The 144,179-nt window shown below is 41.5% G+C and overlaps 3 protein-coding genes across 4 annotated transcripts; 2 read left to right on the forward strand and 1 right to left on the reverse strand.

Annotated features, from left to right (window-relative positions):
* Positions 1-24,580: 24,580 nt before the first annotated feature.
* Positions 24,581-38,879, reverse strand: cyldl (cylindromatosis (turban tumor syndrome), like). Of its 2 annotated transcripts, none has more exons than XM_030433050.1 (15): positions 38,753-38,879; positions 35,873-36,340; positions 34,510-34,788; positions 34,233-34,311; positions 33,969-34,147; positions 33,657-33,822; positions 32,729-32,870; positions 29,973-30,083; positions 29,791-29,882; positions 29,647-29,710; positions 29,426-29,558; positions 28,148-28,256; positions 27,941-28,059; positions 26,366-26,579; positions 24,581-26,282 (listed from the first exon to the last, which is right to left on the reverse strand). In XM_030433050.1, exons 2-15 carry the CDS (start codon positions 36,308-36,310, stop codon positions 26,098-26,100), a joined length of 2,310 nt encoding a protein of 769 aa, XP_030288910.1. In that variant the 5' UTR covers positions 36,311-36,340; positions 38,753-38,879; the 3' UTR covers positions 24,581-26,097. The 2 variants fall into 2 exon arrangements, with proteins under 2 accessions (XP_030288910.1, XP_030288909.1); XM_030433049.1 differs by lacking the exon at positions 38,753-38,879 and adding an exon at positions 36,638-36,940.
* zc3h3 (zinc finger CCCH-type containing 3) lies at positions 38,057-108,656 on the forward strand. Its single transcript, XM_030433047.1, has 12 exons — positions 38,057-38,172; positions 44,575-46,051; positions 46,616-46,788; positions 77,701-77,851; positions 87,859-88,025; positions 93,977-94,055; positions 94,381-94,536; positions 94,920-94,989; positions 98,100-98,231; positions 103,406-103,569; positions 103,670-103,827; positions 108,390-108,656. Exons 1-12 carry the CDS (start codon positions 38,127-38,129, stop codon positions 108,419-108,421), a joined length of 2,805 nt encoding a protein of 934 aa, XP_030288907.1. The 5' UTR covers positions 38,057-38,126; the 3' UTR covers positions 108,422-108,656.
* A 6,643-nt stretch (positions 108,657-115,299) lies between these two features.
* Positions 115,300-119,252, forward strand: mafaa (MAF bZIP transcription factor Aa). Its single transcript, XM_030432126.1, has one exon. The coding sequence runs from the start codon at positions 116,279-116,281 to the stop codon at positions 117,212-117,214; it is 936 nt and encodes a 311-aa protein (XP_030287986.1). The 5' UTR covers positions 115,300-116,278; the 3' UTR covers positions 117,215-119,252.
* Positions 119,253-144,179: the final 24,927 nt, after the last annotated feature.

Below are 144,179 nucleotides of genomic sequence, written 5' to 3' on the forward strand. Positions count from 1 at the left end.
TGCTGCGTAAATTTCCAGGTGCTTTCATGGCGTCCCAAACCAGCTACTTTTCGTGGGCAGTTGGGCCATCTTCATCCATGTTTGTGGCGACCAAAACAGATATTTCTAGCCAAATATTGATGTTTTTTGTGTTTTTGTGCCAAAACATAACCAGAGCATAAGCACAGCATTATGACAAGGGAAAAATAGAAAATTCAGCCTAAACAAATGTAAAGTTGCAACAAGAAACATTCAGTCTAAACCTTTTATGTGTTGTTGCACAATTACCTAATATTTATTCTGGTGATGGGGTGACATACCGTATTAGCTTTAATAGGATGGAAGGAGTCTTCTTTCGTCAGTGGCCTCAAGTTTTACCACCTGTTGCTCTGCAGTGACAAAAGGCAGTGTCAGTGCGTCACCAGCTGCGGTTGGATGATGATCTCAGGGAGAGTCAATACTGAATAACAGTTTTCAGACCAAACAGGACACTGACACATGATTGAGCCTTGATGCTTCGTTGTATTAAAGGGACAGTGTGTAATATATCAAGTATTTAGCGCCATCTAGCTGTGAGGATCTACACTGCAACACTCCTTTGCTCACCCCTCCCGTTCTGAAGACGTTGGAGACACTCCAGAAGCTATGGTGGCCCTGACAGACAAGACACTCATTTTCAAAATATAGACTCTTTCCCAACAGAGTCGAGTAGTTCTACTGATTCAAGTAATGAGGTAAAGATGGAGTTAGCTATTGTTATTGTTATGAGATGAGCGCTTTCGCTGAACTCCCTCTCAGTTCCACAGTCAAGCTAGCTCTGAGCAAAAACGCGTTTAGCCTTACTACGTAGTACCAAGTAGTGCTTTGTGTCCCTCTCGGCAGTCCATAGTTTTTTTAAAACCGGAAAGACATGGCGGCCTCCATAGAGCTTGCCCGTGCTATGTATATTCAGATAGGTGATTCTTCGTTCAGGAGGATAAGTCAGATTGTTGGCAGAGGTAATTGTACACCAATGAGGACTTACTTATGAACGAAGACGTTGATTTGAGTTAATAGATTACTTAAATCGTTACACACTGTCCCTTTAAACATAGCTCAAAGTAAAGATACAGATAGAAACTCTGCCCTACAATAAAATCCTCTGCTCAATATTCAGCGGGGGAGTGCACAACATGACTTTTACCAACTTGTGTGACCACTACCCATGTGGATCATCTGTGTAGTTCATGTGTCGTGTCCACATGTCCCTGATATCCTCAGTGGCGGTATGTCCCCTTCCTTTGGGCTGCAGACAGAGATCGGCGCTCTGATGAAGCCTCTGACGGACATTTCATTGACACGCAGGACAAGATAACCTTCAGACTCCCCTCTGAAATTCATGAGGGGACATTTTATGAAGATGATTTGAATAATAATACACCAAACTCATGATTGTGTAACATTAATATTCTATATTGCTTTAAGTCTGGATTGGATTTTGAATTAACACATATAACGATTTTACTGGAAGGCAATCCTCTGGTCTTTGTTATTTTTAACGGAACCTGCTCAGCACATAGCAGATAGAAACAGTAGAAAATAATTCCAAAGAGGGGGCGCTGTTTGGCTGGGTTGGTGGTACGCGCATACCGTGTGCTGGGGCTCTGCAGCGGACCCGGGTTCGACTCCCAGCCTGGGTCCCTTTGCGACATGTCGCTCCCCCTCTCTCTCGCCCTGTTTCTTGACACCCTCTTCAGCTGTACTGTCAATAAAGCCATGAAGGCCAAAAAAAATATTTAAAAAAATAATTATACCAAAGAGGAGTTGTGCTGAATATGAAGGGATACAGGTAGCCAAAACTTGAGCTCGTTCATGTCTAATTTGTATTCCTCTGCTGTAGAATTTGATGTTCAGTTGAAATGTGAGGAGCATTTTCAAAATAATCTCAGGAAACCATTTAAAGTTCAGATTTAATTGAGCTGTAGTCAGAAACGCTTTTATTGTTTTACATCTAACTATGACAGTTGCAGATAATGTGTACTGCACTGATGGTGAAATGGTCATAACCTGAGGTTGATGTACAAGGGCTGAGCAAGCAAACATGAGCACCAGTACACCACATCTGGAAATCAGATGTTATGTTGGCATTGATAGACAATTTTGTGAGTTAGATGAAAAGGAAAACTAAATGCATTTGGTGTTGTATTTTAGTTCTTAATTAAAAAAAAAAGTAATTCAGAAGAATTCAAGTTGCTCCGTTGGGCTCACAGTGTCAGATTTCAGAAAAAACAGTAGTTGAAAATAAGTTCAAGGTGTAACCTGTTAAGTATGACCAGAATTTGAAGGGAGTTCCAAAACTATCAGGGGGTAGCATATCACTATATTAACTGTGAATGTGTTATTTTTGATAAAGAAAAAACTGAGAACTGAAAGAGACAATTCAGAATGTCTGAGAACGAGGATGCGGTTGCAGGACCGAGCCATGGCGGAGATAGTCCAGCTGCATCTGTGAATGGTGATGAAGGAAACCCAGGGACGTGCACATGATTATAGAGGGGCAGGGGCTCAAAGTCAGAAAAGGGCAATCTACACAATATGTAGATTAATTAATGTAAAATTAATAAACAAAGTACTTATAGAAAGCTAGCTACTTAGCTGTGTATCATGTGTAGCTGTGAGTGATATGCAATTGCCATTTCTTTTGTGTCAACAAGTTATTGTCAACATGAGTTTATTTCGCATTATCATTACTAGTGCATTGCCCGTAGGAAGCATGTATTCCTATAGAAAAGTGGGAGGTGAAGTAGCTTTTTCATGGATGGCCAAATGAGGCTGTGTTTGAAGGTGGGACGTCAGGGATATAATTGGCTGTTTTTGACTACTTTTGATTATCCCATTATGTTTCACCTTAAAAACTATTTACCTTGCCTTACTTGGTGTAATTATTTTTAGCACAACCTCACATGTGTGACTGTACAGTTATTTTTTTATTTTAAGGTACTATATTAACACTATGGACCTAAAATCACAAAATAACATAAAATCAGAGTAGAAAAAGTTAGTCTTTTTACTGTGAAAACCACAAATATGTTTAATGAACCAATTGTATTAGTTATAATGCAAATATAAATTGTTGTTTACTAAATTGGTGCATAAGTTTTTGAAATTTACAAAGTTATGTGTAACTATTTACATTTAAATGCAGGCAATGCCTCAGGCTCCTCAGCTCATTCCTGCCTGTTCCACATTCAGCCGTCTCCTCCTTGGTTTGCCTCACAACACGACTCCACTACTCACTAAACACACTACACCAAATACTACATAACACACTAACTATACACTCCAAACACGCTATATGTCACAAATCTCTCAACTCTCAAAACTCGCTATCTCTGTCACTGTCTCCAACACATCACTGCTGCTGTCAATCATCCGCCGATGTCCCTCCCACATCATCCTGTTCCTCAGCAACCAAACTTGCTGCTTGGACACTTTCGTGACAAAAGCACATTTTTACTGTTTCTTCCTGCACCAGACATAAAGCAAACGTGACGGCAATGTTCGCGAAAAAGCGATTATTTACCCTAAATCCGATTTTGGACGTGCTAGTGCGTCCGCTCTGTCAACTCGGGCGGTGGGCGGTGTAGCACACGTACATCCACAGATTCCGATCACACTTTGTTGTCCGCACGTCTCCGGATCTCCTCAGACCCGAACAGACTTGGACTTGTTTAATCTCATTAATCCACAACAGTCAGTTTAGATGCACAGAACAGAACAAAACAGAACCGAACCGAACCGCCAGCATAATCCCGGTCCAGCTCGCGTTGCTGCAGGTATAAATCCGCTTGGTTTTTAAGGTATGTCGTCGGCTTGAGCTCTGCAGTGATTAGCTCTGGTGCGCACGTGGCCACGGTGTGCAGTGATTGGCTCTGGTGCGCACGTGACTGTGGTGGCTCCGGTGGACAATGCTTGCAGAATTTGTAAAGCATTTATTAAATAATTTATTCACGCTATCATTGCAGTCCAAGCAAATGCTTAGTTGCACACCACTGAACCACGCAGCAGCCATGTTGAAAGTCTCAGGTCAGTCTGATCCTGATCCGCAGAGATATTTGAGGAACACACACACACATACACACACACACACACACACACACAGACAGACAGACAGACAGAGATTTCTTGCTTTTATAGAGAGATACTGAGGTTTAGAAGACGTGCAATTCAGCTGCAATTCTTAAAAATCAATGAAACACTGGTTTATTAATAGGCTATATATTGGAGGCCAAGTGCAAACTAGAAATACAGGCTACACATCTAAAAATGTCACAACCAAGAAATGACTACTGCGACTGTTAGTAGGAACAGCAATGTTTACAACAGAAAAGTCGCAGTAAACTCAGTATCTGAAAGAAGATATGTGACAAGATAAACAGCCGACACAGACAGCTGTCATATTATTCTTAACTCTTATTAACCAGCAGTTATCTTAACAAACACAAATGGGCACTTTTCTGAAATATGACTCATATTTAAGCACGTTAAATAAGTGGAAGGCGACTTGTTAGCTAGTTCAGAGGGTGGTAACAGGGGTAGTAAACTTAAAGTCCAGCCCAAATATACCACTGATGGTCAGCCAATCTGTCTGCGATGCGAAGGGGTGGGGCATATGGCTAGACAGTACACAGCTCCACACAGACCAGTAAACTAGTCTCCTGCTGTGCCTAGTCCTGCAGTACAGGAAAACGGGAGCTACGGGATTGCTACGAGCCGGGCAATGCGAGGCAGATCTGAGGCTCAAAGAACCCTTTAACTGAAGCGCGTTTTCCAGAACATGCTGTAGGCGAGTGTCCTCAAGTAGACAGTAGGTGGTATTCCCCTTAGATGCCTGCTTGACACAGGAAGTAATGTACGCACTTTAACAGAAAGCTTCTTTAGAGACCATCTTCATGGAGAAGATGAAGATATGTGCTGTACAGCTAAGTGGCTTAAAATAACAGCAGCCAACAAGTTACCACTGCCCTACTTAGGCTATGTTGAGCTAGACATAAAGGTAATGGGACGTATTATCCCTGAGTGCGGTTTCCTGATAATAAAAGATGGTGACATTAAAGAACCAGGCTAGGTATTCTTAGCCAGTGCAAGTGTGCTTCACCAGTCGTGCTAGTGCGCAAATCTGATGGAAGTCTAAGGCTGTGTGTAGACTATAGGAGACTGAACTTGAAAACCAGACGTGGCGCGTTTCCGCTTTCCCACATTGACGAGAATTTGGATGCCCTGAGTGGAGCCAAATTCTTCTTGACACTTGACCTCCCAAGTGGATACCACCAAGTTGCAGTACATGAGAAAGACAGGAACAAAACGACATTTATCACGCCATATGGCCTGTATGACTACTTAAGGATGCCATTTGGGCTGTGTAATGCGCCCACCACATTCCAGCACCTGATGCAGGCTACAATGAGTGATTTGGTGTTTCAGATTGTGTTGATTTATTTAGATGACTTGCTGGTGTTTTCGCCAACATTCTAAGATCACTTGATCAGATTAGAGACAGTCCTTAAGAGGTTGAGTGAGACGGGGCTAAAAGTGAAAATTGGGAAGTGTCACTTCCTTCAGGAAGGTATCAGTACAGATACTGACAAGATAAGTCCAGTGGCACTGTGGCCCACTCCTTGTACTGTTAAAGAGCTCAGGTCTTTTTGGGGTTTCTGTAGCTACTACAGGAGGTTTATTGAGGGTTTTTCCCCAGATTGCAGGGCCTCTTCACTATGTTGTAGGTGCCCGTATTAAAGAGAGTAAACAGGCCAGGGCTAGTCAGCTGTTCAGGTCAGCCTGGACACTGCATTGTCAACTAGCTTTTGAGCTACTGAAGGAGAAGTTCAGATTCAGATTCAGATTCAGAATAGTTTATTAGTTTATTAGTTAACTAGTGCACCCACACTAGCTTAAGCAGACTTTACCCTAGCGTTCATACTGGAGACAGATGCTAGCAGCCTAGGATTAGGTGCTGTTCTGTATCAGGAGCAGGGGAAAAAAAAGAAAGTCATAGCCTGTGCGAGCCGGAGGCTCAGAGGGGCTGAAAAGAATGATCAAAATTACAGCAGCATGAAGCTGGAGCTTCTTGGACTAAAGGGGCAGGCACAGAGAAGTTCAGGAGTTATCTGTTGGGTTCCAAATTTACAATCATCACAGATAGTAACCCGCTATGTCACCGCCATTTTAGGAGCCATTCAACAGCGTTGGGTTGGATTTTGATGTGAAGTATCGCCCCAGTAGATGTAATACTGCAGCCGATGCACTCTTCCTGCTACCTGCAGCTGACGAACCGGAGCCTGAAAGTGAGGATGTAGAGTATGATGGGTGTGTAGCCATATGTAACACACTCAGGACAGGAACTGCACTAGGCCCAGACTTGGTAGCAGCAGGGGCTGAGTGTTGCAAGGTTAGCCAGCCATGTGTGCCTGAGGCAGGTGAGACAAAATGCGAGGCGGCGCAGGATAACACTCCGACCTTGCCGGGTTATTCTAAAGCAGAACTCCAGAGCTTTCAAGCCTTGGACCCAACACTTAGTGTGTTGACAGAATTGTGGAACAGACAGAGGAAACTTTCCCCCCAGGAAAAGTAGGTTTGTCTAAACAAGTGCACTTGTCGTTAAAACGGTGGCAGAGAATCAAAAAGAAAGATGGACTTCTGTATTGTGTGATCGATGACGTCCATCTTGGCCAGTACCACCAGTTGTTGTTGCCTGCCTGTCTCAAGGAGCAAGTGCTTAAGAGTGTGCATGACAGGATGGGGCACCAGGGCAAAGAGCGAACACTGGGCATGTTAAGGCAGAGATGTTTTTGGGTGGGTATCATCTGTGAAGATGTTGAGCAATGGGTGAAGATATGTCAGAGGTGTGTGTTGACAAAATTGCCACAGCCTAATATTCAGGCTCCCCACACGCCATTCTTGGCCCCCGGCCCCTTGAGGTAGTTGCTGTGGACTACACGACCCTTGAACGTGCCACAGATGGCCATGAGTGTGTGCTTGTGATAACAGATGTGTTATCCAAGTTCAGTCAAGCTTTTGCCACACGAGACCAGAAGGCAGATACTACTGCAAAAGTTATCCTACAAGAGTGGTTCCTGAAGTACGGAGTGCCTGAACGCCTACACTCTGATCAGGGCAGGAATTTTGAAAGTGCAGTTATTGCTGAGTTGTGTCACTTTAAGAGCGGCGCAGCAGTAGGTTGCGTGAGATTGTGGGGGATCATGGGACATCACAGAGTTCCCGGGCAGAGTAAGTGACACGGAAGTAGCAGTAGGGAGTGAGAGATGGACTACTGAGATTGATAACACGAGTATGGTGTGCGATAGCTCCAACGCGCTTTGGACAAAACTGAACAGCGGGGTCAGCAGGCGAGATAGAACGGAGAACGTATTGCGGCCAAGGTGTGTGGCGGACCATTGCAGTGTTAATGCTGTTATCATAAGTTAGGTTAGTTAAGTTAGCCATGAGGCCAAAAGACCTTAACAGCCAACTGCAGCTTGCTTACTGCAACCTAAGATCAAGAGTAGAGTCCCTGTGTTCAACAGGGCTCAGCTCAACCGGGCTCTGTTGCCTCCACGTGAACAGCAGCTGGACACCAGACTGGGACTTGTCTGATACAGCGATATACAGCAGCTCTGACCAGGACTATGATTCCAGGAACAGAAGACACAGCATGTGGGGACAGGAGAGGTATGAAGAGGCAGCAGAGAGAGATAGAGAGTAGTAAAGAGTCTTACATTGGCAGCAGGTGAAAACAACGTGTAGATCTGGAATAATTTCACATCTTACTAGTTATTCGACCAAAAGAGGTGTATTTGAGGAAAGACAAGCTGACAGCTAGACTGATTTTATTTGGTTTACGTCAATCAATCAAATATTTATTGAATTATTTAATTTTTGATCCAAGCTAAAAATATACTGTAAAGGTTGATCTTCTATATAGATCTTTATTATGTTCTCTTTGTGGTATACAGCAATGATTTGGATTTCTTTGGAACATAAATGTCAATAACTCAGGTTTTACCATGTCGTGTCATTAAGTAAATCCATGAGACTTAAGTCCCTTCAATGGTATGATGCAAAAGACAAACGCAAAAAAAGGAAAGCTGACCTTCCTGACATGTCCTTGATTGTAATACTCCAATTTCTAACTGTCACCCTTTCTGTTAAAAAGAAAAAAAAACTTTTCAGGAAACCACTGATTCCCTGACATGCTTCAGACAGACATCAATGTCAGCATCTCCTGTCTTTGTATTGAAGGGCAGAAGTTTACCTTTAAGCTAAAAGGTCAGACTGAATCCCTCCAGTTTTAGAATGAATACTCAGTACGAATGAGATCAGGACCTTTTTGCTCAGCTACACTAAAATGTTTTGTGTTTTTTATTTTGTGTATTATTGCCTCCAAACACAGTTCACGGCAGTATCACCAGTATCCATCCTCAAAGCCCTAACCCTAACCACAGTGGAGCTCCTCTCACAACAACAATTTGATTAAAAAGACACATGATCAGCGTTATCTTTACAAGGACTGACAACAACAGCAGCAGCAGCTCCGTCCCCTCTGACTGAGAGGAAGCCTTCAGAATGAAAAGTCTGTTTTCTCCTCTCTCATTAGCCCTGACCGAGGCCAAGAGTCAGGACAAATGCAGAAAATTGATGAGCAGGTAAACAAAGGCAAAGATAAGATGTTCGATGTCACCAGTAACCAATGCAAAAGATACTATAAAAGGCTTTCAAGTTTGATCAAAATAAAAAGTTGAGATGTTGAGGATAGAATCTAAATGTCAAGAATAAAATCAACTATTCTCTACTAACTATTCAACTATTCAGTCAGGGGAGTTACATGGGAGCAACCGAGAGGTATGCGAGCTGCCCGAGCGTCAGGTCTCCGCCATTACTACATCCTTGGTGTGTAATGTAAAAGGTGATTTTTTTTTTTAAGCAAAGGCATACTTAATTTGATATATGTATTGTTAACTTATTACCAACCCAATCCAAGTCATACAACTAGCCACCAAATATATGAGGCTAGCTCAAACTGTGAGACTCTATTTTGGTGTTGCCTGAACAATATGCTGTATTCACTCAACTTAACTAACAGGGCTGTTTACAACTATTTCCAGGTTAGTCGGGATGAAAAGCAACTTTTTCTATGAGTTGTGGCCAATGTTTTATCAAGGAGCACACAGGTTTGAATAAGCCCACTCTCTCCTGATAGTTAGGTTTCCTCTGCCAGCTCCAAAACTCTCTCAGCAGGCATATGTGTAAGGTAGGGTAAAGTCTGCATAGCCTAGTGTGGGTGCGCTGATTATTAGAAAACTGCTCTCAGGGATAGTTTTTTCCATCGCTTGCATGTCTAGCCCAAAATAGCCTGGACAGGAGAGTGGCAACTTGTTGGCTGCTGTAAGTTTTAGTAATTAAGAAGTACAGTGCATATCCTAATTTCCTACATGAAGATGGTTTCGGAAATAACTTTCTTTCAGGGTGCTTATATTACTAACGTTGTCCAGTATACACCTATGGAAACCACCATCTATCTGGACGTCTATTTCAGGGCACCTGCCTACAGCATTTTCCAGAAAGTGCTCCTTTGTTATGGTGTTCTCTGAGCCTTCTGACTTGCCTCACATTGCCCAGCTTACAGCAGTGGTGTGTCCATGTTTTCCTGTACCACTGGACTAGGCACAGTAGGAAACTGACTTCTTTTCTTACGTGGGACAGTGCACTGTCTAGCTAAATGCCCAACCCCTCACCGTAGAAAGATTGGCTGACCGTCGCTTATATACTTGGGATTTTCTTTAGCGCCACCCCACTTACTGCAACTTTCTGAATTCACATTCTGCATGGTGAGTCCACAAACTGCATTTGTTAGTTCACTGATAGCTCTACCCTGTTGTGTAACTACTTCCTGCAGAGGTAGTCTGTATACTACAGGTCAAGTCTGTCTTTTCTGAAACCTTGTCTGTGCTTTCAACTTCCAGGTTTCTTTTTCACGTCACATTAGTGTTGCGGGGGCAGTCTTCAAAAGTCCACATTATTGCCTCGTCTCTCATATCAAGTCAGGTTTCTCCCCAACAAGCCTACGCAGTTCACGTACGAGGGTGAGTCCTCCAACCCCCTCAATAAATTGGTCTCTCTAAGCTAGCACCAAACTTCAGCAACATTAGAAATAGGGTTCCAACACATATTTCGAGGCATCAAACATTTGATATAGTTGCCGTATTTGTCGGAAAATATAAACAAAACTCACCACCCGAGAAGCCTTCCTTGTTGTGGGGAAGCCCTGTGAGTCACACCTTTATAGTTGAATGTCTATTATCTACTACACAATAGTGATCAAAATGGAGTGAACAGACCAATCCCAAATACTATAGCGCAATAGATAATACTATAGGCATTAGTCTTTAGTTTTTGGACAACATTATTGGCTTGTTTTTCAATCCAGCCTGTAGCCTGCGCACAAAGACACACACCTGGAACCCAACACACCGTATCTCCCCTGCTGCTTCACTGTTATGGTCACAAAGATAGTGCTGTCATATGTTCTGTTGTACTTTATATCTTTAACTGTGAGGAAGAATAAGTATCTTGTGCCAGAATATGTCTAAATAAACCACGCCTGCTTCTGACAACATAATTTCCACATTAAGAAATTGATTTCTTATTATCACACATAACGTCCTAATTCTTCATCAATTACGTCAAATTATTGAAAGCTTGCTTCAATGTGTCTGTCTCTGTTCTCTCCACCCAAGGTAAATGGGAGTCTAATCACACCCACTCATGTCTCTGTGATGATTTTATATGCACTCTGAACTACAAATGTTAACATTATGTAACACAGTATCAATGCAAATAATAACAATGTAATGCATAGGTGTAAATCCCTGGGACAACAAGATGGGAAAGGGGGGACAGGACCACCACATACTGAGGAATGATGATTGGTACCCCCAACATATCCCTGTAAACACTGTAATTTCAATAATAATTGAATATTTTTATACAAAGGATATGTTTGTGTCTCTTTACTAAAAATACCATGTTACAGATCACATGTGAGCCAAAACATATGTAATACATGAATTTGATAAAAGTTATTTACCATCAACCATCATCAATTACTGTTGTCTGCCATGTTTCAACGTCATATGACATCAAGTCAGCACCTAGAGTAGCATTACTTTCACAATTCTAATCTTGAGGAAGAAGTTTTTCTGATTATTCCGACAAGTTAGCAATAATATACATGCAATATTGCAATATTGGCTTCACACAGGATTTAAACCCTGGTCTCCTAGGTGAATGTCCTGTGAATGACCTATCCATCCACCACCAACCTTGTCTTTACATGGACTTTCAGGCTTTACAGACTGGGTTTGTCCTTTGCTCCTGACATTATAGCTCCCTAATGGCAGGTCTATTGAACTATTTAGCAATTTTTGGAGACTGACCTGCCTCCTGATGGTTTGAGATGAAAATTCTGGGTAAATGGAAAAGCCTCATCCTTAGAGGAACATGAATGTCTGTACAACATTTCTCTGGCAATCCATTTTATATTTGTTGAGCTATTAAAGTCTGGATCAAATAGAGAACAATCAAAATCTCTATCCGCAAAGACACAACGCCGGTGTAGCTAAAACCTGTCTATCACAGTACACTAACATTTAGATTATTCTGAAGGATAATTGTGCCTTCTGAGTTCTTAATACATGTGAAGTTACCGTTCGACAGATGTTGTTTTCATACAGCACTGCATGGTGGAGATTTAAAGAGATGTCTGTGACTGCTGTGATGACATGGATGGAGCCTTAGGGAGTGAATACATGTTCCTCAAAGTGCCAATATTATTGCTGCAATCACTAAGTGCAGCATCAACATGATGCATAAAGCAAGTGATTAACAGAAGGCCACCAGTTGTATTGAGGACTTGGAGCCTGTTGGGGATCGATCAGTAGCTTCTCACTAAAAGCCACGTCTCATGGCCCTATTATGGGTAAACATCTCTTTTTCATTGTGATGGATGATTCAGCTGCAGTCCCAGAGGCAGCTTCACTGTGAGCACGACAGCAGACTAGCGCACAGCTCGCCTTATTATTATTTATATATTTCTCTTTGTCAGGCTTAACGCAGCCAACTTCTTATAGCACTTTTGAATTTTTAAATCACACACTTCTACAGTCATGTGTCATCTCACTCCCGTCACATGTGTCAGCTGTCTTGGCTGGATCATAAAGAAAAACACAGAAATATGAATCACTCTGGGAGGAGAGTTTATGAAGCTGAAAATGAGACGGCTTTAACCTTTCTGCCGCTGAATTATGCAGATGGAACATCGGCCAGACGCCCCCTTTGTGAATACTTCCCATGACAGTCAGGGAGTAATATGCTCATCATGATGGATGTAGATCAGGGTCCCACAGGTGCTGATGACATACAAATCTCAAATCGTATCCAAAGATCACCACATCCACACTGCTGCAAATGAATATCAGACTCTGGAGATGCGACAAAAATCTGTGTGAACTGTATATGGCCAGCATGTGTCCTTTAATGACACATTTATGAGCACTAATGCTGATAAGTAATTGAGAGAGCATATGGCTTTGAAAGTCATAATTCTCACTGGGTGGAGAGGAAGGCAATAAAAGCCTTGCTTCTCATGAAAGAAGGGGAATTTTAATTTATTGAAAGTGGATGCAGAATGGAGATGTCCATAGAAGCTTTAGTACATGTGTGACCTTTAATAGAAATGGTTTACTAAATGGAGACAGGCAGAGGAAGAAAAAGACCCATTCATAAATAAGAATAGAAAAAATCAGAGGGTATGCACTATAATAGATTCACAATAACACAACAGAAAAATAAAGCACAGTGACTCATACACATTGACTCTATAAACTGGATAAAACAGAATGAGATAAACTAATAAAACTTTTAGTGCCCACAGAAACAGATGTTAAACTAAACAACACATTTCTTTTTACATCAAACTCTAAATCAATTAATTAGAGTCTGTGCTGACGACAGGCTCAGCACAAAGCGTGGCCATGATCAAGACTGATGCTATTTGTTCTCCATCTTATTGGATGCTTCCTGACTGCACTCAGCAAGTTAGGATTCATGAGGAGCTGAAATGGATGAAAAGGACACACAGTGTATGACAGATAATATAATATCAGATACTGGTGGGGATCAGCAGAGGAGAGAGTGCAGTGTATGAGTGTTATTATATGATTGTGCCGGCGGAGGCTTTTCTTTCCTGGTTTGAATGACATGAAAAGATAAACAGATTCTTGCAGTATAGGAACAATCTATGTATTTTATGTGAGTGTATATGTATTTTGTGATGTGCAAATACATTTATTGTCTCTGGTCTCATTCAACACCTTTCCAGGACTAGAATCTATTTGACACTCATTTTATGATTTTGATGCAATATTATTGTTTTTCTGTTGATTCCAGAGGTGGTAAGTAATTAAGTACAAATACTTTGTTACTGTGGGCTACTCAAGTACATTTTTGAGGTATCCAGACTTTACTTTATTACAAATTTTGACTTTTACTCCCTACATTTGAGCATAGATATCTGTATTTTCTCCTCTTCGCATTTTCAAAACAGGCTTGATGCTCGGGGCACTTGACCAGCTCAAAAAGTGGCTCTTGGAATGAGACACAACAATCACCAATCATTATGGTGTTGTTAGGACTGGCTGAGATAATTCCTACTATAGACTGTGTAGAGAGTGAACACTAGTAATGGGGAATCAGGGTTTGATTCCAGAGAGGGAGTCTGAGAAACGGGCCTTCCTTGGATGTGGTGTCTTAGGAAGGCAGCAGGCGTGCAAATTATTCAATCTCCAATCTTAAATAAAGACATATAAAAGACATGTGAAAGGGGAAATAAAAATAAAACAACAATTCAAATAAATAAAATGAAATATTGTATTAAGTGTAAAATAATATTCCCATTAAATATTTTTTTTACTTCATGGACTATCCACGTTGCTAATACATTCACAACAGTTTCCCCACTTTGTCATATATTTCTCTGCCCTGTCTTTGTGCTGAAACGGAAACGGCTCCCCTGAAATCCTCATAATAAATTGTTGTCCCACTATTATACCAAAATGAGTTGGATCCATCCTGAGACATCATTTGTAGATCACTAAGAATGTAGAGCCTTGGGCTGAAATCAAAGATACATCAGGTGATGTTCCTTATACAGCAATGAATCTTCAGCCAGTAGTTCTAAATTGGATGAATCTAATTTCAATATCTCTTAATACCCTTGTGACATTTTCACATATTTTCTGGTCAAATCTGCAGCCCAAATTGACTTTAGTGTAAACATAGATGCAGAATGTACAAATAGAAATCATTACATGATAAATAGATGCTTCCTGACCCAGCCCCATTATTCTAGTAGTCTGAAGAGGAGATCTGACTGTCGATGTGGGATTCTTTTCCCCTATAACATTAACAAGTAAATGTTGGAGTTGCAGGTATTTCCTGAAACTATGTCTGGGCAGATTATATTTGAAAACCAGTCTCTCCAATTATTTGATCTTTATCTCTTCTTACAGATCTGCCTTTCATAGAAAAGAATGCCTATCAATTTTAAACTGTGGGTTATTCTAAATACAGGATTCAGAGTTAAGATAAACATTCAAATTAATGAATTGAGATTTAGAGGCTATTTTACTAGACAGTGCATATATAGCGACAATTATGGAAAGCAGATTACACTCTATTTCAATCCAGGGAGGGGGGCTTTCAGGTGGCAGCACCCACTGAGCTACAGTCATGTAAAAAAAAATAGGACACCCCATTAAATATTCAGTTCTTTATTAAGAAATTTTCATATTTCGATGTCTAATTTGTTTTTACTTATTTCTGGAAAAGAAAGTGATGTAATTGCAGGTAAACAACAACAATAATTAACCTTGTAAAAAGTTACGACACCCGACCTCTAACAGCTACCGTTACCCCCTTTGGCTGACATAACTTCAGTGAGATGATTCTTGTAGCCATCTACCAGTCTCTGACATCGGTCTGAGGACAGTTTGCCCCACTCAACGCAGAATTATTTCAGCTGTGAGATGTTTCAGGAGTTTCTTGCATGTACAGCCCATTTCAAATCACCCCACAGCATCTCAATGGGATTAAGATCTGGGCCCCATTTCGTCGTTTTCAGCCAGTCCCTGGTGGATTTACTGGTATGTTTTGGGTCATTTTATGTTGCAGGGTCCAGTTCAGCTTCAGCTTTATTTATTTTTTTACAGATGGTCTCACTTGTTTAGAACCATCTGATTCATGGTGGAATCTATGATGGTGAACTGGCCAGGTCCTGCTGCAGCAAAGCATCCCCAAACCAAGACACTTCCATCTCCATGCTTCACAGTTGGTATGAGGTTCTTTTCCTGGAATGCTGTATTCGGTTTACGCCAAACATGTCCACTGTTCTGGTGTCCAAATAATTCAGTTTTAGACTAATCTGTCCAAAGAACATTATTCCAGAAGTCCTGGTCTTTGTCTAAGTTCTCTGTGGCAAACTTCAGTCTGGCCTTCACGTTTTTCTTAGAGAGCACAGGTTTCCTCCTTGCACATCTCTCATGAAACTTAAACTTTCTGATTGTAGAGGCATGCACTTTCACATCAACAGTAGCAAGAGCCTGCTGTAGGTCCCGTGATGACATTTTAAGGTTTTCTGTGACTTTTTTTAGCAACTTGTGGTGCTGCTCTCAGGGTGAACTTGCTTGGACGGCCAGGCCTGGGCATGTTCACAGTTGTTTTGAAGGTCCTCCAATTGTAGACTATCTTCCGGACATCAGTAGTCAGGAGTACACCAAACGAAATGTCTGAGGTTTAAATAGGGCAAGCCTCCTTCAATATGCTGAAGAACGATGTGAACCTGATGTGATACATCTGTGTGTGATTTGTGCCATTTTAAGTGGGAATAAATGTGGGGATGTCCTAATTTAATCCTCACTAGAAATTGCATTTTTTTAAAATGACATTATACGGAAAGTAAAAAAAAAAAGTATTTTCTTCAGTTTTAATTGTTTAGTCATATAACTCAAATCTCTCAGTATTGTTAAAATTGATATGAAATATCCAAATGTCCAAATATGTTCAAAATCACACAGGCTTTCACGTGGTGTCCTAATTTGTTCACATGACTCTATATGCCTCAAACGTAAAGCATAATGGTATAATACTAATTTAGAAATGTCATGTTGACTTGATGTTGTGGAGTGTAGTGGAGTACTTCACCTATACTGCTCACACAAGCAAAACACTCTCTTTTATGTAAACACACATGCAAGAGCTTTACTTTTTTTGTTGCATAATGATGAATGTGCTTAAAATTGCTGAGTTTGTATTAAAAGGATGTTTCTTTGTGGAGTTGCAGGGCTGTATATCAAGACAAGGCTGCTCTGCTCTTTGTGCCCTCGGGTATATAAAAAAAACTGGGCTCATCACAGAGCAGAGCACAGCGCAGCACTCCTAACTAGTGTAGAGGTCATCCATAGAGCTGATCACAGCGAGACAGAGGGGAAACACGGTGTACAGCAGGATCAAAAGCATCCAGAGCGAAGACAAATATCCACCGTGGCATCGGCTGAAAAAAGATAAGACAGGATTAGGGAGAGCTCACTGTTTAATGTAAAAATCCTTTGTGTGTATTCAGATCACGTGAAGCTGTCCTGTATGTGATGTTGGACTGAACAAGATGAGGTTGGCTTGACACAGAAGCACACTTCAAAGCTAACAAAGCGTGTCTTGTTGTACCCTAAATATAACTGACACTTCAGAGCCCAGCAAGGTTGTGAATGTGATTGTAAGTCTTTGAAATGTTCAAAAAAAAAAGTTCACATCCTGCTTATTTTATCTTATTTAGCTTATCTTTCACACTGCTGTTCCACAACAATTAGTCGGTCTACACAGGTTTTTTAAATGTGGGTCAACTCACTAAAAATTGCTGTTGGGAATCAATATTGATTACTAATTAATATATGATTATTAGTTAATTCAAATTATTATAGTTAATTAATGCAACCTAGGTAACTATGAGTCATTAATGAACAATGGGCACCACCCTGAAATCAGGGATCAATAATGAAATGATTTACCTTTAGTCCCAAAGCCTGAAAATTAGTCAAATTGTCAATATTATGAAAATATCAATAATTAGATAAGATGGAAGGTGTGAATCCGAGCACTGACCATCTCAACCAGCAGTTATTACAATATGGGATTGTGCAAAATAATCACAGATGCTGCTCAGTTAAAATCAACAGTGTTTAATAAAGCTTTTCTCCACAAAACAAACCACTACTTTAACAATCAACAGTTTCCTTCAACAACTAGCAACATCAAAACATAAGCAAGCCAAACATGCAACTGGGTGGAGGCGTGTGTGTGTGTGTGTGTGTGTGTGTGTCTGTCTGTCTGGCAGGAAGTCCCCAATAAAGACTACAAAGATGGACGAATGTGGCTTGGGAAGTCACGTTCGCCAGACTACAAATTAGTGGGCGTGACTTAGGAAGTCTCGTTGGAGAGACTACAGGAAACACCGGATGTGACTTTGTGTTAGGCGAGAACGCGGATTCCGAGGTGATGAATTCAGATTCACTGATTCATATCCACCTTATTCCTGACTTTGTGAGTTTACCCATGGTTCATAGCAGTATTCGGTTATACTCTTCCGGTTGAACTGGTTAAACTCGGTGTTTACGCTAGCGTGGCTGTCATGCTCGCTCTAAAAACCGGCTTTTAACACAAAGAAAGCGACAGAATGGATAAAAATGGGAGGTGGATACACAGTGCGGATGTTTTAATAAGTTGTGAGGACAGTTCTCACTGTGCCTCACCAGTCAGTTCTCACGGAGTGGGCAGATGACATGAAGCATTAGCCCGACGTTAGCTACATCGACATAGTTAATTATCTCATATTTTCTGAAGGTGTTGACGGCGGAGAATTATGCAGTTACAAAAGCACAGAGGCATACAACTACCTGCACAGTAACAAAATAGGGAAAGGACTGTTGAAGAAACACAGCAAGTTTATATTTCTGAAGGCAGCAGTAGAGCCCAGCCACAGCGTCAATCAAGCTAAACATACAGCGTGGATAATGCTGAAAGAAAGTGGAGTCGTGGAGACAGGCGGCTGCTCGTGCATTGCCGGGTTAGGTAAGTCATGTGGTCATGCAGCAGCTATTCTGTGGAAGACATTCATAAACCCAAATATTTATTTTAGTGTCAAAGCCCCGAGCCAAGCTAGTCTCCGTTCCTCCATCCTCAGCATGGCGTGTAGGGCGCAGGGCACGGACATGTTTGTCGAAGTTGTTGATGTACTACACGAGACATTTCTGAAAAAAACTTCAATTTTATGACATAATTCTAGTTGTTTAGGGCTAAGCTTGGCGGCAGCGGTCAGTCATACAGTTGCAAGGCAACGGAAACAGAAAACTGCCGGCGGAAGTAATTATCTGTCATGGCAGCCCACATAGGCTGCCATGACAGAGGTGGAAACAGGTGGATACCCGAAATTCAAAAATGGCGGCAGTGACTGTATCGACCAAAGGTGGTCACTACACGTGCGTGCAAGGTTTGAACAAAGGCAGCGGCTGCGCCACCTTTGATCTCGTGTGCGGTTTGATCACACGAGAGGTGAATTTACAGGGATAATACCCACAGTCCCAAAAAGGTAGCCATGCTACCGGGAGGAGTCTTTAAAGTCAATAAAGAGGATATGCTGGGCACAAGTCTTATGTTATGGCGGGGTTATTAACTATGAGTTTACAACAGATCACCCAAAGAGGACGTGTATCTCGGTGTGTGTGTGTGTGTGTGTGTGTGTTAGTAAAAGAGGGAAGAAGCTAAGCGGGGCTTAGCAAACAACAAAGAAACAAACACAACGACCATGTGGTGCACAGCGGTCGTCTCTCTCTCGAACAGTGGCTGACAAGCGAATCAAGGTTCTTTTATCGTCCGCTGATCGAGCCGGAATACGACGTATTGTGGTCACACACGGCGGCAAGACCGTACAGGTTGGATTAGCCTGAACGAGCTCCTAGCAAGCGTAGCAAACATGGTTAGCACACAGTACAGGTAAGCATAAATCGGACTCGGTGGTCCTTTCACCGCAAAATAAAAGCACAACAAAGGAAAACATGCTATATACTATCTGTTTTTTGCCCAAACAAAAGCCTCTCACTTGGTTGCCGCTTGTTGCGGTAGCGTGGGTGCCCGTCTGACTCGAAGCTCCAACTCGTTCTGGAGCGCGAGAGCGGGGTCAGGCTCCAGCGTCCTGGAAACTGACGGCACGCTGTTCACAGCGTTATGTCGACTCGATGGAAGGGACAATTTCATCTCCTTCTGAAGATTATTCCTTCCTTCTTCAGGTGGTGAGGAAACGGCCGGTTCGTGCAGCATCCCTGAATCCAAACAATAATGACGAACCTCTGAACAAAAACGAATGTAAAACAAAATCAGTCTGTCTCGTCCAGTGAGGAGGGAACTGAAATTAGCTCAAGCAAAAGTGAAAAACGTTTCTCAAAGTTGTACCCTTATGGTAGCGGTTGCGTGGGACCGAAGTCTCTTCACAATATAAGCTCCCGGGGAATACGAAGGGCAGGAATGCTCCGTGACCTTTTAACGTGGGAGTGACGTCATTGTGATCCTGGCGGCGCTTCCGGGCTCACAGCCAATAGGGCCAGGTGAACGTCTTGGGGGCAGGTCAACCTGGTCACGTTTTTCACACCTGGTCGGCCTTTTTCCCTGTTCTTTGTTTTGTAGTACCTCGTGGCTGAGAAATTTGTAGTTTAGGCTTCTGGCTTCACCTACAGGTCTCTCTCTGTTTGAGACATGTGCATGGAGGCACCAGGCCCAATATTGCCAATTTAACCTATTCCCACATCTCGCAGGCAAGGCAGCTCGTCTGTGATTTTTATCTGAAGAGTTTAATTGTATGCCAATGATGTCATGTTTCTCGTCAAGTTTCATAACCGACTCATTGTAAAAGACACTTCTGCAAAACTGTGGATACTTTTGAGTGTCATAACTAGTGTCGGGAATAACGGCGTTACTTTTTTTCAGTAATGGGTAATCTAACTAATTACTGTTTCCATCATTACAACGCCTTTACCGTTACCGACTATTAAATGTGGCGCGTTACAAACTGAAGCTGCTCATTGAAGCTGTTGTCATCCGACTCGCTGTTGTCATCCGACTCGCTGTTGTCATCCGACTCGGCTCACAGCCACCAGAGCTGCAAAGCTGTTTTTTATTATATTTTTTTTAGCTTGGCGAGGGAGGAGGGAGGGGCGGGACAACCGCATAAGTGATGGTGATTGGCTCTCTAAGGTAGAGTGAGAGTGAGAGTCTGTAAGCCAATCAGAGGCAATGTTCAGTTTACACACAAACTACACACGCACACAGCAGCCTGACACACACAAACTAGCAGAGGTGAGCTGCAGCAATGTCGAGTCCGGAGGGAAAGCTGGCGTTTTCAAGGTGGAAGTACAGACAATACTTTAATCTCTTTTGTCTACGTCCGTTGTAAGCAACTCTAATCAAATGAATCATCTCTTAACGGCACACGCTTCTACAAAACTAGTGGCCAAAAACACCGTTGCCAGAGGCCTGTACTGCAAAGGGGGCTCAACATAGCCAGGCTTTGTGCTCATGATGCAGCTCAACAAAGCCCCAAGTACCCAAACAGAGTTAAACGGTACTGCGACGGTGGTTATCAACTTACTTTGTTAAGTCCGGTTCTCTGCTTTGTGCTCTGCGTGCGTACACATAAAAGGGGGCGTTTGACATCATATTATTCTACTTCCGTGCGAAAATGGATCGATCCCGGGCCACATATTTTACTCAAGATGAGCAGATTCTTATTATGCAAGGCTATAAAGAATTCAAAGAAACCATCACGGCAAAAAGTAACACTGTCGCCGCCAATAGAGCGAGGGAGGGCTGCTGGCAGAAAATTGCTGACGTAAATGCGTAAGTTAACAATAAGATAAAACTATCTTTTTTCATTTTTGAATGATGTCTATATCGTTTTCACATTTTACTGATCTCAGTTATAGAATGCGCGCGTGTGTTTTATTGAAAGCGAGGCTGAGTGTGCGTAGGCTATAAATGTTCAGTGTTTTTTTTTTGTATTACTGTCTCGGGATGAACAAGCAAATGTAGCTACTGTCCCTGTACAATGACAATAAAGAGCTTTCTGACAGTGAAAATAGCTCAAGCCTGTAAGATTTGTGTGTAGTTGCGTACACTGCCCTACAACGGGTGAAACATTGATCAGTTCATCAGTTTATTCATGGCCACATCAAAGAAATAATTCACTTTACTCATTATCTGTGACAAATAAATACTAGGTTGGCCTAATTAATATTTCATATTGCATTTTATTAAGATGCGGAAGCAGTAGTCGGACATGGCAGCAAGTTAGAGCCAAATACAAAAACATCAAAGTGGTATCCAAGCTGCCCCATCATTTTGTCAGTGTGTGTTCTTGCTCCGATTTTCTGCATCACCAACTGAATGTAAGTAGGTTCCCGTGGCAAAAAAACGAAGGGCTACACAAACAGTTTGCCCGACAGTGAGCGCACAGCTTCTTCCAGTGGCATTCCTGACACTCGGCTCAATAAGTGAGCAAATGTACCGTATTCCCTCGGCTGAAAATCTAGATCGCTCATAGAGAATTTCATCAGGAAATGCCAGCGGATCAGCGCGATCTGGAAGAAGCCGCTCACGTCGTAGTGCTGATGAATTATTCTTGCTCCCAGGTCCACCGGGTTCTCAATGAATGGTGACGCCATCTCCGAATGAGTTACACAGTGAAACAGCGGCGCTTTTATAGCCGATTTTAAGCTGAAACTCTGAACATAACCTGGTCGGGACCAGGTTATGAGTTAAGCATAAGTTACCATGGTGATCTAGCCGGGTTAAAAGAGAGCCACCTTTGTAGTACAGGGAAGCCTGGCTTTAGACTCAACATACCTCGCTAACCCACTAAACTGGCTTCGCAGTACACCCCTCAGGTGTGGCTAACGTGAGCTCCGCTAACAAAGAAGGACACAAGCTGTCCAAGAGGCTACAGCTGGATTTATCTGCTCCAGCTTCACAAAAACTTGACACAGACTGAACTGAATGCAATGATAGGCAGGTATGTTGTTGAGAACATGCTCCTATTATCAGCAGCTGACTCAGACTCCTTCAGAGCACTCACTGGCAAAAATATCGGGGAGAACAGGAGCCGGTCCGCCTTGCAGAAAGACATTTTCTAAATACATGGATGTCGAGTACGCTAAAATGAATGCCCAGCTCAAAAGGGGGAATAATTAAAAGTAATACAATAGTTACTTTTCCTGGTAACTAGTTACTTTTATAGTGGAGTAATTCCGTTACTAATTCAGTTACTTTTTGGAAGAAGTAACTAGTAACTATTACTAATTACTTTTTAAAAGTAACGTGCCCAACACTGGTCATAACCCCTGTGGAATGATTCGTGTTATTATCATAATTTGAACTGTTTAATCCAATAACATTTGCAAAGTCTAGAAGAGCTGCACAAGTAAATAATTGTATGCCCATTCAAGTTAGCCGCTAAACCGGAAGCTAGCTGTCTCTTTCAGCAATCTAGCTATTTTCATAGCAGGAAAGTTAAGCTTCTTTGGCTTCAAAACTCAACAGCTTTGATGCAATTAAACGGTAATGTTAGCTAGGAAGTTGTTGAATTCTAAAATCAGCTAATCAGTCATCAAATGTGTTGTTTTGCCTTAAATATGGCAGAAAGTGCATGCAGACTTTCACTATCCATCTTCTTTTCACTTGCTGATCAATTGGGAAGCTGTAAAATGATTTGTCCGATACGTAACGCAATGCCACAACCAATATAACCCCCGGCAAAATGACCATGAGGTCACTCAGAGTTTAAGGGCCGCAGAGCCCCGCTGCCTATCACATTTCCAAGGTAACGGGATGCTTCCAACCCTGAGCATGATGTTGAAAGAAAAGGGATGTTGTGTGAATAAGGTCTATTGTGCCACATTATCCCCATCCCTGCCTCACCTCACTGGTTGCCTGTCACTTTCAGAACTGATTTGAAGATTCCAAACTTTGAAAGCTCTGTATAGTTTGGGGTCCAACTGTATTTCGGACTTACTGGTTCCCTATGAGCCTGTTCACGTTGAGTTTCAAAACACAGTGAAGGGACATTTAGCAGAAAATGGCAGCACTGGTCTGGTCACACTTTTTTGATTTCTGGTGACACAACTGTCTGGAGCCTCATCTGAGAGACTTCTCACCAGAGAAGTGAGAGGGGAATGCAATCACCCCCAATAATTCTGCATTCACCCAAATGCAGCAGTGTGGTTCCTCACTGGCTTCCCACCCACAGCTGTGTTCATTCGGATATACTGTATGAGAGGTAAGGATACTAAAGATTATTGATCCTTAGAAATGGGCAAGAGGAAACAGGATTATGAATTGTAATAATGATGGCTAACGTGTATGTTAATGTATTCAGATTAAGAAACAAATATATTCGTTTTAAAAAAACTTTGTATAAATAGTTTCCAACAAGGGAATTATAAAAGCTGTTTTTCTCACAGTAATGGTTTCATTAAGGTTTCAGTAGCATCCCAAATTAACAAAAGCCACCATTTTATTTGTTTGTGCTCTCAACAGATAATTGCTCCAAGAGAAAACACCTCACGCTCAGTGGCTACCCCACATTCACACACAAACACATTTCACCCTGCTATGAAGCCAACATGATATATTCAGCAGACCTCGCACTCACATTGATCTTTTATTCATGAGCACCATTTATTTAAACCTTTTTAAAATTATTGTTAAATGTCCCATCACCCAACACATGATCTTCTTCCGAGATATATTTGAGACAATCATAACTTTGCATCTCATTATTGTGACTAGCTGGCTAGGACCACAAAAACAGCAAAGTAGAGTGCACCACATTGGGCTTTGCAGAGAGGAAGTAGAATTGTATGTAAATCATCATCATCATCATCATCATTATTAATTTAGGTTAAAAAAAAAATCCAAATCCAAGTTCATTTTTGAAAGTCACGGTGCTGCGATATTTTTATGCAGACTAGAGAGATAGGATTAGGAGATCAAGCTTTTTATGAACAGACTGTAGATGACAAAACCTCAAAATCAAAGTCACAAATACTCATAAAAAAAAAGTTCATGACCCTTGTTGTACTCCAGAGAGAGAGATGCAAAATGAGAACATTTATCTTGCTGCTGAGATTCCAATAAAAACAATCTCTGTTTTGTGATTATTGAGTTGTGGGAAACTAAGACATCCAGTTAATTTATGTCTTTAATACACTCAGGGTGTAAAACACACAGTAATGAATAAAAAGGCCTCAGGATTGCAGCGAAAAGCGTCATGAGCATATTTTACAGTAACTTTGGCCGATGTTGCCTTGAGGAAAAATGCTCAAACTGAACAACAGGGGACCAAAGATTGATCCCTGGAACACCACATATAGGCAACCTTTATAAAGGTGCACATGACTCTCACATGGGCAAATTAAGCAATAAACAAGTGATTTAATAATGTTACATTTAGCACAGAGAGCATGGTAAATCCAACATATGACCCTGGTAATAAGTGGGCACATTTGCTTGCTGAGAAAATCACAAACATATGATCACATTCAAATTAAATTAAAATTGATAAATAAAGTAACAATGATAATTGATATATGAAAACATTGAATATTCTGATTTGTTTTGGGGGTCATTTGGGATTTTTTTATTTGAATTGGCCCCAAAAGTAGCAGAGCTCTTACAGCACTTTCGCCTCCTTCATTAAAAACACATGAAGTTTGTGTTGAACAGAGATATGCCTTTATTCATTGTACTGTATATCCAAACCGGTAGCAATAAACATGAAGCATTCCGTGAATTGAAAAGGCCCCAACTATAGGTTGGACCCATAACCAGAGAGCAGTTTTACCAACTTTTCATTTTTACCTTTCCCACACACATAAAAAAGTGCATTTCATATAAAAAAGCTGAAAATAAATTGAAATATTCAAAATTACAAAGAATCTGCACACATTTTACTGAAATATATAACTCAACTGGTCCAGCCACAATCCTAATCTCTCATGAATCAAAAACTGTTAAGATACAACAGTAAGCTTACTGAGCAAGTATTTACAAAATCACTGTGTAGTGGACTCTAAATTACAGGCCACTCTGAACCATTACTGCCTTGTCTTCTTCACTGGAGTTCAGGTGCAAAACTTGCTACAATCTCAGTGTAAAAATTGTAAATCTAACTTTTGAAGATAATTATCAAACATCAAGAGAAAACTGTTACTACAGTCCAACAAAAGTAGTGCAAAGGTATTGAGCAAGCAATGTCAGTAAATTACATGGTATAATTAATATAAATTATGAAACCCAGGTAATACTTTCCCAGCACCAGGCAGAAAATGATATCTATCTATGTATATATTTTAGGGATAGGTTGGTCATTAGGGCTGATTGCTCAGCTTTTGTCTGATCATCTGTGTTGATGTCCGATTATTGATCCATCTCATTGGTCACATGTCTGAAGTAAAAAGGCTCTTAGCGCTGAATAATCTGAATCTGCAAAGCAACTAATGACATTCATCAAATTTTATAAATGCAGTAGATTACAACAATAAAGTAGAAGAAATAGAAATCTGCAAGTATCTTTATAACCTCAAGTTGTACTTAAGTAGAGTACATGAGTAAATTGTAGTTAGTTACATTCCATCATTGGCTATTCTAAATGTTGACACTACGATTTAAATTTTTCCTGCAAATGTCTATCAGTTCCAGATATTAGTTATTGTAAGTCAGTCTCCTTGAATACAAATAATTGGCCCTGAAAAAGCAATGCTGATCAATCCCTAATATATATGATGTGTGTACTTCAACACATTCATAAAGAATAACAAACCAAACCAGAAAAAGGACATTACTGTACATGAACAGCAAAAGCTAAAACTATTTTTGTCCTTTTGTGCAGTGACAAAGCTATGAGGTTTTCCAGTGCCATGTGGTGTCCTCTCAGCGATACAGACACATGCTGGTGCTCTGATACAGGTACATGTAGGCATCACAGAAGAGACGTTTCGCCACACCTTCCATCTCTCGAGGCACCTGATTGGCCAGCTCTGCGGGAGACATTTCCAGGTACCTGCCAACCTCGGGGCAGGCTTGAACCTCCGGGATGTTGAATCCGTCTCTCTCTCCTGAACACAACGCACAGCTGAGCCAGTGAGCACATACACAAACGGTGCATGAATGAGAAATTACATAAAAACAGACCACTCACCTTCTCTGTCGGCCATGCTGTCAAAAAAGATCCAGTCTTGGCTGCCTGGTCCGTATTTGATGAAGGACACATAGTGGCTGGTCTCGATGCAGAGCACAGCAAACAACTCTAGTTTGTCCCTGGTCAGGGAGTGAGGAGCTCCGCGAGCCACGTAACCTTCGGGAATGTCCAGAGGAGCTCGCTGATGGGAGCGCCGTTGAGGATGAGAGTGCACCTAGAGAAAAACATGCAACTAAGGACTATTTTCAAATGAATATTCAGAGAATATTTGGTAATTTTCTATTTAATATATTACTCAAACATTTAATTTAACTTATTTTTTGTCCCTTGCCAGGGTTTCAGCTCTACACCAAGTGATCTATGAACAGCGAGTTTGGATGTGATGTCATTGTTTCTCAGTCAGTACCTGCCCTTGTGCAATCACTTACTTACACTACAAGCTGCTTTAACATGGACCCTAATATTCCACTATTATTTAGGATAATAGATCAGTATGAAAATGTCTCATCTAACCACCTTATTCGGAGGAGACTGATCCAATCCAGCCTCATCTGAATGATTTTTTTGCCAGATTGAGAGGAGTGGTGAAAAAAAAAAAAATTTTAGCACCCAATTACAATGTAAACACTCACTTTGATCGTTTCTCTCTGGTTGGAATAAATACACTAATTCTGCACATGATTGCCTCAAATGGGGGTAGCATTAGTTGATGTTGCTTCCAGGAGGGACAGAAACATGTCAGTAACAAAACAGAGCTGGTATGTGTCCGATACACCTTTTTTTGTTTGAGATCTGAAAAGATTTAAGGAATGTTAAAGGATGGTCAAAAAATGGCTTGAGACAATGAGTCAATAAAATGGTGTTTTAAAATATAATAATACATAGCCAGAATCTAAGTTTGTCGGTCTTTTAGAGCTATAAAAGTCCACTTGCACGATTGCAGGAAGAGAAGTCTGTGCTGCATAGATTCCTACTTAATTATAAAGGATGGGTAAAATACAAATATTGTTCAGGACACGATGTGGTTCCATCTTGAAAACTGTATTAAAAGGTAGAGTGAATAAATGCATTAATGAATTAATTGAATTTTCTTGATAAAGTCGCAAGAAAAAAAAAACACATGATACTTCTTCTGTTCAGTGTCTGGCAGATTTGATGTTTCTCAACTGTTTGAACCACTACAGCTCACTGTATTAAGGGTACATGTAAACAGTAGTGGAATCTCTAATCATAATTTTAAAATCTGACTGAAGAAATATTGTCCCTGTAACCATAGCTACAGAAAGCTAAAGACTAAAGAGAACCAAAGCTAAATGACGCAAAACTCTTCAAATATTTGTACTTATCTGTCAGGGCATGATATTGTTTGGAGCATCTGTGATTTTCATTCCTGCCTTTACTTTTTAAGACATTTATTTGTTTCCTCCCTGTAACACAGCTGACACAGTGCTGATGAGGTGGGTGGTTTCACAATGAAAAGTGACATCAATCTGTATACTCTATACTCAGAAAGTCTTTTATGAATGCTAAAGGCAGACAAAATGACTCCTGTCCACACAATGACACAAATGGCACCTGAGATGAACACGTTTTGCAGAACACTTTGAATCCCGTCTGGCTGAAAAGAGGATCTTTGAAACAGACTGCGCACTCTTCCCTCGCCAAGTTTCCACACAGCATGCACTGCTGAGGACCTGAAACACAGAACACACGTGTGTTCACTATGTGTTTGTGTTAAATCATGTTAATCCATATGTGTTACACGTGTTTATCTCACAGTACCTTCAGAGAGGAGGTCAGTGATGTCCAGCTCCAGAGAGGGAATGATCTTGTCAAACATCTTGAATTTCTTTCCAAAACGAGGCATCTGGAGGATGAGGCAGGAAGGCACCTGCAGTTATGAGACAGTAAAATGAAAAGTTTAAACAGAATGCACAGAAAAAAAATCAATCCATGAATAGAGACGTTCTGTCTGATAGAGCCATCTACTGGACAATCAGAGCTAAGAGAAAAAGGCCAAGAGAATCAACCTATGAAAGGCAAAGCATCAGATGAACACATTTTTATATTAATATCACAGACCTGTTTTGAGTTGACATAGCCATTAGATCTAAGAATTTTGGTACAGAAACAAAACGTTTGGCTAGGTTATCCAAAGAGAGTCAATTTGAAATGCATAATTAAAGGTTTTGTGCTAAAGATAATGGCAAAAATGTGTTTGTTACATTTAAAAATGTTAAGATATGGTTGTTTAACTTAAATGATATTACAATTAAGTCAATTTTGAAGGGATGTGTATAAAACTGACATGACCCCTGACACGAACATGTAAGAGAATGTTTATCATTGATGTTGTCAAGGGTTGTTTAGTCAGTAATGTTACCTTAAATGCAAAATTGACATTGTTTGAGATGTCCTGGTCATGGCAACTTCACATAAACCATTTTAATCACAAGTTCAGATTTGATCCAGGGAAACATTTATAATGGTCCCATGACAGCCAATGTCAAAACAGACCACATGTGACAGGTTAATGTAATGTTAAAATATGAAGCTAAATATTTCATGTTTAAATAATTCCTGCTAACCCTTCACTGAATTTCAGTTTAACCCCTTAAAGCAAAACTCAAGAATCGGCATTTTGTGCTGTTTGGTGCCGCGTACAGTTTCTGAGTGCAACAGCGCTTTCGTGAATTCCAATCACAGGTGTGTAACGGTTTGTCAGATGTAATAAAGGAGCTAACTGCAAAACAAAACTATGTCACAATAATATAATGTGTTGTAAACTTGTATCTTGAAGCGAACGTGTATGTCAAGCTGTAGTCTCACCCTCTCACTGAAGTTGCACAGTGCAGAAACAAGTGACCATTCACCCTATAACAAGACACTGTACACGCAAAATGATTTAAAGCTGATATTAAAATGTTAAAAAGTTACATAATGTCACATAACAAAATCACAAAAATGTGTTAATTTTTTGTAGTGCTTCATGCTAATGTTAATCAAGACAGCAGATAACAAAAATGTGGTAAATTAGCATCACAGTCAATGTGTTATCACCTCTGCCAGCTTGAGTTCTGAACTGTGGAACGAATGCTCCAGCAGCTGCTGAACTGTCGGTAGCACCAGGCTGTGGTTCTGGTCCAAGAAGATCTGATAGCAGTAACTCTCCTGAACTTTACCTGCTGCTGAGCTGAATGGGAGAGTGAGAGGAATTATTATAACTTTCTTCAAAAGTTTATTGTATTATAAATGTAGTGGGAAATAGTATTTATAGGTACAGTTTGAGTAGAGGATCCAGTGCAAGAATGTGGTGCATGACGACAGTGAGGAACTCCTCTGGATCTGAAAGACAACAGCTATGTTAGTGTCACTGTAGACCAAAACCATAATCAACGGCTCTAAGGCTTCCAGATGAAACTCACCCTTCTCATCTGTAGTAAACGAGTGACTGTAGCCGTGTTCCTGCAGCTGCTGCCGGAGTTTCATGATCTGTTGGCCTTTCACAAAGCCCTCCCTACAAGAAACGTGACATATTGAATATGTATTCATTATTACATTACCACAAAATAATTAACTGTCTTGCAAAATACATAAAACCACATACCTGCGGAGAGGGTTAACAATGTCATGGAGTAGAGTGTTCTGAATTGGGGTGTCTTGAGGTTCTGTTGATTTGAACAGCATGGAGTCCAACACAGAGGAGCAGGAGAACAAGCTGAAAACAGACAGAAACAAGTGTTTAATTTGGCTCCTACACTGCAAGCAGCCAGTTTCTTTCAGTAAGATAAAAAATGCACTCAAATTCAGAGGGTTAAAAGTACATGCGGATTCAGTAAAGTAGGTTGTCAGTATGTTTGTTTCTTGTGTTTAAATGGGGCTGCGGTAAATCCACTAAATACTTGACAACAGTGTGTCCCCGAATGCAACACTGAGTAGAAAACGGTTCTTGCTTACAACTCCAACTGACTTTAGTATCACTTTTAAAAACAGAGAAAGTCTGAGATCAAGGTATCTGGAATGTTATATCCTAACAAATGCTTTTTTGATTTGGTCTACAATACAGTTATTTATTTTGTATAATAAGTGGGATAAAACAGACTAAACCTTCTCTGGCAGCGTTTCCCAGATTCGTTCGTTTTTAAGGACTTAAGAAGGCTCTTAAGAAGGGTTCGGCTAAGAAGGAGCGCTAAGATACGGGTGTTTCCCAGACGCGTTCTTAACTGCCTTTTTAGGAGAACCTTAAGATCAAGCCAAAGAAGCTTCTTAAGAAGCTCTTAGTGGGAGCTGTCCACCGCGGTGGTGCTGAAACTGAATCAATCGATCACCCACCTCTTTATCAGCGCATAAGTCACACACAGCGCCCCGTGGTCCCCCCACACAGGTGCAATTAGGCTACGCATGTATCGTGTGTGGGGGAGTGCGGGTGTGTGTGTGTGTGTGTGCCAACAGGTGTATCCAAGTAGTAATCAAGCCCATTAGCGAATATATACCCCCGTGAATATAGGCACACACATGTGAGAATGGAAGAAACCGGCAGCAAAAGAAACAAGCGGGCACCGTCGTTTACTGCGGAGGAGATGGGCATCTTAGTGGACGAGGTCTGGCAGCACCGTGATGTTTTATTCGGGGGAAAAAGGGGCAAAAGGAACATCACGGTGAAGAACCGTATTTGGCAGGCCATAGCCAAAAAGATGTCCCCCTCCAGGCCATGTGGCCTTCGTGACTGGGGTGCTGTGAGGAAGAAGTGGCAGGAGCTCCAGAGCCAAACATAAAAGAAGAGTGCGAAGGTGAGGAGAGAATCGATGGGCACGGGTGGTGGAGCACCGGGTGGGACGACCCTCACTCCCAACGAGGAGAAAGTCCTCTCCATCATCGGGAAGACGGCCTCTGAAGGCATTAGCGGGGGCATCGATGTTCAGGGGGACGAGGGGCTCTCAGAAAGTGAGGATGAAGAGGAGCCATCCGGGAGCGGAGCAGGGACATGCATGCCCCCAGGAGAGGACGACCCCCACAACCGTGCCCTGTCCCCGTGTGCCAACCAGCAGGGCCCGGTGTCCGCATGCGGGGAGGCTCAACAGGGCGGCCCGCAATAACGACCTGCACCTGCAGCGAGACGCTGGTGCGCCTGGAGAGGGAGAAGCTGGTGGTGCTGCGGGGGATAGAGGGCCAACTCGAATGACAAACTGCCCTGCAGGAAGAGATGGTCCGGATAAAGCAGGAGAGGTTGGAGCTGCACCGGAGACAGCTGGCGCTTGCCGAGGCGCTTGCCGAGGCGCTTGCCGAGGCGCAGTTCAACCGTCCCTTCATCTCGGTTCCAATCATCCTTCCCCAGGATTCAGGTGCGGGGCATTTCTATTTTTTATCTGCATTACGCAATGTATCCCGTTCAATTTCATTAATCAATCTCCCTTCATTGCTCCTACCAAACTCTCCTCTGCCAGCCTTCTGCCCCACAGCTGAGTTGGCCCACAAGAAGCTGTCGTGTGTGCCTCCTGGCCAGCTGGCGACGATGTCAGTGATGAGGCCATTGTGGTCCACCACCACCTGGGTGTTGATGGCCGCGTAGTGCTTTCTGCCGATCAAGCACGGATCCACCAGGGAGGGATTGTGGATTGGAATGAGGGTGCCATCCACCACACCGATCACCCGAGGGATCCCAGCCACTGCGTGGAACCCTTGGTGGACCTGGCGGACCTCGTTCCGTGTGGTGGGCATCTTTATGTGGGTCCGGGCATGGCGCAGGAGAATCGGTGTCACAGCTGCCACACTCCGTGACACCGATGCCTTGCTGAGGCCGGTGCCGTCCCCCACCACCTCCAGGAAGCTCCCCACTGCGTAAAAACGCAGCACAGCCAGGAGCTGCACCTCCGGGCTGAGGGAAAAATTGCAGCGGGTTGCTCGGTCTGACAGCACGTCCAGGGGGGAGAAGTGCTGACGCACGTATGCATTTATGTAAACTGTCTGGCTTTTTGTATGTGTTGTGCTATAAACTCATATATGCAGATGTGTGTGGAAAACTTAAACGTGTAATTCAATAAAAAGTTTTTTTTTTCTTCTCTACTATTAGCCTATGTTTCTTGCACCAGTGGTCCGCAGGATATAAATTTCCCTGACGCAGCTTGATCACTGAGCATTTGGTCGCTAAGAAGGCTGTTAAGAGTGGGTCAGCTCGATCTTACATTTCCTTCTTAGTGAAAGATCTTCTTAAGCTAAGAGCGACTCTGGGAAACACATCCTTCTTTCACAGCGTTCTTAAGAGCGCTCCTAAGAAGATCTTAGCACTTAAGAGCTTCTTAACGAATCTGGGAAACGCGGCCTCTGTCAATGCATTATTAATTGTCACATGTTCATCATCCTGACCTGAAGAGGGCAGCATCCATGTAGCAGGAGTTGCAGTGGCCTTGGATCCCCCTCATTCGCCCAATTAATAATGGTTTAACCTGCTCCGCGCTGATTGGAGGAACAGTCTCCAGCTTCCCTGTGCTGCGCTCTGTCTCCCTCTCTAAAGTAACACATACATACATCATGATGGAAGTAAAATAAAACCTTAACACATTACACAATTAGATGTCCATCTGGGGATGGTCGCTGATGCAGTGTTGCCCCCTGCTGCTCAAACAACTGGACTAGCTGGAAATGCATCATTCTGCTTTGAGAAATATGGTCATTTTGTACAGTTATTAGAGAAACAATAAGACCCTGGATGTTATGGAAACAAGTGACCAAATTAAATGCACATTACTTAAGTAAACCATTGGATCTCTTTGGGTTTGAAGAAATGGTATAATGTAAGTACACAACTCAACAAAATACAGAAGAAAGGTCTTGCTGTTTTTAAACATCGTAGATATTGTATCTTTCAGTGTATATTTGGCCCTCAGTTTGTTTCCAGCTTTTTGTCAACAGTTTTTGTTTGCTGTTTCAACACTTAATTACATAACTCGTGCACAAAACCAGCTCCATTAGGAGATAGTTCTCCTAGTGTGCTGAACCACTGAACTCCACTGGTCTTATAACAAGTGTAAATGTGGAGGTATTTACTATAATATTTTTCACTTTTTTTTTCCTTTACATTATAAAATGAAAGGAAAAAACAACAAAAAGATTTAGCTGATATGTTTTTAGAACGTATCATTTAAAATTTAAATATCTCACTATGTAACTTATAATTATTTGTCTCTCTGCTGCCTCGAGCCAAACTGTGCTCATAAGGCAGCAATGACTGCAAAATTACAATGATTTAACTGAAGACTAAACAGAAAGGAGTGCATTAAGCTCGTTTCCTGACCTGTTTCTTCCACTATTGGCATCCTCTCGCTGTGACTGGCTGATGTGCGTTGAATTCGTGAGTCGGGGCGGCAGGAGCTTAGCTTTACAAACAGAGCTCTCTTATGGGCACATTTGAAAAAACGCTCACCTTTGAAGGTACCATCACTCACTCCTATTTCCTCATCCTTGAGACAGATACACACAGAAGAATAAAACCAGTACAACCAAGATTAAATGTAAGCAAAAGAATAACACTGAAAGCAATGTGAATGTATATGAAATACTTCAATGAATCTTAAACTGTACAGAAAGCTGTCAGTACAAACATTACCAGCTCCAGTCCAGCCATGGTTTCCTGTCGACCAGGGAGAGTGCCAATCCAGCGGATGGTTCCATATGAATTGCCTGCAGCCACAGTCACCTCTACCGCAGAGTCCAAAGCCAGATCCAAGTATAGATCATCAGTGTTTGGTTTCTCCAGGGGAGTATCAACTTCCATGCTCTCTGGCCCTACAGTGAAGAACATATTTGTAACAAATTTTATATAAGTGTGAGAAATAGCTTCACACTACATCATGTAAAGAGTTGCTCAAACCTGCAGGAACCTCCCCTTTAGCAACCGCATGTAGTGGAACTTCAACTTCGCCTCCCCTCTTTCCATTCTCATCCCTGTCCTGAAACAGAACAAGATTTTTACATTCATAACAATAAAACATAGAAAATATATTTTTATTTTGAAAAAATACATTCAAAGGAGCAAAAAAAACCAAACATAACTTTTTTTAAACTCTATTGAGATAATTTCTGTCACTACTGTTTTTCTTTCAGATATTTTTGGACTGGTTAAATTTAAAGAATAAAACATTCCTTACTGTGGAGATCCGAACAACATGTTTTCCATCCTCATCCCGCAGTTCCACCACCATTCCATGCCGACATTTATCATTGATGAAATAAGTGACTCTGTCCCCTGGGGCGAGTTCCTCTGTGTCCAGCTGTTGGGAGGGCTCAGGAATGGAGGGTGACAAGGTGCTGGGAACCACAGGCCGGATTCTGGAGAACGGGGCAAAAATGCCACAATCTTTTGGACAGGAGAAGAAGGTTTTATATCCATGGGTCCCATCAGTATCCCCCTTCCCCTTGTCCTTTCCCTGGGGGGATACAAGCATAGCAGCAGTCCTGAATTAATGTCACTTACTCTCTCAATTCAGTGTGTTTGTAAATGAATCTGTACATTTTAGTGGTAATTATAAATACATTTATACCTAAAGGCTCACTTCACTCAAATTTGACATTTGGTTACTCAAGATGAAAACTTAAAACCAATCCAATTATTAACACAGTATTAAAACAGTGATTTAAGGTGCTTTCAAAACACGTTTGATCCTGTGTCTAAGCCCATCGAGGCAACGTGATTGTGATTGTGGGCTATATAAATAAAACTGATTTGATTTGATTCAGCCCCAGGCTAAGAGAGTTCACGATGGCACTTTCCAAAGTGGGCTAAGCTGACTTTATCTTTGGGCTTGCTGGCCCTGCTCCAGAGTGTGGTTGGCCCCAACTTTGTGGGGTTATCCCCAGTGAATCAACTAAGCCTGGGACTACAAAGGTGCCAGTGTGAAATGGGGCTAAATATAAAAGGAGTAGTGAGACCACATTCTAAAATGTTCAGCATATCTTCAAAACACCTGTGTTCTTAACGCAGGGATAGTAGGCGCAGTATGAATCATAGGTCACCTGATGTAATGACCTAAATCCAACAAAATATGTACTTCTAATGATGTTTGTGGCCGGCTGGGATGTGGTGTTTGCACCCTGAATTATGTTTGTAAAATGCAGTTTTCTTGATGCACTGTAGAAAACTAGTTTTCTCCTTAAGGAAAAGTCCTTTTGAAATATTGAAAATGTCTTCTGTTAATCATATTGAATAACACGGACGTTTCAGTCAGATTCCCAAAGGACAATTTGCTCTTGAATGTTTTAAAAGGTGATTTTTCTGTGATGTAAGCGCCACAAATAATGTCGTTAGAAAAGTAGTTCTAATGAAAACTGACCACAGAGTATATCTTATTAGTTACACTGTTAAGTGCTGAGTGTTTGTGCAAGATGATGCACTGTGCCACCTTCGGCATTATGTTCGCTGGCAAAAGAGTGGGGGGCTCTGAGTACAAGCAAAATGGCGAGACAGTTGTACAGTTGCATATTCTACCAATATTATTTCCGTTTTTGTCCCACCTGCAGTTCAATGCCAAAGAAGGTTCCTGATAAGGGGCAGAATGATGGTGGCTCTGTCAGTCTCCCGATGAAGCGGATGATGCCTCGAAGCCCCTGTTTTTCTTGATCCACGGTCACTGGAGTACCCTTAGTGAGTCCCATTGCTGTTTGAAGGGTATTTTTCTCTTTGAACCACTTAAGCCTATCTGTGTCCTCAGGCAGGGCCTGCAGCAGCTCAGCTTCGTCTGCACTCAGCTGCTCCATGCAACTCAAATCTATCATATAATCTAAATATGAGGAGGAGGAAGAGGCTTTGAAGACAGGCAACTTTTTGGGAGAGTGACTCATATCTGATCTGTACTTGTGTTCCCTGATAAAACATATGCAGCCAGCACTGATGTTTCTTGGGTATTCAGGTTTTGTTGTTATGATGAAGTACAGGTAGTCTGTTGACGTCATTTTGCTGAGGCCAGGAGACGCAGCAGGATACTATAAGAACACACAAACACACACACACACACACACACAAATAACTAGTGCACGAAGTACATAGGAGTTACTACAATAACATAAACACTATTATCACTTTTGTTAACAACACTTAAGCTAGTTCGCTAACTAGCTAGCTACAACACTGAACACACGAGCTGTCGTTAGTGCGACGTTACAACTTCAGACAGAAATCACATCAAACTCGAATGTAACGTCAATGGAACAACTTTAATATTGACTAATTTAGACTGCTTTCCAAACCATATCAAGCATTTCTGACAAAGTTAGCTCTACCTTCTCTTCCTAAGCAACTTTCAAGTTTGCTTTCTGTCGTTCTGGTTTGCGTCCCAAAAGCCACAGCAGCCTAAAGTTTCACTTCCCCTTTCATTTCATTTCAAAGCGGCGTCATCAGCGTCAGCCTCCTCTGACGGAACAGACAGTTGGCAAAACACGTACAAATCTTATTGTCAATAATGAAGGCCCTATTTTTCGAATGAGGTCATGAATGGTATGAAACGCAAATAGATTGTAACGCTGTTGTTTTCAAATTAGTTGACAGCCAGCAAGTCATTCGCGAAGCACATGCAGAATGGGCCCTCAGTGCAGTCTTACAGGAGACTAATGAAAAGATTTAATCACGTGGTACTCTGTTTGAAGTAATAATCTGGAAGATTTTCACGTAAATAAATATGTGTTAATTCACTATCCATCACCTAATGAGGTAACAATGATGACTGCGTCTATGGCCCTATGATGAAATCCTACCAGCTTCATAATATTCTATACAATTTACAGCCTTTTTATAGCCAAAAATACTTAAGCCTTTTCAATTGCCCCTTGGTGTTTATCTATGCATGCATGCATGCAAATAGCTTTAATTTCCTGTGCTGGGCTTCTGATATATATTTTTTTCTGTGATTTCTGCATGACCTCAACATGTGCAGATGTGAATTAATGTCTTTGTGGTTCAAATTAAACAAGACAATTTATCTAACAACTTATCTTCCTCAGAAGAGTTGCCCCGATTGATCTGGATAGTCAACAGAATGAAATAAGATGAAATGAATTGATACTACTTCCTGAAAAAGAGGCAGTCCCTATGAAAACTGCTGAAGGTCTGCATTCAGAAAGACACTTGTTAAAGACTACTTTAACAACGTAAAGACTACTTTAACAAGTACTACTTCACATTCGTTCAGGCTGTCTGAAGCATAACTTACTCTGTGTACAATTGAAGAGATTTGAGTTAATAATGAAATAATTTACCAAAGCCCAGCAACTGAGTGTTTTGAACTTGTACAGTATATTTAGACAGCTAGTGCATAGCAAGGTGAATTTTGTGAAGGCAACACTTATAGTTATTATAATGATTGGCAACATTCTGCAAATAAGCTGAATAACAACAACAACAACAACATAAAGATTAGATGTTTTAGAATATGTAAATTGTGGTTACATTAAATCTGTATTTGTACAAAAGCTTTGCATGTGATGTTAATTGGTATGGTTTATTCCATAACATTCCATGTATTGTTGTGACTTGTATCGAACACTCTGGGTCTTCATAACAGACTGCCTATTTATCCTGTTAAAAAAATCAAAGATACGTACGTGCAACACACATTTTACTGTCATGAGATTCCAGCCTGTAAGACTAGGAAGAGGGCCAGATCGCCCATGGCCACCCATAGACCTCGTTCTGTGATTGGGCAATATACAACACATCATCCGCAAGCGCCTATTATCGTCGCTGTTTTTGTGCCGTCACGGTTCAGTCGTAAACATGGAGGAGAGAGAAGCGCTGAAGAGGCAAATTGAACTTCTACAAAGTAAATCTCATTTGTTTTATGTTGACAGATGCCAGGCGGGTTAGAAAACTGTTTTCAATTGTTGTCGTTGTGGATATCGGGTTCCGCGTTTTTAACGATTTAGAAAAACGAACGTTAACCGTTAGCTTTGCCCCAAACTCAGATTATCCACAAATCCAGATGTTGTTGCTCTTTTAAACGTTACACGACATACTTTATTGTATGTGGAAATACGTAATGTTAGTTAATGTTATACACTTCATATACAATTTGAACTAGAAGTAAATAACTAGTTATATTGCTAGTAATGCTGTCAACAGGTTAATAGTTAAGTTAATCCCTCTTTTAACTCCAGAGTTCGCTGTCATAACAACGCAGCAGATAGCGTGTACTAGCTAGCTAACCGGCCCAACAGTAAGGTATGAACCAAATGGTCGGTACACCGAACAAATTGCTTATATGGCACTATTTAATGATATGCCAATGTGTCGAAGACACAATACTGTTGAGTAACAAATAAAAGGGAAAACCAGGTAACGGTGTTTGTCCACCTAGATCCGCCAGAACAGCTTCAATCCTTTTTAGTTTTTACGTTAGTTACCTTACAAACGACATTCTTCCGGAAGATACGGCTCTATATGATGATGATGATGATGATGATGATTGTGATGGTGTCGATGGTGTCGATGCACTCTCACAGCTCTTTCATACAGTAAAGTGTCGAGGGACTACTTACAGATAGTAGTCAGTTGGGCCAGTTACTTTCACTCACCCAAACTACACTTTTTAAAATTGCTTTAAATATATAACTTGTCTCTTTTCTTGTTTAATGTGTTGTTTTTATATTTCTGTTTTAACCTGTAATTATTATTATTATTATTATTATTATTATTATTGTTATTGTTATTATTATTATTAAAATGCAGTATATTAGCCTACATATTAATAGTTACCATCATTTTAAAGTAATATGTTATCTTAGAATATCACTTTCTGCATAGGGTAATAACAAAATGGCCAAATAACCTATATAGAACAATTAAATAGCACAAATCAAAAAAAAAAAAGTACAGGCTTACAGCACACTGAATCAGGCAAAACCATATTTTCACATCACAGTAGACAGAGTTTACAGCTAATTATTACCCGGTGCAATGTCATGCTGCCTTTCTGAAGCATGAATAACGTTATGTCTCTAAACCAATTCAACCACTTCAGAAGGTACTGAACACAAACTAGCGTTGTAACTTCCCCATCACTTGAAAGACGCTAACCAGTAGCCATAAACACAAAGCTAAACAACGCAGTTGGCATACAAGCTAACAAGCTAGATTTAGCAACAAGCTACGTAGCTCGACTGTAACATCAGCGATATGCCCAATTGCAAGTATTACTGTAACTGCTGCCAACTTAGCATTGTGGTTAAAACATAGATTTAAACATACCGCAGCTCCCTCTACCTCTGAAATGACACCCTGATATTTTTCCTTGTTTTCTCTCTAGCTCGGTCCAGTTCTTCATTTTTACACTGCTTTTCTTTGTCAGTCTTCCTATTTCTTCTCTTAAACGTGGGCAATGGTGGGGCATTTTTTGGCTCTGTTGTTGTTGTCTGTTCTCCGCCATTGTTTACAGTTTGAGCTTGAACATATCTGACCAGGTAAGAGCAGGCACTGCACCTACACAGGGGAGGGGCACTGCCCAGTATGCTGCATGAAGGAGGGGGGCTGTCAGCAGTGTATGCACAAGAATGACTGACACTTCTCAGACACTCCCCTTGGCGCTGATTGGTTGTATTTAGCCAGGAGTGTTGGATTCTTCCAAATCAAATTAGGGCCACTGGGTTGAGCCACAAAAAGTGGATTTTTACACAGCTGACCTCTATCTCCTTTGCAGGTCCAGTTGGCTTTTATATTTGGTAAAGGGTAGTTCTTCCTTGGCAATGAAAAAGACCGTGTTAAACTTAATGTTGATATATTAATTCAGCGCTTCCTCAGCGCACTGATTAACAGCCTCTTGCCTTCTAAATGGAACTATCTGTGGAGTTGCGTTTTCATTGGAGTACATGTCACGGCGTATTTTTATCCCTTAAACTAGCACTGTGTTTGACCAGTATGTTATGCTTTAACTGTGTAGTGCCAGCATGACCTGCAGATTATGTGTTCCCTACATGTTGCTGTTATGGATTGCAAAATCTGCGGTTCATGAAATTCGTCTCTCAGAAAAACCTTCACCAGTCAAATATGCACAACCATTCTTCACGAAATCAGTATTTACTATAAGATTCCACCAGATACGTGTCCGCTGCGTTAGTGCTTCGATCCAGTTTTACAGTGCCGCAGTTATAGGTATGTGTTATGAAAACAACGACACGAAGGATTAGTAGAAGAGCTTGTGTTTGTCTCTTTTTTTAGATTTGTGTGCTGGTGTCACAAGACTGTGTACATAATTATCTTAAGAGTAAAGCAACTTCTCATCCCATAAACCACTGCGAATGTAACAGCGACGTCTCTGATTGGTGGAGCTCGCTGTTACCATGTAAATGTTTACCGAACCCGCAAATTTCATGTTCGGCTGAACCCTTAATAAACTCTTCTCCTCATCACTAAATGAACGCAGTAGATCAGAAAGTGAAATCATGGTCGCTCTGTGGTAAACGATCGTAGAGTTCAGTGTTAGCAGTAACTAGCTATCATGAAATTCGCGGGTTTGGTAAACATTTCCATGGTAACCGCGAGCTCCACCAATTAGAGACGTCGCTGTTGCACTATAGGATTGTGGGTAGTGTAGTACTTCTCCATGACATCGCGAATAAAACATGTTTTTCTCAAAACAAGATTGATATCATATGGGCTTGTGGCTTCTTCAGGATCATATATCATCATTTGACAATCTGATAACTTGTGGTGAGTCTACTTTGGATGGTTACGACATTATGGCCAATAATCAAAATCTGTATGCAGAATATGCATGGTAGGGATGTCCCGATCTGATCTGTAGGATCATTATTTAACGTCAGAGCACAATTTGTGGCAGAACGCAGACGCACGTGTGGCGTTACTCTGGCAAACCTGTGAATAAAGTGTCTGCAGTGTGGAAATAACGTTAATAATAAAGCGAAAGCAGTCCAATGGCAACATGTAACATCTGCTATATGGCCGTTTTGCGAAGCTGCATTTCACTACTCATTTGATACAGCATATATAAAACAAAACCTCAAAGAATACAACGTGTTCACTCGAGAGTACAGGCAAGGAGACCAAAGCAGCAAACAGTCGCGGATACTTTCAGTTGTGAGAAATATCCTCAGCGACTTGTCCACAAATATTACAGAGAGGGTCATCTAATTAATCGCTCTGGATAACCAGCTCATCTCCGTGGTAGAGGATCAGGGTTTTCTTCGTCACCTGGAGTTTTTGAATCTCCAGTATGCCCTACCATCTCTGCATTACATTTATTCCACTTTCCAGTTACAACATGCCGGTATATGCGCACTAGTTTCGTGGGTCTCATACAGCAGAGCATGTGAAGCAGGCAATCCAGGAGATGCTGAACGCGTTAATAGACAAGCAACGTGTCCACGTCATTTTATGTGACAACGTAAAGTACATGAAATAAGCAAAGGATGATATGGAGGTACCAAGCGTGAGCTGCATCTCACACACACTTCAGGTGGCTGTACACGAGTGTCTGCTGTCACAGTGCAGCATCACACACTCACCTGCTAACACAAGGAAGGTGGAGGCCAATGTTGTAATAGCATATGCAGAATAAGAAAGAGCCATATTAAAGTATATACTTTGTTTCAACAAAATGATAAAAACCTATTAAGGAACAGCTTACATTCAGGTACTTTTTTTCTTAATGCAGCTGTATTATCTAGGAAAATATTAGTTAAGGCTAAGTATCGGATCGGGACTCGGTATCGGCAGATACTAAATATTAAAGGACTCGGATCGGGATCGGGGTTAAAAAAACCTGATCGGGACATCCCTAATGAATGGCATTTTCACTTCCGGAACCTCACTGTTGAGCTCTATTGCTGCGTCATGCTCTGGCATCCGCCGCAATAGAAGTCCTGTGTATCGGCTCTGGACTGCTGGAGCCCTCTGGAGCAGAGACACAGCGCAGCGGACCTGGTGGAATTTAAGACATTATCTAAAATGAAAAACCAGCTCAGCTCCGCCACGCAGCGGACACGTATCTGGTTGAATCGAGGAGTTCGTTTCACCATTGTTCGCTGAAAGTGAAACCTCCTCCTTCTGCGCTCGGAACAACTTTTCGGACCCTCCCCCTCCACACATTAGCCACTTTCAGTGCCATTCCCTGCCCATCTAACACATTGGCCTGCCACCTGTACAGATTCCAGATTCTTTGATTCGCTTTGGTTCCCTTCCACTACCGGTGTTTAAAAAAAAAAAAAAAAAACACCGGCAAATTCACTGGTCCCACATGTGCGACTAAATGCAAAATTTGGTCGCAATGTCTCAAATTTTGGTCGCAACATGCGCTGATTTGGTCGCAGTCTGGAGCCCTGCAGCTGGCGTCACAAGACCGAGGAGTTCCCAAAAAAATCACATGATCACTCGCGACCGCAGTTATAGGTCTGTGTTGTTAAAAACAACAACAGGAAGTGTTCCCGACTGAAGGATCAGCAGAAGAGCTTTTGTTTGTCTCTTTTTCGAGATTTGTATGCTGGTGTCAACACGGAGAGTTTTATTTTGAAAAGTAACCGGATGTTGTTATTTCGGCGCTTGACTTCCTGAATTATTTCGGCTACAAGAAAGATGATATTGACTAACACGTGTTCTGTGTCGACAGTGCCTTGCATCCGTTGCCACAACAAGAGGTAATACAGCTAATTTGTTTGACCATTTACATCGCACAGCAGAGTCCTACACGGTTCTTATTTTGCAAAATCGCACCCGGCTGTACCCGCCCGATTTAAAACTGCATCCGACCCGTTTTCCCACAGAAGCACAAATTACATTCTGCACCCGAGCCGACCCGCTATAAATTGTTACCGATGCCCGACCTGCACCCGAAGGAAAATTAGACGGACGTAATTTTTAAAAGTGAAAGTAAGCCAGCATGGGGAATGGAAGTTCTGGGAGGGCGCAAGCACACATGAATGAGCTCATATTGAATATAAATGCTTATCATTTTGAAATGCAGCATAACATAAAGTGCTATTCAGGTCATCCGATGAAAATTCCTGTATTTTTTCATATGGCAATATATATCGCAGGATTAAAAAAAATCGCAATGTCAGTTTTTTCCAATATCGTACAGCCCTAACGCCATGTCAGTTTGATTAAGCCAAGTAAAATGGGAATCATAGAAATCAAGTTGTGTCAAGCTGAGAGAAATATTCTGGTTTTTGCAGTATTTCTCAGTTGAAAAGAAACATGATTAAACCAGTTTATTGACTTCAATTTTGAATTTCAGTTTGGGTTCAAATAAAACAAACTCTTATGTAAGGCGGGGCGATATGGCTGGTGAAAATGCATGTTCAAAATTGTATATGCGATAAAACAACGATATCTATCGCGATAGACACATGATCAATATCAATAGAAAATATGTTTGATAGAACGTTCAATATTTTCTCTGAACTCTGTTAGAAACAGGTGATCTGCGAGTGGTGAAATACAGTGCGAGGCACAGTTGCTGGATGAAAGGTTTATGCACGCAACTCTGTTTACTTTTTGATCAAAACGAAACTAAACAATTTCAGACACAGACCGTAAAACCTCCATATCCCTACGCATTAGCGCAACGGCCCAGTTGCGGTTTTATGGTTGAGAAAATGTAGTGCCAAAAGTGCCAACCGACCGACTATAGATATGTACTTTATATGACCCCACTTCCCAACCTGAACTATCCCATTAACATATTGTCAAGCAGCAATGTCAGCTTCTACACTATTTTGTCTCATGTCTTAGATTCTGATTCTGAAATCTTGAAAATGATTTTCTTTTTTCAAAAATCTCACCTGTAGTCACTATTTAAAGGGTTATTTTTCAAATTTTTCTTATTTCAAATGGGTAAAAAAAAATATTCAATAATTATTGTTATCGACTGGTATGAACTACTTATATCGTGTTACATTTTTCAGCCATATCGCCCAGCCCTATATTAGAGCATCTGGAGTATCTAGATTTCTCCATTCACTTATTCAAGCTTTTCCAATAATTTATCACCTGAGTTCAGTCACACTAAATACTGTAGGCAGCATGTTGGGTGGAATATCCAGAGTCACACTGATTCTGAAAGGTTATGTTTGGAGGTGGAACCGAAACTATTTATGTGAATAAATACCACTAAAGGAAATTGAGCATTTTGTTTTGTTGGGTAAAACAGCTCTTTTACATGGTTTCTGTTTGTTCTGATTGAGCAACTAAACTTTTATTTTTTAATTCTCAGATCTAATCGATAAACACAAGAGTGTCCATGGCGACACCCCATTTGCAAGAGTCGAACAGAGGCAACCTGAAGCTCCAACATCAGCCCAAGGTCGTAGCACATCTGTCATCCATCCTCAGAGCTCCAGAGGTAGACTCTATGCTCCTCAGAGCCATGCAGGTTGGAGGAAAACCTACTCACTTAGAAACAAGAACTCACAGTCCTCTGCTGGACATCCCTTAGCGTTTACCTCCTCCTCTGTTCATCAGTCTAGTTCCCACAGTGTACCTCGCAGCACCTCACTGCCCAGCCACAGCAGAGGAGAGGGGAGTAATGGTGCCAAAACTGCCAGTTTATCACCAGGGATCTCTCAACAGAAGAGAGAAGGACTTATAAAGAGCATCACAGGGATTAGGAGAAAAACAACAGACGCGCTTAAAAAAATGGGAGCAGCTGATGGAGAAGGAGGTTCAAGCTCAACAGGTGCTAGTCTTCAACATGAAACACTTCAAAGGACGACTCGAGAATTACAGCAGAGTGCTGAGAGCAGGCGTGTGCTACTGCTAGAAAAGAAAATCAGTAGTTCATCAGAAGCGCTTTCTTCAGTCAAGACCAGCACCTCGCGCACTTTAAATAGCAGCAGTCAAGAACAGATGAAACCAACCCTGCCAAGCAAAACCAGCACTGAGACTCAACAGACTATTAAAACAACAACTCCCACTAGTGTCATAGCTAGTAGTACTCTTCCACCACCCTCTGCTCTGTCTCAAGTATCGAAACAACCTTCCACTATCCCCATATCTCACACCAGCCAGGGCCAAATCGGTGAATCTTTTGTGAAAAAATCCAAGTTCACCTGGATAAAGAACAAGAATGTAGGAGGAGTGGAGCCTAAACAAGCTAACTCCATTTCCTCACCTACTGGCAAAGCTTTGAGTGCTTCCCCCACGACAGTCTCAAGAGTTGCCGGTGGAAGCTCACCCTTAGTCACAGTCAGTAAGAGAACCCCTGCCAAGAAGTTACCTCGTAAACTAAGCTCAGTCCCTGTAGCCCTCAGGACCTCCAAGTACAAATGGGTCTCCTCCTCTTCAGGGGCCCAAGTTAAAATATCTCGAAAATCACTATCGCCCAAAGCCGTGACTCTTTCCCAGAGAGCTCAGGAGAAGGGGGAGGCCATCAAGAAAGTCAGAACAGCCTCCATCCCCCCTGCTAACTTAAAACAGGAAATAGCAGGTTCCTCTACCAGCTCCACACTGAGTAGCCGTTACTGCTGGAAGGCTGGAGATCAGAGCACCTCGCCCACAGTGACAGGAGGAGCAGCAGTGGCTCGTCGTAGATCTGCGTTCCACTGGACATCAGAAAAAAGCAACAAAGGAGTAAGAGGATTGCTTGTTAGTTACCCATCTGGAACCAAGCGTTTTGCCCTCACACCCTCCTCCTCTCCTGGTGGGTTCAAGCTCTGCAGCAGGATGAAAATTATCAGGAAGTCCGTTAGTAGGTAAGTAAATGATTGTAGCTAGTTGTACTAACTTTATGTGCTGAGAACTTTTCTAATAATGTTTTTTAAATTCATAAAGTGTAACTGTTGTTTTGCCAGGAGGTGGCAGCAGAGTATGTCAGACTGTTGTATTATAGTGCATGAATTGGAGAAGTCCACCAATTTTCCGCATTTAAGTGTGTTAACAGGTCTTGAGGAGTACCACTGCATATAAAAAGTAGTATAAAGCCTGTTTTGCTGCATTTGAAAAGCAGGCCACTGTTCTAACGTCGCACTTCTATAGCCCTGTTGACTCATTAGGACAGTTTAAAAACAAATGATCATAATCAGTTCAGCAGAACGAGAGATATCGGCTTTCTTATTCCACACATTCTACTTCCTGTTCAGAGCCTGGTGCCCACATCACCCACAATGCAATAGAAGTCCAATACTCTGTAAACACACTTTAAGGTGAAAAATTGTTTTCCCTTTAAATAGATTTTCTTTATATCATATGACGAATAGTAGCATTTAGTGTATGACTGCTTACACTAGACTCTTTTGCCTTTTGTCCTGTGACTACAGTGGAGGTGGGTCAGAGAGGGGGATCAGCCCATCAGCCGCAAAGTACTCCCCGCAGGGCCGAATGCACCGCTCAATCAGGAGTCCCATAGCAGTCAGGAGGACACCCTCCAGGGAGCTTGTGTCTTTTGGTAGACACAAGTTGAGGCGACTGCCCCACACCACCTCAAGGACAAGTAAGGAGCACACACAACAAACGATAGTACAATATTGTTGCTATGTAGTGTTGTTCAGTACAGTTTCCTAAGAGCATTTATTGTACTCAATTTTTCTGTCATACGTTTTTTCATGGACAATTGCTCCAATGAGCTGTCAACCTAATGCTCATCCATGGAACATAACATATCATAGTTAAGAGGGAACATATCTAATCTCAAGAGTCAGAATTGATGTAGCTATCTAGTTAATTTTTAGTTTTTAGTCATCTTTTAGTCAGATAAACACTCTAAATACTTTCTCACCCTCAACAATCTCACTTGTTAAAAGAATTACTAAACATCCTGTTGCCATTTGGTGGTGCTGTTACGACTTGCTTTAGGCAGAAACTCACCAGCAGTCCATCAAACTTTCAAAAACTGTAAAGATTCAGGATCTTTATGCATTTCCATCGAAATGGGAAGAAAATGGTCACAAATGATAATATGTAGTTAATATTAATTCGTTGAAGCAGTAAGTAATATTTGTTTGAATTTCAGTGGTTATCCTAGAAAACTGGCAGGTTTTCACATTCGCTCTGTAATTAAACAAAATCTTTGTCTCGATTTGTGTTGTGTTTTGTGAATGCACCCATTCACACATCCACTTTGTCCACAAGCTTGTGCCAAATATGCCACAAATCCAATCAGAGTGATGTTGTCTTCTGTTACTGGATGCTCTCTGCCAAAGAGGTTTTGTCTGTGCTCTGTTCTGTTCCTTTTTTGTAGTCTGCTTTCATATGATTAGGAATTAAACTCTTAAAATACAAAGAAAACAGAGATTCACTTATCAGTTTTGATGATCTTGCACATAGAAGCCACACTCAGAGGACACACTCTTGCAGTATGGAAGGATAAGCCTTTATTTTCCCTACTCCAGATGACGGTCATATGCATGATGCTATATTATACAACCTCTTTTATCTGCCAACTGCACCTCAAACCAATACTATGTCTCACTGTGTTTTATGCAATCAGAGAGATTTTTTGCTCAAACAAAGAGACTTTTGTGCGACACTTTCATCTTGATTGCTGTTTTACTTCCACCGAACAGAACTTAAAGATATTATAGATTTGTGCTTGGTTTTCCAGTTTACTTGTATTTCATTCTAACATGCCACCGTGACTCCCTTCCTTACATCTGTGAGTTTTGCACCACCTGTGCCCCAGTTTTCTCAGACTACTGCCAAGGACTAATATAAAATGATGTAACACATATGCTGACAGGGCAATATGTGTTGTTTTAAATGGTAATTCAACACAGAGAAAGAGAAAAGAGTGCCTCCATTTGTGAACTATTTTCCCTACTCTATTCCTATAAACAGCACCATCAGAAAAATGTTTTTCCCCCTGCATACTTCTTTTATTTCTTTAGCAAAACATATTTCTTAATTTTCCCAATATGAACACGCTGCATACCTGAAACTGTTTATAATTGGTCCGTAGATTAAATAAAAAATGTGTCCAAGTAATTGGCCCTTCAGATGACCCTCTGACAGCAGCTGTTCCAGTTATTTCCAGTAGAGGGCAGCAGCTCACATCCATGTTGTCCCTGTGGAGGCATTGTGTTGCTGGCTGTCATGAGAGGCTTACATGCAGACTATAAGAGGAGGAGGGGGGAGGTTAATTGATTGCCCAATTCAGCCGTGATGGCGAACAAGTGCCGATAGCGGGTAATTTGCAGAGGTGGAGGCAGGCAGCGCCACCACTATCAAGCCCTGGCACCGCTCTCCCTCCAGTAGATAAAAAGGAACTAATGCATAATTATCCTTTTGCAAATTGGATTGTTTTAACGAACTGTAGAATATAGGCCTAACCTGATGGAAAGCAATCATTGTTTTTACAGCCCCCTCCCTACCCCTCTCTCCCCCTCACTCCCTCCTCTTGCCCCTCCAACCCTCCGGTCATTCTGTGCGTACCCTACACGCCTCATGCCCATCTTGGTGTAATCTCCCATACTCAATGGAGTCAGAAGACATTAGAAAAGCCATCACTATTAACATTAGGCTTTATTCGTGTCTATGGCTCTGCGTCTATCAGTCTGCTTCTCTTTTTCTGATTCTTTTAACTTTATGTGTCATTTCTCACACCTTCTAGACCCTCTTACCCCTTTCTTTCTTCTTCTTCATCATTCCTCTATTCCTCTTTTGTCTTGTGGGGAACCTGAATGGCCTCACAGCCAGAACACATGCATCTCTAATTATAGACGGGGAATCTGAATCAGAGACGCAGGAAAGGTGGAGCAGGGGTGAACGCGGAGGGAGATGGAGTGAGGAAAGCTGCTCGTAGCCGCTGTGTCTCTGATAAGAGCTGCTAATAAAGAGCAAATTGAATTACTAATGATGGGAAGCAGAGTCCCTATAGATGAGCCCGTTAAAACCCAACCTTATGACCACTCACACATGCATGATAATACGCTCACAAACAATGTGTCTTAATTTCCCCTCATTGGCCGGCTTCAGCCTCTCCTTTAGGGGGCGGGTGTTTTCTAAGGAGCTCGGTTATCTGTGGTTTAATTTAAAGAGTGCATAAACCTAAGTAAGCAGTTAAGGGCTGTAATGAATCGAGAGGCGTGTGTGTGTGTGTGTGTGTGTGTGTGTGTGTGTGTGTGTGTGTGTGTGTGTGTGTGTGTGTGTGTGTGTGTGTGTGTGTGTGTGTGTGTGTGTACGTGCGTGCGTGCGTGCGTGTGTGTGTACGTGCGTGCGTGTGTGTGTGTGTACGTGCGTGCGTGTGTGTGTGTGTGTGTGTGTGTGTGTGTGTGTGTGTGTGTGTGTGTGTGTACGTGCGTGCGCGTAAATATTTATATGCATGTGCCCGGAGACAGCCGTGTAGCCCAGATAATCTAATAAAGCAGATAAATGTCAAGAACGGACAGAATACAGAGAGGAAGAGTGCTGAGCTGTGCGGCTTCAGGCCCCATGTGACCGGCTTCTGGAGTGTTTTAGGTCTCTATCTCACTCCGGTTTCTTTCCTCCCTCACCCTCTCTCATCCAGTCTCACTCAGTCTTTTTCCTCTCTGTGGCTGTCCTTGCTGAACTGCTAATATGCCTTGTGACTTATTTAAGCCCAGTACTGGATATCACTTTGCAGACTGCATGCATTTTCTGTATAATCTTATTCTAGTGTGAACTTAATGTCATGTGAGATAATCTGAATTTGTAAATCCCTTCCCGAAAAAAATATTTAAAGTGCTAATGTGAAATGAGCCTCAGCAAGTCAATATATTGAAAAGTTATAACTCTTAAAGAAATAATTATTTTCATTATTGATTGTTTGTGGATTACTTTCTTGCAGAAACTGCAGCAGCATTAACTCTGCGGACCCCTAGTCGCAGACCATCTGTAGGCAATCCTGTATGTGTATGTATAGTAGTATGAGGGATTTACCTAAAATACAAATAAATAGACTATGTAAAAATAATCTCTCTCAATCATCCCTTATGACCCACTAGAAGTGTGGGCCAGTGTCTGTATAGGAAAACCTGCCATTTTTTTTCTGAATATTTTTACTGTGTCGGAAAGTTTCTGGGCATCAACCTTTGGGGAGTAAGAGTGTAACAGCATGAATTTGGGACTCAACCAGGTTTCATTCGCTGTCTCGGTCTCCCTGCTCTCCTCTCTGGTTGTCAGAAGAGCAGAGAATCAAACATCTGACAGGACAGGAAAGTGTGCTCGTCAGCTGCAACATTTTTTTTTTTTTCAAACATAACTACTTTGAAAATTCAAAAAGAATGCATACCTCCACAACGACCCAACAATCCTGCAATGATCAAGCCTATTCCAATATCACATAAATTGTATTTAAATCCACTAGATCTGGATTTTTATTTAGATCTGCAACAATTTGTACTCACTGGAAAATACCAGCCATCTAGATGCTCCTGATTAAAAAAGAAAGTTAAGATCTATGCATTAATCCGTAATGAAAACGCCCTGGCCCCATTCCTTTGTTCTGATCCGCATCAGAAAAATTGCAGACCCATCCTCCATTCAAGTTTCGTCAACATCTGTTTATTAGTTTTTGTGTAATCCTGCTGAAAAACCAACCAGCCAACCAACATGATGAAATGAATGAAATTATTGTTATTGTGAAAAACATGTGATGAAGTAAAATCCAGTCTCTGATCTTGTGTCTCTTACATCTTAAAATTCATGTATGTCTCACTCAAACAGGACTTGTATTGAGACACAGACAGACAGACAGACACACACACACACACACACACACGCACACACACACACACACACACACACACACACACACACTCCCCAACCCACCCCCCCCGATACCATAGAGCCATTACCACCACAAAAGACTCCTCTCTCCTCACCCCCTCCCTCAGGGATCCTGTTACCGTGCCTACAGTGATCCCACTTATTTCACCCATAAATCATATGAGCTGCTCTGCATGAAGGCCATGCTCTCACTGACATTTTCCACTTTCTCCAGTGATATATATGTACACACTGCTGTATATATGGACACGTGCAAACACAGATGGGATATGATGAACAAACAGCCGTACTGTATAATACTTTGAGGAGCTCAGGAAAAGATTTTTCAGAGTCCATTATCAAGTTTTTCATGAAGTGGATCAGCCTGATGCTGAACACTGATCACATATTAAAATAGTCATAAATGACCTGAATTAATTTGTGTATTGTGTTTCAACCACACAGCAGCAAAAGCACCTTTTGACTAATCTGTTTCGTGGTTATTGATTAGAATGAAAATGCCAAGGCTTTGTTTGTTAGTGATGTTTTTTTCTTTCTTCTCATAAATGATAGAATTTTGGTGTTTCGTGTTGCCCTGTTGTTTACTACAGTTTTAATCATTGTCAGTTGTCCATGTCCACTCATTTTCCACTCATCTATCTATCTATCTATATATATATGCACATTTCAGCAAGCTCGGGTGGTTTTATGAGACTTTTCTGACAGAAATTGTAGGTTATATAGAATGCAAGATACTCAAAAAGATCTTTGACAGGAAGTTGAGCTGGATGCATCTGGCACAATGTATTCTTAGTGTCACATATTGCGAGTTGTCTCAGTACTCACATTTTGTCGTCTGTCAGTCTTGACTACAAAACTGCTAATCTGATTCTTACAAGTTTGTCTTTGGACTGCACTGCACTACCAGTCCCTTTTTGACTTCAGCTTGGCACGACACACGTTTGTGTATTTTTGTTTGTTTATTTGCATCACTCTCTGGTTCACACTTGCTCCAGTTTCTCCCACTTTTCCTTTACACCACAGCCGCTTGTCCTCTCACTGACTCACCACCCCACATACACACACGCACACACGCACACACACAGGCACCTTATAGAGGATGTTAACTCAATGTTGGTTTGTTTGTTTGGACATTACAGCACACAGCTGGTGTTGCTATGCGCATACTGGAGCAGTCACTCTATATCTAGTGTATGTGCGTGCTGATATTTCTCAGAACTTTTTCTCAGTCAAATTATTTTAATAGTTTGTTTGTCAGTGAGAGTGTGTGTGTGTTGCTGTGTGTGTGATTCTCCCATCAGCTGCTTTTCTACATACCGTTTTCTGAATGCCATTCCCCAGTGCTCCCATAGTATCATCAGTCGAACGACACACATTTGTGGACCTCCACCTAATGCACAAACACACACAACCATGCACACACTGGCGTTCTGCTCATTCCTCTGCACTTTCTCAGGCTCTCTGTGTCAAACAGGTGGACCTCTGTCTGTCTCTTTCTCTCTCTCTCTCTGTGTCTGTGCTTTGCTTTCTCCTCCATTCTTTTTATATCTGTCACCATTTGTCTCACACATGTGCCCTACAAAATATGTGAGCCCACACACAAGCAAACACATTATACAGCCAGAATTGTTGCCTTGCAATAATGGTTTAGGCCAAACAGGAGAGTTACAAAGGTTTATTTTTTTAGCTTGAACCTCATGCATTTGTGCCTGTAAGCACTATGGCTATTGGGTTCCATGAATGATTCAATTTCTCTTGCAAGAGGGTGTCCTGTCCAGGACGCTCGCAGTATAGCTCTCTGTGACAGTGCACAGTAACATTTGGCATTTTAACTAACCTCCCAGGACCCAGAGAACTGTGCGTACCCCCAGACCTACAGTATGCCCACAAGAGTAACTCCTCCCCTTCTGTGTTGTGAGACCCCTCCTCTTTCCACAGACTCTCATCAAACTGTCAACTGGCCATGATTAAAGTTCTGCCTCATTTGAGAGCAACATGCCGATGGACCTCGCTAGCCTTCAAGACGTATATACTTGTTGTCAACACTTTGCTAAACTTGGTCTGATTATAATGGACTGAAAAGTTTGGTTGAAAAAGGTTTCAAATTGCTCAACAGGTTCAAGTATTTTCCTGGAAAAAATCAGTGGAGCAACAATTAATTGAATCATTGTGAGATTAATCCCCAACTTCTTTGATAAGCACTTAATTGGTTTGAGTAATTTTTGAGAAATAGACGGTCAAAATGTTTTGTTTAGTCTTGAGTGTTGTTGACTGAACTCTGAGGTGGGCTCAGGGTGCTTTTGCCTCTTGTGGCAGTGCTTTTATCTCGTGTATCTGTGAGAGGGGATGAACGGCATGTGTTGAAATGTGTAATCAATGCCATTGAGTTCAGAAACTTTAGCCTGAAATGACTCTGACTCCTTCCCAGTTAAGGAGGTAAATGTTTTCTTGGTATCCAGAGGAGTGGCCCATGTGCCAGGCTGTCTGAATAAATCAGAAACCTAACAGCACGCAGGCAGAGCCCTTCTAATTATTTGAGAACACATGACAGGCAATGCACGTGCCATTTATTGGTAAATGGCATATCTGTAGCACTGCAGTACTTACAGATTTTGCATTTATGAAGAAATTGCAACTCTTTTATGTATATATTTCACTTGGCTTAATTGCTATTTCATTAACATATTTATTGTGCAGTTCTAATCGGATCATAGCCTTAATATGCTGTATTTAAACAGGTCTAACTTTTACCACCATGAATTGGCTTGTGATCTAAGATATACACTGCCCAGCCAAAAAACAGTCACACGCAAATATTTGGTTGAACCGTCTTTGGCTTTGATTATGGCATGCATCTGCAGTGGCATCGTTTTGATAGGCATGATGCAATGTCACAACATTTATTTCCATCCAGAGAGCATTCATTTTCCACCAAGATCTTGTATTGATGATGGGAGAGTAGGGCCGCTGCATAAAGTTTTCTCCAGCACACCTAAAAATTCTCAATAGGGACTCTTTGGTGGCCAATCCATGTGTGAAAATTATGTCTCATGCTCCTTGAACCACTCTTTTCGCAATTTGAGCCCAAAGAATCATGGCGTTGTCATCTTGGAATATGCCTGTGCCATCAAGGAAGAAAAAAAGTATTGATGGAATAACCTGGCCATTCAGTATATTCAGGTAGTCAGCTGATCTAATTTTTTGGGCTCATAACATTGCTGCACCTGGACCTGACCAACTGAATCAACCCCAGATCATAACACTTCCCCAATAGGCTTGTACGGTAGGCACTAGGAATGATGGGTACATCACTTCATCCGCCTCACTTCTCACCCTGATGCGCCCATTGCACTTTTTTTTGGCCAGGCAGTGTAGAAAGCGTATTGTTTTGGTTTTGGTACCAAAACTGCAGCTGCAATTGTTAGATTGTGACAAGTGGATTTGTATTGTTTTTTCCCTCCACAACTGTTACTTACTCTGTTACTGTTGATCTGTGTTTTTTTTTGTTTTTTAAGTAGGCAAGGGTAAGGCAAGATCAATTAATATTACCAAATGAAAAAAGTATTCAAAAATGTAGATTCCAGAATCCAACAAAAAATTCCACCCTTTTGGCAACTGACATCAAACAACAAAAGATAGACGTTTGGTTTCTCAAATCTGTAATGAGTAAACCCTCTTCTCAACAAATCAACAAAGGATCTCTGAAAAAGAAAATAAACCCAACATCTACATACTTGATTATATAATACTATAAATATAATATAATCACTGAGCCTCTTTTTAAATTTCCAACAAGGTGGGGCTCAGTCATGGAGCAAAACTTAGTTGTATTAACCATTGTGTCTCCTGTGTGGTTTTGGTCTTTTTGCATAAAGCACTTCTAGAAACAGGGAGAAGAAAGTCAGGACCCGTTTACAGCTTCTCCATAAATCTTCACCTTTTGTCAGCTGGAGCGCATGCTGGTAAAGCTGCCCACTCCTCACCCTGCTGTACCCCCGACCCTACGACAGTAACCCTATCCCCCCAGCTCTCCTCCATATGTCTGCACGCACTGACGTGTTACCATAATAATCACTGGGGGTTTGCCGTTTACGTGGGAAGACGGGCAAAGAGACTTAAGAGCGCTGAGCATGTTAATTATTTTTATTCCCCCCCAGCCCCGACACGGGTATGGGTCACATGGTACAGCACAGATTGTGTGACTGGTGGGGGGGGGGGGGGGGGGGTGTGGTCACTGGTTGACCAAAGCAGGACTATCTTGGCACTGGGCAAGGCTGTTGACACTGGGCTGGTTTATGACTTCAGGGTCTTGTTGGGGATTTCTTGGAGGTTTATAAATTGCACTGTGCAGTTTAATCACGTAATGAAATCTTCTTGTAAAGGGGTTGACTGTAGGACAAGCTTTACAGAACCTAAATTGAGCTGTGGATTATATTCCAGTTCATGTGGCCCAGACTGCGCTTTGTTTTTCGTTTTTTGGTTTTTGTTATCATTCTAGCCGTATAATCAGGGGGACCTCTGGCGGCTGTTAATTTAATGGTCCTGAAAAATGATCAATAAGATGATGATTTTTGTCACTTAGATTTTTACTCTGAATGATGGATTACATTTGGGCTTTTTCACACGAGTTCTTTCCTCACTGCTTCAATGCTGTCAGGGCTCAGTAAGGATAAAGTTGATGTCAGTTGTTTCCGTGCTGCACAAAGAGGTTGAGCAACATTTGAATCAAAATGTCATTGGTTGGCTTTTTGGCTTTTGTTGCCACTGTCAATCAAGATGTATCTTTTACTACTTGAAATTACACACAGCCCTGATGAAGCATTACTGTGATCTATTGTTTTGTTTGAGTGTTATAACTGAGAATGTTTTTTTTCCCCCAATTCTGGGGACCCTGAGAACAGCGGTGGTATGAGTAGCACTGCCTCCTGTTGTTAAAGATCTTGATCTGGCTTCTGCATGCATTTGTTTCGGAAATGAGTAAAAGAAAAGCACAGCTTATTTTTGATGCCATGATTTAATTATAAACACAGCTGTTAGCTGGATGCATAGTGATGAAAAAAATGCCTCTATTTGTAGTTATGTAATAGTTATAATTACTTTATGGAAACAGCCAATCTTTTCACTGATGATTTCCTTTGCTTATATAGTTTATATCGATGCATCACTATTAGTTAGTCACATAACCAATTAAAAACTCTATGTAGGGCGTTTCATGTTGTCGGAAAATATTTAAGATCATAAATTATGGTTTCAAAGACTGTGATTTTCCATGCTTGATGCTCGTTATCTTGATATTCTCTTTCAAACCTGTAGAAATATTTTACTATTTCACATCAGGTCAGGTGAAATAATGTTCCTCCTTTTTGTCCTTCTGGACAAAATTCACTATAGAAATATTCCGCTCCTTAAGGATATTACTGCTTGTATTTTGGCTTTTCTATTTTTTATACTTTTGGAAATATTCAGCTTTTTCTTCAAAAATGTTCCCATTCATCCTTATGGGGGACTTTTCAAATGTCTCTTTGCTACTACTTCAGCATACGTTCAATGATAGAAACTGTTCAGCTATCAATATTTTCAGCTTTTTAGCTGTTCAGCTTTTCCAGTTATTCAGCTTTTAAAATTTTTTTTTTTAAATTACAATGTAAGTGAACAAGAAAATCTTCAAATCCTCTTCAAAACCACCCGACTTTCAACCTGTTCATGTTCCTCATACTTTGAGCCAGAAACACCATTCCAACTTTGCAATTAACAAGTAACAAGACTTTGAACTATTGGGTGTGTATTCAGCTTTTTAACATTTTGTACAGTTTTGAAATCATCACAGTTTTAATTTTAAGGATATTTTGCTTGTCTTCAGATTTTTTGAGGGTGTGTAATAATGGGTGTGTATTGCGGGAGCTAGAGTGCGTGACATCAGCGCTAGAGTGGAGAGCAGCTGGAAAATATTCCCTTCAGCTTGATTTGGATCCCACATCTTTTACTTTACGTAGACAATATATACATGGAAATGTAGACTTAACTAGAGAATGTGGATCTCATATCATGACACGGTTATGGAAATACATCACCCACCTATCTGCCAAAACTGCGTCTATTGTGATGGTCCGTCCAACTATGTTGGTCACAATCTGGGCTCTGTGCTTTAGAGGGTCAGGTCAGGGATGTCCAGGCGTTAGATGTATGTTGTTGTGCCATCGCTGCAGAGGTCAAACTGGCCACACACTCACAGTGCACAAACCATTATCACTACTTTCCACACTATTCCTCTTTCTGGTCTTCTCTCTGCAGCAGTCACATTGTGATTGCTCACCTGCACCATCAGTCTATTTCTCTACTTTCTCCCCACCCACAGGGATTAAACGTATTTCCTTAATTAATGTCTTGGCTGCAAGTCTCACTAGGTTGGTGGAGCCAGTAAAAGTCCCCTATCCCTGTAATGTTAGTGAATTTTGTATGGCTCCTAACTTTTTATAAGATGGTTCGATCTCTGTCTTTCTGTCTGTGTCTACCTTCCTGTCCCCCTTTAAGTCCTATGCTCTCCCAACCCACACGCTCCACCTGGCTCTCCATCCAAATCCCAGAGCCAGGCTCCAGGTCAGAGCCCCAGCCTGACGAGAAACTTGACCGCTCATCTTCTTGACTTTTTTTCTCAGCCTTTCCCCACTCTCCATTTCAGTCATACCAGCCTTGACACCCGAACCCCCCAAGTCTATTCTGGTCTTGAGTTATTCACTGACCCTCTACTATCTCTTCCACCGGTCTCTGCTACTCTGTTTCCCCACCCCCTTCTTTCCTTCCTTTTCTTCGCATCTTTATCTTTGGCCCCCCAACACACACACACACTCACACACCCACACACACACACACACACACACACACAAACACACAGGTATTTAACTGTGTGCCTCCAGCCATGATTGGCATGCAATGCAAACCTCTGAGCTCAAAGCCCCCACTTTCCCTTATGTCCCTGACCTCCCTGCTTGCAGAAAGAGGTTAGGCTTCTTAAGCCCAGCATGACCTCCCTACAGGTGTTGCTCAGATTTAACCATTAAGAATAATGTTGTCAGTGTTGGGAACAAATGTGGAGAGACATGATGGACAGGTGTGAACTGAATGATTGATTGGTCCTGTCAACCACTTGCTTTCCTGTCATTCTTTTTAGGAGAATTCCATGTTATTAGAACTCAAGGTTCATTTTTAGCCAACACATCGTGAACAGTTTTTTGTTGCACAAACAATACAAATTGTTGGTATGATACAGAAAGGAAACTGCTGTTTATATTGTAATTAATCTTTTTTTTTATAAAAGTTAAATTATATTAGGAGAAACTCTGAAACAGTCTCACTGCTGGATTCACTAATATTCTGAGAGAAAACTGTATTGAGTGCTTCATGAATAAAACTGAATTTGTTACTAGTTTAACTGATGTTGACTGTTTGAAATGTTGGGCATATACATATACGTATACATATTTTCATTATTGATCAATATTACAGTTACTGTTACACATTGCTTTAGTCTCCAAAATATTAAAAAGTATTACAAAAATTCCCAAGTCCAATGACTGCATTACATTGCTCTGTTTGTCCGACTTACAGTTCAGCTTAGTATTGCACAAGACAAAGAAAAGGAGCCCAGTAAATATTGCACAGTGTTATTGGAATTATACTCAAACCATCAATTGATTACATAAATAGTTGCTGATCATTTTTCTGTTAATTTATCAAAAAATCTTTGTAGCTCTGTACTATTGCAGTAGTCACGTCTTTGTAATGTCTGAACTTTGCTGTTTATTTAAAAAGCTGTGATTCATTGAGACCTTCAAGCATTCATGTATATTAATATGGTAGAAAAGGCTTCATCAGAAGAATTTGATTTGCAACTGTTAAACACTCTGAAAAGCCTACTCTTTCCACCCAGCTAGCTACTAAGAAATGTGCAGAGCCTACTGCAAGAGTATTCAGAAAATCCCAGATTTATACAAATTTTGTGGGTTATGTTTTATATTTGAAAACAATTGTCCGCATTAAAATGATCACAAAAACTGTCTTTGTGCTACTGTACCTAACAACGTTTTGCATTCACATTTTTTTCCTTTGCATTGCTGGATTGTTATCCACATTTTTGGTGTGTTAACTTTGACTTTTGACTCCAGATAATGTAGATGAACTGAATGCTTGTACACTTAAGTATTTGACTGTGTTAGCAGAAAGTAATTATGGCCAGACCTTTGAAAATATGACCCAAGTTGGAAAAAAAATATAATTTTTCTTCTTTCTCCTTTTCATTAATCTGTTTGTCCCTCCCCCTTAACATTGCCCAACTCTCCCTCCATTTAGGCTTCCACCCCCTCACCCTCCTTCCACAGCCACACCACTAAAAACCCTAAAGCTTTGTTTACAGTCAGGCTTCTGTAGATGGTGCACAAGCTACAGCATCAGCAACAGTGTTTATGCTCGATGTGTTGTTTGTTGCAGTATTCACAGAAACACCAGAGATGGAATGAACCAACCAAATATTCTGTGAATATGCAAGTTAAGGACTGTTACCAGAAGAACTTCTTAATCCAACATGGCTAAACTTGCTGTCTGGTAACAGTAGTAATCAGCAAAGTATCACTTGGTGCTTGGCTAGTTTACCTTGGCTGGGTACATGACTAAACCCTGCCACAACTTGCGAAGCATCGGTGCACAATGAAAAGACACAAGGATGTAGTTTTTGGCACTGGGTGAAACTGCCTAGAGTATAAACCTAGCTTCAGTGTTCATGTGTCCCTCCCATCCCTTCCCCTCCTCCACTGGACCTCAGTTATGTTTTGGTATTTAATAATGGATGATTGTTTGTGTTTGTCTGTCAGCAGGCTCTTGTTAAAGGGCTTTAAGATAACTGTTAATTCCAGCAGGGCTGTATTGATTAGCTGCGCTGGGGGTGGATTGTTTTATAGCCCGAGTAGAACATCGCATCCCCCTCCATCATGTATCCCCCATGCTCCTTCACTACATTCTCCCTTGCCTCCCACCTCATCAAGGGTCCCTCTTTCTCTGGTTGAATAATTAATGCTTAACCTGTTTAATCAGTGAGATTTGCTCTGAACAGAAGCAGAGTAATTGAGTCCTCAACTGTGTGTGAGTGGGAGGAATGTGCTTGTGTTTATCTGTGTGGCTGTGTGTATCTGTCACATGTACGGTGATCGCAGCACTAAGTGGATCAATTCCTCCTGCACTCTCAGTTGAAACAGCTCTGAAGATTTACAGTAACACTGTAGCTTCAACAAGACAGTCAGTGAGTTGTTATCAGTGTTGTTGGCATCAGCGATAACCGTTTTAGAATGGTAACTCCAACGCTGGAAGCTGTGGTTGTTTTCAGCAGCCGTCATGCAGGCAGAGCTGGCATGGGGGGCTTTTATCAGATGCAAAGATAGTTCCCATTGAAACCAATGAGAAATGATCGCCTAGCGCATAAGCCCAAAAAAGTTTTCTTTCTGGTTATGCAGAATGTACAGTAGAGTTACCGCTTGGCCCATAGACCAGTGGTTCCCAACCTGGGGTCCGGGCCCTCCCAGCGGGGCGCCAGAGATCACAGGGGGTGCGCAGAACTTTGTCTGCTCTGAGGTTGTTAGGTTACCAAAATTATATTTGTGCACATTAAATTTATAAAATCGCATTAACTCAGCCAACTGGATGATCAAAACTCTGTATTATCCAAATTGAAACACATTTTTGGTCCGCATTTAAATTCATTAAGCTATTTATCACCAACACCCCTATGAGGTAGGTCTATTCTGGTCAAAATGTAAACTCTGTGTGTGTTTGTGTGTGATACATCTGATGACACAAATAGGAAGAAATGTATCTATATACATTGAAAAACAAGGAGAATAAGAGCAAAAACCTACAACTGTTGTTTATTTTTGCAAATAAAAGTTTGTAATTGATTACTTTATTGTTTTAGTGTATGAGGGTTGGGGTTTGGGGGGCCTGGCTTGTCTTGGACACAGGCGAAGGGTGTTTCAAGGAAAAAAAGTTGGTAACCACTGCCATAGACTTCATATGGTGATGATGTTGCAGACTTTTAAATAGTTTTTCTCAACTTTAGGGAATCTCTCTATAAAAGCAAGGAATCTCCGTCTGTCTGTCTGTGTGTGTGTGTGTGTGTGTGTGTGTGTGTATGTGTTCCTCAAATATCTCTGCGGATCAGGATCAGACTGACCTGAGACTTACAACATGGCTGCTGCGTCTTTCAAGGGTGTGCGACTTCGCATTTGTTTGGACTGCAATGATACCGTTAATAAATTATTTCATAAATGCTTTACAAAATCGCAAGCATTGTCCACCGGAGCCACCACAGTCACGTGCGCACCAGAGCCAATCACCGCAGAGCCCACCGCGACCCCCCCACCTTAAGAAACAAGCAGATTTATACCTGCAGCGGCACAAGCTGGACTGGGATTTTGCCGGTGGTTTGGTCCCGTTCTGTTCTGTTCTGTTCTGTGCATCTAAACTGACTGTTGTGGATTAATGAGACTAAAAGAGTCCGCACCGAGTCTGTTCGGGTCTGAGGAGATCCAGAGACACGCGGACAACAAAGTGGAAATTGGAATCTGTGGATATTTGTGTGTAGCTAGCTGCTAGCCGCTAGCCAACCTACACGGCCCACCTTCCGAGTTGACGGACCGGACCCACCGGCACGTCCAAAACCAGACTTAGGGTAAATAATGTCCGCCACGCTTTTTTGCGAACATTGCCGTCACGTTTGCTTTGTGTCTGGTGCAGAAGAAACCGTAAAAATGGGCTGTTGTCACGAAAGTGTCCAAGCAGCAAGTTTGGTTGTTGAGGAACAGGAAGTTGTGGGAGGGACGGAGGCGGATGATTGACATGCAACGACGGTCGGTGTACAGACAGCGATATTGAAAGTTGAGAGATTTGTGACATTTAGCGTGTTTGGAGTGCATAGTTAGTGTGTTATGTAGTGTTTGGTGTAGTGTGTTTAGTGTGTAGTGGAGTCGGTTTTTTGTTTAATGAGTCAAAACAATGAGGAGAAGCTGAATGTGGAGCAGGCAGTGCAGCTCTTCATTCAGCTGGAAGGAGCTCAGGCAGACCTGAGCATTGCCTGCGTTACATGATTCTTTGCTAAATATGTGCTTACATTTAAAAAATGTACAAACAACAATTTATATTTGCATTATAAGTAATAAAAAATGTTTTTTTAAACATATTTGTGGTTTTCACAGTAAAAAAATCTAACTTTTTCCTACTCAGATTTTATGTTTTTTTTTTAATTTTAGGTCCATTGTGTTAATGCAGTATGTCAGAATGAAAAAATAACTGTGCAGTCACACATGTGAGGTTGTGCTGAAAATAATGACACCAAGTAAATAGTTTTTAGAGTGAAATATAATGGCAAAATCAAAAATAGCCAAAAACGGCCAATTATACCCTGGATTTCACAACAAACCTAGATATCCCTGATGTCCCACCTTCAAACACAGCCTCATTTGGCCATCCATGAAAAAGCTTCTTAACCTCCCACTTTTCTATAGGAACACATATTTCCTACGGGCAATGCACTAGTTTTTACAAATATAGAACCACCATGGATCAAAAATTCATAATAGAAAGAGTCATAATTAACCTTGTTTGAAGTTCCTTATGTCCTGTCAACAGTTTGAAAGTCTTGTCTATTATAATAGCGGTCTATTGGAAAAATGCTTTGCAATGCGGGGCAAATTTTGGCTGCAAAACTTCAAAGGCCACTGCACCAGATTGGAGGCAAGGCTGAGCGGCACCCTTCACACACAGCACTACCTAGCTAAACAAAATAGAAATTAACATTAGTAAATATAACAATTCGATGATTAGATGTCCTGTTCCTAATTTAAAGCCTGGCTGTTGGTTGGTTATCAGCAGTGCTTAGAGTCTGCTGGCAGTGAGAATCGGCCATGAGTGGACTACAGCAGTTAGCAGCACTGATTGGCCAGAGGAAGCCGCTGGTCTCGATTTCCATCTTGTCTTCTTGGGCCAGCAAAGACTTGGCATTAATTCCCAGAATCGGGGGTCAGTACTATTTATACTCACCTGTGAGTGGGTCAGGGTGTACAGCCAGATTCAGGACTCACACACACACACTCAAGCACACACCTGGACATGTATGCGTATGTGCATGTGCACTGGCACTGTTGTTGCATTCCTGTCAGTGAGCTGCAGAGGGGGCTCTGCACATGGTCACTGATGGCTCAGCAACCTGATCAACTGGTGAACTCTTGCTCCTAGATTATCTGTGTGGAGGAGCAGCACTGTGTATAACTACAGGATCATCATTCTTTACTTTAATCATGGGTTGAATTAATGTACTACTGCCCAGAGATGACTTTGTAGCTGGTAGCTTCAGCATTTTTATACTTATACTCATTACTATATCTTTTTTATTTAAGGGCATGTTTCTCCAGGTAACTGTGGAGGAGAGCAGAGAGTGACTGTGAGAGAGAGTGGGTATTGATCCGGGGCAGTTCATTTTCTGCTGTCCCTGGTGAGTTGCTCTGGGGGAAATAGCTAGTTTGTCTCCTGTCATTGTAGCTTCAGAGTTAAAGAGGAGTAAAAAAGAGAGAGGTGGTCGTAGAAAGCCACTTGTTTAAACAGGACAAGAGCATCACGCCTTCCTCACTCACACAGAACCACCAGGGATCAAACTGTCCTTTTTTGGGCCTAAAAGATTATCTTCATGCACAGGAATGATATACTGCCCCCTTGACACATGTTCGTGTAAGTTTATGTGTTAAATATATCTACGAGTGGGGCTAATATTGTGTGGGCGCTCCTGAAGACAGCGATATTGATCATTGGCCATTTACTGTCCCCTGCTCCCTTGTGAATTGCTCTGTGGGAAGTGGTCAATTTGTCTCCTGTCCATGGGGCTTCTCTGTGCATGTGTGTGTTTGTGTGTGTGTGTGTGTGTGTCTGTTTGTGTGTGGTTAATTTGTGTCCTGTCCTTTGTGGGGCTTACCTGTTAACTACTTCACTCTGTCTCTGTGGAGACACAGCTGATATCATTGACCGTTTCATTCGATGACAGTAATGCTGGACTGATTGGCAAATAGCCTCTATTAACTGTGTCTGCTGGAATGTAAATACAGGAAATTCAATTAATGTAACCTATATTTTTTTGAGCTTCGAATTCTGGTCATTTACTCCGCGAGGAGAAGAATGTAGTGGCATTGAAGATAACTAAGAAGGAAAAATTCTATAATGTCCTGTCAGAGATGTAGAGCCTCACTTGGTGAGTTAAATGTTTTTGCTGGTGACAGACGCTGTTTTTCCTGCAGAAATGTGACGAAGAATCGGTAGGACAGACAAGAGGATAGACAGGAGGACAAACACTTCTCCACGCATAACTGTGGAATTTTTTTCCTCATAAGTTGCCAAAGACACATCGGTTACTGTGTTGTTTGGTCATGAACATTGCTTTGTGGGACATTTTTCTTTATTTTGTTGAGTGAAGGATCTATTTAGTTATCAGACTGTGAACCTCATCAGATCGACGCACCCCTGCCCCGTGCCGCTGGCTTATCCATTCACACAGGTACGGTTAGCCTCTGCTGCGCCTCTAGCCCTTTTTACACAGAGATGCCGCATTATCACCGCAGGAGTGGTTCGCCAATTCTCTGCCGTAGATGTTCACACAGTGCCAAGCCAAGCTGAGGCTCCTAAAGAGACGTGGCGATACACGTCATGATAATGACATCTGTGTGTTTTTTTTCAAGGTGTTTCCACAGGTGTCCTCCTGTTAATCTAAACATCTATCTGTTAGCACTGAGCTAACTTTGATGGGGGAATGTAGTCAGGCGGTTCTTCTAGATTCTACAAAATGTATTGTACAAAAATGCCCAAATTCTGACAGTAGAACAGTCATTTCACGGGGGTGTGAGGCGTTTATTACCGTTTTACAGACACGTCTTTCACAGTGTCACTGGTGCATCACATGACCATATCATTACACTGCAAAACTGGCTTTGAGGCACTCTTTGTGGGTGCTTGATCTCTAAGATGAGGCCAGCTGGCTTCTTTGCAGAGGAAGTTACGGTCAAGCCAACTGCATGAATAGTGCTCCACCTCTTCTTAGTTGGTTTTACCGGCAGCCTAAAAAGAAAATCGTCAGACATATCGATGATGAAGATGATTTATTGCAGCTCTACTTTGACATTATATAGTGGATGGCTTTACTCATGTAAGTGTATTTCACATCTGCTGTGACTTTGAAAGACCTTTTATTAGTACATATGCCTCTGTGTATGTGTTTGTGAGTGGACTATACCAACCACTTAGCAGCGATGTCCACTCGGACCAGATGCCCGCTCCTCCTTGTCGGGATCAGCGTTTTAGCAGGCTATTGCCAGCTCTTCCATGGCCCAAAGGGACCAATTAGGCCCTGGCAGCTGTACCCAGAATGCTACCACAGAACGAGGGGGCTGTGGGTGGGTAGGTGGATGAGGATGCTGCACAAGAGAAGGGCAGACGTGCAGAGTAACAGCACTGAGTTATCGGAAAGAGGGTCCACTACTGAGTCTTAAGAAAGGAAAGTATGAGTAGTCGGAAAGCAGAAGAAACGACGTACTTAAGAGCAGAAAAGTTGAAAGTTGCTGGAGGAGCTGTTTGGAGCCTGTCATTTTCCACGCACCTGGTGGTCCTCTAAACGATCAGAAAAGCTTGAGTGGAAGCCCCTCGACCCCCTGCCCTTACCGAATTAGCACTCAAGCCGACAAGAGACTTGGCTGTCCCTCATCACGACATCGTCCTCGTTTCTCCCTTCTGACCTTTAGCCCCTGAACCGTCACTTTTCACCCCAGTAAATGCAATGCCATGTCAAGAGCTGGGCCCCCCTGTTACTGAGCTGACCATGGCCCCCAGCCAGAATGAACCTTCAGGCACAAGTTCTGTAGTTATTCCAGCAGGCCCTCTTAATTACATAGAGACGCAAAGGTCAAATATCAGCATCATTGCCAAGGTTCATCTGTAAATCTATACTGTATGACTATATATATATATATATATATATATATATATATATATATATATATATATATATATATATATATATATATATATATATATATATAAAATTATATATATATATATATAAAATTATATGGCAGTCTGACAATTTATAAACAATTAATTATTATTCAAATGTATTTTACAGTATATCAGGATAAATCCCTTTAGATGAAACATCAAATTTTTCAGGTCAGCCCTCAAAAACAAAAAAAGGAATAGCGATAAGCTAATAAGAATAGTACAACCAGCAATCAGAAAAAATTCAACTGGATAAAACAAACAGCTAACACTAAATGATTCCAATAACAGGATAACAATTAAAAAAGCACAACAAATAAAAGTGATCATAGGAGGACTATAATCAATTTGAGTTTTAGAAAAGAAACAACATTCCTGAATAAACGAAATGAGGACAACGATCGACTTTGTACTGGTAAATTATTCCAATCAAAAGAAACCATAAACATAAAGCTCTTTTGCATCATCATTATAGGCTGTTGGGGAAAAATTAAAAATGTGCTGATCACAGTGCCTCAATGAGTAAGGAAGTGAAGAGTAAAATGCAGATCTATACATTGTGCAAAAGTATGTAGACACCTGTACCTCCACCTGCTTTTTTATAGGAACACAATAGCATCTGTGAGGTCCGAAACTGATGTTTAGTGATCAGGTCAGGCTAACACTCTATGTTCCAGTTCATCCAAAAGGTGGTGGATGATGTTGAGGTCAAGTTTTTCTCCACACTAAATTGGAAAGACCATTTCTGTATGGAGCTGGCTTTGTGCATGGGGACACAAACAAACACATCATGGTATCCTGTAGCACGAATATATCCCATCATTAGCATGAAGGGGGCATTGACCTAACTCTGAATTCCAGTTCGAGACACATCTAATAAATATAACCATTCTTCAATATCATTTTTGAAAATATTTTTATTATTATTATTATTATTGTTATTATTTTTATTATATATTTTTTTATTTACAACGGGTAGCCGTTTGGTCATGAGAAAATAATGTCAACAGTGAAAGGATAACTTTCAATTGCTTTGTGTTAAAAAAAATCTAAAGCCAAAGATTTTTCATGATTGTAGATGGGGGGGGAAAAGTTAAAAAACCTTACGTTGGAGATCCTGGAAAACATCATATCTTAAGCAGTTTTGCTTGAAAAAAACCATAAATAATTGTTGGCTATCAAAGTAGTTTGCCATTAATTTTGGTCTATTGTACTAATGCTTTCAGCACTAAATTTATGGGATAAAACTATGAGAAAGAAAATAACATTATTGGCCTGGCAATGTAAAAGCTAAGGGGTGAACTGTTGCCAGTGTTTTCATTTGCTGACCTTGGTGGAGTGCAGCTGTATTTCAGACTAACCTTTATCCCCGGAAAGATGTTCCTCGGCTTACAGTGAAGTTTAAAGAATCCCTCCTTATGAGCAGCACCATCCTGCAGTTCTCTTTTTGACACCTTAACTCCCCCTCTCCTCGACCCGTGCCCATCACCCCTTGTCTCTTCACAGTGTGACACATTTGTGATGCTTGTGTCTCCCAATGGGTTTGTACATCACCTCCTTGTCTCTCACTCAGTGGCTGAAACTGAAGTTGAGTGCCGGTGGCCAACCGGCTGACTATGGTCCATCACTCACTGGCCCAAAAGAATCAGCAACATGATGGATGTGCACCACACTGGCATCTGCAACCAGAACCTCAGTCCTGGTTTAAAACTACACCATTGAGCCACCTCTGCTCCTTGTGTGTGTGGCGACTGCTGACTGACATTCAGCACCGCAGGGCCCTGCATACATCTTCAAACTTTCACTCCATATAATGAAACCAAGTCAACCAACATGCTCTAGGTCAACACCTCAATAATTCAGCATCAGCATTTTTGACATATAGTAGCCTACATTTTAGATATGGGAATCAAAGAATTGCAACCAAGATGTAGAATGTTCTAAGGTAAAGTTGTAAGAGCTCACTGGGTAGCTACACTGTTTTTACATTAAATCCAACATATCTTTGTGATTTCTTTGTTACATGGCAGCTGCACACTGAGTCGATGTATCTGTTATAAGCTAAAATCAGCTGACAATACCGGCTTTGTCAAAGCTATAGGTACTGAAATAGCTCATTTCAGAAAGAAAGGTACTAAGGTTAGTACACAGATTTGGGGAAAACACGTTATTAAATGACTAAGGTGTTATTGCCAGGTGCGAGCTCATTAGAGTGGAATAAATTAGTGGAAAGGTATTTGGATGAAATAAGCACCAAATGTCCAGTAGACACAAGGAGATTTCAAGGAGAATCAAGGAAGTAACCAAAAATAAAAAAGCAACTAAAAATGAATTTCAAATATTTTCTAAAAAGTAAAACAGTAAATACAAATAATGATAATAAAACTAACAAAATTGTTTCAGTTTGCTCTCCTTCCTGTTTATGTTAACCATATTTTCAAGGTCTTTTTTTTTTTTTTACCTCCATGTCATTCTGAAGACGATAGACCATTAAAAGTCAAGTCTGGGTAGTCAAATCTTCTTGTCTTTTCTCTCACTCACTGACAGTCTGCTGTCTTTCTGTTTCCCCTGCCCCCACCCTCCTTGGGCTGCTTCCTTGCGTAGGGGTCTTGACGTGTGTAGTTTGGGGCAGAGGTTCACATCCCTTGTGGAATCTTGTGTTGCCATTTAGGGATGCACTTACATAACCTTCAAGTGCCCCATCGCTTACCCCCCAAGCTTCTCCACTCTCTCATAAACACACACAAGCAGACACACCTCCACTCTCTATACTTACTAACAGAAACCCATATAACGTATGTAATGATGGCAATCCTGAAGTGTACAAAGCCCCAGGCTCTCCTCTTGATGTGTCTAATGGGATTTGTTGATTGACAGCCACTGTCATCCCTTTGACAAAACACGACACTATGTACGCGTGTGTGACACACGTCATGCGACACACATGAAATGACCGTTGCAAAATAAACCTGACAGAGTCCTGATCACCTCTAAAGATTTTGTCAGCTCTCCGGGTTAGTGTCAGGGTCAAGGTTGAGTTCACATGAAATGCATGTTTTCATCATGTCTTATTTACGTTATTGATGTACTTTATGGCTACAGGAGTGTATGGCTACTCTAGAAAAGCATACATAAGGGCTATTATCATTTAATTATTCATCAAGGGTGTTGTCAAGTCTTCTCGCATATCATTCAACAATTGGAAAAATACTTAGACATGGACTTTGCTCTTAACATGTGGACTTTTTTGTAGAGATGATATAGTTTTTGAGTGGATATAGATCTATAATAAAGTAATATAAGTTTCATTCTGATTACACATGGCATCAAGAAAATGTGCTCTTCTCATTATTGTTAAATCATGGTTATGTGTGGCCTTAAAGATATGATATGTGAGATTACTGAATTTTCAAATGTCAAAAACAATTAGAGCTTTGGTATTAATAGATACCAAGATAAGAGTAGAAGTAACATTATCCCGCATGTTTGCAACGATTTTCAAACCAGAGAAATCAACAAGTACAGTTTAGGTAACCTATCTGTAGCTCACGTACACAACTAGAAATGTTTAAATGAGAATTTGTGGTTTTTGTGGGGTTAGGTGAAGCAGCAATTTCCACAATTCAGCATAGTATCAGCACTTGTAGCCTATTAAGAATTACGAATGATAATCAGTTCGACTCACATTTTCTAATTTATTTCTAGACACACATTTTCTTCTCAACTCTCACAGACTAATTCTAAGATCCTGTTATTTTCATTTTTTTTCCCTTGTCTGTTCTTGGCTTTTTTTTCAGTAACTCTGATTTTAGAAGCTATGCAAATAATTAATCTTATATCACACAGCCATGACAACAACAACCTACCAGTGTTTGCTTTTGCATGTGTGTGAGGCTGAGTGGAAGAATTCCTCCTCCCTTGGTCAGCCTGAGGTTCTCTAGGTCAGGTGGTATATTTTACAGCTGATGGCTCCACTGTGATGATGGACGAGGCCACAAGCCAGTAATTCCCCTCCCCTCCCCGCCCCTCCCCTCCCCGCATCACCACCTCCACCACCCAACTCCCCAAAACACACTCTTCCCCCTGAACACGCCTCTCTGCGGTGACATCACCACCATACTGCCTGACAGCTGTGTCAGCATGTGGCCCCACACAGCCGTCAGCCTGTCAGTCTGTGTCAACTCTTCATCCACAAACACACTAATGGAGCCCCTGAGTACTCCTGTGAAAGAGTGCAGCAGGTACATCATACAGGAATACTTTCTTAAATATAATACTGTTTATTCTCTAGCGTCTAAGTGTCAGCCAAGTGTTAATTTGGTCGTAATGCAGTACAGACCCGAAGAGCAATTGATTCAATGTTAAGCCATCTGTCATCACACTTATACCATGGGGTTCTCTGAAGGCAGTTCTGTGAACACGAACTGTAACTTAAAGCTACAGACCCCCTGCAGTCATGTAAATCTGTACAGACCTTGCGCACAGGTTCATAATACATGCCTCAAGATTCTTTTAATTCTACTGTCCATTTTTCTTTTTCAATCCATGAACACAACTCTTAATAAATATTTGTAATTGACAGAAGTTAACACACACACACGCACACAATATAATGTGTGTGTATATATAGTTGCAGAGTTGCATCTACTACTACTAATACTTACTAATGGTGTCAGTCAGCACTCATTTTCCAAGGGGATTTTGTTGGAATCAATCCAAATGCCGATGATGCCTCACATCACATTATGCCATCGACATTTAGTAAGAAATTATAGGTTAAAACAAAAAAACTTGTCAATTACACGTTTAAAACTTGTCAGTTGCTACAAAATCATGTCTGTAATCTCTCTATACTCTGTAAGTTGTATATGAATGTAAGAGAAATAAAGAATTGTAAGATATCTACTAAACAGGACACACTGGTGCGCCATAGTGGAAAAAATGTGTAATATTGTCGGTGTTTCTTAACTACTTCATACTACCTTTGAACTTTTTCCCCTGCGTTTTATTCTTGGTTATCGACACAGAGATTGAAACTAAAGAAACAATGAAAAGCTTAAGTCTGCTGATATAGAAGTTGTCAAATGTTGAAATATGTTTATTTCCTATTGCCGTGTCAAATGTCAGCAACTAACAGTAACCAAAATTGGACCAAAGCTATTTCCTAGCACTCATTATTCTGTTATTCTGTCATTTATTCTTACGTAACAACCCATATACCCTTGTTGCGTATCTACCAAGCCCCCCTGCATGAGACCTTAAACACATTCCTGACAGTAGGTCAGGAAATGTAATGAATTGACATGCCGCAGCAGTGTACCCATTAACCTTGCCATCATCTTTAATAAATGAGGTACAAAATGAGACTTAACTGACGGAACGGCTCTAGCATTGAAGATATGGATGTGTTTAACAATTTTATGATCTCCTCTGTCCTCCCTTACTTTTGTAAAACATGATGTTCAGCTTGTTCACATGCAACCTCTCCTTAGAGGCTTACATTGTAGTCATACCCTAGGAGTACATGATATACTCTGATACGTTACCGCATGCAGTATTTTTAAGACCATGGAATGCAGTACTCTTTTGGCAGGGTGGGGCATCAAACTGTGTTGACATCTCTGGGTAGTCTGTGCGAAGTATCAGTGTGTGTCAGCCACGCTGAGATCATTTAATCATAACCATGCTGGCTTAAAGCAACTTATTAAATTGTGGTAACTCCCTTGTTAAGTCTTATGTTAGCAAGGCGTTGCTGTCCTCTGCGTCGCTGGAGCAGCGGGAGTCAGAAGATGAGCCCCAGGGGACTGGAACATGGGATGGCAGGGGGAAAAGGCACTGTCAATAATAAGATTTATTATCCATCAGGTCGTCCCAGGGAGGGGGCAGACAGAGACCGCTGTTCCCTGGAATTAGTTGTCAGGTGTGGAGGGGGATCAGTGGGGGGATCCCTAAGATGATGGAGGAGGGGATATGCGGTGCAGTGGCCTGTCAGTAGCCCCAGTCAGAGGGCTGAGGAGAGAGAGATAGAAAGCATGGAAGTATCAAAGCTCTGAAGTTGCAGGCAACGAATGTCAAAGTTTAGTCCATGCTGCTTAGACAAGGCTCAGTCATCTTAGGGGTGAGACTCTAGTTCAACACAGATCCACTTTATCTGCCACTTCATGTTGATCAAGCAGCATCTATATTAGTTAGTTGTCATGAGTTTTAAGTGGATTCCTCACTTTGAATAATGGAGGACAATCTGACCTGCTATATCAAAAACAGGATGAACAAGGCAAAAATAGGAGATGGTTCACCCAAATTATATTTAGTGGTCGCTAGCTGTGCAGTTTGTTGTGATGCTAGTTGCTTGGATTTTGAGATATTTCCTTAACAGTGGAAGTGATCAAAATTTTGTTTCAAAAAAGGATATTTAAAGATCAATACTGTTTATTACAATTTGGGTTTTTTTCACAGTTTAAGCCATAATGAAATGCATTAGAATCTGTAGATACATCATTGCTTAAAATCTTTGTCATGGAGGGTAGCATGAATACTTCTATGGGGTATGCAAAAATGGCACAAATCACCGGTTGCACTTTCTCAAATGTAAATATTTGCTGATTTCCTAATCTTTAAGATTTGGATCATTTGTCAAACAAAGCCGGCAACTAAAGGAGGTCAACCATGGCTCTTTCTTTGGTAACCAGTAATGGGAATTGTATGTTACAATTGATCAATTAAAAAATGCTATGATTATCTAGATTTATCAGCAATGAAAATAATCGACATGTGGCTGATGCTGCTTTGGCTTAATCAGGCGCGGATACTGATGTGGCAGATCAAAATTGTGCATCTCTAGATTTGATCATTATAAAAACAGATGCCCCTCACCCCTACTGTATTGGGATGGGGTCACAGATCATAGAAATGGATATCCCTAAACCTGCACCAAAGAAGCCAAAACTATCTACGTGCATTCCACTAGAGCGATATCACTTGTGGAACCAACCCTTTAATGTGGCTCTCTGGCGACAAGACAGGCTACTTACAGTAGGAACGATATGTGTATCGTTTGGGAACTGGAGAAGATTATCTGTGGATTCAGAGCAGCGAGTCAGTGAGAGATGGATGGACGTCATGTGAGCTGCATGCGTCTGCAAACAGTGTCTTCACAGCACCGGGTGCCACTCCGCTCGCTCCCCTCTCATTGCAAGGCAGGCCACTGTCAAAGGTCTATTAAGGGAAGATTGAGACCCCAGCTGTGCACGTGTGAGTAAATGTGTGTGTGTGTGTGTGTGTGTGTGTGTTTGTGAGTGTGTGTGTTCACATGCTCATTGGTCATGGTCCTGCAGTGGAAGATTGAGACCCCATTGCTCCCAGAGCCACTCAAGCAACACAACCTGCAGTGGTTTACAATCAGAACAACACCGTCCATAGATCCCTGCTGACACCCACACACACACACACACACACACACACTGTGGGATACTAACCGACAGTATGGCTCACTATAGATGTCATTAAACAGTAGCCAAGGTGGAACAGCTGTGTAACAGCGGCATGGACACGGTGAGTGTCATGATGTTGGAACGATGGTCTAGAGGCAGATTGAGGTTCAGGTCAGAGATGCTGGGGCAAAGGTGGGAGGGAGGTGTACAAGGCTGCAGGGTGGGAATCGTAGCAGCACCTTTGACAAGCCCTATTTGTCATCTGCCAGGACGCCCAAATAGCTCTGACTGCAATATAGATGGATTGTGGGAGAAAAAGTGACTGCAAGCCAGGCAACTAATCCTGTATAAAGGCCCTCCCTTGCTCCACCCATACACTCTCTCTTACTCTCTCACTTGTCACTTTTTTCTGCCGGGTCTCTCTTTCATAACCTAACACACACATTTTTCACCACAGAACTAGCCATGTGGTTCCAGTCACTATTGATATATAAACTATGATTTTCTAATAAGGATTGATCTGGGTTCATTAAAGATTGTTTCCAGTTTTGCATAACGTGGTCTTTGGACAATTTCCACAGTTTAGTCACTAATTCCTATCAGCTCTGAAAACATTGTACTCACTTAAGTAATTGACGGGGTGCGACTATTTTAGTTTTACTAAATTCTGTCAAGTTCTACTAAATATTTTGATTAGTTGCACTGGTTGCACCCGTGAATTTTTGCAGTTTATTTTCTAAACAGTTAAGGTTATCAGAATTTCTTGTTGCCTATGATTAACATGAAGACAAACCTGTGCTTTCACCTTTATTCTTGTTAATCATTTATGCAATGTGTTACGAAATTAAATTAAAATGTATATTCTGTGCATTTGAAATATGTGCTGGTCCCCTTGCTGAGGTCTGGAAAACAGTAATGGTGAAGTATCAAGGTGTGTTTAAAAACAAGATGTTTAAAACAACATTGGGGAGTGATTTCACTGTTAACCTTTATTTTCACTGTTCACCTTATTTTCGTTAGATTAACCTGGGGTTTGACTTAAACACATCTGAATGTTTCTTGCCAATTTTGGTACGTTGTGTTCCCAGATCCAAGTAAACATGTTACCATGCACAAAAAAAATCTGTGATGAAAGCTTCGAACATGAGACCCATGTTTGTAATAAACACAAAATATGCTTTTATTTTTATGTCAGCCACAATAACAATTGATTACAGTACAAAAATGCAAGATGAATTGTCCTGTGATAGAAATAAAATGGACATGGTGTAGGCAAAGAACTCCACCACAAGTTTGCTATTATTGACAGAATAACAAGTGTATAATCCTAATATTTACTGAAAACTCAAATCCTAAAACTAATTCAAAAGATTTAAGATTAAGTCATTGTTATAAAAGTTTCAACTGCTAATGTAGCATACAGTGTGTTCTCATACAGGGCAGTGATTAAACTGTTCTCTAGATCTTTGTTTCAGGTTATGGTCAGAATGGTGTAGGCAAGGTTTTGCATGGAATTATAACTGTATAAAGAAACTTAATATGTACAACTCTGTCATAAGCAGTGTTGCCAGATATAGCGAGAGAAACAAGCAAGCAGGCCTATGAAAACAAGCCCAAAACAAGCGCCTTCTCCGTTCGTGGTAAAAACAATAAAAAAAAAAAAAAAAGAGAGAGATAGATTATTACACTTCGCACACACACAATACATCCTGAATCCAGAAATATCAATGTATTTATTATTATTTTTATATGTTATTATGATCTTTTTTTGTTTTAGTTCCAGGACTTCAAAACAGTATGACATGCAATACAATAGGAAGAGGAACACTTTAACAACAAGCCCAAAAACCTGCAACCCGCGACTACCAATATTTATAAGCAACTTTACAAAAAAACAAGCCCAAAGTCGCTTATAATAAGCGGACTTGGCAACTATGGTCATAAGTCTTTAATAGCCAAGTGTCAGCAAACATGAGTGCATATACAAGACACAGTTTTTGTTTCTGTGTATGAGTGTGTCCTAAACATGCAGTCAGTGTTTCAGCAGCCCCCAGCTCGCAGTGATTTGTCCAACAGTAAATGTTTGTCTGAGATGAATTCTCCGGCTGATCCAGAGCTGCATCCTGGCTGACAAATGAAACCAACGCCTGGGGGATGAAGAGTGAGGGGGAGGAGTGGAAAGAGAAGCTAGAATGTGTAGAGGTGGAAATCGAATCATTTTATTGTTTGTCACTGTGGCCCTCGTGGTCACGGTTTGTTATTGAATGCTAATTAAAACGGCGACAATCCTGACAATTGGCAATTAAAGACTTGTGAAAGAGGTGATAAGAAATTAGCTCCTCACTGGGTGTATAAACTCATTTGTTACCCCTCTTTCACACTCTCTTCACTCTGTCTTTTCTTTACTCATTAGGAAGACAGAGTGCTGTCACTGACCACCACAGTGAATGATTGGTAGAAGTGGAAGAGGTAGTGCAGATAATGACATGCACGAGGGTTGTTTGGGGGGTGGAATAATTTAAATGAATATGGTGAGCAACTGATTCATGTTGCATTAAATCTCTTTTTTTCAGGTTGCAGTAGTGAGAAGTTACTACCTATTTATGAAGTGCCATGCAGCTTGTGGCTAATTAAATTCTAAAAGGCTTTTTGCAAAGTTAATTTTAAACAATACTTTGAATCCATGTCTTGGTCAATATAGATGTGATATTTACAATATTTCAAAAGCTGAAATCGTATTTTTTGTCTGTTCTGCTTTCATTGGTAATACTAATTTCGTACACACCCAATTATATTTCTGGGATCTGGGAAATGTGGTGACATCCCTGAAAAGCAGTCGGGCATCTTAAGAAACACAAGCATTCAGACATTTTGTAATCAACCCACAGTGTGGTCAAACTTAATTCAGGGAAGACTTGATTTGAAAGAATGGCTTAGAGAGTTGTTCCTGTCTCTGGGGCACCTGTAGAGGTGTCCTGCAGTGTCCGACACCAGGATGTCGGGCCAGATGGTTAGAGTCCTGTGGATTGGGAGGTCAGGCTTCCATGGATCTATCTTGCTCAGGATCATCCCCTGGACGTGGTCAGTGGGATTGGGATCTTGGATATTTGGAGGTCGTTGCCATAGTACGGTGTATGTGGTCTGTAACAATGTTTAGGTGGGTGGTGCATGTCAGGGGGCATCCACATGAACACCAGGACCCAAGGGTTCCCAGCAAAACATTGCAGGGTAATGAGATGATGTTATTCACTTTACATGTTTGTCCTGTGGATGATTCTGGATAATGTTAGGAGTGTTTGGATAAAGTGTGAATGGATGGAATAGAAGATATCTCTCACAGTTTACAGCCCTGTGCAATGACCTGACTGCTCGTGTTTCTTGCACATACCAAGCAATAACTGACCAATGAATGAAAACACAATATTAGACCTTGAAAAATGTATTTTCTTTTTATTTCTCTGTTTCTTGAAGAGTACTTCACACAAACTTTCACTGTTATTCAAATTGCTCCTACCTGTCAGACTTCAGTACAGAAGCTCCTGCCCCAAGTGGTCTCTGATCTTTGTAAACTGATGTGAACAGGGGCTTAAACAACCCACAATGCAAATGCTATTCTATTATGTGCGAGTATGTCAGCCAGCAAAGACCATGATAAAACAACATGATGAGTACACAGCCAAATAAATAAATAAATAAATAAAAACACTTAGTCCTCTTTTTTCTATTCCGATCTCTCTGCTCTTACGCCTCTTCTCTGATGGATCTGTAAAATGATATAACGAATGAGACTGAAAGCGAGACGGAGGGAGGGAAAGCAGGCAGGAGGGATGAAGGCAGCGAGCAAAGAGACAGAGGATATGATTTATTAGGCTCATAAAAATTCTGCCTTTGTTACTCCCTCTCATTTTTATATGTGACGCTTATTAAAGAGCACACCTGCCAGAGTCTTCAGACAAACTTGTGTGGCTGTGTGTGTGTATGCACGCACAGTTTGATGCATTTAAAATGATTGTGTGTGTGTGTGTATGTGTGCGTGTGTGCGTGTGTGCGTGTGTGCATTCGTTAATTTACTATCGGGTCGTTTAAGTATTGCTTGTTTGTGTGTGTGTGTGTGTGATCAGATTTTCACCGTGATCTTTCAACTTTGCTGCCCTCAGGCGCCGCTTCCTCATCCCAACGTAGCCCTGCCTCTCAGCGGGTATACAGGACACGCTACAAGATTGTGACCCGCCCGGGCTCCAGTGTTGCTCCCACCCGCCACTACAACCCTGCCCTCTCCTGGAGAGCCAAGAGGATCCAGTCTGCCAGGTAATCCATGTTAACAAATACACAACTGCAGGTCTGGCTTTAATGTGTCTCAATGGCTGATATCCTTCAGTGCAGAGCAGCGCCCTGTCCTTTATGTCACCGCTATGAGCCGCACGAGTGGAAGGGGTCGGGAATTTATGGTTCTCATTTTTACACAGTAGATAACCCAGAGAATAAACCATTTACACCACTGTGCTCCTCACATTAATTTACCGTACACCAGCAGGGAAAGCTTCTCCTCACTCAGGACAGATGCAGAGAGAGGAAGTGTGGGTGGTTGTCTGTTGATTTAATCCACCAATGAGTGTTGATTAAATACAGATACAGAGTATCTGAATTAGAGCTGCAAGTACCCAACCCTATCCCTAACCCTAGCCATTTTGTTAATGATTTGTTCAATTTATTATTTCTAAATTCCCAGTAAGTTTGCTGGTTTGGTTCACTATTGTAATTTTAGACAATAAAGTTTACTGTTAGACTAAAAAAAGTTTTTGACAACCACATTTAAGGGATCATTACAAAAAATCAAGGACTAGACGGGCAGTAATGTCCATCACATTTTTCTAAAAGCTTGAAAGGGATGCCTTCAAATTCTTTTGGTTGTCTGAATAATAGTCAAATCCAAATAAATTACAATTACAATGAAATACAACAGAGAAAAGCAGCAAATCAGAAGTTTGGTCAGAATTGTTATGTGCATTTTTTCTGTTATTAACCATCAGTTGATCAACGAATCACTCTCAACAACAGCCTGTAAATCCTATGCATCTTATATGACTTACTTGTTTATAGAATACATAACGTATGTATAGATGACTGGTTATGCTGGTGAGGTCGTCTCTGAGAGTTCAGAATTAATTCATGTTTATGAAGAGGGCATTATTGGGCGATGGAGGTTAATTCCATATTCATGACATAATCACTAGGAAAGAAAGTTAGCTACAAGATGCGTCTTCACAAAGTGGTGTTGAGTCACAAACAAACAGACACACACAGGCACACACACAAACACACACACACATACACGCACCAAATGGCACAGGGTTGAAAGGGGCATGAGTGCACCTCTTGTCTGTTCAGCATATGACTGTAATTGGTAATATTAGGTAATTTTACTGTCACTTAATTATGTGTTATCGGTTAATTATTTAAATCATTTTGTCTTAAAAACAGCTAGACCTTTGTTTTAATTTTGTTCAGCTGTGAACTTATTTTATCCTTAACGTTTCCTACAGTGTTCAGACCCAGAGAAATCATGATTTCACTAAAGATGAGGTTCCCAAAGAACCTCTGCCTGATTGTGGGCAACAGAACCAAAATTGCATCAAATATCTCCATGGTTGTTATTTCAGTGTATAACAATGAACTTATCTGTAGTGTCAAGTGTGAAAATATGTCTGTTTTTGGGGGGTGAACTTACTCTTTAAGTAAGCATTTTCTGCATGTGTGTGATGGGGTTCATTTGTGTAATCCCGATTTGGTGAGACACAGCAGCCTGGACTGTGGCTGGACTCAGCCTCTGGTGACTTATTACTATTCATTTAGCTGCTGCAGTAAATATTGATTCATCAAGGGATTTTCAATTTGAGCTCCGTGACACCTTGTGAAATATCACCAAGTGTGTAGAAGTGAGGAAAGAGATAGGGAAGGAGGGGGACAGATAGGGTCCCCAGGGATAGTGGATCACCCCCACCCACCCCCACCACACCCTTCTCCCACCCATACACTCCTTTCTCCTGCTTATCTATCTGTTTAACTCCAAGGAACCTCCACTTTTATCAGTTTGAAGTTATTGAGTGGAGCATTAGCTCATATTCTCTGCTCTTAACTACTGAGTGCTGCTCTTCTTCTTTGGCCTATCAGACCCACTGATCCCTGTCCTCATATGTTCTCTGCTCTTATCTCTGGTGCCTGCTCATAGCTGAACCCCTCAGGGCTGTGCATTGAAAAAGTAATCCCATCCCTGCATGATTATCCAGAGGCTCCCAGTGTGTTTAATTCATGCTGCCTGTTTGGATTCTTAAGGACATCAAAATGTTTAAAGTAGGACTCTTGAGTACATGTTATTTTTTTAATGTTTAAAATCAGAGAAATCAGAGAAGATAAATTAGCTGTCCTTTATTTGATCAAATGCTCAGAAGGGAATTTTGATATACAGTATTCATCAATTCATTTACCAATTATTTTCATGATTGTTTGGTCTATAAACCTGTGAAAAACATCACATTTTCTCAATTTCAAATTCAAATTGCTGAGTACAGGCGGTTGAGCGGGTTGTCCAGTAATCGGAAAGTTGCTGGTTTGATTCCCTGGCTCCCCTGACTGCTTGTCAAGTATCCTTGAGCAAGATACTGAACCCCAAATTGCTCCTGATGAGCAGGTCTGCACCTTGCATGGTGTCATCAGTGTATGAATGTGTGTGAATGGGTGAATGTGACTGAAAAAGTGCTATAGAAAGGTCTATTTATCATTTTAAAAACATTATCATGTTCAGTAGCTTTAGAGCAGAGTTTGTTTTTTTGTCACCACTGCTTTGAAACCATCCTCCAAAAACTATTTTAACCATCCCACAATCAAAGTGTCGTTTTCTTTCTCTGTTCTCTTCATCTGTAGTTGTTAGTTAAAAGTATTAGCATTTAAAATACTTTCTTCAGTTCACTACTTCAGTTTTCTTTTTTGTTTTGTTTTTTGTTTTTTTCTGGAAACTTGCTGGGTTGCCTCATTAAACTGCAGTTCACTGTTCAACACTTCCCTTGGTCTTTCTGCGCATTTAGTTCTATTAGCCATTAGCTCTATATGCTCTGGGGAAATGACAGTGGAGAATCTCTGTTCATCCCACACATATTTTCTATCGCCTCGTGACAAAGGGATGCTGTTAGTGTTGAGCCAGTGTTTGAGACAGTCTTGAGATCTTCACTGAGCCCATACTATAGAAACAAAGAAATAAATTATCGGGTGCCGTTCAGCTCAGTGGCTAGAGCAGCGTCCCATGTGCAGAGGCTTTATCCTCGCTGTAGCGGACCCGGGTTCGACTCCCGGCCCAGGTCCCTTTGCTACATGTCACCTCTCTCTAATCCTGTTTCCTGTCAAAGTCCTCAGCTGTCCTATCAATAAAGCCAAAAAAAAGCCCCAAAAATACTTAAAAAAATAAATAGATAAATAAATAAAATTATGAAAATAATTTCACCAGTCGTTTTTGATTTTTTTTGCATTATTGAAGAGGCACACTTTTAGTATCAGGTAAATGAAGTTTAAAAGTAAAACTAAATAAATACTTGCCCACTACAGATGAAGCTTAGTGGTCATGGCAATAGTTTGATTAACAAACAGTGGCAATGCAAAATGCTGTTAATGAGAAGACACAGTAGAATAACATTCAATAACAGTTTACAAGTGTAAAGATGGAGACGATCGACCAAGTCAATGAAACATTGAAGAGGAAAGTAGTGTTCAGTTGAAGATAACCCACTCATAGGAAGAGAGGTTCTCTCTATCCAGCATGCTGTGCTCTTACCTGGTTTCAGCCATAATGAGCATTCAGGGTGATTTACCACTGTAGGGCAGTTTGAAGGGGCGGGGGAATCGGCTGCAGTATTTCAACCCCTGCCACCAGAAAATAGATATAATCTCAACATTAACTCCATTAATAGTAGCAGGAGTTGAATTAAGAAAGCCGTAAAGCATGCACACCGGAGGATAAATTACGGCCGAACCCTCCTTTTGCCTCTCTCACACCCTCCCTGTTTTTCTCTCAGTTTTCCCTACTTTAATTTTCTTAATCCATGTGTTTGCTCCATTGCTGTTCTCTTTTTGTTTTACTCATTTATATTTAATAACTCGTGATATGAATTTCTTGTAACACCCTGCATGTAGCTGTTTGTCATTAGTAATTTAGTTTATTTCTATTTGCATCTATCATTTTCTATCTCATTTCTGACACAAATGTTGAGGCCCCAAACACGGCGGGACCCTCCAGCCCCCGAATAAGTACACTATTTTTGAGCATATACATCTGCACACACACAGACACACACACACTAGGTCCAGGCGCTCATCTCCTTTAGTGCTTCAGTATCGATCAGTACAGGATGTAAGAGACTGGGCAATAAAGTGAAGCAGTGCTCCTTCTTCTTCACATCTCTCCTTTTCCCGCATTCGTTTCCCCATTCATCGCCTTTTATACCCTAATTCATTAATTTACTCATTACTTATCACATTAGTCATCCATGCAGTTGTGTGATATGATCCTCTCCTGCTGCTGTTCACTCTGTATACAACCAGGGCTGTACGCTTAGCTTTTTCACTAGGAGCACAGGTGCTCCTAGTGAAAAAATGTAGGAGCACTTTGAAATTTCTTAAATAACACAATTTTATTATTAACACTTAAATCACGTACACAGTAACACACATGTGCACTCAAACATATAAACACAGTGCCATCATAAGGCCTACTGCAACCCTCAATTAAACACAGAGAACATCCCTGTCCCACATCTTTTTGTAGTCAGGTCGCCTGGCACTCTTGGCTGAGTTTATCCAGCGTGTGAAAAAAGAAAGAAGTTGTATGACCAGTGTTGGGCACGTTACTTTTAAACTGACTGACTAACTGAGTTAGTAACTGAATTACTCCACTATAAAAGTAATTAGTTACCAGGAAAAGTAACTATTGCGTTACTTTTATTTATTCCCCCTTTTGAGCTCAGCATTCATTTTAGCATACTCGGCATCTACATATGTATTTAGAAAATGTATTTATGCATGGTGGACCGGCTCCTGTTCTCCACGATATTTTACCAATGAGTGCTCTGAAGGAGTCTGAGTCAACTGTTGATAACAGGAGCAAGTTCTTAACAACATACCTGTCTATCATTGCATTCAGTTCAGTCTGTGTCACAAGTTTTTGTGAAGCTGTTAGCGGAGCTCACGTTAGCCACACCTGGCCTGCTGTCATCATCAACAGCGTCAGCAACGGAGTTTTTGGCCAGTGTTAGTTTTGGAGAAGCATGTGCTACTGAGAGATGCTTCATTAGATCAGAGTTGCTTACAACGGACGTGGACAAAGGAGATTAAAGTAGTGTCTGTGCTTCCACTTTGAAAACGTTAACTTTCCCTCTGGACTCTTCATTGCTGCAGTTCACCTCTGCTAGTTTGTGTGTGTGAGGCTGCTGTGTGCGTGTGTGTAAACCGAACATTGCCACTGATTGGCTTAAGAACTCTCACTCAACATTAGAGAGCCAATCATCATCACTTATGCGATTGTCCCGCCCCTCCCTCCTCCCTCACCGGAGGAAAATAAAACAGCTCTGCAGCTCCGGTGGCTGAGAGCCGAGTCGGATGAAAACAGCTTCAATGATCAACTTCAGTTTGTAATGCGCCACATTTAGTAGTCGGTAACGGTAACGGTAACGGCGTTGTAATGATGGAAATAGTAATTAGTAGATAAGTAGATTACCCGTTACTGAGAAAAATCCGTACTCGCATGTGTGCTCCCTTTTTATTTTTTCTACTCGCACAATCTATTTTTAGGCGCATATGCAAGTAAAATGCTCGCACTGTACAGCCCTGAGTCAACACAAATACTCTCTGGGTTGCTCCTTAATGTTATTTTCTACCCTATACAAGGATTTTGTTCATTACAGACAGCTCCCTTTAAGCTGGACTTGATGGGATCGTGATGTGTAATGACACTGCTTTGGTTTCCTTTAAGTGCCTAAAGAGAAGCAGGAGTCCTTACTGTTAGAATTAGCCAGATGAATGTTTTGCTGTGCTCTGTTTCAAGGGTAACTGTTTCCCAATATGAGCTTACTAATGCTTGGGTTGCAGACAAATAGACAAGGGCAGCATTATTCTGAGCAGTCGGACGACCCTCCAAATTCTTCCCTGTCACTAAAACAAACGTCGGATCATTCATCAACGAAGAAGGTAGTGCTGAATTGCGCTCTCCTTTATCTATGCATCGCATGGTCAGGGCAGTGCATGTACACACACCTGCCTGTATACACACACGCGCATGTACGTGCATACGCATGCAGACTAGTCACAGGGGAGCTTCTGAATGCCCTTACCCCCTCCCTCATTTCTTCTTCTTCTCAACACATTTCCCCTTTTGTTATTGGGGAATTAATGTTCTTTTTACTGTGACCTCAAGCCATTGTCTTTACTTTTTTTACAACACAGCGAAGTGAATGTAAAGAACAGAAATTGCACTTTATAGCTGAAACAAGTGGTTGATGAGTTGATTACCCAATCAAATGTCAGACATTCTCTGGTTCCAGCATGTCAAAAATTATTATTTTCTTCTTTTCTCTTTGTTGTGTCAGTTGTATTTGAATATGTGGGTATCTGACTTTTGATCTGACAAACAAATAAGCTTGAAGAAGTGGGGGTAAGGATGTCACCTGACCTGTGGATTAGATGGCGCCTATCTCACCCATTTTACATTTCACAAATGTCCTTAAAAGATCAACTTCCAATTTCTTTTGATTGTCTTTCAACAAGAAATCGAAACTGAGGGTAAGTTATGGCTTAAGGGACCAGCAGACAGAACAAAACCAACCCAAAGACATCTGATGATGATGGCTATCAATCACTAATGAGCCCGATTCAGTCAGCAGGACAAATGGAACTTAATTGACACTCAAAACACCCTTTAATAAACTAAAAGTCATCAATTTGTTTAATTTTCTCTGGAGAAGGCCACAAGAATATAAAGAGTTGACATTATACTGTATATTTTCACAGACTTCACTCTTAAGAACTCAGACTTAAGAATCCAGAGACTTTTCTCCCCTAACAAACAATGATGAAACACTGGTGCACACTTTGTGAGATTAGGAGATAAATAGAAAACCACCTATTCCTCTTAAAAGGTCCTGTGTGTAGGTTTTGGCGGCATTTAGCAGTGACATTGCCGATTGCAACCTACTTTATTTGTCTGCTACTGTAGAAACATGGTGGAGTCCATGGGAGAGAACCTCCTCCATAAGAGGCTCGTTCTTAAGTAATGAAAGCACAACATTCAGGTTATTATACAGTTATGAAAACATGATTATGAATTATATTCAGTTTCTGCCTGTAGATCCCCTTTAACCCTAGCCCTGGATCTTAATCACTTTCTGATGGTTTGATTCTTGTGTTGCTTACACTCTGTGTGTCATTCACATGGCTGTATGTACAGTCACACTTTTTCTACTCAAATTAGGCTTGCAGCACACACTGAATGAAAAAGCCATACAGTACATGCTGGAACCTGCTTCTCTGTCTCCACATAACTCAACATACATGAATTCACGTACGCGCACATGGCTACTGTCTTCTAAACACTCACACGTCCCGTAGAATTAATAATAATGATAATGCATTTTATTTGAAGACGCCTTTCAAAGCACTCAATGACACCGCACATAACAACAACAGTACAACAAAAAAACAGGGGACAATTTAGTGCAAATAAACATAGATAAGTAAGAGGATGCAATTACATGGTGCCAGCTTGGCACAAAATTCAGACTCCGCAGTCCTCACCATACAGGAAGTCAACCGGGCCGGGTTAGGCAGGGCTGAGCTTCCGGGATGAGAATAGTGCAATAGAGTGGAATAGAGAATAGGCAAGGGTGTGTGCAGGGTTCAGACTCCGCAGTCCTCGCCATACCATACAGGAAGTCAACTGGGCCGGGTTAGGGAGGGTTTAGCTTCCGGGGTGAGAATAGTGCAATTGAGTGGAATAGACAATGGGCAAAAATATGTGCAGGCTTCAGACTCCGCAGTCCTCACCATACAGGAAGTCAACCGGGCCGGGATAGGCAGGGTTGAGCTTCCGGGGTGAAACTAGTGAAATAGAGTGGAATAGAGAATAGGCAGGAGTGTGATTATATGATTAGGCTGATACAGTAAGCCACGCGGAATAAGTGTGTTTTCCGGTGAGATTTAAAAGTGGAGACAGTATCAGAAGTGCAAATGTCTAGTGGGAGAGGCTGGGGGCAGATCGTCTGAAAGCTCTTGACCCCTTGGTGATTAGGTTGGCAGATGGGGTAAAGAGCTGGATGGTAGAAGAGGATCGGAGAGTGCAGGAGGGTGTGTGGATATGGGTCAGTTCAGCAAGATATGATGGTTCCAGGTTATGAAGGATCTTGAAAGTGAGGAGTAGAATCTTAAAAATCAATGCAGGATTTGACAGGGAGCCAATGGAGTTGCTGAATGGCTGGAGTGATGTGTTCAGCAAAGGGAGTTCTGGTGATAATACGAGCAGCTGCGTTCTGGACCAGTTGGAGTTTATGGAGTGATTTCCAAGGAAAACCATGGAGGAGAGTATAACCATAGTCCAGACGAGATGTTAATTAGAGTGGGTCATTTTGAACCTTTCCTTTCAGCAAAAAGTTAAATTAACCAATCAGCTTCTTTGACGTGCTGAGCTACACACCATGTTAAGACTTGGAAGGTGTTTGTTGGCTCCTCTGCAAGCCTCTGAGACCACAGTTATAAAAATCCCCTTTGTAGAGACCTGAAGATGCATCAGGGGCGTTTATGAACTTTTGCCAGAATAAAATTCATGACAAACATATCGAACAATAAGATAACTGCCTGAACCTGTCAGCTGGACAGTTGCTCTGAGGTTGGGAGACAAACATACGAAGTCAGTGTGAAAACCCCTGAACAAACTGGATGTTACACCCATGGTCACCCCCTTCCTGCAGCCCTGTGTTGAGGTTAACTGCTGTCTGTGTTAACTGTTCATGTCATATCCCCATTAACCTCCATTGTGGCTCCCCAAGCCGCCCAGTCCTTGTTTAAGCCTCCCTGGGTGGCAGTCAGCGCTCCAACATTAGCCTCCATTACAGCTCCCCTGGCTGCAGTTGCCCCGGGTAGGGCAGCCACTGATCTTGTATCAGTGAATCTGAGTGTCTGTGCAGCTGAGTTATGGCACGCGGTCAGGTAGACCGTGTACGTGAACGCAGCTGATGGCTGATATTCCCTCTGTTTTTTTCTCATTTGCAGCAGTGCAGCAGCTCTCTGCCGGCTGCAGCGCGTTAAGCGTCCATGTCAGTTGTTTTGTGCGTGGCGTGCATTCGGGGTAACCCTCTCTTTTCTCTGTAATGGGAGGCATGAACTCTCGCTCTAAACCCATTTCCAGCCCATCTGAAATACGGCAGCAAATTACCTCCAGCGGCACCCTGCACACCAGCCCCGATCCGCCCCAAATAGAAGTGACAGGACAGCACAATTTATCGCCATAACCCCTGCACCGCCTCACCACCACCCAGCAGCCCCATACACACTGCAGGCACAGCCGCCGCATACTCACACACTTCCACTGAGTGACTTCTGAATGGAGAGCGTTTTTGTAGAGGCCTATGATTGTGTGTACTGTACATACTGTAGCAGGAGTTTGTTGTGATTCTGCCTGTGTGTGTGTGTGTGTGTGTGTGTGTGTGTGTGTGTGTGTGTGTGTGTGTGTGTGTGTGTGTGTGCGTGCGTGCGTATGTGTGTGTGTGTGTGTGTGTGTGTGGTCTCTACGCTCCAGTGTAGGGGCCAACCCTGCTGCCCTGGCCCCCTGCCCTGCCTATTATCTCATTGATTTCCTCCTCTCCTCTTTTCAATTCTCTCCATTTCCACACTGCCGTCCTTTCCATTAGAGGAGCAATTTAAAAGAGTGCTGTGACATGGGAGGGAGAAAGAGAAGGAGGGAGGGAGTAGGGGAGACCATAGGATGGGAAACATAATAAGGAAGGGAGATATAGTGGAAGAGCTTGAGGAAAGATGGGCAAAAGACGAGTAGAACTGAGGGTGGGGCTGTATGGCTATCAATATCAGATAATATCAATCCAGCTCAGAGAAAATAAACTGAGCTGAACTGATAATTATAATCATTCCAAGTTGTGATAAAACCAATTCATCCTTTTAAAGAATATTACTTAAGTTAATTTCTATATGAGCTCAAGAGATGTTTTCCTCTGCCTTATTTCAATGTATATCTTTTTTTTTTTCTCCTATGTCCCTCTATCTCTCAGGAGTTTCCTTCAGAGCCGTCTGCGAGCTCCCCCCCATGACAGACACCTGTCACCCACCCAGCACTGGAGAGGAAGCAGAATCTGCTGGATTCGTGGTTCCCTGTACCAGGTGTCAGCCAATAAGCTGTCCCGCACAGTGGCATCCAATATGTCGATCAACCGAACAGGTACTGTCAGCGCCATGTAAATTGACTAAAAAAAATTTTAAAAATCTAGTGCTTTGTCAAATCAAAGATGACAATTTATTACACAAACTCTGATGAATTATTAATAAAGTTATGTACTCCCTGCGACTGAAAGAGAGGCTCAGCCGTATCATTACATATTGTTAAGTAATTAGTACTAGATGGTTGCTTGTTGTGACCACAGCATGAGTGGAAGACTATTCAGCTGTGGCTGGCTCAGGTGCAGTTCTGTATAATTGTAGCTAGGTATATAAAATTGAATTTATTTTAAAACAGAAAAATATTTGCTCTTTGAGTCCTATAACTTTTTCACATTAAAGACACTGGAACCACTGGAATATCAAAATGGTTGGCAAATAATTTTCTTTCTTAATCCTCACAGTTTTACATGACATATTTGACGTTTTCTACACAAAAACAGATGTTGATAGACAAAAAACTCTCAAGTTGGCCACATTTTGCCCTAAATAATCAGGAACTGTCCAAACAAAGGACATTGGTCTGTAAGGTTTGATCCCCAGGCCTATTTAGTGGTGTAGGGATGCATATTTTTGTAAGCTAACCGAGAAGTTAGCATCACACTGGTTCCGTCCACAAAAAGCCTATAAGATCTTTTTAATTGCATTTTTGAATATCGCAGAAAATAAGCTCTGTGGCGAACACATTATGATATTTAGACATTTTGTTCAGCAAGATAATTTTCACAGAAGAACACTACTTTTGTGATTTTTCAATCGTAAATTAAATCACCAGGTAAAAAGCCAATGTTAGGCTATAAACAGACTACATTGCGGTCAAATGAATTAACTTGACTACTGGGCGTCTTACATCTGTACAGATGTTTAAACTGATCAATGTAGAAATTGTAAAATTAAAGTTCGAATAGTTTGTAACCAAATTCGGCCTGTAAAGACAGACTAGTGAGTAGATGAGTCTCTGGGTTCACTGTGATGACATTTAATGTCCCCGACAACCTCTGTAGTCTCATTTACACACTTGTTAGTAACCAACATTATTATCACATGGAAGTGACTTATAAAGAGTTAATTGTGGGACATTATATGAAGTATTTTATGATGTAGACAAAAACACATAGACTTTAAGAGGAGGAACCTGGATGTGCAAAAATGCTAACCAATTTCTAGATTTTGAACCACAGACTACACCACTCTGTTAAGGACATTGATTGAGAGTATAGGCCAGTGAGTGTTTGTGCACCCTGAGGTGAGAAAGAAGTGTTTATTCATGTTTGTAGCTGCAACTCCATCCACATCCTCTCTAATAGACTTACAGGCACTGGCTGGATTTGCCATCTAAAATAATAAAGTTGTCATCTGTCAGAGCAGCCAGGGGGAGGGTCCAGAGAACTGGACGGTGCAGATTAAAGCCTAGATCTGCCTCTACCTACTTCTCTCATACACATTCTGTAGCAACTACACCTGCAGGGGAAATTGAAGAGCGCCATCCTGTTCAACTCGTGACCAGCATCACAACACACATTCCAGAAACATGCTTCAGGTGTGTCTGCTGCAGGAGTTGTGCTGTTACATCTCCCTGAAGAGAGTTTCAAATTTGTTCCCGGTCTGGAGCCAGTGACCTGTAATTCTGCTCTGCTGAAATCACACCAGAGCGGCTTGACGAGCGCCTCAACAGCCAAAACAATTCCAAAATTAGAGGTCTGAATGAGATCAACTGAAACCTCAACCTCCTGGCCTCCTTGTCCTCCTCTCCAGTCCTCGCGTGGCCTCCAACAACCCGACACACGCACACACCTTTCCCTCCAGCATTGGTGGAGTGCATTGGGTACATCGTGTTTATGCTTTTCTTAAGTAGGGCTGGACGTCACGTTTGGCTTTGGCACCCATATGTCAAACCCCCACGGTATAAATAACCAGACACATATCAGGTTGTTATTGCATCTGGCAGCACGAAGACACACTCGGGCAGCCTCAGTTCTGTCATATCTGATCGAATTGGATTTTTTGTAATTCATTCCATTTTCTACTTTAGAAATCGCTCTTATAAAGTGACACCATCAGGACATGCGAGATCAATACATAAAAAAAGATGAAATAAAGACAAATACTGACCTCAGCTCTCCCTCAAAATATGTATCCATGTCTTCATCAACATGCAAAACATATTGCTTGTAGTAACGTGGCAACATTTCACAACATAAGTCGGTTAATAATGGAGCAGATTAATGGCATATTTCAAGAGAATCGTTCAAATTGGTATACAAGCATGAAATTTGGCACAGATACTCTCTAAGGGTCACTTTTTGGGAAAAAGGCGTTGGCCACCCAAAAACTCAACATGGCGGCCATTATTTTCAAGATGGCCGCTATTTCTGTCAAATGCTCATTATGTCAATCGTTCAAACAGTGATGTAGGCATAACATTTTGTGAGAATACTCTCTTAAGAATGTTTTTTTGGAAAACGGTGCTTGTCCCTCAAAAATTCAAGATGGCAACCATTTTTCAAGATGGCCGCCATTTCTGTCAGAGCTCAATTTAGCGTGTTAAGGAAGGTTTTGTTTAATAGAGTGAACGTCATTACACAACCAGGGCATACTGGTGACTTCACTGCTGTGGAACTCAGCATGGGATTCAGTGTCAGCTGATCTAGTTTTACTTACACTGTAGTTCTTGACTAGTAGTAATAGTATAGCTAAGTTTAGTGTCCCAAATGCTGTCTACCAGCCCCTCATCAATTAGCTAGTAATAGATGTAGTTAGATAGCCACACCTGAATTGACAGGTTGTGCCAGCGCGTGAGAGCCGAGCCAAGGGTAAGCGTGGCAATACATGACTTGTTCATGTATGCTTACCTGGAAGGTGTACAGATCACACGGGACTTAAATGATACTGGATGAATGATCAGGCTAGGTGTAGGTGACCCGAATCTAGTTGTATCCCATACCTGAATGTGTACTATGTCTATGATTGAGGTGCCTGGAAAACCTGGGACATTTTCCCTGAGGCCTCTCTCATCTTCAGCAAACTAAGTCAATACCCTCCTGTTCTGACTGATAGTGACCTGGAGATCCTTGAGAAATTCGTGGTCCTGCTGTATGATTGATCAAGCACAGCTGTTAGTGTAGATGAGGCAAGACTTGACATGTTTGCCCGAAAGCAGAGGCCATATGAAGCCATTCCTCCAAGAAGAGCGGCTCTGCTTCAACACACTAAACATGCTGCATATCAGGCAGGCTGCATATGAGGTCAAGCAACCCAGTGTCAGCCAGAAGCAGAGAGTCCTGCTGACTGGGGATGGAAAAAGCTTGGTGAACAATGAGGGGTCTTCTGGACAGCATATGCACCAATTGGACAAAGTTGTGAACAACTAGCCACATGTGGCTGCAAATCAGAGTGCCGTGGAAGATGCAAATGTTTCAGATTGGGTTTCACTTGCAATTGCAAATGTGAATAAAAAAGTAAGTAGCCTTGCGGTGGCCCGAGAGCCAATTTCCAGATTCTGGACCGTGATGTATATGTACACCTTCCTGGATATGTTGCCCCCAATACAACACTTGCTGACTGCCAAGCAGGGAGGCATTGGCTGCCATTTTTAACAGTCTTTATTTTGACTCGGCAGGGCACAACCTCTCAATCTCAGGTTGGACACTCTAACCACAAGGCCTTTGAGCTGGTAAAAATGTGAATAGAACTTCTGTTTTTTTTCAATCCTTCCTTTTAACTCAGTTCCAACAGAGTACACTATTAAAGCAACACCCACCTTGAAAAATGAATCTTTAATTTTTGCGAATGCCTTTTTCTAAAAGTGTGGCCGTTAGAGTATTTTTGCTAACATGCATGTGTGCATACTACTGAAATGACGGCCATCTTGGAAAAGGTCTCCATCTTGAATTTTTTATTGGCCATCTAATTTCTCCAAAAAGTGGCCTTAACAGAGTATTTGTGGCATACTTTCTGTATCACTATTTGGAAACAGTGGCGATGAACATAGGACAGGAATGGCAGCCATCTTGAAAAATGGTTTCCCCACTGAATTTTTACTGACCACTTTCATTTTCTAAGACTGGCCCTTCCTCTCTGTGGACTGCACCTTGCCGTGGTGGAGAGGCTTGTGTACTCCAATAAACCTGAGAGCTATGCCGGCGGGGATTTTATATCCCTGGCAAGTTTAACTAAGTCGGACAGGTCAAAGGAGAGGAGGCAGACAAAGCAGACATTATGACTATTTGGCAGAAATGGTGGCCATCTTGAATTTTTGAGGGACAAGCATCTTTTTCCATTAACATGTCCTTTAGAGAGTATTTGTATCAAATTTTATGCTTGGATCACTTTTTGAATAATTGATTAATAAGCTGATATAATAAGCATTAGCAAGCAACATGTTCCTTGAAGAGTATTTCTGCCTAATTTTATGCTTGCATCACCATTTGAACAATTGAAATAATTACTATTCGACAGGAACGGTGGCCATCTTTAAAAATGGTGGCCATCTTGAATTTTTACGGGACAAGCACCTTTTTCCATTAACATGTCCTTTAGAGAGTATTTGTATCAAATGTTATGCTTGGATCACTGTTTGAATAATTGATATAATAAGCATTGAATAGAAATAGTGGCCATCTTGAAAAATGGCCGCCATATTGAATTTTTGAGTGGCCAACACCTTTTTCCAAAAGAGTGGCCCTTAGGGAGTATCTGTGCCAAATTTCATGCTTGTATACCAAAGTGAACGATTATTTTACTAATCTGCTGCACTATAGGGGGAGTTTGGATGTATTATGTGACTTGCACAAATTACTCCTGGACGTTGTATCATATTGACACTGCTAAAATAGGCAAGTGTGTTACATCTGAATACTTACTTCTTAAATCTCCTCTGCACAAACACACATTTGCAGTCTGCAAACACCTGGTCTGTTCTCATACTTTAAAGAAGAGGTTGTCAGTTCTGGAGTGCTGATCTCAACAAACAAAATGGTTAAAATACTGTTTATACAAAGACATATTCTTTATCAAAAGTAACCTCCTACATAAAGTCAGCACTCGCAGGTAAATTTATAAACAGCTCAGTATCTGCCCCAAATAGGTGAAAAAAAAGTGATAATAAGCACATTTGGTTAACTAATCCTACTCCAATAACAAATGAATGGAAAACCTGATTATCTATTTATTAATTATTATCTACGTATAATGGCATAAATTGTATTCTCCCTGTGTCTGAAATGCCATTTTTGATTTTTAGTTTAGTTCTTATGTCTTTAAGGCCCTCTTCCTGAAATTTCCCTGTCTGCTCTGATTGGTCATGTTGACGCCACACATCATGTCTCCGCTCATCTCCTTTCTTGTTTTTTAGCTTTAAGTTAGTGGCACTTTTACCATAATGATCACCAAAAGCACCCCTTCTAAACCAAAAACATGTTGAACTGCAACATGAAAATGACAGTTTTCATATTCAACACCTACCAGTCTTTCTTTAGTTAGCTTCAAATAAAGCACTACGTTCACACAGTTTCTCTCAGTAATACATTAGTCTAACATAGCTCCAAAATGGCCACGTTAGGCAAGTATAATGCTAACACCAAAAATCAACAGATAAACTTAACAAAATGCAGCAAAACAGCGTGAAACATGGTAAAACTTACAGCATACTTACGATACATTGGGCTTTTCCATAAAAATAAACGTAGTCCACTCGGCTCGAATTTCCTGTGAGGCTGATGTAGACATTTGTACCGGTCTTTGCGGCCAAGAACAGTGGCTGTGTTTAACTCTCACCTTCAGCATAAGCAGGACTGGTGCTTACGAGAACCAGAAGCCCACAAAAACCTGACCGGGTTATCTTATGAACACATTTTGTGAATTGTTAGGCACTCAAGAAACACAAATGTAAGTGTAGGAGCACTGACAAAGTGAGTTTTTTTAATAATATACTTATTCCCTTTTCTCCACATTCAGGAAGGTTTTTGAGCACCGCTCAGGTCTCATCCACGAATCCCAATTTCAGCCGACCCTACAGTACTCGTCATTTAGCCAGGTAAGCTTTTCACACCACCAACCTGTTTCATCTCTTCTCATGCTGCTAGCTCTCCTCATACAGCAGCACCATCATGAAATCATATCCAGCCAAGCATTTGAGCCACCCTCCCAATATTAACTGCCTTTCATCACTGTCAACTCACTGCTGTAAAGCCAGAGCTAATCTTTTCAAATTAAAATTAGCATACGGTGGATACATTTACCAGAAACTCCTCACAGGGTTGAGAGTTGAAACATATACATATTGTCCTCTCTGGTTACCACAGGCTGCTTACTATTGATTTGTTGATACCTGTGTTTTTTTTCTGCGTGTCTGAAACAAGCCGTGCAGTCCAGAGAAGCCTCGCCATAATCAGGCACGCTCATCAGAAGAAGCCGCCGAAGCAATACTGCATGTACTACAACCGCTTTGGCAAGTGTAACCGTGGCAACAGTTGCCCCTACATCCATGACCCAGACAAGGTGGCCGTCTGCACCAGGTAAAAATAAACGCAAAAGAATGCCCTTTTTTTTTTTTGATTATCAGTGAGGATGGATAATGTTACATAAACACTATACCCAGTGTATACCACTAGAGCTGCAATGTTGGAGGAGTTTTTTTCAGGTTCAGGAAGTAAAGGTTTTATTTATTTTCCAATGCTCAGTGTACCTGACACGTAAAGCACTTTAAGGTTTGTATGGATACCATCTACCATGAACAAAGATCCACAGAAAACACACTACAATGTCTGCTGCTTGCAGTGGAACTTTGTTGCATGTAAATGCCAATATTGATTCAAATGATTCCTCAAAAATAATTTTCTTAGTTTTGTTCTTCTCTTTGCCACTGTGTATTCAGGCATGTTTCTGTTTTAATCTGCAGGTTTCTCCGAGGCACGTGCAAGCAGGCTGACGGGACTTGCCCGTTCTCCCATAAGGTGGCGAAGGAAAAGGTAACAGAGCACAGACGCACCCACACGCCTTGTTGGACAACATGGTGTTTTTGTAGATTTTAGTGGCCAAGGCCAGCATTGGGTACAGTGTGTAGCTATAATATGACACACTATGTGGGTAAAGTCATCGTGGATCATATTCACGTTCTTGGCACAGCTCCTGTTTCCATGCTACAGGAAGAAGTGATGAACACTTGACCTAATGGGGGGTTGAGGCAGGGACGTATGGGTATGATCAGCCTAAAGGTAAAAGGGGTCATCTGTTCGATCTACAGACCAGTCTTCTCCTCTCTCATCACTTCCATCCTTGTAAATATGTGTAAATATATGTAACTCTGTGAGTGCACAGTGCTGAAAAACACACCAAAATCATTTGTTAAATGACATGGAACACAACCTTCACCTCAGACTGATTTATAATGAAAACCAGTCAATTTGTGACCAGAGCTGTCAATTAATGGATAATTGAATGACCTGCATTCCTGTTGTGTAGTCAATCTAACAAAACTTTCCCAATTTGCTTTGTTGAATTTGATTACAGTTTCCTTAAAGATTAAAAAATGAAATAGCTTCCACAACCAATCCCATATAACTGCAAGCTCAATCAACCAATCAGCCAACAGCCCACCACTTTTATGTGGTTTTATTCTAATCAATCAAAGTCAGTCCAAATTAAAAGTGAGCCAGTGGGGGATAGTAATTACATGATCTGGTGTACAAAACAATGCAGACAAAAAATATTGTTATCAGTGTTCATGTCATAACGTTTCTTGGTACAGATTTAGGGTTAATGTCACTTGACCCTCAGTAAACTTGTTCCTTCATGTAGGTATGACACAATATGAGAATGCTGTGTCATGATAACTCATATCACATAGTATCACCTGGTAGCTGTGTCCACAATTGGCCAAAGCCTTCAGTTGGTGTGTGTGTGTACTCTTGTCCGTCTCAGGGAAAGTGTAGTCACTCAAAAGGGGAAAGCATTTTCCTCTTTTTTTCCTTGACAAACAACCGTATAACAGGTGCCTCACACACACAGACACACACACAAGCACACACACAATGCCCTGCACCTGTGTTGGTTGTCAAACTGCCTCCGTCAGTGATGAGAGCCCAGCTGTCTGTTTGTAATGATGCCCAAACCTTTGGCCCATCCCTCCACAGGATACTCCTGCTCTTATTTCATGTGGACCCCTTAAACAGGATTGGGGGGGGGGGGGGGGGACATGGGATTGATGTGAGGGATGGGGGGTTGTCAAGGGTTATACACCCAGCAGCCCTCCGAACCTGATCCAGACACTCGTGTGGATAGCCCGAATCCTGCACCCAACCCTACTGTCCCCCCATTACCACAAATACCTCGAAACTAGACACCCCTGCGCCTACTCCCCTGGCATTGCTGCCCTACACCCGGGAACACCCACCCCCTTCTCTTCCCTCCCTTCCTCGACCACTGGCCCAGTCTGTGCACACATCCAGAGCACATAAACACATCATGAGAGCTGGATGGGCTGCAGCCTGGATAAATATTTCTGTAGCAGTTAATGAGGTAGAACTGATCCCATCCCAACTAGGAGGAGTCCCTCTCACACTGCGCCTCCCCCGACCTCCCCCCTAACTTTCTCCACCAGACCCTCTGAGAGGTATATTTAGACTGGCTTCAACACCGAACAGTAGATCTCTCCGATCACACATGCACACACAGAGGCTGTCAAGGCGCACATTCACTTTCACTCTGCTGCTGTCAACTACAATTAAGGTAATTTAGCTGCTCAGCGTGACAAATTTCCTGGCACACGGGACGTCTGAACTGTTCATGGCAGTGGTGTGCCCTAAGAACCACATGTCTGTTTACAAATTCATATAATCTCATGTAACCTGGGGCTCACATCGCCCCAGCTCCCTTCTTTATTCATTCATGGTGACACAATCTTCATGGAAAGGAAAAGATCAGCAACACAGACTAATTGGCGAAGCTTTGTCCATGACATAAACCACTTTGTACACTGCCGGGCTAAAAAAAAGTCACACAATCTAATATTTAATTGGTCTGCCTTTAGCTTTGATTACTGCACATATTCACCATGGCATTGTTTTGATAAGATTATGCAGTGTCACACAACAATTTTTCACCAAGTTTGTTGATCATGGGAGAGTCTGCCGCTACTCATCTTGGAATATGCCCTTGCCAGCAGGGAGGAAAAAATCCATTGATGGAATAACCTGGTCATTCAGTGTATTTAGGTAGTCAGCTGTCCTCATTTTCTGGGCACATAACGACCCAGATCGTAACACTTCCCCCACAGACTTGTACAGTAGGCACTAGGCATGATGGGTGCCCTTGAATCCCTTGAGTTTCCTTTGCATTGTTCGTGTGGAAATGCGCTCATATTCTCTATTGAAGACAGCCGTAAGTTCTTATGTTGATTTTTTTACAATCAAACGTTTAAGTGATCTCCAATCACGATCATTCAAGACTTTTTTCAGACCACATATCTTCCTCGAAGATAATAGTTCCCCGGTATCCTTCTAGTTTTAATGATGTGTTGGACAGCTCTTGACCCAATTTTAGTTGTCAGTTTTTTCTTTGCCTGGTGCAGGCCAATAATTTGACCCTTACATATTTTCCACAACCACAGGATATATCTTCCAGCATGGTTATTTAAGAAATGAGAAGCTACTCACTTCATCAGTAAGGGTTAAATAACTTATTGCCAGATGAAACGTAATAACCCCTGCAGTAATTACTCAATGGAAGGCTTTTACCCATTTGCTTAGTATTTTATATGTCTTCTGGAAGAATTCGATCAAAAGTGGTAGATTCAGTTGAGTCTGATTGATAACCCTAATGGAATCAATCTGATTGAAAAATAATGGATAGATGGATAAAAAATATTGTCAGACAGACTATATGAGGATAACTCATTATATATTACCATAGCAAAAGGAGATTTTGTTCAAATTCCTATCAGTCTATGCTCTGCTTAAATATTTATTTTTAGAGAATTTTGTAAAGTTTTTATAGAATACCTCTTTATAGTCTCTGTTGAGTACTATGAACAGTTTCTCAGGTTGAGATGGCTCACACATTGGTGTTTTACTTCCTCTAGATGCCGGTGTGTTCATATTTTCTGAAGGGAATCTGTAACAACAGCAACTGTCCCTACAGTCACGTCTATGTGTCTCGCAAAGCTGAAGTGTGTGAGGACTTTGTCAAGGGCTACTGTCCAGAGGGAGAGAAGGTACTACACACCACACACACACACACACACACACACACACACACACACAATCACAAAGACACACATAAAATCAGGCAGTGCTTCAATTTGATTATTCTGTAACAACAAACCCAATGTCCAGACACCTGTTCACCAAAAAAGCAGAATCCGAGACATGTTCAGCTCATCCTGGAATATCTTACTTCGTTAAAATACCTACATGAGGGACATATTTTTTTCAGTTTTCATTTTAAGATAAAGAGAACGAAGGGATAACATCTCAGCAAGATGAATAGCTTTTCTTGCATAGCAGCAGAGAGCAGATTGTAATAATTATTGAATTTCACATAAACAGTTTTTTTCTCTGGATTAAACAAAAGTATATGTGTGTCAATCCACTGTTGGAGAGAGGAGAGAGTGAGAAACGGATAGTATGGGTGTATTGATACTGCACAAAATAAAATAAAAAAAATAAGTAAATAGATAAAGTTTCAGATAATTAGAATGGATTTGTATTTATGGCAACACTAAGTGTGACGAGTATTATGGTCACTGTACAGCCGAATGTAGAATTATTCAGATCAGTCTGATTGGAATAATTGAAACAAGAGACTACACTCTTTTAACTCCTATGTTACACTATCAGTGTTTGTTGGTTTGATCTCACCGGATCTTTATTTAGTGCTGCATTGATGTTGTTACCTAATTATGAAGTTCTTTGTCTAAGCTGTGCTCTCCATTCAAACATATAATTACATTGTACAGCATGTATACAGTTACTTTGAGTTTAACTGAAGCGTAGGTAAACAAATAGTTTGGAAATCAATCCGCCCTACACACACACGCACATACTCAGTGACACACAGGCAGGAACAGCTGCAGGGGGTGGTGGTCCATAATGGCATAACTGTAGTGTTTGAGTGACGCATTGCAGGCCTGATGGGAAAGAGAGAGCCACCTACACATGACTGGAGACACCCGAGTCGCCCTAACACGCTGTCCCCACATCCACCTCAAACACTCACCTCTCTCCCCCCTCTTAGTTCGTACCTCCCTTTGTCTGCCCCTGTCTCCCCCTCTCCTCCTCTCTCTGCTTGTTTTTGAGCGTCGAGTGTGAAACAGATGCTTTTTCACACTGTCAGACCTCATTTAAATAGTGCATGGGGAAATGAGGATATAGAAAACAAAAGGGATATTAATATTTATTCTATTAGCTGAAGTGCTTAGGTCTGTGATTTTCCGTGTGTGTGTGTGTGTGTGCCTGAGTGCATATGTGTGTGTTTATGGAGCGGTGCGCTGTGAGGCTCTGGTGGCTCTATGATGGATAGCAGGCAGTAATTATAGATGGGAAAACTGCTGAGCATGGCACTATGGGCCAGGCAGACAGACACTCCAGCAGCTCAGGGGTTAATACTGCTCCTCGCCTCCATCCTCTTCCATCCTCCATCCTCCATTCTCCTCCTCCTCCTCCATCCTCCTCTTCCTCCTTCGTCCTCCTTCTCCACCTCCTCCTCACAGACTTGCCACTATGCTCCCTCATCCTGGCTTTGTCTCACACTCACCCTCACCCTATGTGTGTGTGTGTGTATTCCCTTTTTTTATGACATCAAATGTGGCTCCTACATTCTCTCCCATGTTCTGACATGTTAGCCGAAAGTTGGCCATCAAGCATCGTTGAGCATCTGTGACCAACTGTGATTTGACAAATTTGGTGATAGTGTCCTGTTATTGCCTCTTAAAACTGACTATTCGGCTGATGTTGAACCATTTCAGCAGCAGTCTGTAACAAACTTTGATAAGCTTTTTAGCCTAATGAATCTTTTTTTTTTCTTTAGAATGCCATCTACATTTTTAATGCATGAGCATATAAGGATTAAATTTGTTGTGGAAATGTTGGGTTAGTTTTCAATGTTCGTCTCTCTACATGTACAAGCCTGGAATTATGTCTGTTTTGGGGCACAGCAAAGTCGGCCTGCATGGGCTTACTGTAAATAGATAATCACTGAAATTTCAGTTCTGGGTGAATTAACAGCATTATGCAGCCCTTTTTGTATCAATATTTTAAAACACATTTCAATCTGTCTATGTAATAGAAGGGGCAGTACGACTACACTCTGGGGCATGGACAAGCACTGGCTCTTTGGCCAAGGTATAATTCCTGCCCTTCGTGGACACATGCACATAGCTTCTGCCATACAGATACAAATTACAGAGTATGTGCATGTTTGCAGGGACTTGGTGCCACTCTTTGCTGGGTAATTCAAATACAGCTTTGAACAGAAAATAAGGCGCCAAGCCAGGCAGTCTTTGTTGGCATTTGTATTTGAGCTCAGCCTTCGGTGAAGATGCATCTAAAAAGGTGAACTTGCACTTTTCCTCAGTCTCTTACTTTAAAATTCCTTTGGCACTAAAGGGAAACACACACTTGCAGAATCTTGACTTACATCACCTCAGGATAGGCCGCCCACTGTCCCAACGCTGGAATTTCCAGAAAAGCAGACATGTTATCACATGTGGCACACATCGTGGCCATCAATTACAGGACCTCAATAACATTTGGTCTTTAGGACGCATTCGCTGTGTTCTACAGATGTCACTATAGCTCAGACAAATAATAAACAGAACATGGGGACATAGTCCAACAGCAACATTCACAAAGCCAGTGACCTGTTTACATTTACAAAGCAAGACTTGATAGCACAAATAAACACAAAATCGAAAATTGAATAGAATCATGCCATGACATTGTGAGTTATCATAGTGTGTTCTTCAATGAAGTGAATGAGAAGGCAGCATATTTTTCATGCACTTCTTATGTTGGTCTGAGGACAATTTAGCTGTGTTGTATCAGTGTGAACTTCAATTTTCTTAATACCACTCTGTTTGTTAATGCAAGAGCAACCTGAGCTGTTCTCTGCTCAAGACGAGAGTGTCGGCTTAATGCCCAAAATGTAAATGCATGTGATGTCCCTTTTTTATTTTACTGTCTTTTCCGTCTCCCCATCCTCCCTCCTTCTCGCTCTCTCTTTCTTGCTTCTTTTGCTCATTCTCTTGGTAAATGTGCTGACTCCTCCTGGTTTTGGCCCAGCAGAGAGCTCTCTAATAGGCCCCAGAGATATCCCAGCATTCCTTAAATCAAGTGGAAAATTGTTAACTTGGTGTGAGATAAAGATGTTCTGTCCACTTTAGCTTTTTCCTCCCATCTTCTCTCTCTCTCTCTCTCTCTCTCTCTCTCTCTCTCTCTCTCTCTCTCTCTCTCTCTCTCTCTCTCTCTCTCTCTCTCTCTTTCTCTCTCTCTCTTTCTCTCCCTCTCTCTCTCTCTGTCTCTGTTTTTTTATGAAAATGAGGATGTATTGAGCTGTGGGGAGTGGACTGAGCTTTTGCAATCAACAGTGAAGAATATACAGTTTTTGATTTGGCCCTTTTTCATTTCTTGCACAGTAGTAGGCTGGGAGGTATAAGCAACCCTTATAAAATGACATGTAATATTGTGGAGTTGTTAGGCATCACATTGGCCTAAGTGATTATGGCTAAACAGTTCAGCTTAATAATATTTTTACAAATCCGTCTGTGAATGGATGCAATCAAGCTACAAAAACTAAAAGTGAGTTTGATAATCATGATACGAACCCCACATTAGCTTGCAATCAAAACAAATGATAAACTTTTTGTTGTGAGGTCTGCAGCCACAGCAACAGTACATAAACAAAAACTGTGAACGTGATTGGTCAAGCAGTTTACCTGTCAACTGGAAATGCTCAGTACTATCAAATGGAAACCAATGACCTGGCCTCTGGCAGCATCGGCCAATGTTTTGGGGCTTCTTGTATATCTAGGGTATGATAACTGATATCCAGGTCACTGCCTCCTTTGGGCACCTGTCATTGTTTACAGTCTGATTCGTAACTTGAAATTTGAGAATGCAGTTGAGAGATTACTTTTATTTTTAAATTTATCTGCATATGAATCCATTTTAATTCAAACAAATCTAATAAGAAGCTTAATTGACATCAGACGTTAACTGATGGGTTCAGAGATTGCATTCAGTCAGTGCATTTTGCCTTGTTTGCTCTCCAAACATGCAACCAAAGCCTGCTCAAATGTGATTTGATAAACATTAATTTCTCAGCCCTATCAGGATCTGACCATGACCTGGCTCAGTACTGATATCAGACACCAGATAAAACATTACTGACACCAGCAGCAAACCTGAGTTGTTGAGCGAAATGTGATGTCAAAGCTGCAGCCCTATAAGATGATCCGGAGAAACATTTGACAGCGAGCTGACCTGGGGCCGCCCTGGCACCCAAGGGTGCTGGAACATGGGTGTAAGGGCAGTGAGTGAGGCTTTGATGGCAGTGAGTCAGGGCTGCTGGCCCCAGAGAGAGTTGACCACAGCGTCCTGGAAAATTGATCTCAGGATCCCTCTCCCCTCCACACACACACACACACATCCCCCAATACAACCTCTATTTTTGGACCAATCTGCTTCCCAGTCCCGCACTCCTCACCCCAGCACTCGCAGACACACACTACTCACAGCCTGAACCCCATAGTGAATATAATTAGCTTTTCTGACAGGTGGGAGGGATCGGATCTCATGGAGAATGAAGCTACCAATTTACACCCTTATTACACTGTCATACACACTCAGTTGCAAACATGCATGTGTAAGCTCGCTCTCTCATGCACAATGCTTCCCAGAATGACGTTAACGGTGACCCACTTGCTCAACTGGTATGTTAAAGAAGAGGGTGACGGAAAGAGTGTCTGTCAAAAGTAGAAGGAGAGTGGATGGAATAAAAGAACAAAATATCAAGTACCTTTGCTTACTTTAAATGCTGTCACGCCAGTCTTTAACTTTGTGTAGTGAAATCATAGGCACATTATTCAAGACAGAAAACTTCACCTTGTTTAAGAAACTTGCAAATTATTTTCATTAAGGCTTACGATTTAGAAGTTATTGTAGATTGGATTTGAAGGTTAGAAGTTGGTTGAATTCACAGCCAGAGCACAATCTCTGTCACAATCAGAAAAGTCAGCGTCACAAAACACATATATTAACAAAGACCTGAACCGAATCCACACATACTAGAGTTCTGTAACTGTATCAGAAGACTTGCATTTCTTTGTGAAAGCTGTTACAATTGAAACCTGTGCCTCTGTGTTTTACTCTCCCTCTCTCTAACCTCCAGTGTAAGAAGAAACACACTCTGGTGTGTCCAGACTTCTCCAAGACAGGGTCCTGCGCTCGGGGAGCCCGCTGTAAGCTTCAGCACCGCCAGCGAGCCAAACGAAGCGCAAGCAACACCGCCACCGCCACTGTCAAGAGAGCCCGAATCAAGGAGCCCTCCAAGAGGTCACAGAAGTAGATTTTACCAAGATGAATCAATCATCTGAATTCATTTATGAAGTTAAAATCCTTAAACGTAGTTTTTAATGTCTTTTCTTTCTTCTAGGCCCTGCCTCTCTGTCCTCATCCCAGAGGTCTCTCAGGTAGCTCCAAGTGAGCCCACCAAAGGTCCTCTGGTACTGCCATCATTCATCTCCCTCTCCAGCTCCCCAGAGGAGGCAGATGCACCAGACACACCACTTGCTGAGACCTCACAGGTTAAAGGTACGGAAAAACGTTACCCAATAAACTTGGAGCGGCTTAGAGTAGGGCTGCATCGATTACCATTTCTGGGGCTTCAAAGCTTCAGAGTTTGTATGTGCGTGAGTTGTGAGACTTATGAAGACACTACAGAGGAGCTCTGTTTCTTTGGCTTTTTCAGTTTTTTGCCTCTACTTCAGTGAAGCCAACACAACAACAATATCTCCTTCCTTAAAAAACAACTCTTAAAAACAAAACATGGAAATACTAGCCCTTTTTACACAGCGTCTCCGCATTATCTCCGGAGTGGTGGTTCGCCAATTCTCCGCCGATGGTGATTCACACAGAGCGAAGCATCTCCGCCTTCACGTGTGTAATTCACACAGAAAGCCAGCGCAGCGGCTCCTAAAGAGGCGTGACGGTACACGTCATGTTGATGACGTCGGTGTTTCCCCAGGTGTTCTCCTTGTCTATCTAAACCCGTGGACAGTTTATAATCATATGGATGCTGTTATAATGTGTAGTGATTGAGATCCTGACCCACCAAACATCCTGGAAAGTGACAGAGTTTTTCGCGCTAAATTACATAATTATACATAATCACCATCAGTAAACAGGACGCTGTCTGACTCTGTCACTCGCAGGGACGGAGGCTGTTTTCTCGGGGAAAGTTCCCTGAAGTCTCAGTCCGGAGAGCTGACGGTTGCGGTGATTTATTTCCATCACAAACTCTCTGTGATCCGCACCTCCGGATTATCCGTTCACACTGGGACGGCTCACCAATAATGTGGCCCTGATACTACCTCCAGAGGCGGATCAGCGCCGGAGCCAAATTCCCCCCCTCTCCGCATCTGAAACTTTCACACAGGGAAGGGTGCAGAGAATTGGCGCAGGATCCCCACATGCAAGCGGCAGTGTGAAAGAGGCTACTGATAGGGTTATTGCAAACAAGTCCAGTTGTCAAGTTACAGAGTTACATTTCCTTTTTTGTGAAAAAAAAAAAAAAAACATGAGAAAACTTAAATTTTTCATACATTTGTTGTAAACGTCTATCAGATTTAGCAGACATCTTAGCTCAAATTTTACCTACTGTATGTACGTTATGGTGGTGCATGGTTATTTGCACACTTGTTTTATGTGCATGAGGAATTATAGCTGACATTAGGAAAGCGTTTATTCCACTTTGATTTCAAAATAAGCAGTTTGAATGATCTGCTTTACTTAATATCAAGTGCAGATTTTCAGTCATTCTGACCAGAGACGTTTTGTGGAAGGATCGTGCTCGATATAAAAGCCGCAGGATCAGGCCTGAGTTTATGTCAATGGGGAGTGGTGATTTGTCTGAGTTGCAGACAGATAATGATGATCAGAGCGGGGATTTAGAGTGAATGTGATGATGCTCAGGGGAGAAGTAATAATGCTCAGAGGAAAGAGGTAATAATATTTAGTTTTTTGCGTGGATGGAGGCACAGCTGAGCTCTCTGTTGACAGACAGACAGATAGAGGATTAGGAGAGAAGCTGCATCCCCCCTCCAGTGTCCTCCCCCGTCCTCCCCTCCCCAGGCTTGACCATCCACCTGCCCCTGCAGGCTGGATGCACATGCACAAATGCATTCAGGCCGACACTACAAAACACTGGTTACTCTTATTTGACTGAATTTGTAAAATGTATTTATTTTACTTTATTTCCTTGTTGGTGACACCACTCACCGGACTGTAAATAATATGGTGTCAAGATAAATTAATTTGTAACACCACTTGCTGAGCAAAATCTTTTCATTGGCTGTTCTTTAAAGATTTCCTTAAAATTAGCAAAGACTTGTCCTTTAAGTAAGGTTTTCCACAAAAATGTACTAGTTTCCCAACCAGAGGTGTGTTTCATTGACTAACAACATTAAAACGTCCCAAGAGACTTGAACTGCTCAGAGACAACAGATTTGTCACCGCTTAGCTGGAAAAGCTGGACATGGATCATCAGACTCCTCTTAACTGCGCATTGTTAGAAGATCTGCAGTTAGCTATTGCTGAGATTTTCTTTTGTGTTCATCAGTTGTTTCAGTCAGGCATAGTTGATGATTTCCAGGCTAAATCCATCTATTATGTAAATTGAATCTATAATGGTCTATATGCATTATTGACTTAACATACACACAATTTCTCACACCTAATCATCTTCTAAATAAATTGCAAATAAACTATTTGGGGAACCACTCAATCCCTACCTAAATGGAGCATTCCACTGTTTACGCCTGGGAACTATGGCCTCACGCTTGGAGGTGCTGACTCGCAAATCGAGTGCTTCACGTTGACTTGAAACCACTGGATGGAGCCAGAAGAACCACATCCTCTGCAAAGAGGAGAGAAGTAATTCTGTGATCCCCAAACTAGACATGCAGTCCCCTGAGTCTGTGCCTTGAGATCTTATCCATGAAATTCAGGAACAGAACAGGTGACAACCCCTGGCAGAGCCCAACACCCACTGGAAATGTTTTTGAATTCCTGCCTTAAACAGGACACAGCTCTTACTCTACTCTGATTATATAAGGACCGAATGGCTCATACCAACCGCTCTAGTGCGTCCCCTACAAGGATCCTGGAGGATATGATCACAAGCCATCTCCAAGTCACAGACTGGATGGGCTATCTTCCATTACCCCTCTAGTGACCCTGCAAGAGCAAAGAGCTGCTCCACTGCTCCACGTCCAGTACAGTGTCTGAATTGCTCCTCCTCAATTTGAGAGTATCAGTAAATCTGAGCCTTCTTTCAGTCTCCCTTGCATAAGCTTCACCTTGGAGGCTGAGCAGTGTGATACCCCGATAATAGGAGAACTCTCCTGTATCCCTTTTTTAAACAGTGGGAACCAACAACTTAGTCAGCCATTCCTTAGGCACTGTCTCGTACATCAGTGCAACATGTTGGCTAAGACAGCCCAACAGTCTCCAGACAGAGCCTTCAGTATCTCAGCACAAGCCTCATCCAGACTGAGCGCCCGCCCCTGAGGAGCTTCTGAACTACCTCATAGACCTTTGTAAGGCATGAGGCTTCCCCTGACTTTTCAAACAGAGAGGAGCTGTTGGTCGAGTTCCTGAACGTGTTCTTTCCACTGCTCAACAACATGCCCGGCCTTGGTCAGCGTTTCTCTTCCACCCTGCTGAACACAGCCTGAGCCAAGCCCTGCTTTTCCTTCCCGAGTAGTCTGACAGATTGCAAGAACTTCCTTAAGGCCAACAGATAGTCAGTCTTCATAGTTGTCCTGGACGTCCTCCCACAGAGTCCAGATGAACGCAGCCTTTCTGGCCTGCCATCACTAATGGATGATGCCTAGCTCTAATACTAAAACACCAAAGGTTTGTTCTGTCCTTAAAATTCCTCTTATTATTTATAAACAGAGGTGTTTCTGGTCGCTCTTTTTTCAGTGAGTAATCCTCCCTCTCTTTCATGGTTTATATTTGGTCTCCTCTGCTTGGAAACAAGCAGGACCTTTGACCTGACCTGAGTCAACTTGACCTCTGACCTTTTCCACTCACTTACACACACAGCCCAAATTTCTAATAATATTGTTGCAGCAGATGTTCTCATATGTGTTCTTGTAAGTTTCTGTTTGTTTTTTGTGATTCGTTCTTAGGCCTCATATCCATTCAAACGATTGCGTTGCTCAAATCCAGAAACTGTAAAATTGTCTTGGGCATTTATGGTGTTTAGATGTGCTGGAGGAGAGCCCAGTCTGAGTAACTCTATATTTTTCTTTTTGTTTGCTTCTTGCTTTTCCTCTCATGTTTTCATCAAGAATCTAAGGGAAGATGAAAAAGTAGACTGTAAAATTGTACAAACATCTGCTTCCAACTGTAGAGATAAACGTAGGCATCAATCAACAGGAAACTTAACGATGTTGATGACTGATCAGCTATTAAAGTCACATGTCGAGCAGAAATGCCAAGCAGTGTCTAGTTACAACTTTTACAATGTGTGAATTAGATTCTCTTCTCTGTTTTATGTCATTGTAAATGGAATCACACTGAGCTCTGGAAACTTGCAATTGACATGTTTGACAATATTTTCTGACATTTTGTTGTAATCAGTAGTTTAATGGAAAATTAAAAAAAACTATTACTTACAGCTCTAGAACTGAGCTGCTGTAGCATTTTTCTATTCAAACACGTGTGAATCATTTCGTCGTCGCTCCACCCACTCCGTCCTGCTGGTTTGTGCTCTTAAGTATTACTAATGACACTCTGGTCCTCCAGTAACACACTGCACCGCCCAGAGCCTCATTAAAGGTGGAACTCAGCCAAACAAGCTCCTCTTCACTTTGCATAAATTAGCTCAGACGCAATGTATCACTGCCAGACTGTTACTTCACACACACGCACGCTTCCTTTACACACATTCATCCATCCCTGTTGTCCTGTTCTCTTCCTCATTTACTCATCAACTGAGATGTCATCAGTCAGTGTTTTAGCAGTTTTCAGCACACAGAAGATCAGAGTCAGTTACACATGAGTGAACAGACACACACATTCTTTTTGTTAATTAAATTCTGCCAATACTCACCTTTTCATTTTAATTTGTCGTTTTTCTTCCACAGAGAAAAAACTGCAGATCAAGCCTCGGCTGTGAGACGACAGACCAGCAGCACTGGAGGTGAAAAACACTGTGATCACTGTGGTTTTTCCTGACAGGTGTACTGTATATGTGTCTTTTCCTTTGAATTCCTTTACTCAGGGCCTGAAAGTTTTATCTTCTTTATCATTAACTGTGTTTTACATAACAATTTGGGTGTTTACAACACAGATTTTCTCATCCGGTTTTGTAAATTTTAAGAAGACAAATAAAATATCAACTCTTGCTTGTATCTTGTTTCACAGACTCTTTTTTAACACGTGAAGTCAGTGCCGTGAGAGTGTTTATAGGCTGTGAGTGTGTTTCTGTTTGGGAGCACTGGTGTCGTCACATGACCCGAGCATGTTTGTGAGAGTTTTCATTGGGAAGGTGGTGACAGAAACAGCAGTGCCCCTCACTTTAAAGCCCGGAGACAAGACACATGAGTGGACAGTGACTTCATCCTCACCATTCTATGAGCTATGTGAAGTCACATACGTCACATTTGAAATCACCCTCTCCTTCCACTTACACAAATTAAAATGCTTCCTGTGCTCATCTGTGATTAGACTCATTGTTTCAGACAGCATTTAATGCAAAAAATAAAACAAAAAACATGACATTAGCAGCATTTACATAGACCCTGATATATTCCACTAATAATTGGAATAGTAGCCCAGTCAGAATAGAAATGCTGCATGTAGCCATCTCAATCAGAAGAGACTGGCCCAATCAGAATTAAAGGAATTAAAGGCAACTGTAAGAAAAGATAGTTGATTGTTGAGTTGCATTCCCACGTCGTCAAATACAGACGCTTTGGTTTGGTATTCTCATGAAATTCTAACCCAAAACCATCTGCATTTGATAACTGTACAATCAACCAGTTTTCTCCAGAAACACCCTCCCTACCTTTAATTTTCAATCTGGTTGAGAGGAGCTGTGTAAACCTTTTGATGATACGATCAACAGGAAAATAGTAGTGCAAAATAACCATGTAAAAGCTAGATGTCGATGCCCTCTCCACATGTTAATATTCTATGATGTGAACATGTCTCTTGGGGGTACAGAAACATATATAATGTAACAAAAGCACTGTAAGCCAGGCCGTAACTGAAACTAAATGGTGACACAAAGGCCAAAAGTAATTGTGTTGTTTAGATACAAAATGGTAGTAAGATCTCAAGTCCCTAAATTGACAGAATGTCTGCACAGTGTCACTCGGAGCCCCGTACTTGGATTATGAAAAATAATAAATACAATTTCCTACATATTTGGAGAGCATTTTGCCTCACAAAACCCAGCAAAAACAGGACTTTTTGATTAATTTCATATTTATTTGCTTGAAACATCTGGCAGGCCAAATTGAACCTTATGGTTGTCCAACTTTTAGTGACTTTTAGAGTTATACATCTGCACAAATCCCATAGAAGCTGTAAGTGACACATGCAATAAAACATTTTTAACTTTTAAAATCGGTCTGCCTGTTGTTGCTAGGAGCACTTAGTGTTTGAAACTACCTCTTGATGAACAGTAGCTCATCTACTTTAGAGCAGGCTGCCAGGTGCAGACAGTGAGGTTTGTCTTGTGTTTAACCGATGTGGCTTTTTTATGGCACTGTTCTTAAGTACAATTTTGAGGTATTTCACTTGCGTATTTTCTGCTACTTTAAACTTCCTCTCTGCTATATTTATTTGATATATTTAGTTACTTTGCAGATGCAGATCATTCAGTGTTTGTCAGAGAAAGTCACCAATAACAATACACGGAATGATGCTGAGTATCGGCCCCCAGATAATCAGCCAGGCAGATAATCGGTCTATTCCTAGTCTGTATAGGCATGATGGTACCAAACCTAGCAACATGACTGTGACACAACTTAAGGAAACCGTAGGAACCTTTTTTATTTTATTTTTTTTCTAAGAAAATTTCCACAGCAAGACTCCCCCTAAAACCACAAATTGGCACACGGATATCTTTGTCAGGTTTGCTGTTTACCCCTGCAGCATGCTGTGCTATGGTACACATGTCCTGACACCTACTCCGTACTAAATGCACAAACAAGAGATTGATGTCCCTCTTCTGATCTTATCCTTGAGAAGAAGACAATGCTCAGTTTTCTTAATTCACACAAATAGTTTTACACTTCTAAATCAGCTTTATAAAAAGCCAGTTGTGACTGAATACTTCACAAAGTCACCATACTTCAGTGTGTATTTCTAAATGTATCGGAATTATTCATGAGCCCAACCGTCAAACAAGCTAGAGATATAATCAGTTATGATTGTGCAGCCATTTGCTAAACTTTAGTTTGTGTGCAGATTGTAACATACTGCCAGTTAAACGGTGTTGAATATATGTTGTCAGGATGGATATTTGTGTGCTTGCGTGTGTGTGCGACTGTTCAACTCGATTTTCTCTCAGAAGTATTGACAGCAGTGAGTGGAGATGGAGAGCTCGACATGTTTCTCAGAAAAGGCAGGAGACAGGGAGCCATCACTCTTCTCTTCTCACCACACGTTTTCTTTCCCTGTTCCTCCTCCTCCTCATCCTCCTCCTCCTCCTCCTCATCCTCCTCCTCCTCACCCGCGTTGCTCCTCTCCTGTGCTGAAGACGTAAGTGCCTTAGACAGATGTCTGCCGCCTCTTGTCTAAAACCCTCAATGCTAGCTGCTGAGCTCAGCAAACTCTAATTAAGATCAATATTTCAATTTTTAGTAAAAGCGCACGAAGACTGAGGGAGAGAAATCATCTGTCCACGAAGACTCGCAGAGACAAAAAGAAAGGTCAACTGTGATTCTTCATCGTGTGTGTTTTTGTTTGAGTGTGTGTGTGTGTGTTGGGGAGACTTGATAAGAACTGTTTTGTTGAAGTATATGTCTGTGAGTGGTTGATGTGTTCAAGGTTTCTCCTTTAGAGCTTTTTACGTTTTGAGGAATAATTCTAAGTACAATATAACTTTGATCCTATTTAGATAGATGGATGGATGGATAGATAGATAGATGGATAGATGGATAGATGATAGATGATAGATGATAGATAGATGGATAGATGGATAGATGGATAGATAGATAGTCCATTGGGAAAACTGTTTGGCTGCTCATGCAAAACCAAAGACGAACAAGTCCACTAGGTCACAACAGATGACACGTTGAACACAAACTACTCATATTGCAAGAAGGCATCAGTGTAGCAGAGAACCTATGTGGATAATAATCATAATAACAGGAATGTCCAGAAGCAATCCAGTATCACAGAAATCATGAAAATATCACTTAATTTTTAAGTTCCATTGTGCACGGAAGTTCTGTTAAAAATATTTTGTTGAGCCTCTAAGAAGTATCATCCCACTGGAAACATTGTATAAAACTCAGCTGTCTATGCAGAAGGAAGACACAAATGACCAAATGACCACATTACCAAAGAAGAAGAGGGAACAGGCTGCAGTATTTCCCTTTTTGCTCGAAGGTAGGAAACCTGAATTGCAAGATTTGAGTGGCGTCTCTCTCTCTCTCTCTCTCTCTCTCTCTCTCTCTCTCTCTCTCTCTCTCTCTCTCGTCTCTTGACAAAGCGATTTGCATCATTGGGAAAGCTGATTAAGTTTGCAGATGTTATAGTTCATTAAACAAAATTGTGTGGGTGCACGCACAGTGGAGAGAAGTTTATCATTTTTCAAAGTTCCCATTTAAATATCTGTGAACAATTACTCAGCACTTTATAAGCTACTAAACAGCTGTGAAGGAAAACAGTCACACACTCGATCAACCAATGTTTTGACAGGACTTTTTGATGTTGTTGTTGTTGCATTTTAGTTATATGTTTGACTTTTTGTTTAACATTTTCTGACTAGGCCAATGTGATAACCAACTCATAACCTAAATCAAATCACCATAACTAATAAACTCACATCACACCAACTTCGAAGGAAGGAAAGGAAAGCAGGAAAGAAAGCTAAGCTTTTTTAAACATTGGTTCAATTTTGATCTGACGTACTTGGCAATGACTGATTTGATCATATTGTACCATGATCTGATAATCTGACTTATTAATACGACAGTGATACACCTTATTTATGAGTTGGGGCATGACAACAGATCTGATCTCGACTGTCAGGAGTTAAATTCATTCATTGTCAAGGAATTTAAGTGGCTTGTTTTTGGTTAAGGGGCAGAGTGGGACTCACTTGAAGCCCCAGGATGAAATAAAGCAGAGCGGCACACTGGGAGAGATGATTTGAATGTTCAAGACCACAAACCAAAAATGAAACAGCCCTGTATTTTAAAACTCTCACTTGTGCCTGGTCTGGTCTCAGCTTCATGCTTTATGAATCTCCACATGTTCCTTTCTGACAGTCGAGACTAAACATGTCCGTGTACATTGGTGGAAACAGTCACGGTGTTTGGTTTGTCCAGTCTTTGAGGGTTTCATGTAGTCTCTTCTGACCTTTAACACTGGCACCTGTTCCCAGGTCTCATTAGATATGTTGGTGCATGTTACCACCAGGAGAACCTGCTGCTCTGAAACAACAAACCTTTTTATCTCAAAGTGGCTTCTATACGAGTGAGGCCTCCTACATGTGGTGGAATCTAAAGCCTCTCTGTTAACTTCAGTGTCCGTGCACATGCCTGCTTGCATGTCACATCCCCACACAATTAACGCTGAATCCTCCACAGCAGCATTAGTGGCTTAACAGCGATGACAAAAACCTCCAAGCCTCAGATAACCCTGAGCCACCTCCTGGAGCCGGTCCTTTTGGTCTGGACGGCGGCAACCTTGGCTCAAAGCTCGCCTTCTGGCGACTCAAAGCCCGCCGTCGATCCTCCACCTTGCTGATGTCCGTTTTGCTTAAATCGTTAGAACTGCAATTGCAGCTAAGTCCCAATATGCAAAGGCACAATGAAAACCCTGACTTCAAAAATTTATGTCTCAAGCCCTAGGCCGCAGACACTCCCCTTCCCCTGACAATGAATGGACCACAGCAGATCTTCTTAAAGGTGCCATTTCAATGCAGACTGCTTAGCTTGGCGTTTGAGGGCCAGCTTCTGCTTATTTGAAAAAAAAGAGAGAGAGAAAAAAAAAAAACCCTCCCCTAATGACTTAGCGCACCTAAACTTAAAATACCTTGATATGATTTCCCTTCATCTCACTCTCGTCTTTTCATCCTAGCCAGCAGATTGCAGGCTGGACCGGGGCGTATTTCATGGCCATTTCGGACTGGAAGTTAAGCTCAGCAGCTGTGCAAGGTTTTCCTGTTCACATCTGACCAAGTTAAACTTACTGCCACCTGTTTTTTTTTTCCCGCTGATCGGCACTTTATCCCACAGATATATGGTGGTGGGTGGATGGGACCCGGGGGGGGGGGGGGGAATGGGCGCCGCTGCTGAAAAGGCTAAGCGGCTCAGGTGCAGCGTTGTCCCAGTGATACCATCAACCCCCCCCCACCACCACCACCACCCGGAGAAGAGACAGATGTGTCCAGAAGGGAGTCGCGGGGCTTAATTATGCGTCGATCCGCAGAGATGAGACGGGATGCAATTTGTGGTTAATTGCGAATGAAAACCAGGCAGACCACCGCCAGCACCATCCAATCATACTTAACCCTCGCGCAGCTACAGCGCGGCCTGCTCGCGGAAATGCGGATTGATTTTTGGCAGAGGGGCGCGCGGCCTTAAATCGATCAGTATTGATGAATTAGGTAGTTTGTGGTGTCAGAAGGATCCACAGGCTTCCTTTGAGAGACCTCAATGAGTAAAGTAGAGACAATAAGTTGATTTTAAAGCTAATAAGGCAGAATGTGTTTTATTTAAGTGTTTAACGTTTAATTCGTTTCTAATCGTGCAGGACAGACGCGTTACCTCTCTATAAGCCTACAGCAGTACAGTGAAACCATGTGTCTACGTATGTCACCTTTTCAGCGGATGATTTTTAACAAGTTGAAAAACAGTTTATTTATTGTTTCAACCTTTTCCTGCTCTACGCGTGTTCTTCTGGTTGTGTGTGAGCGCACTGCCACCTACCAGACTCATGTTTACTCAGTGTGTCAGAATATTTAGCCAATTAACTACATTAGGATAACTCACCTCAGTGGGTCACGCTTTTTAGGGGTCAAATGTACATTTGTTGTTTTAAAATTTCAAAAACCATGGATGCAGAAACTACTAATCCTTTTGTACTGTGTGTCTTGATTTTATTTTTTTGTATGGACCTTGAGTCTGAAAATAAAGCTTATCTATCTATCTTCTTATCTATCTATCTATCTACCTGGGATTTTTGCAGCTCCCTGAAAATGTTTTCTTAGATTAATGTTCAGTGAGTTTCAGCTGTCCAAAAGGTTCCACAGCAAAAACATTCCAGATTCTAACATTTATGAACGTTGGTTAAACGTTTAACGGATCTAAAAGTAACAATTAAAAGTAACATGTCATAATAAATGCTCTTTCAGTCACAGATATATCCACGTTTAGGTCCCAATAATGCGATACACTGTTAAATAACTTGAATGTTCAGCCTGTGGAAGATATGTTCTTCCCTTGTGGAATCCAAACCCATGCTGACAGCCTTATTACATAACTGACACGCAGTTTTGAGACGTAGAAAACTGTTTCTCTGCTCCGAGTAAACATTTTTTTCTCTGAGAAACCGCCGGAGCTCTCATCTTACTCCGCGCTCCTCCGTGCAGTAGCACCTGCTCGGTCACTAGAGGGGGGGATCTGCTGCACCTGTTCTCCCTGCGCGCTCCGCTCCCCTCGGCTCCCCTCGGCTGTTCTCGGCCGGAGTGGAGGCTCTGCTATAGGAGAATGCAAATGCACCTACTGTGATCTCCTCCCATTGGCCCGTCACACCTCTGTGTGGGAGGGTCGAGGGCCACGCTGTCTGTATAAAAGCAGATTGCCTTCCAGCGTCTCAGTGACACTGCGTGGTTGCACCGTGAAAACAATTTGAGGGCCGTTGGAGAGAAAACCAGAGTGGAATTTATCATCTCTTGCATAATAACAGACACAGTCAACACGTAGGGTAAACAGAGCGCCCCGGTGAGGGGTGACAGGACCGCGGGGACCGAAGCTGAGTAAAATATCTGGACTGACCACACGAACAGGGACCAGACTCTCCTGTCCCTCCACGTATGAGCTCCACCTGCAGCTCCAGGTTAACCTCAAATGCATGTGAACTTTGAAAACTTCTGCATGTGCCATTCCAGTTTGGATTCCCGGGACTTTTTTTGGCACACCTTTACGCACGCTTGCGCTGCGCCCTGTGACCGCCACACAGCGTCTGATCCGCCTGTGTGAGAAACTTTCTCTCCGGGCCATGCTGCAGTGACTCCAGTCCGCTGCCCGAGCCTCCATGATCAAGTTGTAAACAGCAGCAGGCGAAGAAGGATGCTTGGAAAATATTTATAACGCTCCGAACGGAGGAGACGAAATCTGTTCTGTTCGTGTCACTTGATCGAGCCGAGGACAGTAAATCACAAGGAGGCAAGTGGGCTGCAGAGGTGAGGCGAGGACAAGACAGGTTGGTGTCTCCAAATTCACCGGGCTCGTGTTTCAGCCGCCCCGGGGGCTCCTGGTATTAAAGCTTGCATTTGACCTGGGATAAGTTGTCAACAAGAGCAGCGAGCAGAGGCGAACTGGCAGGTGTACAAGTTCATTTACATGCATACGTATATTCACGCCACTATATATAGAAGTTGTTTTAGAGGCGAGCAGCCTTAAAAAGTTTCTCCACCCACCCGCCGGCCTTGCAGCAGCCCCACGCACCGGGCGTGTGCGTGAGTCTATATATACACCATACAGGCTTTAATCCTCCTCGCAATCTGTATCCGAGGGGGCTGCCCGCCGTCGGTTTGGCTGTGAGGGCAGGAGTCGTCGCATGGACTGAAATGGCCACCGACCTTGCCATGAGCGCAGAGCTGCCCAACAGCCCTCTGGCCATCGAGTACGTCAACGACTTTGACCTCATGAAGTTTGAGGTGAAAAAGGAGCCGCCTGAGGCCGACCGCTACTGCCACCGCCTCCCGTCCGGCTCCCTGTCCTCCACCCCGATCAGCACACCCTGCTCCTCCGTGCCTTCCTCGCCGAGCTTCTGCGCCCCGAGTCCTGGCGCGCAGCCCAACCAGAGCCTGACCAGCGGGGTCAACAGCAGCGGCAGCAGCAACAACAGCAGCGGCAACAACAATCACAGCAACGCGGGCAAACCTCAGCTGGAGGATCTGTACTGGATCCCCAGCTACCAGCACCACATCAACCCCGAGGCGCTCAACCTGACCCCGGAGGACGCGGTGGAGGCCCTCATCGGTAATGCGCATCACCATCACCACCATCACCAGGCCTACGAGGGCTTCCGCGGGCAGCAGTACGTCGGGGAGGACCTGACCACGGCCTCGGCGGGCCACCATCACCAGCCCCATCACCATCACCATCACCACCACCACGGCCACCACGCCCGCCTGGAGGACCGCTTCTCGGACGAGCAGCTGGTCAGCATGACTGTGCGAGAGCTGAACCGGCAGCTGCGGGGCTTCAGCAAAGAAGAGGTCATCCGTCTAAAGCAGAAGAGACGCACCCTGAAGAACCGCGGCTACGCGCAGTCCTGCCGCTTCAAACGCGTCCAGCAGAGGCACATGCTGGAGACAGAGAAGTGCACCCTGCAAAGCCAGGTCGAGCAGCTGAAGCAGGACGTGGCGCGCCTCGCCAAGGAGAGGGATCTTTACAAGGAGAAGTACGAGAAGCTGGCCAGCCGGACCTACAATGCCGGCGGACCCGCGAACACGAGAGATCCGTCCGGGAAACAGGCCAACCCCGAGTTCTTCATGTGAGAGACTGGCTGACTGTTTGTAGCATAGACTCTGAGTTCTCCCCACACCAACATCCTTTTTACATTATTTATATTTTTCTGCGTTTGTATTTTGTTTACAGTTATTCCCTCGACAGAAAAGACTTCGACACAATAAACGAGCATCAGATGCGCATTTTGAGTCTTAAAGATGTTTCGGCTAAACTTCTGTAAGCTCACTCCGAGCTGTCAGGTGAGCACATGGGATCACTTAGCCTGTAGACTTTTCTTTGATCAGAAGTCTTATTGTACCAGTCTGACATTTAACGTGACTGTCTTAATTCAGAGAGATGATTTTGTCTTAAAACTGGGCGAAAGATTTTTTTTTTTTTTCTTCTTCTTCTTTCTTTTTTCAAATCAGACCGGACTGAAAGAGAAGCGGATGAAGAAGAATCTGCAACCACCGCCTCTGTTTTGGCTCGACAGACTGTTTGTGTGACAGTGAGGCGGTCTGTGCTGCAGAGAAGAGACCTTTCAATATTGCAAGTCTATAGTTTCCCATCCCTATTTGCAACCCTGCATGCAGGACATGTATGGTAACCTCCAGTCATCTCCCAGAATCCTTCCACGTGTATGGAAAGCATGGCCCACGGTTCTCTCTCCTCCTCTCCCTCCTCCCCTGCCATCAGTAAGGCCTGGGTATGCAAAAAGCCACAAAATGTTGCCCCATTAACCCCCTGAGAGGTGCAAGGACTGCGGACAAAATTGCAACAACGTGCTACTGCGAAACATGGATGCGTCTTTAACTGCTATTTTCAATCAACTTTTCTATTGTTTTAAAAAGAAAAAGACAAAACGACAAAAAGAGATTAACTGAGCCAGATTTTAGACTGTATTTATTTCCACCTGTACATAATGTGTAGAGAAAAAAAAACAGTTACCTGTGTTATTTTACCTTTTTCTCTTTTTAAAGAAAAAAACGCTTTTGTTGCTTGGATTATTCGAAATGTCTTAATACAAAATGTTTGTATGTTACAGCATGCAAATCGTCTATGGTATCCTCCTCCTACTGAACATGTGTAATGTCAAAGGCGAGCCTATACTGCACTAAGAAGAGATCAAACTGGACACGCGTTTTGTTTTCTACTGATAGGACCTTTGATCTGGATGTAAATTTGATGAGGTGAGAGCCTCGGCCATTAGATGGACAAGGACTGTATTCGCTGCTAAAACTCTATGCACCAACCTGATGATTAAAATTAGTTAAATGGTTCCCCCCCACCCCCCTTTTTTTTCTTTTTACTTTTAGTATAAAAAAAGAATTAAAAAATCTCGGGCCTGCGGGTTTGTTCAGCAGTCCGGTGTCTTAATGAGGTCTTGTGTCTGATAGGAGGATGCTTGATAGTTTTGAAAAGAGGAGACTTTGCCTGGTGGTAGAGCTTACTGTTCTTGGAGTAACTCGATGCATTATTCTGTCTACAAGAAGTCCCTGGTTCGTGTGTTTTCTGCTGCCTAGATATATGTGCAATATTGTGCAGAAGTGTCCGACGATGAAGCCTACCTGTTGGATGGCAAGAACTTGCAGGAAAGAGAGAGAAGCTGGAATGATTACATAGTAAATGCCACAGAAAAACAAAATCCATTTGATGCGTATTTTTAATTGCTCCCCAAAATGTCCGATGTGTATGTGAGTGAGCCCAGAAATCCGAAACAAAACGATCAAAAATGAATCTAGCAACAAATCTGCAAATTAATCCTTTGCCCCAAAATAACTCTTTTTTTTTTTTATTTATTTCTATCAGATTTTTTTTTTTTTTGGTTTTATAAACTCCAATTTCAGTCATATTTCCTGTGGCAAGTAGAGCCTAAAAATACCGAACTGATCTGAGAGAAGACTGCGAGAAAACAAAAGGAAAGTCAACTTCTGCACAGTGCTGTTAATGTATATCTGTACATATCATTTCTATATTTATTCAACGAACGTGTCCTAACGTGTCAACAAGTGAAAAACCTTCAAAGTGGAACGTTGTTGAGAATCTTGTTTTCATAATGTTTAATAAAAAGTTCTTCTGTCCCAAACCTGTCAGACTGGCGCTGCCCTCATTCTCACACCTGAGGCTTTATTTTGAAATGAACAGAAATACTTCCTACCTCTGAATTATTTAAACTGCGGGGTTTATGTAAGATTTTCACGGATCTGGGAGACATCTGTTTCTTATTTTAGGCCCGTTGCGTCTCGTCGCAATGTAGTTGAAAAAGCCCCTTAAATAGATTGAAATAAATACAATAAAAAAACGTTATTATTTTTATTCTAAACTAAATGATTTTGTTCATATGCGAAGGAAAAGCAAAAAGATGTTCGACTTTCAGCTGCGTCCAGCGTCCGTTTTAACGCCGTATGAAATTATTAGTAAGAAGTATTAAAAGTATTAGACTTAAAAATATATAATAATTATATTATAGTAATAATTGTGCCGAATTAATTTGACTGGATATTTTTGATATTATATATTGATCTGTAAACACAGAACGTTAACGAGCGTGTCAGAAAGCATAATGTAAGGGTAAGTGTTTTGTCACTCACTAGGCCAATATTAATAATGTTATTATAGTTATTATTATTACATTTACATTTTCATTTAGAAATAAATATTTTCTAATTAAATTGAGCCTTTAATTAGTGTTTTCTCGTATTTATTTTCGGTTTTCCCACTGTGGGATTTTTTTCGGCTGTCACAGCTGATGACAGAAATGAAACTGCGTGTGTTTGTCCCGGACTTGACTGCAGGATGTTGGGCAAGAAGCTGCTCTGGTGTCCGTGAACATCACAGCCCAGCATCACTGTCAGCGGGCCTCTCCATCAGCAGCTGATGGAAGGATGGATGGATGGATGGAGCCGGCCTGCTCTCTCTCACACACACTCTCTCTGTATGCTGTGAGTGTGTCCATAGGGCAGCTTCACTTGATACCCTCTAGTCCACTCTAAGTGCGCGCGTTCGTGCGCGCGCCCTAAACGGCATTAAGTGGCCTCTCTCCTCTTCTTCCTCCTCCTCCTCCTCTTCCTCCTCCTCCTCTTCCTCCTCCTCCTCCTCAGGTTGGAAGCAGCGCGGGTTGAGACAGATGCCACCCGGCGTTGGTGCTGATGTGACACCGCTGTTAGGCCCGGTGGGTGCGGCTCACTTCACACGCATATCACAACTCACCATGAATGAGTGTGTGACTGAAAGGGAGTGTGTGAGTGTTTGTGGTTGGACGTCAATAGAAGAAAGACAGTGATCTGTGCAGCAACGCAGCTTCTCCGGGTGCACCTGTAGCACTTAGGGCTGTTGCTGTGCAGTCTGTGTATTTTAACTCTAAGATAACTCTATAAAGCGGATGAAAGGCTGTCACTAACATTGCTTGATGTGAGATGTAAAAGTAGCTCATTTTTCTTGGACGGTGTGAGAAAAGCTGAGAAAATAATTAAAAATCTGCACTTTACTTTGCCTCTTCGACTTTTTAAGTTTAACTTGGGTTGCTCTAAATTATGTAGTTAACTGAGTCAAAACCAGATGAAAAGGTGCATTTAATGCTGATTATTACATTTTTTCCGTCCTCCTCGTGTGTTTCCTTGCAGCGATTAAATTCGAACAGTTCTGTCCCTTAAAATCATTTTTCAGTACCAATATTAAAGCTTCGTTTGCACATTTTTATCACTACACTCCTCCTTACTTACTTGTACTCCACATCCCTGCCTATATTTGTGTACTTATATTCGTTAAACCCAACAGCCAGCTATACAATTTGAACGAAACGCCTCCCCATCTAGACACAATACATTAATATGCATCCACAACCCTCGTTCATTTACACTGTGGCTGTCTGTCTGCGTCTCTGTTAAAAAAGATAAATAAATAAAATAAAATCCCAGAGCGATGAAATCTTTATTTTGGGAGAAACTCGCAGCTCTCACCTCATTTCAAAATTTAAAATTTCCCCTAATATCTCCCTCTCTCTTCCTCTGTCTTTCTCTTCCTCCTCTCAGCCTCTCCATCATTCTCCTCCTCTTCCTCTCTTTGCTGACTCAGAAGAAACATTTAGCAGTGTGACAGCCATCACCTCGCTGAGAGTCAGAGAGAGAGCGTGTGTACTTGTAACACACACAGACTGAGATGGTCTGCAGTGGAATGAAGGGAGGGAGGGAGGGAGGGAGAGAGAGAGAGAGAGAGAGAGAGAGAGAGAGAGAGAGAGAGAGAGAGAGAGAGAGAGAGAGAGAGAGAGAGAGAGAGAGAGAGAGAGAGAGAGAGAGAGAGAGAGAGAGAGAGAGAGAGAGAGAGAGAGAGAGAGAGAGAGAGAGAGAGAGAGAGAGAGAGAGAGAGACATGACTACACTGTGGGCTTTTCTTTTCATAAATCAGGTCTGAGTCCGTCAGAGCTGCATCTGAGAAACAAAACAAGCGAAAGCGGTGAGGAGGATGGAGAGAGAGCGAGAGAGAGGTGCAGTGTGTCTCTGGCGTCTGGAACTGCTGAGATTCAACACAGTCAGCGTCTCTTCGGCTCAGCTTACCTACAGTATAGCCACCTACACACACACACACACACACACACACACACACACACACACACAGACACACATCATAAACAGAGAGTCCAGAACAACAGTGGAAGCAATTGATAGATTTAAGTCCTTTTAAAAAGGCTGATAACCTCCTCCAGATCATAAACCTGTTGAAAGAACACCCCAGTTTCACTGTATGACAGTTAAATAATCTGTACTTGTACCCCTTAAAGCAATGGTCCATTTGTTTTTCATTATTTGTCATTGTTTCCTCACGCTCATGCTGTTGGGAAGTCAGACGTGGCCAGATGTAAGCCAAGAGCGAAGCAAATGAACCAGAACTGGGCTAATCTTAGCACCAACTTTTATCAGGGGGACACTTTTGCCCGTGTGGTCCGACCCAGTCCCCAGAATATTGTCACAACATCTTGTTTTACGTATACATATTGAAACACCATCTTGAACAGTGGCTTGACAGCTTTCTCATATACATGTATTTGAACCTGACGCGACACGTATTGTAGAAATGTTAATAAGATACATATGAAATGTACAAATTGAACATATCCACGGTTTGCAGAAGCATCATCCAAGTCTCCTGAAGCCTCAAGCTCTTGCACCCACTTTAGACAGGTTGTGCGCGTAGCAGCCACAGTGGAGATTCTGGCTAATAAAGGGGCGTAAATATCATCTTTTCATTTCAATTTGGGATCTCATGGTTCTGTGGGGATTACTTAAGACAAGCTGTGTAGAAATTAAATTGTGTTTGTCTTGCTTGTTTTTTTTATATTTTAAACAAAGTTCCCAGCAGCTTTATATTGTTTAGCAGAATGTTGCAACACTGTTTTGCTGTGAAGCTCCAGCAATGTTTTGTGGAATGTACCAAACAATTTTCTGCAAACCATGAATACGTATATGATAATATAATATATATTTTTAGACGTGGGACATTATTTGAGGGATTGGGTTGGACCCAGACAGCAAAAGTATCATCAGAGTGTCAAAATTGAACGGTTGCCCAGGTCTGGCCCAGTTCTGGATCATTTGCTTGCTGCCCAAGTGTCGTCATTCCATGTGGGAAGAAGAGGTGGCCCAGCAGCAGATTTTTGCCACGGCATCCTCCAGCAGGTTAATCAGGCTGTGGATGTTGTTGTCTTTTAGCTTTATGCAGAAGTACTGATCAAAACTTCAGATGATTAAACTGTTAATTTTCATTCAGCAGCAGAATATGACAGCAATAGATGCTTTTGTTTTGAAGAACTGCTTGCTTTATAAATAACATCCTGCCTGCTGCCATTCAGGCCTTTTTATTTAGCAGAAACCCACACAGCTCCACACAGTAGAAGTGTTCTCCAGTTAGGCGCGCTCCTCTGGGACGTGTTCAGCTTCAAAAAGTTGTCACCCTGCGCAAAATGTAATCGACATTTTTGATAAATCACCTGCGTGCTGTAAACGCTCATGGGGTATTAATAATTATTACTCCTGATCTGATGATTGAGTTAGTGACCCGGGGGCCAGGAGCCACCACAGAGTGGGGGAACTGTGGGGCCACCACACTGTCCTGCACTGGTTCGTGCCTGACGCGCACAGGAAAGCAATTTGGTACCGGTGGCGCCGTACTGCTGCTGCGACCCCTGAGCGTAAGCCCTGCCTCCACTGGCTCCACACTGTCACGCACACACACGCACACACACACACTCTCTGACAAGCTGCATGCTGAGTTGACAAATTCAAACATGCTATCACAGGAGAAAATATGCCCAAACAGCAAATCTAACCTTGTCCCGTGCTTTGAAAATACAGTAATAAACAAACCTAACTGGCAAACAAACAAATAAATGAGAGCGGTGGGATGATGTGCTGATCTCTGAATAAGCAGTAGAAGTAGGAGGAGGAGTGGGTATGAATCACACAAAATGAGCCACATTTACCTGAAAGAAGGTAAAATGTGTCTTAAAGGGAAAATTACCTTCAGATATTCTCTTTCAAGTAACAATAAGTCTTATCAAAGTAATTTACAGTATTACTAATAGCTGTGTGAGTGGGGTAAACATTCTGTATTCATTGTGCTGCAGATTGTTTTTGTGCTTTTTATATCTTCTTTATGCTCAGTGGCAGTTTTTGCTCATTATGTGTTGCCAGGAATTCACTTCAAGAGAATTTCCTTTATTTCCTGTTGACAGCGGGTGGTCACGAGGAGATTTACTGAGTCAACCTTTTAACGAGGGGTCGAGTTCCTGCTGAATCCCTCACACCACCACTATCACTTCCATTCATGTTTCACTTCCCCATCTGCCTTGTGTGTGATGCAGCATTTTGACTAAATTGACAAGTCATTGTTTGTCAAACTTCTTTAATTTTTTTATTGTGTCACAGGCCTTTTTGTTGTGATTGTAGTCATTGGTTTGTGGCTGCGGTTTGTGGGCAAAAAGATCTCTCTCTCTCTCTCTCTCTCTCTCACACACTCACACTCACACACACACACACACACACACACACGTATAGAATATATACACACAGCTGCACACATGCTGTTGACCAGATAAGTCTGTGCAATAATGCAGTGGGAAGGACTGTCCTCAGTGGCAGAGGAGGGTCAATCTGCAATCAATTATTCCACTCAGACTGGCCTGCAGCCATACCACAGACTCACTTCCTGCAACACACACACACACACACACACACTATTAAAAACGTGGTACACGCTTGTTCCGTCTGACCAGATTTTAGAGGGTTCAGGTTTGGTGTAATTGGCTGACAGACAAACACAACATGTTAAATTTATTTTTGTAAAAATAGATCAGGGCTAAAATGCAGAATAAACACATGGCCACAATCACTCACATTTGGTGACTTAACACTCTGACACAAAGCCCTAGAATACATTTAGCCTATACCGTGACTGAAGTTTGGAACACTTTCCACTCATTTTTATTGCTGTTGTTTCAAATTGATCCACTGATTCTCACTAATTCTGACTCCATTCACTTCCATTCAACCTTTCAAATCCAGGGATGGAAAAAAATAATTAAAACTTGAATTTTTTCAAGTCTGTAATTTCACTTGAATGTGAGTTTGCCTTACACCATGCAAATTACTTACTTACTTTTAAACCATATTGAATATTGAGCACTATTTCAATGAATATCTAAACCTTAAATCTGCATTTTTAAGGCCATAAGGCTTTCCGATCACAAATGGGCCAATGAAAACCCAGACATACAGACAAAAAACACAGAAGTCTCCAGCAGGTGCAGGTTTGGAGAGGTGACCACTGAGCAGAACAGAGCAGGAGTTTAATTCAACTGAAGATCTGGAGATACAGAAACTCCTTTGATTGAATGTCTGCTGATGATAATGCATTAAACAATGGGTAAAGATAGATTTACGCACTGATCAGTGTTTGATGAGAATACTTTATACTGCCACTTGAGTATTACTTCACTGGAGGAAATGTATCAGATTACATGCAGCTTCTTCTGGAGCAGCATAAGTCTTTAAAAAACTTCTTCACATGTGCAGTAGAACTCCCAAAGACCTGGAAATGCACTTTAATGTGTACGATTGGTGGATGAACCCTTTAAGCTGGGTTCATGTCTGCACTACTTCCAGCATTGGCATTCAAAAGAATTTAATGCGCTGAATTGTCCACTATTAGAATTGTTTTCCTAACCGTGCTTTATCAGCTTTACAATATTTGAGCTGCATCCCTTCCCCCTGATTTCAGTCTCTCCATATATATTTCAAACACTGTAGACTGATAGATCAGTAACCATTCATCCTGTTCTGTTCTCACTCTCTCAGTCTGTCCTTTACTCACTGCAACTGTATAAATGTTACACTACATGAAGTCCAACCAGATATTAAACACAATCTCATCACAAGGAGCTGTCTCTCTGAGTGACTCCTCTTCAGTCCTGAGGGTGGATCTGTGTTTGCCCAGTGCCAAACAGACTCTCACAGACAACAGGGGAGTGGCAGCACCCCGCCGCCTGCTGTCACACATCCTGTCACCCTCTGCACCCGCAAAATGCCGCGCAGGCACTCACAGTGGCGACGACGGTGCAGTTGTAGAGCCGAAGTGACTGAGGTGACACTGAGCCTGACACAAACACTCAGGACCTGGACCCAGACGCAGACACACACTGTCCGGACTGATGCCCATCTCAAAGGTAGTTTCCCCTTCCAGACAAATGGGCAGTGTGTGATGTTTGTTAACTGGGTTGTGTCATGTTGGTCACGCAGGAGGATGATCAGGCTGAGTGTAGACAAACTGAACTCATCATCTGCACGATACTCACGACAAGGTCTGCTGATATGTTTCCTACCACACTTCATGTCACCTTGCTGGAGATCAGGAGATCAATGAAATGTTACATTTCCAGGTAGCACAAAGTTATCAGACCCAGCAGGCCTGGATTAGACGATTTACAGCTCAAACAACATGTAAATATCAGGGTTAAATCTAGGCTCATTTAAGATTTTAATATGAGAAGTGTTGGTTTTATACCACATTCATTTACCACATTTCAGTGTGCAGTTATTAGCTACATATGGAAATAAAGTTATTCAAAAACTTTACAAGCTTTTACATTTCCATTAAATGTAGCCCAGTTTTAACATGGGCTGCAAAAAATATGTAAATGTTTTTTTTTTTAAGAATACATTTGGGGGTTCACCCCGAAATGTATTACCATATTGATCCCCGCCCTCGCCACTTGTGTCATGATCGTTGTGTCCTTTGGCAAGACACTTTACCCACCTTGTCTCATGTGAATGTGTATGTGTTTGATATGGAGGTCGGAGGGGGCGTAGGTGCTGAATGGCAGCCACGCTTCCATCAGTCTGCCCCAGGGCAGCTGTGGCTACTATCGTAGTTTACCACCACCAGTATGACTGTGTGTTAATGGATGGAACCTGGAACCCTGTAAGAGCGCTTTTGGTGTCTTGAAAAGCACCATACAAATCGAAAGTGTGTCTCAAACGGCAGCCATCAGAAACATTTTGTACAATATTTTAAAGGGGCGCTATGTTTTAAGATTTACAATATTGCAGTACTGAGGTAATAATACAAACTCAGAAATATATATTTTTTCTGAAACTGAATATACAAGCTGTTCTTGGAGGAACCTTAGGTCCAAGAACACTGTTTGATGCTCAAAATGTTTCAGGGTCTAGTGTTGTTAGCTAAAGTTAGCGATTTCTTTGGAAAACTTCTAAATGCAGTCTAATATCAAAGATACATGTAAAGCAATCACAGAAAAAATGCTGTGCTGCTGTCACGATATCATATATTCATCAGACATTTAACTTGGCCAAATGAATTCAAGATAATGACATTATCTAAGTCTTTTACTTTTTTGCCAATAAATTACTCTCCAAAAATATGTGTTTTGGGATGTGGAGAGAGTCTGTAACCATAACTGTAAATACTTGTACAAAAAAGAACACTTACTGTCAACTACTCTATTACTAGTGTAAAGCTAAACAAAAGATTCACAAGGCTTAACATCTTTGCTGGATTATTAACATAATAGTAACATTCCATTTATTTATATCACAGTTGTTGTGAATATCATGTATAATGTCAATATCTCAATGAAGAATGAAAGGAGATTTTAGGAAAAATGGGTCGCACTTTATTTTGCAGTACGTTAATAAGACGTAACAGGCCGTACCTTGTATCGAATTAGACAAAAACAAGAGGCCAATAAGACGTAACAGGCCGTACTTTGTATCAAATAAGACAAAACAATACGCTAATAAGACTTGACAGGCCGTACTTTTTTATCAAATTAAACAAAAACAATATGCTAATAAGATGTAACAAGCTGTACTTGGTATCAAATTAGACAAAACAAGAAGCTAATAAGACATAACAAGCGGTACTTTGTATCAAATTAGACAAAACAATACACTAATAAGACGTAACAAGCTGTACTTTGTATCAAATTAGACAACTAGAAATAATGTAATCTTAATTAGAAAGTAAACAAGAAAAGTTATACCGTAATTAGACACCATATAGCCTACCCAAATTATGCTGTAATCAGAAACTGCATATGAAGTCTTCTTAATTAAAACATGGGCTACTAAACTTAGACACTATTATACTAAATTATACTGTAATAACATACCAAACCGGACATCCTAATACACTATTAGACACCATTTTACAAGTTCTTAGTCTAATTAGAAATCACACACAATGTCATATCGGATATAAAATACGCTAGTTAGGAGCTATTCTACCCTCATTAACAAATTATACATGTAATGCTACCAACATCGGCCTACAGCTTAATTAGACAAATGTACATATTATATTGGAAACAGCCTTTATAATAGTAAGACAAAACACACACAGTTCAGAGTAAAATACATTTACTTGAGTTTTATTTAACATAGTTTCACTTTCTTACAGAGTCATTTATTGATCATTAGAAGAAAACATACCTTAACTAAAGTCAAACAACATACTACACACGTCCCTGCTTGGATGTTCTCTCGAGTCCTGAAGAGTTTGTAGGTGGCTTCCTCAACACTCTACTCCCATAATTAAGACATCAGACATGTCACTATCCAACTCCAGTAACATTAGACCAGCTATTGAAGCTGCCAGGACATTTATCTTTATTTCCCACTGTTACAACCTTATTACAATCTTATTATACTTACTTGGGGGGTAATTTGTGACACATTACAACAGATTAGCACTGTAAAATGAAGTGGTCTCTCTCACTGTTAGACCCTTATTACCGTCTTATTAGACCTACTTAGGGTTTATTTGTGTCACATTACAACAGAACAGTACTGTAAAATAAAGTAGTCCTTCTCATTGTTAGACCCTTTTTAGACTTCTTAGAGGGTCGCTTTTCTGACCCTTGTGGATGGCCTCCAGTGCCCCAGAGCCCTGCCAAACCATGGCTAACTGTGCGTTCAGACCGAAAGTGCTCAAAGACGAAAATCCGCCTGGTCCACTCCACCTAAGTCGCTTAGTCACCTTGTTCGTTCTTGCTTCTAAATTTAAAGGTGAGCTTCAGCGTCTGCCAGGCTGCCTTGCGGAGGTAGGAAGAAGGCTAGCGAGGAGCTTGAGATAAACATGCGGGGATGGGTGATCAGCAAACGGGCACGCCACGAGAGAGTGTCCCGCATAACGATCAGGGCGATGGCGACACAAATGTACGCCACCGTGAGTGACAGCAGAGATGAGGAGTTTGCCACGAGTGCTGGTTGGCTAAATCGTTTCCTCTGCCGCAACAGCTTCACTTGCAGAAAGATGCCAGAGAATTCGCTGAGAAGCTGGAGAAGTTTGTGACATTTTCATCCCGGATTTTTGAGAGGAAGGAATTAAACGCCTGTCCCAAATTGCCACCTGGTCCCAAATAAACGCCCCGGCTATTACTTGGTATTTTATGGTATGATAACTCAGTGCTCAGCTGCAGACACATCAGAGAGGTGACGAGTAATGACAGTAATTAAGGTTTCCAGCGCCATCTCTGAACGAATGTTTGGTAGGAACCAAAGTTACACAGGTGTTTCTCTCGGACCGACCTGACCGAGGGACGACAGCAGAAGGAGACATCCCCATTGGTTATCACATGTCTTTTCCCCCTTTTCCACCTAGACGCGTCATAGGTCATTACATAAAGTTGGAGGATTTTTAACTTTTTTTCCCTCCTAATCCGCCTATTCCTCCCGCCTCCGCCTTTTTCACCTTTCCCTCTTTTCTGCCTGGCTCCCAATACACAATGAATGACTTCCGGGATCTTTTTCCTCTTGGGACATAGGATAGTCGAATTAGCTGCATGGAGGGCCTGTATTCACACAATCAATCAATCAATCAATCAACTTTATTTATAAAGCACTTTTCATACATGAGTATGTAGCACAAAGTGCTTTACACAGGAAACATAAAACAATAATAAAGAAAGCCCCTCCCTCCCACCCTCCGTACTATATACATGCACACATACGTACACACACATACACACACACACACACACACACACTTACTACAGGAAATAAGGAGACATGGCAAGGCACTGAGGATTGAGGAAACGCCACCTTTGGGGCCGTCCACACTGGGAGGAGTCACAGGCTGTGCCACGGGGGGCAGCAGTGCCCAGGCCCCCCGACCCTGACAGACAACGACTGGCTGGGCCAAAGGGACCCAGGGACAGCACCCCCAGCAGCAGCCCAGACACAGCTCCCAGTGTGGAGGACCCCCCTGAGGAAACTCTGGAGTTAACCCTTAAAAACTAAAAACATAAGATAGGATAAAAACCCTGACAAAAGATAATTTAAAGAAGTGAACAGTTAAAAGGATAAAATGCATAAGATAATAATAAATAAAATAAAATAGTATCGAAGATAAATAATTAAAAAAAAAAAAAAAGACTGTACAAGACTGTATTTTGTTGTATTTGCAGTATTCACAGTATTTTCCTGTGAAATGAAGACACTGGCACCTGGACGGACACTGTCACCATTGTGCAAGTGTGTAACATGTTCATAAATCAAGGAGATTACATTGTTTTTCTGAAAGCTATGATAGCTCAGCAAACCGCCAGAGAAGGACTTCCAGAGAGCGACCATCAGCTCCTCACCAGCAGCATGTGTTTGAGCTGGAGCTCGGCTACACACAGCTGTGGAGGTCCCAGGGCCCTGTGTGAAGAGCGGCCACAGTGAAGCGCCGTGAGCCGCACAGTGCCCTTCAGCCATGGTCTAGCAGGGCTCTGGGGGACTGGAGGCCGTCCACAAGGGTCAGAAAAGCGACCCTTTATGAAGTTTAAAAAGGGTCTAACAATGAGAAGGACTACTTTATTTTACAGTACTGTTCTGTTGTAATGTGTCACAAATTACCCCCCAAGTAAGTATATAAAGATTGTAATAAGGGTCTAACAGTGAGAACGTGTTCCCTTTGTTATACAGTGCAGTTATGTTGTACTGTTTAACAAATGACCCCCTAAGTAAGTACAATAAGACTAATAAGGCTGTAACAGTGGGAAATAAAGATAAATGTCCAAGCCACCTACAAGCTCCACATGACTCGAGAGAACATCCAGGCGACCAGGGACGTGTGTAGTATCGACCCGATGTGAACCGATGTGGTTTGACTTTAGTTAAGGTACGTTTTCTTCAAATGATCAATAAATAACTCTGTAAGAAAGTGAAACTATGTTAAATAAAACTCAAATAAATGTATTTTCCTCTGAACTCTGTGTGTTTTGTCCTACTATGTACTAATATGAACATTCGTCTAATTAAGCTATAGGCCGTTGTAGTAACATTACATGCATCATTCGTTAATGAGGGTAGAATAGCTCCTAACTAGCGTATTTTATATCTGATTTGACATTGTGTGTGATTTCTAATTAGACTAAGAACTTGTAAAATGGTGTCTAATAGTGTATTAGGATCTCTGGTTTGGTATGTTATTACAGTATAATTTGGCATAATAATGTCTAAGTATAGTAGCCTATATTTTAATTAATGACTTCATATGCATAGATAGATTACATTATTTCAAGATTACATTATTCCTAGTTGTCTAATTTGATACAAAATGCGGCTTGTTACATCTTATTAGTGTATTGTTTTGTCTAATCTGATGCAAAGTACAGCTTGTTACGTCATACTAGCATATTTTTTTGTCTAATTTGATACACAGTACAGCCTGGTATGTCTTATAAACGTACTGCAAAATAAAGTGCGACCGAAAAATGTGTCAGCTCTTACAATGTTGGTACTCAGAGGTTGTATCCAGGGGATTCTGAGTATTTTGCCATGTGGGTCAGTTCTTCTGTCTGCTGTGAATAGACTTTTGTCTGTGCGATAGTGTCATAACCAAATTTGAAGATCGAACTTCTCTTCTTGATCTCAAACAGGAAATGGAGCTCTCATTATTAATCCTTCCAAAAAATCAATGATTGGTTGTTTTACCTGACCTGTTCGGATCGAGGTCTGGCACCAAAACAATAGAGGATCGCACTGCACTGTTTCTGGTTAGGAAAAATTGGTTTGTTTTAACCAATTGAACAGTCTGCATTGACGTTTTCCTAGTGAGGACAGCCCCAGTATTGTAAAGTTCTAAATGTGCTGGTAGAAGTTTGTTGTGTGTAACTCCTAAAAGTTTTCCTCAATCAAATTTAGAATAAGAGAGAGAAAAAGCAAGCATCTGAATTCAATTACAGCAAGTATCTGACAGACTGTTGGAGTAACAGAAAGCAGCGGCTCGACGTCCTCTTTCTTCTGCGATGTAACTTAAACTGGGGTACACTCAAAGCTGCTGCCTTATAAAAGCATGTCCTCATTTAGCCTGTTTATTACGGAGCAGAGGAATCGTTCTGCGGGAAGAGAAAGACGAGGAGAAATAAACAGAATGAAGAAGTGTTTGTGGTGAAGGAGTGCAGCCTCAGCAGTGCCGCGGGTGTGCGGAGGAGACGGAGTGCTGAAACTGTCGTGGCAGCCAGCACTCGCTCGGTGACAGAGGGGTGTGAGCCGTCACAGAGAAGACGAGGAGGAGAAGAAGCAAAGGAGGTAGAAAGTAAAGGGAGTTAGTGAAAGAGAGGAGCTACTTGTCTGACATGTTGCCTTTTCATTTAGAAGTATTTTTTGTGGTGAGACGTGTTGGCAGTTTGAGGCCAGCTGTTCTTTTTGTCTCAGAATCTTTTCTCTAACTGCTAATGTTCTCCATCTTCACAGCTGCTGCTGTTGTTGTGGTAGCTGTTGCTGTTGTTACTGGCCTCATTGTTCTGTTTCGCGTCACTGTTTCTTGGTTAATCCCTTCGCTTCATTTTACAAGTGAGTTCAGGTTCTTTGCCATTCTTTGGTCAAAGAAATGAAAATAAGTGTTGTTAAGGTGTTCTTTATTTTTTATAATGTCCTTGAAATCTGACTCTGAAATACTTTGATTTAATCCATATATTCCCTCTTGACTGATTGAGGGATTAAGATCAAACATTTTAAATGTTCTTCTGATGGTCCAGTTTCCTGTGCTGGGAATATGTTTTTTTCAACTTCTGTCTGTTGTTGATCTGATAGTCGTATTGTAACACTAAAAAAATGAACAAATTACAAGTGGGCAAAAAATTATATGCAACTATTTGCATCATCTTACCAACATTTACCTTGTCTACCACCTTTCTGCTCATGTGATGTCAATATCATCAAGTCATGCAACATTTCTACCGACCCATTTAGTTGTTGTTCTAACATGAGAGGATGTGCGCATGAATTTCCCAGTGGAGAACTCATTTTACCATTTGCATGATTAATTGCATAAATGCCACAGTGTATGAATAGAACATATATATTACAGGGGAAGTAGGTGCAAGAAAGCAAGCTGCAGCACAAAAATGTGAAATGTATGTTATTAAATGTTTATTGCCTTTAGTACAAATTTTGCCATGAAATATGTTAAGGAGATCCTGCAGAGACTTGTATCATGGTGACAAAAAGAAATCTGAATGCTGTCAAAAACATTCTTTAGTTCTACTTGTTTATTTCTTCTGGAGCTTTCACCTGTATTACAAGGTTAACATGAAAAGCATATTCAAGTTTCCTCAAAGAAGCGACTACAAAAAACACAGAATAAAACACAATTTTATTCATTCATTTAGTTAATAACAAAGCAGTGAAAGCAGATAGGAATGGTGCTCAGCTGACTTTATTTTCCAGGGAGATCTGGTGGCAGACAAAACTGTACAGCGATTATGTAGTGCAATCAACATTTACTTCATTTTTGATAGGTTAAAGCAAAAAACGTATATATTGCTTCAATTTAAATTTGAAGTCCTTTCGGACCTCTGCTCTGTGTTGACTTTAATCAACACCTTGGTCATATTTCACATGCAAATCACCCAAACCTTTTATCATCTGTTGAAACAGTAATGGCAAACCTCATCGTAAAGACATTATAATATCCAAACGACTTTGCTCCATGAAATCCTTATATTCGGTCTGGACACTCAAGTTTTCAGGCTACATGGGATAGAATCTAATCTCACATTTAAATTTTAATTGTGTTTAGATTTATTGAATTATGTGTTTTATATATTTACAATGCAAGATTGCATGTTTATTGTTCAATAACCATATGCTAACTCAGAAAATAAAGTCAAAGGCTGGCAGCAGTGTAACACAACGACATCCTGTCGTCAAAAGTGGTTACATTAACATTCATTCTTTAGTATTAAAGCTGACATCATGACCAATTTTAGACAAGTTTGCTTGAGTGAAAGTGCTATTGCTCAAGAATATGCATATCAGCTGGTAGATATGTGCTGTGGAGATCAATATTCTGTAGATAACTGAGCTCAGAAACACAGAGGCGCTGGCCCTCCTGTCTCCTGGTGCATCATCTCGTGGTGTAGGAGTACATCCTCCAACATTATGTCTTTATGTTGACTCTACCACCTGTATAATCCTCTGTGGTGTAGATCAGCAATCAAGCATGGTGACATTCACACGCAATCAGCCTGATGAGCGGTTGGACACACATTACCCCCTTCCGTCAGCCTGCAGGTCTCGGTCAGATAGACCTCCATGAATAAGTCATCTGTCACACTCCACTCACCTGCACCTGTTTACATCCATTAAATTTGCATCAACTTTATTAAGATTTAAGAACAGACAGAAGGCTGCCATCAAAAACAAAAACAGACCATGTTTTATATTTTTGCTAAAATCCTGGTTCTTGTTTGCTCATCTGGTGTGAACGGTCGTTTTAGTGGAAATCTGAAAAGCTCTGACAAGGCAGAGCTGCAGTCTTGGAAAGAGCTCTTCAGAGGAGTCACAACTGCATTGTAAGTATTTGGATAGAAACATTTGTTTCCATTTACTTTAACTTTCAGTTCTTGAATTCTGATAAAAGGAGAAGTGATTAGGCACATTTTCTGCACAAACAGAAATAAAATAGTTCCCTCGCAGAAGTGACTGTGTGAACTGTCCAGTTTGTATTGAAACTCAAAAGATGAAACTTGTCATTAGACATCTACAGAGCTGCTTCTCTCCCAGCTGCCCTTGTTGTTTTTATCTTCAGTAATCTTTCAGCAACTTTTCGTATTTTGATAAATTAATGTTATTCTGCTGCTCGAGTATTTCTGGTTTCTGAGGCTTACTTTTCCTTGAATGCATTTAATTGGAATGGGTTGAAGCTGTCAGGCTCAGCTTCATACTAATAAATACTTTGTTCACAAAACATGAGAATATCATAAATTATCAATACATACAGAGTTTATTTCCTTCGTTTTGTCTTTTTTCCAACATTTTTCTCCTGTATTTAGGGCTGCCTCTTCAATGCAGATGATTCAAACCCTCAGTCGAGCACCCCCTGATTTGAACTTCAGGTTTCAGTTAAATCTGTTGTTTCACTGCATTATTGTGAGAACCTGAGTAGTCAAGCCCTAAATAACACCCTGCTTTAGTTTCTATTTTACTCAAAATGGGACCATAGTTTAAGAAATGAACATCATGGAGAACCCCCTAGCTATTAGAAAGAATGCAGGTTTTAGACATTTCTGAATTAGCTTCACTTTCCAGACAACAGTTAATGACCGAGACAGGTTTTTTATTAATCAAAACCACAATCTTTTCATGAACTTTTCTGAACCAAATTGAATATGTTGCCCAAACCAAACCACCAACAGGAGTCTGCATGTGAACCCTGGCATCTGGTGGCACAATCCAGCCAATGTAAGTCCACAATTTAAGCAGTGTAACTAAGTGTTCCTCAGCCCATATAGCAATGTAATTCACACAGTCATGTGTTTGACAAAGTGTTGAACCTCGTCCCATCCTTGCTTCTGAATGAGGGAGCCTTTCAGTCATGACACTACCGCCTGTTATCATTGAATATTTACAAAAAACGATGAAGTTGATGAGGTAAAACATTAAATAGACTGTCTTTGTACTCTTTTCATTTGAGTGCAGGTCAAAACGGATTAAGAAATAATCATTATTCTGTTTTATCTATGCTCCACAGCATCCTAGTGTTTTCCAAATCAGGGCTGTAATATTTGAGCATAATTTCAAGGAGGCATTGTCGGTGAATGAGTATTTTCAAAAGTGAAAGCAGTATCTATAAATCGGAAGAGCTACAGGCTCCAAGTGGTCTGTCCTCCCCACCCCTTTTTCTTCCTTTTTTCTCTCTTCTTTCCTTCCTTCATTTCTTATTGTACTTCCCCCTTCCTCCCTACTTTCTTACCTTACTTCCTCATTTTTTCTTTGCATCTTTGAGTGTTCTGAAAGTCCACAACCTGACATGACAACAGTCACAAAACTCATGAGCACTTTGAATACTTCCACTTTGGATTCATGAACACAATGTTTTTGCTGGAACATGTTTACTTATATTAAGTAAAATTTTAAAGCAGGAAGTCTAGTTGAGTTCAGTAAAATAAATGTGGTATTACGACACGGTGGTGTTAGCATCTAGAAGTGAAATATTGGAGTACTTCTGGATTCTGTTGACATTGTCCACAAGGCAGAAGGACGAGTCACATCTGCAGCCTGTTGGGTAGAGCCGAGCTGAAGTCGAGGTTGAAATGTCACGTCTCTCATTAGTGAAATGTCTCCGATACCTCTGGAAAATGGAGCAGTGGTGCATTTGGTTAAAACCATTTTTGTCAGGAGTGGAGGGGAAGTGGAGATTCATCAAACCTGTCAGGAGGGGAGCGGGTTGGAATCCCCCCTGGAGAGGAAGCTCTCTCTGCTCCTGATGAGACAGATTCATCTTCCATTTCCTGTCAGACCACTGGACCTCCACTGTTCTGTAAGGAGGACGATGGATGAGTGACAGCCATTGGGAATCCAGAGTTGAAATGAAGGGAAAGACAGCATGAGGGGCTGTGTGTGGTTGACCTGAGTGGAAACAACAAACTATGTTCATAAAGTTGTGAAGTATAATGTTTTTTTTTCTGCCATCAAGGGTTCCTGCAATAAAGTCTGATTAAGTTTCTACATAGACAATTTTACATGACCAACAGTTGGACAACTTTGAGGCTTAGCTGGACATCAAGCTCTCCTGGTTTGACTTATTGTGACATGTCAACTTCAACTCCCATGGTGCATTTTGAAATATAAAGCAAATCCCATTTCAATAATGTGTTGTACCTTGAAGTTTTTTAGTGGAAAAATGTCTAAGACACACACATCATTATTAAAAGCTGAATGATTTCATATATCTTTTTAAAGGAGAGTGTCAAGATTTAAATTGTAAGTCAAAAAATGTATTTACGTTAATAATTAAATTAAGTACCATGGATTCGGAGACACCCCGACTTAAAACATGTCTGGAGGAGATCTTTGAGTAGATGTTTCATGCACCACTGATGACAAGCTGACAATCATGAAACTTCACATAACCAAAGTTTCATACTTGTGCCTGTGAGAACAACTAAATCATGACAGAGGAGCAAATGCATCTGCTGATGAAGAGCATGCGCTTCAACAAACCAAGTCAGTGAACCTCAAAATAATGTATTTTTGTCAAACGTTCAGAAGTGAAAATGGACTGACTTTCTTGTTCTGTGTTAATATGGTGCAGGGTTTTGTTTTAGAATATAACTGAATCATTTTGAATAGTTTAACAGTTGAGGAATACAGTTGGAATAATTAATACCATAACTGTATATTAGACTTCAAGATTCTGATTTGAGGAATTTTAAGGAATTAAATTTTCCTGCATCTGTATTAGTTACAAGATGCCAATGATGACAACTATTTCTTTGTAGCATGTATTGGTGATTTGTTTGCTCAATGTTGTGCACTGCATCACATGAGGCACAATTATGCAGAACTCATGGAGCATTAAAAGGGGGTTTTGGGTTAATCAAATAATAATGGCTATCAATAATAATTAATGATTTTCAGGGATAATTATTAATTATGATAGATAATATGATATAATTTACATTAGATCACCTCGGGACACCACCCTTGAAGAAGGGAAAATATAGCTATTCAATAATTCCGTCTCATGAAAAGGTACTAAACTGTTTGTAACTCTGATTAATAATTAACTAAATAATTAAAACCAAATTACCATAACAGCTAATAATGGTTGAAGGATTTTAGAGTTCTTTTTTTATACATATATATATATATATATATATATGTATATATATGTGTGTGTATATTTATTTATATATATATATATATATATATATTATATATATATATATATATATATATATATATATATATATATATATATATATATATTTGGCCTTTATTGACAGAACAGCTGAAGACATGACAGGAAACAGGGAGAGAGAGGGGGAGTGACACGCAGCAAAGGGACCCCCCAGAGGAAACAAAAATTGGAAAAGAGATCTCAGTAGTGTCTCATTCATTTCTCCTAGACAACTATGAGATCTCTGTGAGACCAAAGTGAGGCTGTGGCTGATTTCTCCTGTTTCTCACGTGTTTCTCCTGAGAAACAGGTGCTGAAAATCTCAACTTGGGCTCCCTGTAAGTTTCAAAGGAGATCTCATAAAGCTCTCAATGGAGTTTCAGATAACTCTCCAGTGCTGGAAAGGAGCAAGGTTTAAGCGGTAAAGTCTCAAGTCTCACCTATTGCTCCTAAGGAATTTTAGGAGAAACAAATGAGAAATGTTTGAGACCAAAAAAGACTACAACGAGACAGAAATGAGAACTCTCATTGAGCTCCTTTACGGCTCCATAGCCATAAAGGAGCAAGCTTTGAGCAGCAAAATGTTCCTCTGGGCCAGGCCAGGAGCCGAATTCGGGTCCACTGCAGAGCCCCGGCACATGGGACGCGCACTCTACCAACTGAGCTAAACGGCGCCCGGATTTTAGAGTTCTTGACAGTGTAGAGGTTGGCAACATTCACTCTTGTACAATATTAAATCGACAGCAAGAAGGTTCAACGAACGTGAAATTAGCCGTTTGAGAACGTAAACTACCAAAAACCTGACCTGAGATCACAATAACACCCAAATAGTGAACAAACACATTAATTAAACACATATACATCGACCAGAGTTCTGGTGCCTAGCCAAGCTATGCTATGCTATCTCAAACGAGTTCAACATTACCAGTCTTTGAAGAAAAGGTGCTGGTGGTTGCAGGAGAAGGTTGGGGTTCCAATGTTGAACGCTGTTCTTGCTGTGCAAGGTCTGATGAAAGTTGGCAGAGCTGAATTTTGCACCTATGTGTGAAGAATTGGGAATTCTGGGACACTGACTTCAGTTCAGAGTCCAATTTGAAATTCACAATGAATGACTTCATCTGTGGGTCGTGACAGCAATAAAAAAAATCAGATTATACTTTCACAATATATCTATATGTGTGTGAGGACATGTCCACTGTGCACTCTGGAGGGTTAATCATCAGTCTCAGTGGAGCTCAGATGGGATGTTTCTGTACTGATCTGATCATAAGACCAATTCTGATTAAATATTCATGAAGCATGTGTGTGTGTGTGTGTGTGTGGATGTGACAGGGGTGTCAGTGAACTCAGCGGGAGGTCATCTTCAGGATAGAGAGAGAGGGGGGGGGAAAGGTGCTGGGTTACCTAGGAGATAGTTCTCACTCCAGTCGGGCAGAGTGAAAGACAAACACACTGCATACACATTAATCCTGAGAGCTTGTATCCACAGTGTTTTTTAATTAATAACTTGTGTTTCAGGGAGTATCATAACACACACAAACCGCCACAGTTACCATGTTTAGATGCACATTTCACACCAGTTCAGGCTCAGGGATTCAGCTTCTGATGGACACCTGAGGGCCTCTTCACTAATTGTAATAGTCAGTGGGTGATTTGTTAATTTTTAAACAAGGGGGATGGCCCAACGCGAGCATCACCCTGCCCCGACACACCTATGTACACTAACTAATTCCATTTTATCCAGTTATCTTCCTTCTCTACCTACTACAATGGTCTTTTTATAACTGAATTAAAGTATTGAGTAAGTCCACCTTTAAATTGTATGCAGTGGACTGAGTTTATTCAGGCAGGGTTTTCTCATGTTTCTCACACTTGGAATTTTTTACTATCTAAATTTATTGAAGGACACTCAATGAACATTGTGCAAAATAGTAGAGCCTGACCAACTAATTTGTTGGCCGATTTGATCTATTTATTATATCTATTTATCCAACATTATCACAGATATATCGGTCTCAGTGAATATATTGTCCAATATGAAGACCTTATATTTAAAAACTACAAATACAGAATGGAGAAAGTCACTCCTGCAGGGTGCGTTTCGACGGGGGGTAAAACAGCTCGGAAATGTAACAGCTACCTCACTAATGGTTAAACTATAAACCAGCACAAAAATGACAGTTACCAACATAACATAAGCCACCATGTTCTTAACAGACACACTAAAAACACTCACAAAAAGTAACATTTAGTTTTAGAACATAAATAACAAACTTACTATTAATATTAAACTGTCAGAAAAAAACTCATCTTTGAAAAAAATTAAACATTACTGAAAATAAACATGTGCGTCTGCTACAGGTTTTATTCCGCCCTCCACACGGCATCATAACGGGAACATTTCAGAAGCAGAGTCTTTTGCCTGCCAGACTTTGTTGATCTGGTAATTTTTCGTTTTTATACAGTCGGGAGTCTGCACAGAGTGTTTTATTTTGAAAACTGGCTGGATACTCTATGCCGTTTCCGTGTCTCTGACTTCCTGTTGGCGCAATCTGCTCTGTGCAGCTTTTTGCGGCTTTCGTCAAAAATAAACCGGGCAGCCGGATCGCAAAGCAGCCGTGCGCGGCGTGACTCCACTGTGCGTCGGAGCTGATCGCGGCCACTTGTGATTTTAGCACACTATCGGCTACTAGCAGATGGAGAGTGATGTCAGGTTAACAAGGGGGATGCTTTTTGGTAATTTTGCTAACAAGGGGGATGGCATCCCCCCTCATCCCCCCTCAAATCGCCTACTGGTAATAGTCTATAAATAGTCAAACTTTTATTCTGATCATCGTTAGCCTCAAAGCATCTTCAACAATTTATGATTTGAGTTGGTTATCTTTGACTCTTAACATCATGCAATTCCTTATATCAACTAAAATTACAAGTGCAAATCTCCTGAGGACCACAGTTTGAACCAAACAGTTTTACTTGTCTGATGAAAAGAGGTGGTCTTGTTCTGGATCAAAACAAACCATGGTTCGGTTAGTTTGTGTGAAAACATTTTATTGGATGGTCCAGAACAAGTACGGGAAGTTCCGGCAGACCATTTTCAAAAATGGAAAAAGAAAAAACAACCACAGTATTGTATGGGAAGAGGAGCAAACCTATTATTTAATTCAAATTTGCTCCAGTGAATTTATAGACTCTATCGAAGATGATGACAACAACCATTTGTCAAGATACCAATCAATCGCAGATAAAGGGGGATGTAGCTCACATAGGTGATGATTACAGGACATAACAGTTCTTTAATGTGCTCAAATAGTTGTAATGTAATATGAAACTAGAACTAACCAGAAAAAATGCATGGAACAAAAACGCAACCTTCTTTTGGCTGCAAGCAGCTAGAGATGAACTGTTCTTGGAGCTAAATGCTAACCTTAGTATGCTAATAAGATGACAGAAGGAAAAGTGTGGCTCACTTAAGTCAGTAGAGGAAATCATCTGGGGACCATGGATGCCTATACAAGATGACACGGTAAATAATTGTATACATTTCTACCTGGGACCCAAATGGAGAACTGACAACATTAGATTCGAGTCATGCTGCTAATCTGATTAGATTTATACCAAGAAACATATCTGAAGCTCACACAAATGTAAATCCAAGTTGTGGTTTTAGGTCAAATTAAGGCCAGGGACTGTCTCTAGGTGAATGGCTTCCTGATGGCGTCACTGTGAGTTTGCCAGGTCTGACACTATCATGCCCCCTACAGAGGCCAGAACCTGTGCTCACTGACCAAGTCTGTCTATCGGCACTGTCTGGAGACGCTGCACAGAAGTGTCTGTCAGTCCAGAGCTTGTATTTCAATATGATGCAACCTTATCACTGAAGTCACATCTGGCGCTCAATCTGTTCTGATGGTGAAAAGTCAACCCTAGTTTTTGTTATTTACTGATAAGCTGAGCCAAACGGATTTCCCACCAAGCCTGACGTTCCTGCCACTTCTGACCTCCTGCACATGAGTAAAACACCTCCATAGGGTGTGCATACAATTAATCTTTATCTCCTTCATCTCCTTCCTCAGGCTTCTTTTTTGGTCCATTTAGTGTCTCTTTCTTTTATCATCGTCTATCTTCATTCACTCTCATGTTTTACTGCTTCATATTTCTCTACCACAAACTTCAGATTCTTACAGATTTGCTGGTTTTATAAACTTCAGCGGAGTCATCGACACGTTGGTTTCTCACCTCCCATTTCTCTCCTCCTGTCTCCAATTAGGAGTTTATTTCCCATGATGCTTATTGTGCTGTGACTCAAAGCCCGCAGAGACTAACCAGCCTTGTACGTGTGTAGAGTGAGTATCAACTCTGATGAGGAAATGCTCGGTCAGCAGGCATTAAACACACAGGAGGAAGATGTGATGAGAGGAAAGACGAGAGGGAGGAAAGAGAGGGGACGAACAGGTTCAGAAAGTAGAAGACAGAAACCAAAGTACTGTAAGTGACGGGATAAGAAGGTGGAAATGACAGTGTTGATCTGAACACTTTTCTGTTGGTTAACACATTGTTAAGACATTTGAAGTTGCTTAATCCTTCAAATTTTGAAATGACCTCACATCTAATAAAGAACAGACATATTTGAATAATTATCCTGATAAATGTAATGATTAAAATGAGACTAAAATCAGTGTACTGAATAAAAATCAGGTGTCAGATTGAAGACTGGAGGATGAGGAGGGAAGTTAAAAGCAGCAGGAGCAGGAAATATGAAGAGAGTGATCAACAGAGAGATGAAATCTTGCCAGACCACTCACTAAATTATTCAGGCCTCCCTTTTCCGCACCTGTCATTCCACCTTTACTTTTCCCTCCTCTTAATCTTCCACTTTCCCTTTGGTTTCATCTCTCTGCCATACAACGTGAGTCACAAACAGCTGATGGACACGGCTGGACCTGCTGTAGAACATGGCTGTTGGTTCTGTGTTTGCACAGATAGAAAAGTTTGATTTTAACTCACGCTTACCTGCACTAGAGAACAAGAGAGCTACTAACTGATAGATGCAGTCTTGGATAGATACAGTCTGTGGGTTTGTATGTGAGGCAGACCCATCGTCCTGCGGTGTGACAGGTCTGTAGGTCTGTGATGGACAGTTGGCTCTAATGAGGACCGTCCATTTTATAACGTCCATTTTCTTGAATTATTGAAGATGTGGCTAAATCAAGGCACCGTGAATAAATAACAGCTAAACTCACTTGGATGAGATCATTCATGCATCTTCAACCCCTACATCAAGCACTCTCACATTTTTCTTTATTTATTCAGAAAGCTTCAATATGAAGTTGTGTTCTTTTGTGTAAACTTGAGGCTCATTATTTTCAAGTTTGACCAAAGAAAGGGCAGACCCTTTTTTAAAAGAGGAGATCATCTTAAACAGATTATTGTGTGAAAAAGTGCCCGGGGGGGGGGGGGTCTCCCTGCTCGTCTCTCAGCGTCTCTGACCTGTCTGCCTCCACATTTTCATTGTTTAACATTTGTTTTAATAAACACATTCGGAGCGTTTCTCTGCCTCTGGTCTCTGGTTCCACTCAAAAACCCCAACCCTCCGAAAACTGTGCTCTTCCTCTTTCATCACTGCTTCATTTGCCTGCTGCTTCACCTTCATCTTCCTCACTATGATGTGACCGTGACCTGTTATATATGTGGTGTTGCGATGTTCACAATGGAAGGCACATCTGACCGTCCCTCTTCAAGCCAGCTCATGTGTTAACATGCACGGGTCATAATCAAGCCTTTTCTGGAAAGGTGCGCATCAGCAATCCTGGGACCTCATCAATATTAATCAGAGCTGGTCAGAGAATGCATAAGCAATCATTAGGCCTCATAAAAACTAATCATGGGAAGCATCTAAGGTCACAGGACTCATTGTAGGGGACACAAGCTGGGGTCTGTATCCAGGGTTCAGGCCACCACCCTTGATCTTGTTTTAATATAACTAAATATATTTATTACTGTTCTGAAGACAAATGTATATCACTTGCTCTTGGACAACAGGTTTTCTCTTGGATCTGAATGGCAGCAGCCACCTGGAAAAAGACTGCCCAGGCCAAGCCACCACAGTCATGTATACACCAGTGCTCTGGCCTCAAGACAGAACCAAGTTTTTTTTTTTACCATGGCAAGGTTTTCTCAATTCTGCTCCAGGATCTTCAAAATAGATCTTACAGGATCACAGATGACTAAACTTTCACCAGAAGCTGGATTGTAACTGCACATACATTCTACAGAAGCATCTGTCTAGTCCACTCTGACTCTGACCTCCAAAATGTTTGTCAGTGTACTCTGAACC

The sequence above is a fragment of the Sparus aurata genome, chromosome 11 (genome assembly GCF_900880675.1).
Source record: "Sparus aurata chromosome 11, fSpaAur1.1, whole genome shotgun sequence".
Classification (NCBI taxonomy): domain Eukaryota; kingdom Metazoa; phylum Chordata; class Actinopteri; order Spariformes; family Sparidae; genus Sparus; species Sparus aurata.

Coding starts and splice junctions, on each gene's coding strand:
- cyldl (XM_030433050.1), bottom strand. CDS start 36,310: ATGACGTCAACAGACTACCTGTACTTCATCATAACAACAAAACCTGAA. Junction 34,789..35,872: donor TCTTTGGCATTGAACTGCAG/GTGGGACAAAAA, acceptor GTATCCCCCCAG/GGAAAGGACAAGGGGAAGGG. Junction 26,580..27,940: donor GCAAAACGTGTTCATCTCAG/GTGCCATTTGTG, acceptor GTTTTTCTCTAG/GTGCACTCTCATCCTCAACG.
- zc3h3 (XM_030433047.1), top strand. CDS start 38,127: ATGGAGGAGAGAGAAGCGCTGAAGAGGCAAATTGAACTTCTACAAA. Junction 46,789..77,700: donor CCACACCACCTCAAGGACAA/GTAAGGAGCACA, acceptor TGCTGCCCTCAG/GCGCCGCTTCCTCATCCCAA. Junction 94,056..94,380: donor AGTACTCGTCATTTAGCCAG/GTAAGCTTTTCA, acceptor GTCTGAAACAAG/CCGTGCAGTCCAGAGAAGCC.
- mafaa (XM_030432126.1), top strand. CDS start 116,279: ATGGCCACCGACCTTGCCATGAGCGCAGAGCTGCCCAACAGCCCTCTG.